This window comes from Cervus elaphus, chromosome 11, assembly GCF_910594005.1.
Source record: "Cervus elaphus chromosome 11, mCerEla1.1, whole genome shotgun sequence".
In the NCBI taxonomy this organism is placed as follows: domain Eukaryota; kingdom Metazoa; phylum Chordata; class Mammalia; order Artiodactyla; family Cervidae; genus Cervus; species Cervus elaphus.
The window spans coordinates 26,404,536-26,548,714 of NC_057825.1; positions in this window are offsets into that span (position 1 = coordinate 26,404,536).

The following is a 144,179-nucleotide window of genomic DNA, read 5'->3' on the forward strand; positions in this document are numbered from 1 at the left end:
TTCCAGTCCATCTTAGTTTGTTGATTCCTAGAATGTTGATGTTCACTCTTGTCATCACCTGTTTGACCACTTCCAATTTGTCCTGATTCATGGACCTAATATTCCAGGTTCCTATGCAATATTGCTCTTTACATCATCGAAACTTGCTTCTGTCACCAGTCCTTCCCACAACTGGGTGTTGTTTTTGCTTTGGCTCCATCCCTTTATTCTTTCTGGAGTTATTTCTCCACTGATTTCCAGTAGCATATTGGGCACCTTCCGACCTGAGGAGTTCATCTTTCAGTGTCTTATCTTTTTGCATTTTCCTGCTGTTCTTGGGGTTCTCAAGGCAAGAATCCTGAAGTGGTTTGCCATTCCCTTCTCCAGTGGACCACATTCTGTTGCAAAGAGTCGGACACAACTGAGTGGCTGAACTGAACTGAAGCTCATTCTGTGGCCAGGTTAAGGTCTCGGTCATGTAGTGGCTTGTCTATGCTTCAGACTGTGGTGAGAGGGTAGGTTGAGTGAGACCCCTGTGCCCGAGACCACAGAGTCCTGGTTGCTTAGGGCTACAGCAGCGTGGATTCATGGAGGCCTGCTACCTGGGAGTCCAGGCCTGTGTGCAGTGCCATGGCTGTCATTCTAGAACCACGGGGTGAATAAAGAGACAGAGCTTCTGCCAGTGTGGAGTTTCTTATCTAAGTGGCTCTTTGATCCTTCGACACACTTACCTTGAACACTTTCTGTGTACTCAGTTCAGTTCAGTCACTCAGTCATGTCCAGCTCTTTGCAACCCCGTGGACTGCAGCATGCCAGGCCTCCCTGTTCATCACCAACTCCTAGAGTTTACTCAGACTCATGTCCATTGAGTCGATGATGCCATCCAACCATCTCATCCTCTGCTGTCCCCTTCTCCTCCTGCCTTCAATCTTTCCCAGCATCAGGGTCTTTCTAATGAGTCAGTTCTTCACATCGCGTGGCCAAAGTATTGGAGTTTCAGCTTCAGCATCAGTCCTTCCAATGAATATTCAGGACTGATTTCCTTTAGGATGGACTGGTTGGATCTCCTTGCTGTTCAAGGGACTCTCAAGAGTTTTCTCCAACATGACATTTCAAAAGCATCAGTTCTTCGGCACTCAGCTTTCTTCATGGTCCAACTCTAACATCCATACATGACTATTGGAAAAAACATAGCTTTGACTAGATGGACTTTGTTGGCAAGTAATGTCTCTGCTTTTTAATATGCTGTCTAGGTTGATCATAATTTTTCCTCCAAGGAGCAAGCATCTTTCAATTTCATGGTTGCAGTCACCATCTTCAGGGATTTTAGAGGCCAAAAAAATAAAGTCGTGTACTAGGCAGGCCCTGTGCTAAAACCAGGTGTGCGGTACAAAAGAAACCATCCGATCCTCAGTAAGCACCTAGTGACAGAAGGACGAGCTCCGTGTAAAATCGGGAATTCCTCTGTGCTGTGTAAACGGGCCACACGCACTTCTCAAGGTCTGAGCTACAGATACTTCAACTCTCATCTTTATTTGACGGAAAAATAAGAAAGCACACGGCCTCCACTTTTACAATCCATTTCTACAACAATTGATCATGGTTGCCTGCCATTTTATTACATTTTTACCTAATCACCAGACTGGGGAGCAGATTTGGGAAACAGGCTTTTTACAGGTGCCAGTGTCCCTCTTCCACCCCTTGCAGCCCACAATACTTATCCCAGGAGAGGTCCATCTCACACTGAGCCACGATTGCCCATTCTCCTGGCTACCTCCTAACCTCCACTGTTGGCCCATGAGGACATGAATCTTAGGTTCGTTCTTTTTGTTTCCTGGAGCAAACATGGTCCTGCACAAAAAATAAAAGGACTCTCAGAATATCTGCGGAACAAAGATAGTTCCCTTTCATGTCTTTCTTAAACTTTCTTCAGTCCCTGGACCTCAGCATACTTAATAGAATAAGGGTGCTGAGGCTTATGATGCCCGTGGTCTCTGTACTGATATTTGGTGCTTTAATGAGCTCTCAGAGTTTAGCATAGACTAGTGCATCCATGCATCTCTGTGTGTGTGCGTGCGTGTGCACATGCGCATGTGTATGGCAGGGTGGGGGCTCAAGTAAACATCCTGAAATTTGAAAGTAAAAGTTACAAGGGTTTTAAGGTTAATGCAAGGGGGCAGGTGCCTATGCATCACATGAAGAAAGCACCACTGAACAGAAAGATACAGAAAAAGGTGAGGATTGTGAGCATGGGGCTTTCATGCACTCAGAAGGGAGGGACAGAGGAAGGCACTGTGACCAGAAAAAAAAATCACACCATGGCCAGCTGAGATCATGTGTTCAGTCCTCAGCATTTTTCTGTAAGGAAGAAGGATGGGTTATGGTACATTTGCTTTAATGAAAAATTCTGAGTCCTGAATTTATCATCCGTTTGGGAAAATTAACTCAGTTTTTGTGTGTGCAAAATGGGGGAAAGAATACCTACTTCATAAAAGAGTGGAGAGAAATCAGGAAGGACGTGTCAGTAAGCCAGCTCTTACAGTGCCTGTTACAGAGGACATCTTCGGGAGTATTATCATTGAGGTCAGTATTTTTACTTTCACTGTGGATATTTCTTCTAGAGAACAGTCCTCAAGGCCAAGGCATGCCCTTGGGAGCAGGATCCAAGGATTGTGACTGTGCCTTGTCTCCTCACTAGACCTGGACCCTGGGCTGCAGAAACCAGACCTGACATCTATAGCCTAAGCCAACCTAGATGTGAAAAAAGAGCAGGTGGCCTTTAACATAAGCATACAAGGGAGCCAGCTCCTGCCGCTAACAGCCTAGCATGACCTGGGTCTTTGCTGACGACTTGTGTGTTCTCGAGGGGAGGGAGCTTACCATCAACCCTGTGGAGCCCTTCCCCCTGAAAGCCACACTCCAGCTTCATGAGCCTCCCTTACAGCAGTCTGGCCTTGTGCCTCTTTTATTTTGTGACTTCTACTCATCTGCTCCATCACATAGCATCCTCCTGAGGCTTCTGGCTTGATATCTTAAGCAAAGCCTTGAATGGCATTATCTATGAATGGTAATATCTATAAAATTGTCTAAGCGTATGTATGTGTTATGTACAAGTGCATTTCCATGGATGCGTGTGTGGTGTAAAACACTCTTTGATCTGCCAGGGTCTTTGCTGGGGCAAGCCAGTGGCTGATTCTGAAAACTTTCTGATATCCCTGGTCTGTGCTGTGTGAGGGAGATTCTTGTATCCACCCCTCCCAACTCTAGACTCATTATCAGTCATGGTATCCCTGGAGAAGCAAATGGGAGGGAAAATTAAATCATTTCCACATATGTAGAACCATCAATGCACCAAATGCTAATATGAATTAAATAAATGCATACAGAGTCGAAGCATATTATCACATTTGGACCAAACTGTAGTTATTACCAGGCATCCGGGCCAGAGGTTTTTCAAATTTGTTATTCTTAAAAAACATGATTGATTTTGGACTTTTTTTTTTTAACTTCAATGTCATGAACCAGACATCCATAATTATATTATTTGTCTTATACAAATGAAAAAGAATAAATTAAAAGTGGACATGTTGCAAAAGGACTGTTGACATTATATACAAAGCCTGCTTATTGTCATGAGATACTCTTAACCTTCAAGCCAAAATCTTTCAAAACTATTAGTGTTAAATCTAGCAGCTGTTGTCAGAGTTCTCCTGTTCTCTGTTTTATGCACTGTGCTTTATTTGAAATGTTTGTTATATTTGTGTATAGAACTTTCTGTGAGCTGTTCCCTGAAAGCTCCAAGGATTAAACATGAAGGTTGAGCTAGTTCAAAAGGAACAAAGTTAAGAAAATTAAAGAAAACTTGCTAAAATGAATGTTTAAACCATTAAAATATTTAGCAAGGTTTGCCTGGAGCTGTTTCCTTTATGTAAAACATAATGCATTTCTTTTTTCTCTTTCATTCTTTCTCCTTTAAAACAAATGGGGTTAAGGGAAAACATTCTTCTGCTCAGAAGTTGTTTTTTTTTTTTTTTAAGCATAAGAAATTTAATATATAAATATTTTATGCAAATAGATATTCTTGATTGAGGCAGGACTATCTGAAACATCCCAAGCATTTGGGCTAGTGGTTTATGGACATACTGGATAGGTGAAGGAGACACAGAAGCTAAAGGGCTATTGTCTTTGAATTTGAATCAGCCTGTGACTTTAGTAAGTCATTAAGAATTAACCATATGGTAAGAGAGTATATGGGGCTTCCCAGGTGGTTCCGTGGTAAAGAATCTGCCTGCCAATGCAGGAGATGCAGGTTTGATCCCTGGATCAGGAAGATCCCTGGAGTAGGAAATGGCAACCCCCTCCAGTATTCTTGCCTGGAAAATCCCGTGGACAGAGGAGACTGGTGGGCTACAATCCACGGGGCCACAACGAGTTGGACATGACTGAACAATTCAGTATGCACACAAGACAGGTCTTTCCAAATGCAAAAGAAAAGATAAATTTGCAAAGTCAGTGTAGATTTATCTGGAATTCTGGGTTTACTTGTTCAGTTTCTAATGAAGAGTGATTAATTGATATATTTGATTTTGCACAAGGACCTATCATGTCCAGCTCTCTCCACAAACCTGTGGCATTTGGAGTTGCCTCTCTATCCTCTCTGTTTAGAAATGCTAGATCTTTGATTTGTCCAGGCATCTACCATCTAGCCATCCATCCACCCTGGGGAAGTGTGGTGTAGCAGAAAGAGCATGAGTTTCAATCAAAACCTTAAGGGTTCAAATAACATATACTAACTGTGTGACTTACAAAGTTACTTAACTCCTCTGAGCCTTGGTTTATTCATCTGTAAAATATAATACTAGACAGAATGCCCATTTCACTGGGGCATCATGAGAATTATATGGGGCTTCCCAGGTGATGGTAGTGGTAAAGAATCTGCCTGCCAATGCGGGAGATGTAACAGACACGAGTTCCATCCCTGTGTCGGGAAGATTCCCTGGAGGAGGGCACAGCAATCCACTCCAGTATTCTTACCTGGAGAATCCCAAGGACAGGGAAGCCTGGCGGGCTATGGTCCATAACGTCACAAAGGGTCAGACATGACTAAAGTGACTGAGCAAGCAGGCACACAGAATTATATAATATACTTATTTTTTACTTCCTGGTTCAATAAATATTAGGAGAAAATATTCATGAACAAGTATTGAGTAGGTACCCACTGGAGTGAGTTACTTCCTTTATCCCCTCAGGTCTAAGCCTAAGCTAGAAATAGGAGGCGTGTGGGTTGTACTTTGCTGAAATCTCCAGCCATCTTTGCCTAGGGAAGAGGGTTTCAAGCTTTCTTGAATCACAGTACCTTTCAGTTCAGTTCAGTCACTCAGTCGTGTCCGACTCGTTGTGACCCCATGAATCACAGCACACCAGGCCTCCCTGTCCATCACCAACTCCCGGAGCCTACTCAAACCCATGCCCATCAAGTCAGTGATACCATCCAGCCATCTCATCCTCTGTCGTCCCCTTCTCCTCCTGCCCCCAATCCCTCCCAGCATCAGGGTCTTTTCCAATGGGTCAGCTCTTCGCATGAGGTGGCCAAAGTACTGGAGTTTCAGCTTCAGCATCAATCCTTCCAATGAACACCCAGGACTGATCTCTTTTAGTAATGGACTGGTTGGATCTCCTTGCAGTCCAAGGGACGCTAAGAGTCTTCTCCAACACCACAGTTCAAAAGCATCAATTTTTCGGTGCTCAGCTTTCTTCACAGTCCAACTCTCACATCCATACATGACCAATGGGAAAAAACATAGCCTTGACTAGACGGACCTTTGTTGGCAAAGTAATGTCTCTGCTTTTTAATATGCTGTCTAGGTTGGTCATAACTTTCCTTCCAAGGAGTAATCGTCTTTTAATTTCATGGCTGCAGTCACCATCTGCAGTGACTTTGGAGCCCAGAAAAATAAAATCAGCCACTGTTTCCACTGTTTCCCCACCTATTTGCCATGAAGTGATGGGACCGGATGCCATGATCTTAGTTTTCTGAATGTTAAGCTTTAAGCCAACATTTTCACTTTCCTCTTTCACTTTCATAAAGAGGCTCTTTAGTTCCTCTTCACTTTCTGCCATAAGGGTGGTGTCATCTGCATATCTGAGGTTACTGATATTTCTCCCAGCAATCTTGATTCCAGCTTGTGCTTCATCCAGCCCAGCATTTCTCATGATGTACTCTGCATATAAGTTAAATAAGCAGGGTGACAATATACAGCCTTGACGTACTCCTTTTCCTATTTGGAACCAGTCTGTTGTTCCATGCCCAGTTCTAACTGTTGCTTCCTGACCTGCATACAGGTTTCTCAAGAGGCAGGTAAGGTGGTCTGGTATTCCCATCTCTTTCAGAATTTTCCACAGTTTATTGTGATCCACACAGTCGAAAGCTTTGGCATAGTCAATAAAGCAGAAATAAATGTTTTTCTGGAACTCTCTTGCTTTTTTGATGATCCAGGGGATATTGGCAATTTGATCTCTGGTTCCTCTGCCTTTTCTAAAACCAGCTTGAACATCTAAAAGTTCACGGTTCACATATTGCTGAAGCCTGGTTTGGAGAATTTTTAGCATTACTTTACTAGCGTGTGAGATGAGTGCAATTGTGCAGTAGTTTATGCATTCTTTGGGATTGTCTTTCTTAGGAACAGTACATTTAGTGACTCAAAAATGTTTTCGGGGTATCCCTAGATCAGAAGAAATACCCAATATCTCAACATCTCCATTTATTAAGTAATTAGGTATAAATAACTTAATATGCATTTATGTCATAACAATTTAGTACTATTTCCAGTTTTTTTAAGGAATCTCCACACTGTTCTCCATAGTGGCTGTACTAGTTTGCATTCCCACCAACTGTGTAAGAGGGTTCCCTTTTCTCCACACTGTCTCCAGCATTTATTGCTTGTAGACTTTTGGATAGCAGCCATTCTGACTGGTGTGAAATGGTACCTCATTGCGGTTTTGATTTGCATTTCTCTGATAATGAATGATGTTGAGCATCTTTTCATGTGTTTGTTAGCCATCTGTATGTCTTCTTTGGAAAAATGTCTGTTTAGTTCTTTGGCCCATTTTTTGATTGGGTCATTTATTTTTCTGGAACTGAGCTGCAGGAGTTGCTTGCCATATGACCCAGCAATCCCACTATTGGGTATACACACCAAGGAAACCAGAATTGAAAGAGACACATGTATCCCGATATTCATCCCGGCACTGTTTATAATAGCCAGGACATGGAAGCAACCTGGATGTCCATCAGCAGACGAATGGATAAGAAAGCTGTGGTACATATCCACAATGGAATATTACTCAACCATTAAAAAGAATGCATTTGAATCAGTTCTAATGAGGTGGATGAAACTGGAGCCTATCATACAGAGTAAAGCAAGCCAGAAAGAAAAACACCAATACAGTATACTAACGCATATATATATGGAATTTAGAAAGATGGTAACAACAACCTTATATGCGAGACAGCAAAAGAGACACAGATGTATAGAACAGTCTTTTGGACTGTGTGGGAGAGGGTGAGGGTGGGATGATTTGGGAGAATGGTACTGAAGCATGTATGTTGTCATATGTGAAATGAATCTCCAGTCCAGGTTTGATGCATGAGACAGGGTGCTCGGGGCTGGTGCACTGGGATGACCCTGAGGGATGGGACGGGGAGAGAGGTGGGAGTGGAGTTCAGGATGGGGAACATATGTATACCGGTGGCGGATTCATGTCAATGTATGGCAAAACCACTACAATATTGTTAAGTGATTAGCCTCCAATTAAAATAAATAAATTTATATTTTAAAAAATAAAATGCATAGGAAACAAAAAAATACAATTTAGTAGCCATTTAAAATATGCATACATACTGTACTGTAAAAAACTGAAGAGAAAAAAGAAAAAAAAAACACTTTATTTCATTTTTTTCAATTACTCACCAGCGAGATACGTGTGCTTGTTGAGCCCCGTGTGGCCTCACAGCACTTGGAATCAGCTTGGACGCCTCCACTATTATGTGCTGCTTCCTGGTGATTTTCATATAGTGCTCACCTTGGTGCTAGTGGTAAAGAGCCTGTCTGCCAAAGTTGAAGACATACGAGGTGTGGATTCAGTCCCTGGGTTGGGAAGATCTCCCGGAGGAGGGCATGGCCACCCACTCCAGTATTCTTGCCTGGAGAATCCCATGGACAGAGGAGCGTGGCAAGCTACAGTCCGTGGGATCACAAAGGGTTGGACACAGCTGAAGTGACTTAGCACACACACAAGGATCAAAAACCTAGCTTTGCAAAGCTAGGTTGTGTTGAAACCATGCCCTGCGTTGAGTCAGTAGTCCTCATGCTGCACTGCAACAGATTCAGTGTCATTATGCTTCCCTTGATATTATTATTTTTTTCATTTATTTTTATTAGTTGGAGGCTAATTAACTTTACAATATTGTAGTGGTTTTTGCCATACACTGACATGAATCAGCCATGGAGTTACATGTGTTCCCCATCCTGATCCCCCCTCCCACCTCCCTCCCCATCCCATCCCTCTGAGTCTTCCCAGTGCACCAGCCCCGAGCACTTGTCTCATGCATCCAACCTGGGCTGGCGATATGCTTCACACTTGATAATATACATGTTTCAATGCTATTCTCTCGGATCATCCCACCCGCGCCCTCTCCCATAGAGTCCAAAAGTCTGTTCTGTAAATCTGTATCTCTTTTTCTGTCCTGCATATAGGGTTATCATTACCACCTTGATATTATTTTTTAATTAAAAATGCAAATTGTCTATTGAACACCTGTGCATTTGCTGCAGCATGCTAGGGCACCTCGGCACACAGTTTGGGAGCCTTGGCTCAAGAATATCCTCAGAAGAATTTTGTCTTGCTTCTACAAAGAAATGATCTTGCTTCTGGCCCCATATATGGATTCCACAAGGAAGACTGAGGAGCTTGTGAAAAGACTGAAATAGTAAAGTCTAGAGCTTCTGCATATTTGCATCTGTCCAGTAGCTCAGGGTACCAATTCCACCTTCAGCTGTATGTATCATGAGCCCTCTGACTGGGACACTAAAGACAGAAGTCAAATTAAAATATAGGAGCTAAAGAAATATAACCAGTCACCAACTGACCTGCCTGTCTGGAATAGCCAGCCGTCTCCAAGTAGCTTTTCAACAGAATGACCAATCATTGCACTTCTCTCTTTAGAAAGTTCAACGTATTTATCATCAGTAGCATGAAGAGTCAGAGAGTGCCATTTGCAATCATCCTCCAAATTATCTACCGGTTCAGTGCTTGGCACTGTGTTGCCCATCTATGTCTAAGTTTCCTGTTTCTAAACTTTTGGGGCACATAATCAAGTTCATGTCTTTTCCATACCTCATCCCAGTCTACCCTTCACAGGACCACTGCCCCCACCCCCCACATTGTGGCTCGGTGTCTTTACAGTGCTATTTCAGTTAGCAACATTCAGAGGTGCTGCAGAGACGTGCTCTGGGCTACAGTCTGTTTATTCTCACACAATTGAACATATATATTTTGTGTGTTTCAATTTAGAAATTTCCAGATGCCTGCAACTATATTATATTCTGTGGGTGTGAAACGAAAAGCCTCTGACATTTTCTCTTGCCCTTGGATAAAGAAAAAAAAAAAGCTTCAGTTTCTGTTTAGCTGTTCATTCAGCTAGTCTTACCTTCTTTGACAAATACAAGTCCTGGGCTTTATTTTGAGGCTCTGGGACCTTTAAGGCACGAAGCTGATCTGTGGCAGAGTGAGAGGGAAAGGAATTGGAGAGGACCGTCTCCGGGAAAGCTAACTTCTCTTTCAACTCTGACCTGAGAACTGAGCACAGCAGAGGACAGAAGACCACAGTCACATGCATCTTTATCTGCTGATCCTTTAAAAAATTTAATTTATATATTTATTGACTATGCTAGGTCTGTTGTTTCAAGGGCTTTTCTCTAGTTGTAGCGAGAAGGGGCTACTCTCTAGTTGTGGTGCACAGGCTTCTCATTGCAGTGGCTTCTCTTGTTGCTCTAGGGCACATTGTCTTCAGTAGTTTCAGTGTGAGAATTCAGTGTTTGTGGCTCCCCAGCTTGAGAGCACAGGCTCAATAATTATGGCACATGGACTTAGTTGCTCTGCGGCATGTGGGATCTTTCCAGCCCAGGGATCAAATCCGTGTCTCCTGCATTGACAGCCAGATTCTTTACCACTGAGACACCAGAGAAGCCATCTCTGCTGATTTAGATGCCCTGTAGACCTGCCAAGAAGAAATGAGCTCCTGGATTCTCAAAGCTTTGACTTGGCTTCTGACTTACCAAGAAGACCATTCTAGTACTTCTCTTCCTGCTGGTGAATAGCTAGAAAAGACCCCTTCCCCAAGCAAAAAAGTGCCAGAATAATTTCCCCCCAGTCTCAAAGTTTAAGCTGTCTGTTTTCAATGATATTAAGCTGTAAGAAAAGACCCTGATGCTGGGAAAGATTGAAGGCAGGTGGAGAAAGGGACAACAGTGGAAGAGATGGTTGGATCACATCATCGACTTAATGGACATGAGTTTGAGCAGGCTTCAGGAGTTGGTGATGGACAGGGAAGCCTGGAATGCTGCAGTCCCTGGTGTCCCAAAGTCAGTTCAGCTCAGTTCAGTTGCTCAGTCATGTCCAATTCTTTGCTAAGCCATGGACTGCAGGACACCAGGCTTCCCTGTCCATCACCAACTCCCGGAGCCTACTCAAACTCATGTCCATCAAGTCGGTGACGCCATCCAACCATCTCATCCTCTGTTGTCCCCTTCTCCTGCCTTCAATCTTCCCCAGCATCAGGGTCTTTTCCAATGAGTCAGTTCTTCACATCAGGTGGCCAAAGTATTGGAGTTTCAGCTTCAGCATCAGTCCTTCCAAAGAATATACAGGACGGATTTCCTTTATGATGGACTGGCTGGATCTTCTTGCAGTCCAAGGGACTCTCAAGAGTCTTCTCCAACACCACAGTTCAAAAGCATCAATTCTTCAGCACTCAGCTTTCTTTATAGTCCCACTCTCACATACATACATAACTGCTGGGAAAACCATAGCTTTGACTAGATGGACCTTTGCTGGTAAAGTAATGTCTCTGCCTTTTAACATGCTGTCTAAGTTAGTCACAGCTTTACTTCCAAGGAGCAAATGGTCTCAGAGTCAGACACAAAAGAGTGACTGAACAACAACAAAGCTGCAAGTCAAACAGAGAAAGAGAAATATCATATGATATCATTTAAATGTGGAATCTAAAAATAAATGATACCACTGAACTTATTTACAAAACAGAAAGAAATGAACAAGCTTAGAGAATAAGTTTATGGTTACCAGGTAAGAAGGGTGGGGAAAGGGGTAGTTAGGGGGTTTGGGATGGACATGTACACACTGCTCTATTTAAAATGGATAATCAACAAGGACCTACCACATAGCACAGGGAACTCTGCTCAATGTTATGTAACCACCCAATTGGGATAAAACTCTAGAAAAGAATAGATACGTGTATGTGTATAACTGAATCACTTTGCTGGACACCTGAAACTAGCATCAACTGTTCTCCAATATGAAATAAAAAAGTTGAAAAATGTCTATTTTATATTTAAAGAATGCATCTTAAGTATTGAAAATAGAAATTATTCATTACAAAAGAAAAAAAAAAGGAAATCCTACCAAGAATCTTATCAAAATATCATCTTCCCATACATTCTTTCCTTTAAGGAAAGTTCTGAAAGGAAAAAAAAAAAAAAAAAGTTGAACTCTGCATACATGGCATCCCAGCTCACTGTTCCATCTTGAGCTCAGTTTAGATCCCTGCACTTCCAGAGCCTCCAGGTCCAGTGATAACACATTTCATCTCTAATCTTAACTCTCTGCCCCTTTCTGCCCACACAGCCCTCTCCACTCAAACCCATGAACAGCCCCTGCCAACTGTGTGAGGGAAAATGTCACCTCCAAATGGTTTCAGAGAGGAAAAGCCTAATGAAAGAGGTAGACAAGTGGTGGCAAGAGTATGTTGGACTCAAAAAGCAGGTACTGTTTTAGGATAGGGACAGTGTTTATATTCTCCGGAACTTCTATTCCCTGAATCAATTTGCAAATACAGGTGCAGGGGCAAAAGATCATTCTACTTTTTTTTTTTTTTTCATGGCAGCCAGCTCACTCTTCTCCATAAGCATAGCAAGAATAGTCCTAAGTTATCTTTCTTGATACATTTTTTGTGAGACTTAAGGTAAGTGGAAATTCTTCCAAGATTTTGGAAATAGGATGAGCTTCAGATCTAGTTTTTGAAGCTGATGTGGGGATGAAAGTTATGGGGATGGCACGTCAAACTCACCCCTTGGAGACAATGGGAATTAAATGACATCCAGGGACTGCTAACCAGAGGCCATTTAAACCTAAAGTTTATATAGATCATTCATTCATAGATTTATTCCTTCATATTTTTGTAGAGACTATATTTCAGAGCTTGTCCCAGCTTTGAGGATGAATACAAGCAGTGGTGGACTTTCCTAGTGTCTCAGGGGTAAAGAAGCTGCCTGCCAATGTAGGGGCAAAATTGAAAACAAGTATTTACAACATGAAATTTTATAAATGATATAATAAAGGTATATACGAGGGCCTGTAGGAGGCCTAACTTTTCTGGAATAGTTATCAGACAGACTTAATGGAAAATATGATATCTGAATTGAGTCTTGGGTACTAATTACCCAAACAGTCAGTATGAGGTGAGGACTTCACAGGTTGGAGGAAAGTCATGGGCCAGGGCAAGTATCCTTGGGCATGGTGTGTGCCAGGAGCTATGAGTAGTTTGTTAAGATGCAAAGTGGATGTGTCTGGAGAGGGTCTTGGAAGATGAGAAGCAAGATCGCAAAAGAAACTTCAAGTTGTTTTAAGAAGTTTAGACTTGCTTTACCATGAGGGGACAAAAAGAGGGATTTTACATATATTTTTGGCCTTGCTGTTGTTCAGTGGCCAAGTCATGTCTGGCTCTCTGCAACCCCATGAACCACAATTTCTTCTGTCCAGGCCTTCTCCCAGCAAGAATACTGGAATAGATTGCCATTTCCTTCTCCACGTGATCTTCCTGACCTAGGAATAGAACCCACATCTCCTGCGTTGACAGGTGGATTCTTAACTACTGAGTCACGTTATTAAAGTATAATTGACAAATAGGAATTGTATAAATTGAAGGTATACAACTCGATGTTTCCATATGTGTATCCATTATGAAATAATCACTACAATCAAGCTAATTAACATACCCAGCACCTCACATGGTTGCCATTTCCTTTCTTGTGTGTGTGTGTGTGAGAGAGAGATTGTGTGTGTGTGTGTGGTAAGAACACATACGATCTACCCTTTTAGGAAATTTCAAGTATACAATATGATATGGTATTGTTAGCTATAGTCGCCACTCCACACTGTACATTAAGTCTCCAGAACTTACTCATTTTACATAATTGAAACTAGTTGTTGTTGTTTTAATATATCACTTTATCTGCAGCACGGTGAATAGATGGAAATGGGACAAGACTTCAGTAATAAGACAATCAGAGAATGCCACCAGAATTCAGTTGAGAATAATAAACCAGGCTAGAAATGAAGGGGAAATTTGATAATTAAGATGCAGAATCAATTGGACATACTGATAGAACCGAATGAGAATCCAATCCTCTGGGTCCATCTCATTAAGCCCTTCTCTCTCTTACTGTACTGCTCTCGGCAAACAACAGAGTGGCTCTGGCCAGCTAGACAACCCTTTCTTGCCTCAGGTCACCCGAGGTTGGGGACTATGAAGACAGAGCCTTCCCTGTCCACCCCACCCCACCCCCCATTGCCAAACTTGGCAGACCCTATCTCTGTTACTGAGCGCGGCAAAGGTGGTTTGCTCCCTGCTTCGAAAGGCCACGCAGACTCAGGGCCACGCTACAGAGAACATGTGGTTGCTATTTCATTTATGCTTTATCATTTTTCATTCTGACATTAAAGCTTCTCTGCAGCAGGGTGAGAGCGCTGTACATTGTAAGGCGTAATGTGAACCGAGGGCTCCTGCTTCGTGCCAGAGGAAACGTGATTCAGAAACAATTTGAGGGCAACTGCAAGGTGATGTGGCCCAGAGAACCAGAAGCTATTGAAACTTTAAACATCATTTCTGGACAGTATAATATGTTATGCAGGGCAGCTTGGAAAAACAGGAAAACCCTCCTTGGCCAATCCTTAGAGAATTAGAAACCTTTAAATATTATCTGAAGCAAATCTTTCTTAAAGAGCCCCACACCCTAGTAATCAAAGACCACAAGTCAAGCTGGAAGCACCTTCATCTCATGACACCCCAAGAAAGTGGAGGCCATGGGAGTGGATGGACTTGCCCGGGGTCTCACACACCCCTGCTGTAGACGTGAGCCTCCTGACTTTTGCCACCTCATAGCAGGTTTTCTCTGCAATGGCCCATTCAGCCAGTCTCTCCTTGCTAATCTCCAACCAGGGGAGAGGAAATTCAGTTTGTGACATTTGCACGTATCTCTCCCACTAGGGGGTGTGTTACTTGTATGTCCCTCAACACAGTGTCTGGACAGAGTGGATGTTCAATAGTGTGCAAGCAAGAATGGGAGAAAAGGGAAGAGGAAGGATGGGAGGGGAGGAAAGGAAAGTAAGAGGACCATGGGAAAAGATAAATTTAAGGAAAAAGAGAGTAATTAAGCCTTCTGAAAATCGATGTAGTCAGAAATTTTAAAAAAAAAGACAATATGCATATATTCAATTCCATCTTTTAAAATTTCAAATTCTGTTCTTCAGTTCATCATTGAGAAATTATGGTTTAGCCATGCACCAGGAACAATTACTAACAAAATACATCAAGGTATTTGGTAAATCCAGGCTTCAAATATCAATGTGTGTGGGATAAGTTGCTTTTCATTGTGCCTTACTCTTTGTAACCCTATGGACTATAGCCCACCAGGCTCTTCTGTTCGTGGGAGTCACCAGGCAAAAATAATGGAGTAGGTTTCTGTGCCCTCCTCCAGGTGATCTTTCCGACCCATGGATCGAATCCATGTTGCTTATATCTCCTGCATTGGCAGGTGGGTTCTTTATCACTAAGGCCACCTGGGAAGCCCTTCAAATACCAATGACTCTAATCAAATTCAATCGCTACTCTTTTGTGGGGTCCAGAGCACCTCTCCCATATTTTCTCCTTTTCATAATATCCAGTCTTTCTGACTGTGATGATTCAGCAGGAATGGGTACAATATCCATCGTGATATGTAAATAAAATTTTGCAAAGAATGTCTCATCCTAGTTTTTTAAGTAAACATTTCGAAATTTAGAACAGTTTTAGATTTACAAAAAGTTTTAGACAGTACAGTCAGTTCCCAAATACCCTTACCCTGTTTTCCCCTTTATTAATGTTTTATGTTGCTATGGTTACAAGTAATTGACAGTGTTGACACATTAGCCTTAACCAGTGTCCATACTGTGTTCAGGCTTTCTTAGCTTTTGCTTCATATCATTTTTATATCCTAGGATCCCACTGAGAACACTACATTTCACTTAAATGTCTTATTTCCTTAGCCTCCTCTTGGCTATGACTGTTCTCATGCCACAATTTAATAGAGATGAATACAAATTTGCTTTCTAAGTTTGCAAGTGATAAATAGCTTTTCTGGCCAACATGAGTTTGTGACTGTAAACACATTTTCCCCAAGTGTAAAGCTTTAAACGTGTTTACTCTGTACATCTGTGTCTCTTTTTCTGTTTTGCATATCGGGCTATAGTTACCATCTTTTAAAATTCCATATATATGCGTTAGTATGCTGTATTGGTGTTTATCTTTCTGGGGAGGGAGGCGGGAGGGGGATCGGGATGGGGAACACATGTAAATCCATGGCTGATTCGTGTCAATGTATGGCAAAAACCACTACAATAGTGTAAAGTAATTAGACTCCAACTAATAAAAATAAATGAAAAAAAAATAAACAAAATAAAATACCACAAAAAATAAAATAAAATAAATGTGTTTGCTCTGTTACAGGTAAGTTAATGGCTATTTCTTTAAAAGAGATAAACATGTATAATACCCTAGTGTTATGAACATATTTTAGAATGTACAGAAATTTATGAATGTGTTCATAAGGAGTGACAAACAGCATGTATACCCAATGATGTAGCTGTTGATGTACCTTTTGTTGTCAGCAGTCAGAAGCCATCATCTGAAGGAGAGGCATCCGGACAGCCCAGGCTCCTAATTAGCATATATGCCCAACTCCCACCAGCCCACCAGGAGCAATAACCTCTGTGTTGCTCCAGAGCTGTTGTCAGCTTTGCAAAATTTAACCAAAAGCCACCAGAGACCAAGAAACACTGGCCGGTAGTGAGTAGAAGCCAAAGCAATGAGACACTGTCCAGTTCCTGCACAGATGGGATGTACGTACCTTATCGCCCTATCCTTTATTGCTTGCTATCAGTTGTGACTTAACTTGTTGAAAGAAATTTTTAAATACTTAAGCGAAAACTATCTAAGCTAAGTGGTATGTATGTACGTGATCAGTCGTGTACAACTCTTTGCAACCCCCAAAATTATAGCCCATCAGACTCCTCTGTCCATGGAATTCTCCAGGCAAGAATACTGGACTGGGTTGCCGTTTCCTCCTCCAGGGAATCTTCCCAACCCAGGGATCGAACCCATGTCTTCTGCATTGGCAGGCAGATTCTTTAAAGCTAAGTGGTAGCTATACGCATTTCCTCTTAGCATTGTTTACCCTCCAATAAAATGCTCATGCTGGGTTCACTGGAGTATTTCCTAGGGACTTTTTCTACCAAGGAACCAAAACTAATAAGGAAGGCCCTTTCCTGCACAGCTTCTAATCTATGAAGATGGAAGCCCAGAAGCGTCAGAATGGAGAAAGGACATTTATAATGGAAGCAAAAGAAGTTGCACAGAGAAAAGTGGGCAAGAGAACTGGAAATCAAGGATAACGATATTAGCACCAAACATTCAGAGTCCTCAGGCTCAGTTGCTCCTGAAGGCTGGTGTCATTTTTCCTCCTTTCTACCCCTTTCCCTTATGTTACTATGTTTTCTCCCAGGTGAAAGCTTTCTCTCACCTATAACTAAAAGAGTTCTAACTAACACATGCACTAAAAATATAAACCACTTAGTTCATTTCAGTTCAGTTCAGTCACTCAGTCGTGTCTGACTCTGCGAACCCTTGGACTGCAGCAAGCCAGGCCTCCCTGTCCATCGCCAACTCCCAGTGTTTACTCACTCATGTCCATTGAGTCAGTGATGCCATCCAACCATCCCATCCTTTGTTGTCCCCTTCTCCTCCACCTTCAATCTTTCCCAGCATCAGGGTCTTTTCCAGTGGGTCAGTTCTTCACATCAGGTGGCTGAAATACTCAAGTTTCAGCTTCAACATCAGTCCTTCCAATGAAAATTCAGGACAAATTTCATTTAGGATGGACTGGTTGGATCTTCTTGCAGTCCAAGGGACTCTCAAGAGTCTTCAACACAGTCCTTTGAACCACAGTTCAAAAGCATCAATTCTTCAGTGCTCAGTTTCCTTTATGGTCCAACTCTCATATTCATACATGACTGTTGGATGGGCCTTTGTTGGCAAAGTAATGTCTGTGCTTTTTAATATGCTGTCTAAGTTGGTCATAGCTTTTCTTCCAGTGAGCAAGTGTCTTTTAACTTCATGGCTGCAGTGTCCATCTGCAGTGATTTTGGAGCCCGAGAAAATAAAGTCTCTCACTGTTTCCATTGTTTTCCCATCTATTTGCCATGAAGTGATGGGCTGGACTACATGATCTTTGTTTTCTGAATGTTGAGTTTTAAGCCAACTTTTTCACTCTCCACTTTCATCTAGAGGTTCTTTAATTCTTCGCTTTTTACCATAAAGGGTGGTGTCATTTGCATATCTGAGGTTATTGATACTTCTCCCAGCAATCTTGATTCCAGCTTGTGTTTCTTCCAGCCCAGCATTTTGCCTGATGTACTCTGCATATAAGTTAAATAATCAGGGTGACAATATACAGTCTTGACATAATCCTTTCCTGGTTTGGAAACAGTCTGTTGTTCCATGTCCAGTTCTAACTGTTGCTTCCTGACCTGCATACAGATTTCTCAGGAGGCAGCTTAGGTGGTCTGGTATTCCCATCTCTTTCAGAATTTTCCACAGTTTGTTGTGATCCACACAGTCAAAGGCTTTGGCATAGTCAATAAAGCAGAAAGAGATGCTTTTTCTGGAACTCTATTGCTTTTTCTATGATCCAGTGGATGTTGGCAATTTGATCTCTGGTTCGTCTGCCTTTTCTAAATCCAGCTTGAACATCTGGAAGTTCATGGTTCATGTACTATTGAAGCCTGGAGAATTTTGAGTATTGCTTTGTTAGCGTGTGAGATGACTGTAATTATGTGGTAGTCTGAGCATTCTTTGGCATTGCCTTTCTTTGGGATTGGAATGAAAACTGACCTTTTCCAGTCCTGTGGCCACTGCTGAGTTTTCCAAATTTGCTGGCATATTGAGTGCATCACTTTCACAGAATTATCTTTTAGGTTTCGAAATAGCTCCACTGGAATTCCATCACCTCCACTAGCTTTGTCTATAGTGATGCTGCCTAAGGCCCACTTGACTTTGTATTCCAGAATGTCTGGCTCTAGGTGAGTTAGGCATCTGGTTTAATACTACCCTTTCTTATACCATCCAGTTTTTTTTCTTCTCCCTAATATCTATCAGAATTTGTAATTGTGTATTTATTAAATGTTATTTCCCCATTAGACTGGGTATAATGAGAGAGTGGGGATCATGTTAGTTTGGCTCACTCCTGAATACACAGCACCTAGCATCATGCTTAGAAAAAAGTAAACATTTAATAAACATCAGTGGGTGAGTGAATGAGTGAGTAAATAAAAACTACACTAGTTATTCAAGTTATTTTAAGTAGAGAAAGCAATAATGAACTTTCAACAACTTCCATAAAAATTAAATTAGGTTAGGTGCTTATGGATAAGTCATTCAAATTTAACAGACTGGGTTGTTTCATTAGGTTACTGTGCTGTATTGCTTTTATTTTTAATTATTATTATTTTTTTAGCTGTGCTTGGTGTTAGTTGCAGGACATGGGATCTTTGATCTTCATTACAGCATTTGAGCACTTAGCTGTGGCATGGAGAACTTAGTTCCCTGACCAGGAATCAAACCTGGGTCCCCTGAATTGGAAGCATGAAGTCTTAGCCAATGGACCACTAGGGAAGTCCCCTTGCGTAGTTTTTAAGCTTGTCTTTTATGTTTGTTTTTGAAACTCAAACCTCCAATCTTGGTCATTGTAGCCAATTAAAATAAGGATGCCTGTGATGTGGCAAATGAGGATGCCTGCAAAAGTCTTCCCTGGTGGCTCAGATGGTAAAGAATCTGCCTTCAGTGCAGGAGACCCATGTTCAAACCCTGGGTTAGGAAGATTGTGGAGAAGGGAATGGCAACCCACTCCAGTATTCTTGCCTGGAGAAGTCCATGGACAGAGAAAAGGATCTTGGCAGGCTAGGGTCCATGGGACTGCAAAGAGTTGGACATGACTGAGCAACTAACACTAACAGTGAGCAAGTGAGCAATGCCATGTAGATAATGTGACAATAGTAGGATTGTGTGTGTTTCACAAGGTAGTTGGGTAGCCAAATTAAAAATAAGATAATTGCCTTTTCAGTACCTGATGCAAAAGCCCTATAGAAGTGTGAAAGAATAGAGTTTTTGCATGAAAAACACCCCCACCTCTAAGAGCTAAATTGGTAAAATGGAATCTGAGTGGATGATTTGAATTTCTGCAGAAGTCCCTATAGGTTACAGAGTATCTTCCAAGCCAAAGCAGGAAGAGAAGAAATCTAGTTAAGCATGTGGTCTATGACATAGAAAGGAAGATTCAGACATACACATCCACAAATATCATGGAAGAAAATCTGTGTATTAGCTTCCTAGGAATGTACTAACAAAGTAGTGCAAACTGGGTGGCTGATGTAAAAGAAATTTATATTCTCATAGCTCTGGAGACTGGGTTTCCTGGTGGCTCAAATGGTAAAGAATCTGCTTGCAATGCAGGACACCTGGGTTTGATCCCTGAATGAGGAAGATCCCCTGGAGAAGGGAATGACTACCCTCTCCAGTCCAGTATTTTTGTCTGAAGAATTCCATGGACAGAGGAGCCTGGTGGGCCACAGTCCATGGGCTTGCAAAGAGTCAGACATGACTGAGCAACTAACACTTTCACTTTTTAGTTCTGGGGACTGAAAGTCTGAGATCAAGGCATCCAGAGCTTTGCTTCCTTTTAAGGGCTCTAGACAACAGTCTGTTCAGTGACTTTCTCCTAGTTTCTAATGGTGTGCAAGAAACCTTTGGTGTTCTTTGGCCTATAGAAGCATCACCTAGACCTCTGCGTTCATCTTCAGTGGTGTTCTCCCTGTATGTGTGTCATACTGAGTTAGAGTCTAACCCTGAGAACCTAGTCTTAACTTGATTGTCTGCAAAAACCCTGTTTCCAAATGAAGTTATATTCTAGATACTGGAGTTAGGAATTCAATATAGGAATTTTGGGAGGACACAATTCAACCTATAATAAGTTAAACCCACAGAGAAAGGATACTTCAGTTGGAGATTTTAGAAAAAGGGAGCAAAAGGGCATATCTGTCACTCCTGCATGGTCCAGGGAAAAGAGCGCTCAGATGGACTGAGCTTAGAATTGACAGGTCTAGAGAAGACTCTGGAGAGTCCCTTGGACAGCAGAAAGATCAAACCAGTTAATCCTAAAGGAAATCAACCCTGAATATTCATTGGAAGCACTGATGCTGAAGGTTCAATACTTCGGCCACCTGAGTTGAAGAGCCAACTCACTGGAAAAGACCCTGATGCTAGGAAAGATTGAAGATGGGAGGAGAAGGGGATGACAGAGAATGAGATAGCTGGATGGCATCATTGACTCAGTGGACATGAGTATGAGCAAACTCCATGAGACAGTGAAGAACAGGGAAGCCTGGTGTGCTGCACCACATGGAGTTGCAAAGGGTTGGACACGTCTTAGCAACTGAACAACAACAACATTTCTAAGGTAGAGGTGAAGGATCATTTTTCTGTTGCTCCCAGTTCTGACCGTATGCTTACAAAACAGAATTCTGAAAACTATTTTAGTGATCCCAATCAGGGAGAGTACAGATGACTGATGGCATAAGCAGTCTCATCCATTCCGGAATGTTCATTCTCAGCATAAATTAATGTCATTGTCTCACCTATATGTCCTGTGAACTTAAGTTAAATCAGTTGTTCTGAGCTCAGTATCTCTAAATGTCATGACTGAATCCATTTTCTGGGTGTTTCATCTCCCTCCATACAACCCAGATGGTTTGGTCACCACTTTCCAAAACACTAGTGATAATGGAGGCAACTTTTAATATAATTTAAATAATATTTTCTTATTGTTTGTATATATGATCATTCCTGAATACCTCTCATTCATGTCTGTATTCCCAAAGCTTATAAAAAGGTTCAGTACATAATAGGAACTTAAAAGTTTTTTTCTTTTGTAATAACAATAAATGGGCTAAAAAGACCATGCTTTCTCTAAGCTACTGATTACATGTCTTTTGTTAAATCTGAAGAAAAAAAAAAAGTATGCTCAGCTTTTTCATGAGTCTTTCAAGTTCTTTCCAGTCATTGCACTGGCATTTGGTTTCCTTGCTGTGAATTCCTTCTTTGTTTTTTAAAAATGTGCCAAGATCATATCTGCCCTTATTAGTCTAGAAGGATGATTTAGGAAGGAGCTTAGAGGATATTGCTACATCCTATGTTCCCACAATATCCTCACACCTTCCCCTCTATTGAGATTCATCACAACTATAAATGATTTTAACAGCTTCATTGAGGTACAATTGACGTAAATAACCTAGACATAAATAGTATAATTGGATATCTTTGACTTATGCATATACTTACAGAAACATCACAACAATCAAGATGACATATCCATCACCGACAAACATTTGTTTGCACTCCTTTGTAATCTGTCTCTCCTGCTCCCATGCCCAGGCAAATCCTGATAGACCTTCTGTCACTACAGGTTAGTTTGCATATTCTAATATTTTATATAAATGAAATAATACTGTATATACTCTATTTGATCTGTCTTTTCTCATTTACATTACATATTTTGAGATGGTATCTATGTTGTTCAGTATATCAATATTTCACTCTTTTATTTTTGCGTAGTACTTCATTTGCTTCACTATACAAATATGACACAATTTGTCTATTCATTTAACTGTTGATGGGCATCTGGGTTGTTTCTTGCCTTTGCCTTCTACAAACAAGGTTTCTGTGAATACTTGTGTACAAGTTGTTTTATGGCCATATGGTTTCACTCCTATTCAGCAAATATATAAGAGCAGAATAGCTGAATTATACAATAACTGCATATTTAACTACGAATCTGCCAAACACTTCTGCAAAGTGATTGTCCCAGTTTGCATTCATACCAGCATTGCAGAAGAGTTCAAGTTCCTCCATATCCTTTCCAAAACTTGATATGATTTTTTTTTAATTTAACCATTCCACTGTGCTTTTAATTTCCATTTCAATAATGACTATTGATATTGAGCATCTTTTCATGGGTTAACATGATTCATGCATCTTCTTTGGTAGAATGTCTGTTCAAATAATTTGTCCAGATTTTTTTGTTGAGTTGCTTATTCCCCTTCATATATTTTAAATATAGCCCCTTTATTAGATATATAATTTACAAACATTTTCTTCCAGTATGTAACTTTGTAAAATTATTTGAATGATGTCTCAAAAAGAGAAGATTTTCATTTTGATGAACCCATTTTATGAATTGTTTTCTTTGAAGAATAATGTTTTTGTTGTAATATTTAACAAGCTTTTAATGAACCTATGAACATAAAGCTACTCTCCTGTTTTAATTTATAAGTCCTTTAGTTTTAGTATTTAAATTTAAAGTTCATTTTAAGTTAATTTTTATACATGGTGAGATATATTAATTGAAACTTAGATTTTTTTGCTTACAATTTTCCAATTTCTTGTAAAAAATATTCTTTCTCCACTGAATTGCTTTTGTATCTTTGTGGAAATATTAGTTATCCATACATGCGTGAGTCTATTACTGGACCCTCTTCTGTTAATCTGTTTGTCTATCTTTATATCAATATTACACTGTCCTGATTGCTTTTATGGTAAGTTTTTAAAATGGATAGTGTTAGTCCTCCTACTTTGTTAATTTTATGCAGTTGTTTTGTCTCTTCTGGGTCCTTGTAGTAGCATTTCTTCTAGAATGTTTTTTTACTGAACTTCAGAATCAGCTTTAGAATTTATTGAACTTTAGAATCATCTTCTCTATTTAGAAACCAAGAAAAAAATTAGAGACAAAGCAAAAATCCTGTTTATTTTAAATAAAGATTATACTTTATATATATAATTTATATATAATTATATATAATTTATAATTTTTATATAATTATATATAATTTATAATTTATATATATATATATATAATTTGAAGGTATTGTGTACATTTGCTTCAATTTCTGATTGTCCTTGCTTGTACATATTAATAGAATGAATATTTGTACACTGATGTTGTGACTCTACTAATTTCACTCATTCTAGTAGCTTTTGGGTGATTATATTTCATCAAATGCTTTATAAAGATGGTTATGAGGTCTATGAGTTTAGAAATTTTTACTTCTTTTCCAATCTGGATGCCTTTTATTCCTTTCTCTTGCTTGACTTCATTGGAAGGAAGTTTTAGTACAACACTGGATGAAAATGATGAAAGCTCTGAATAACACTGAGGGCTATTTCAATGGTATCATCAATTTCAAAGTCTCCCAGTTCTTGCTTCCTAAATACTCATTCTAAGACCCAGGTTCTGTATTTGCCAATAAGGTGAACATAATAGCTCTCATTAAGTGCCTGGTTCTATGCCAGGTTTTTGATTAGGCAACCTATGCATATTATGCCATATCATTTTCAAAATAGCTGTGTAGGGTGACAGCTTTCACAATGAAGACGCTTTGGGCACCATTCAGCATGGTGCCCAAAGTCTCTTCAGTACTCTTAAAATATTCACCTAAGAGATGAAAAAATATTTTCCAGATGAGAAAATAGATCACTATACTGGTTAAGTAACAGACTCAATAGGAGTGATGGAACCAGGATTTAAATGAAATCTCTGAATTCAAAATGTAATGGGAAATCTTTCCACCATGATCACCTGCATGACTCTGTTGCCGAGTCATCTGTTGCCCATGGCCCCATGCTCTCAGTCATGACATCATAACTCTACAAGGAAATACGGAAGTCACTGTTTATACACATCTGTTTTAGGTGGGGGTTGTACCCATCTTGCAACCAATAAGTTGAAGCTAAAGGAAGGTTTACATCAGATGACTATATTTTTATGAGTATGTTTAGATTTTTACATATCCTCTAAGAAGCTAGATAAGCATTTCTTGAAGGCTACTAAGTTACTATTAGAAAGCTAGAAAAGGTAAATAAGGGTGCAAATCTGTGACTATACATCATCTACTTCAATCAATACAGTGTTTATATCTGTAGTATATGTTGAAATGATACTTCAGATTTCACTTTGAAGGTGATTGAGAAAATAGGTAGATAGTAGATAAATGATATATAATTAGGGAGATAGATAACCTAAACAATAAAACATTGACAAAATTTCTTCTTTAAATAAAACCCTAGCTTTAGGGTTTCCCTGGTAGCTCAGACGCTAAAGAATCTATCTGTAATGAAGGAAAACCAGGTTCAATCCCTGGGTTGGGATGATCACCTGGAGAAAGGAATGGCTACCCACTCCAGTGAGAAAATTAGGGATACCAAGGGAACATTTCATGCAAAGATGGGCACAGTAAAGGACAGAAGTGGTATGGAACTAACAGAAGCAGAAGATATTAAGAAGAGGTGGCAAGAATACACAGAGAACTATACAAAAAAAATCTTTATGACCCATATAACCACAATGGCGTGATCACTCACCTATAGCCAGACATCCTGGAATGTGAATTCAAGTGAGCCTTAGGAAGCATCACTATGAATAAAGCTAGTGAAGGTGATGAAATTCCAGTTGAGCTATTTCAAATCCTATAAGATGATGCTTTGAAAGTGCTTCACTCAATATGTCAGCAAATTTGGAAAACTCAGCAGTGGCCACAGGACTGGAACTTGAATCCCCAAAAAAGTGAATGCCAAAGAATGTTCAAACTATCACACAACTGCACTCATCTCACACGCTAGCAAAAGTAATACTCAAAATTCTCCAAGCCAGGCTTCAACAGTATGGGAACTGAGAACTTCCAGACATTCAAGCTGGATTTAGAAAAGGTAGATGAACCAGAGATCAAATTGCCAACATCCACTGTATCATTGAAAAAGCAAGACAGTACCAGAAAAACGTCTATTTCTGTTTACTGATTATGTCAAAGCCTTTGACTATGTGGATCACAACAAACTGTGGAAAATTCTGAAAGAGATGGGAATATCAGACCACCTGACCTGCCCCCTGAGAAACCTGTATGCAGGTCAGGAAGCAGCAGTTAGAAATGGACATGGAACAACAGACTGGCTCTAAATTGGGGAAAAAGTAAATCAAGGCTGTATATAGTCACCCTGCTTATTTAACTTTTATGCAGAGTGCATCATGTAAAATGCTGGGCTGGATGAGGCACAAGCTGAAATCAAGATTGCTGGGAGAAATATTAATAACCTCAGATATGCTGATGGCACCGCCCTTATGGCAGAAAGTGAAGAAGAACTAAAGAGCCTCTTGATGAAAGTGAAAGAGGAGAGTGAAAAAGTTGGCTTAAAACTCAACATTCAGAAAACTAAGATTATAGTATCTGGTCCCATCACTTCATGGCAAATGGATGGGAAAACAAAGCAAACAGTGAAAAACTTTATCTTTTTGGACTCCAGAATCACTGCCGATGGTGATTGCAGCCATGAAATTCAAAGATGCTTGCTCTTTGGAAAAAAAGCTATGACCAAACTAAGTAAGCAGCAGAGACATTACTTTGCCAGCGAAGGCCCGTCTAGTCAGAGCTATGGTTTTTTCCAGTAGTCATGTATGGATGTGAGAATTGGACTATAAAGAAAGCTGAGCACCGAGGAATTGATGCTTTTGAACTGTGGTGTTGGAGAAGATTTGGGAGAGTCCCTTGGACTGCAAGTAGATCCAACCAGTCCATCCTAAAGGAAATCAGTCCTGAATATTCAATGGAAGAACTGATGCTGAAGCTGAAACTCCAATACTTTGGCCACCTGATGCAAAAACTGACTCATTGGAAGAGACCCTGATGCTGGGAAAGATTGAAGGTGGGAGGAGAAGGGGATGCCAGAGGATGAGATGGTTGGATGGCATCACCAATTTGATGGACATGATTTTGAGTAAGCTCCAGGAGTTGATGATGGACAGGGAAGCCTGGCATGCTCCAGTCATGGGGTCACAAAGAGTTGGACATGACTGAGCTACTGAGCTGAACTGAACCCACTTCAAAATGCTTGCCTGGAGAATTCCATGGACAGAGGAGCCTGATGGGCTATAGTCCTTGGGGTCACAAAGAGTTGGACATGATTGAGTGACAAATACTTTCGATTTTCAGGAATTCTTCAAAACAAAATGTAGCCTTATGGGATGAAATAGTTTTACAATTGACTCAGTGGAAATAAATCCAGCATTGTGTGCAACTGCTTATCAATTGAATGGCTCTTTTAAAAAAAATCTCTGTACCAAACAGCACCTAACCCCTGAACCTCCTCTGGGCCTGTCCACAAGGAATAGCTTGTCACTTATCACCAAAGTAAGGTGAGAGAGAAAATTTGCTGAGAAAGCACTGTTCCTGCCCTTCTTCCAAGGGCATGACTACCTAAAGTAAATTGCCCCATGCTTGATACACATTTGTCAACCATAACATTAAGCTTCTGAAGGACTGTCAACAAATGCATGAATTGAAGTCAGGTTTACACATCTGCTGTCAACAGTCAGCAAATTGTTGAGACTGAATTTTTATTGCTAGTTATTAAATCATCAAATGTCAAAGGTTTATTCATCCAAACTGTGCTCAGTACAAGTCAATTTTATTTTTCCAATGGTGAAAAATATGTCTTGAAACCACAAGATCTTATGAAGCTAGCAAATTATCACCCTTCTGAAAGGAACTCACAACAGAGGCATGATTTATAACTAAGAATAATTATTTGTTTACAGATATCAAGCTTCTTTGCAAGCTAATACCTACTTACTGACTTACATTAACTTAACAACCCCATGCCCATCAGTGAGGAAACAGAGAGGTAAACTGAAATTTGCCACTTATTATGGTATGGTATAAAGGTTAAATTGCTTTCAGCTGCAAGTTTCAGAAAACCACACCTCTAATTACCTTAAATAATAAGGAAATATTTCTCATGAGAAGAAATCCAGAATAATACAGTGGATACATTATCTCACTCATCATACAGCCTTTCTCAACTGGATCTCCAGAGAATTTAGCCTTAATGGCCTAAGTCATATATTGAGTATAATGAATGAACTTTTCTGCTATGCATCTAGATTGGTAGGATTATAACCACCCTTGAGAGAATTAAGAAAATAGCCACATATATCATTTTCTTTGTTTGGTGGTTCCAAAGAAGAAACCCAACTGAGGAAAGCTGACAACTTCGGGGGCAGGGAGAAACATTTTTTTTCTTTTGACCCTTTCTTAGAAGTAAGAAAACAAGAAAACCCCTGCACATTTTTATTCACATGCTATTGATCCAATGGCAAATCCATTAAATCCAAAATATTTTTGCCTAATGAACTTCCACAGAGAATCAAACTTGTATCTTACTGTTCTGAAGTCCCCAGTTGCTAACAGTTTGTTCAAAATGGTATGGATTATGAAATAGGTTCTGTAATATAAAATGTGTCATAATTATTATTTCTGATTCTCTAAGGAAGAAACATGCATCTCCATTACAAAAATGACACAAGTTTTGGATATTTTAGAATATCTTTCTAAGGTGTAGCTATTTTATGGATGCATATTACATTAGCCACAAGAACTTCAATGTATTAAAAGATTTAAGCACAACTAAAAAAAATGTCCCAGAATTTGTCCTTGAAAGTCGCCTCTAATATTTGGCAACAGTGACTCAATTGCATATTCTTTAGTAAACCATATGAATATGTCACTAGAGATTTGTATTTTCACATTTCCATCCATGTATATCATAGCTATTTATGTATATATATGAACACATAAATATATTAATCTCCCAAACCTGTATACAGGTCAAGAAGCAGCAGTTAGAACTTTACATGGAACTATGGACTGGTTCAAAATTGGGAAAGGAGTATGTCAAAACTGTATATTGTCACCATGCTTATTTAACTTCTATGCAGAATACATCATGAGAAATGCCGGGCTGGATGAATCACAAGCTGGAATCAGGATTGCCAGGAGAAATATCAACAATCTCAGATATACATATGATACCACTCTAATGGCAGAAAGTGAAAAGGAGCTAAAATGCTGCTTAATGAGGGTGAAAGAGGAGAATGAAATAGCTGGCTTACACACAACTTCAAAAAACTAGGATCATGGCATATGGTCTCATCACTTCATGGCAAATAAAAGGGGAAAAAGTGGAAACAATGACAGATTTTATTTTGGGGTGCTCCAAAATCACTGTGGATGGTGACTGCAGCCGTGAAATTAAAAGATGCTTGCTACTTGGAAGAAAAGCTATGACAAACCTAGACAGCATATTAAAAAAACATGTATCATTTTGCCAGCAAAGGTCCATATAGTCAAAGTTATGATTTTTCCAGTAGTCATGTACGGATGTGAGAGTTGGATTATAAAGAAAGCTGACTGCTGAAGAATTGATGCTTTTGGACTGAAATGCTAGAGAAGACTCTTGAGAGTCCCTTGGACAGCAAGGAGTTCAAACCGGTCAACCCTAAAGCAAATCAAGCTTGAATATTCATTGGAAGGACTGATGCTGAAGCTGAAGTTCCAATACTTTGGCTACGTGATGTGAAGAGCCAACTCATTAGAAAAGTCCATGATGTCAGGAAAGATTGAGGACAAGAGAAGGGGGCTACAGAGGATGAGATGGTTGGATGGCATCATCACAGGTTGCATAGATATGAGTTTGAGCAAACTACAGGGGATTGTATAGTACAGGGAAGCCTGGCATGTTGCAGTCCTTGGGGTTGCAAAGAGTCGGACACAACTTAGTGAATGAACAGCAACCACTTATTTACCTGACAGCATCTTAAATAAATTAAGGTGCAGACAAAAGAATCCACTCCACCAAGTTTAAAGAGAAGATGATTTAATGCAAAATATTATGTGACTTACAGGATGCTTTGCAGAATTAAAAAGGAAGACTCTGGCTAGAGCAGAGCCAGGCCAGTTCATAAATTCTTTTATTATCAGAGAGCCACTTAATTAACTAGGAAATTGCTACTACTACTGCCAGCTTCAGAATAGGCAAAGTGGTATGTATTTATGGTCTTCTTAATACTACATTCTTTTGCCTGCCTTAATTCTTTAGACATTAAGGCACAGTTCCATTCCTTTATTCTTCAACTATAACTTTTACGATTTAAGAGGTGATCTAGTCCCAGTTTTTTCCTTTAAATTCCTTAAGTTAATTATCTCCTACTATATCCCTCTCTGGAATCAAGTTCAAAACAAAGTTGTCTGGATTTCTCTCCTTCAAGATCAATTTGAATTTAGACACTTTCCAGTTCTTCTCTCAACGCTTAGTGACTTCTCTTAAAGACATGGAATTTCTTGTTCTCTGGTGTATCTTTCCATAATCCTTATTATCTCTCCCTCCACCCTTCCTGTTTGACAGAAAAATATTGCAGAGGTACAGTGTTGGGCAAAGGGAGAAAAATGAAAATGTTTTCTTTGCAGAACTCATCTCAGTTCTTAATTTTCTTGGCTTATAGAAATATGACAATAGGAAAAAGTTAATAAACTAAGGGATTTCTTTTGTGTACCAAGAGCATGGCATTTTAACAGAGTCTCAGTATTCTTGGGCTTCCCTGGTGGCTCAGCTAGCAAAAAATCCGCTTGCAATGTGGGAGACCTGAGTTCGATCCCTGAGTTAGAAAGACCCTCTGGAGAAGGATAGGTTACCCACTCCAGTCTTCTGGCATGGAGAATTCCATAGACTAGTCCATGGAGTCTCAAAGAGTCAGACATGATAGACAGTTTTCACTTTCTCTTTTTCTATTTAGAAGGCAGCAATTATATAGTATCTTAAAGATAACTAAAAATATTTCCAACTTCCAAAGCTAGTTACAATTGCTCACAATAAGGCTATGGATTGTGAGATATTCTAAAATGTAGCGCTTTATTTAACAAGTAAGATTGTTCCTAGAAATATGCATATTTCATTGCCTATCTTCTGAAAACTTGGGGTAATGCAACAACACTTATCAATAGCAAGTTTTGTAGAGGATATATTAAAGGATTCTATCCTGGCTGAGAAAGCTGATACTGCTGATTGTGGGCAAATATTGTTCTAGAGATGCCACAGAAATATTGTGTTGATATACTCTTGAGACTTACACATTTTAAGATTATCTAACTCCAGAGAAAAGGGAATTCTAAAATGTAGTCAGTATTACTGCTGCGCTAATGTTTAAAATTGCTTTCTATCAGTAACCATGTAGGAAGTCTACTGGATTTATTGACAAGATAGAAAATAACTTGCCTTATCATCTCTGTGCAACTGAACACTTTTGGTATGCCTAACTAGCTTTGAAATATCTGCCATTAAATAATTAGCCCATCTTTGTGCTACTTCGTATTGAATTTGTACTCTGGATATATATAAAAAATAAAGTGTTAGTCATTCCGTCATGTCTGACTCTTTGCAATCCCATGAACTGTAGCCCACCAGGCTCTTCTGGCCTTGGAATTATCCAGGCAAGAATACTGGAGTGGGTTGCCATTCCCTTCTCCAGGGGATCTTCCCCATCCAGGGTCTCCCGCATTGCGGGCTGATTCTTTGCCATCTGAGCCACCAGGAAAGTTCTGGATGTATATGGATCAGGGACTATAGAAGAAAAAAGTAGGCTTTCATTTCATGTCACTGAGGAGCACAAACAGCAGAGAGGTTTTCCCTGCTTAGATACACCAGGGTTTACAAAATATATGTCTAATAATATCCTTCTTTTAAAAAATAACCAAAAGATCATTAAAATTTAATAATTCAAGATTGGAGATAATATTAATCTACTGATATTAAGTGTTGGAAGGAGAAGTGCATATCACCTAAATAATAGTTGTAAATTCGGTAACCGCATAGAGACCAAATACCAAAATTTACTCTTGTGAGTACACACACACACACTTAACAATAATTTGGGCTTACAGCTGCTAAATATTAACAAAAATTCAGGAGTTAATCAACTAATTATTTTCTTATAATTAATAACTTAAATTTAGGTCATTGGGATAACATTAAAAAAACAAAATCAATAGTTCCCTCATGTACGTTCACAGTTCAGTTTGAAGGTGATCTGGGAAATGCCCTAATCACACTAATAATATAATATCCTTGAAATATCCAGTCAAACAAGAATGTTCAAAGCACACACAAGAACACAATAAGACTTTAATAAGAAATTTTTTAAATGAAAAAAAGAAGAGTCATATTCTGTCCTTGGATTGGAATATTGGACTTTATGGATATTGTAGCTCAGTTGGTAAAGAATCTGCCTGCAGTTCAGGAGACCTGGGTTCAATCCCTGGGTTGGGAAGATCCCTTGGTGAAGGAAATGGCAACCCACTCCAGTATCCTTGCCTGTAAAATCTCATGGACAGAGGAACCTGGTGGGCTGCAGTCCATGGGGTCACAAAGAGGCACGACTGAGTGACTAACACTTAACTTTTTTAAAATTATTTTTTATTCACCAGCAACAATAAAAATGACAACTAGTTGGAATATATATATAGTTAAAATCCTGACTCAATTTGTTAGTTGGAGAAGGCAATGGCAACCCACTCCAATACTCTTGCCTGGAAAATCCCATGGACAGAGGAGCCTGGTAGGCTGCAGCCCATGAGATCGCTGTGAGTCGGACACGACTGAGCAGTTTCGCTTTCACTTTTCACTTTCACGCATTGGAGAAGGCAATGGCAACCCACTCCAGTGTTCTTGCCTGGAGAATCCCAGGGACGGGGGAGCCTGGTGGGCTGCCGTCTTTGGGGTCACACAGAGTCGGATACGACTGAAGCGACTTAGCAGCAGCAGCAATTTGTTAGTTAATTCTAAATTAATATAAGATTAAATATAAAAGGAGAAACTCTGAAGGAATCATAAAAAGCATTAAGTTTTTAGGCACCTCATCTTGAGGTACATGAGCCCTTATGTGTAAAAAAATAAAACGGCAACCACAGAGTCAATAAATAATAATATAAAGAAAAGATTACTAATGAAATTAAAATATTTTATTGCAATATTGTGCTCATCAACGTATCTCATAAACAAAATCTACAAGCAAGAAATCTGGGAAAATATTTGGAACAAATATTAAGCTTAATACTTAATATTTTATAGCTTGTTGGATCACAATGAGGAAAAAATCAGAAATAAAGAGTAAATTTTAAAATATCCAAAGTACTTATGAAAACAAATTTAATCCCACAAAAAATGTATAAAATTTTAAAAATATCATTCTTTACCTCTCATACTAGTAGAGATGAAAAACACCTGGTGGGTGAATGTGTGAGCAAATGAAGACTCTTATAAATCACCCAAATAAGTTGCAAATAGTTTATTTGTGGAAAATTAGCAATGTTCCTATAAGGCCTTAAACTTTTTTATATTACTGCTCTAGAAATTCCATTGGGAAAAAAATTATGTCCTAACAAATAATAAAAAATAGGTAAATATATATTTGACTATTACCTGAAAAGCTAGCGAAAATCTAAATGCTCAAGAAGAAAATAATAGCTAAATAAATTATGAACTATCATAAAATGAAATACACTTTTAAATTTAAGAATTATGGTTTCAAAAATGTAAAGAATGCGACTAAGGAAAAAGAAACAAAAGAGCTTTGTACAGGTTTTTTTTTTTTTTGTACAGTTTTATTAAATCATTCTGCCACACAGGATGTCTACATTAGATGAAGACAACATACAGGAAAACAATAGCAACTTTGATTTCTATGAAATAAGATTGTGGGAGAATTTTATTTTTTTATACAAGCACTATCTATATGTTCTCAATATTTGTCTAGAACATGTACTTCTTTAAAAAGAAAATCTGAAAAGTTAACAACTTAAAATGTAATTATTGTCTCTCCATCTTAGAATTAGGTTGGATTTTCATATGTTTATATAGTGAAAAAATAGGATCCCTATATGTCAGAATTGAGCTCATGGTCAATTTAAAATGGTTTCTAATAACTTGGAAGGTCCATATTTTTGTGAAAGAACTAAATGTATCTCACATACATTTTTATGAGGATATTTTATGAGGATATTTTATTGATAGTGATTTCCCCTTTTCTTGGATTATTTCAGATCGCTCAGTGTTGTATCGTAGAGCAGAGAGGCAGGGAGCTGCCTTTTGGAATAATATGAACTAGACTCAAACCGTTTCATTGCCATAGGGAAATTACTTATTCTCTCCAAGCTTTTATTTTCTCGTTAACAAAACTGAGGTAACACCTACTTCATGGGATTATCTCAAGGATAACATGAGATAATATATGTGAAGAACGTGTTGCAAAGGTTCAAAGAATATTAACCATTATTTTTACTTTTAAGGGTACTATTCAGCTCAACAGCTCAAACCTGTGTAATTATACTACACTCAACTCCAGTTATAATTATTACATAGTATAAGTTTACTCGTTGAGTCTTTGGCTATGCCCCAGGATTCAATATAGCAGCTGTTTGGGCTGGATGAGCTTCACAGTTTATGGCACAACTTTAGTTGGCAACTTTTTGGTTTTTTCTTTCTTTTTTTTTTTTTTTTTGAGAATTTAAAGTAAGCCTAGTTCAAGCTGGTGGGAATCACGGATGGAGGCAGGGCACCTTCTCACATGACACTGGATATGGAACGGCACCTTCTCCCATAGACCGCTCACTGGATGTGGAATCTTGGGAGCTTCATGTGTAGACGGGATGTGGATGAGGTGGGTCATCTACTATCAGGAAGAAAAATATTGTAGTTAGCAATACAATGCAAGATTAAGCATTTTTAAAAAAATAAACAGCTTTATTAAAGTATAATTGACATTAAAGAACTGCACAAATTTAACATATGCAATTTGATGAGTTTGGATATATGCAAGCACTCATGATACCATCACCATAGTAAAGGGAGTAGACACATTAAAAAAAAAATTGAAATCAAGCTGTAAAAGAAATATCTGAATTCCAGAATTCATTGCAGCTTTATTCACAACAGTCAAGATATGGAAACAATTAAAGTATTCATTAACAGGTGCATAGACAAAGAATGGATCTATAGATAAATAGAATATTATATTCTTAATGGAATATTAAGCAGCCTTAAAAAAGATTGACATGTACATATGTGCTCAGTTGCTCGGTCCTATTCAACTCTTTGTGCCCCCATGGACTGTGGCCTGCCAGGCTTCTCTGTCCATGGAATTTCCCGGGCAAGAATTCACGAGTGGGTGGCCATTTCCTTCTCCAGGGGATCTTCCCAACACAGGGATCAAAGCCATGCCTCTTGTGTCTCTTACAAGGCAGATTCTTTACCACTGTGCCACCTGGGAAGCCCTGACATATATATACTGCTATATTTACAGCAAATAACCAACAAGATCCCACTGTATATATAGCACAGAGAACTATGCTCAATCTTCTGTAGCAACCTAAATGAGAAAAAAATTTGAGAAAGAATAGATATGTGTATATGTATAACTGAATCACTTTGTTGTTCATCTGAAATGAATACAACATTGTTAACCAATTGTACTCCAATATAAAATAAAAAGTTCAAAAAAGAAGGAAATCCTGTCATTTGTGACAACATGATGGAGCTTAGAGACTGCAATGCTAAGTGAAACAGACTGGTCACAGAAGAAGACATAGTGCCTAATTTATTTGTATAAGGCATCTAAACCAGTCAAACTCAACGAAGCAGAGAATACAGCAGTGGTTCCCAGGACCTGGGAGATGGGAGAAATGTGGACTTGTCCTGGGTGTAAGGCTTCAGGTAAGCTGGATGCTAACTAAGTTCTAGAGACCTGCTGTAGAGTATTGTATCTACAGTTAATAACACCCCATCATATGGTTTTATAAACTTCAAGATCAAGCACTTTCTGAAAGCAAAGCTTCGTGGCTTAAGGAAGAAGATTTCTTGGTGCATTGGAATGCTGAGCTCAAGGAAGAAATCCAGAGACGGGAGCAGCAGCACGTGTTCCCTCCACAGTGAGGCAGCACGCAGAGCCGTGTGTCGGGGCCACTGAGAAGAGAAGGGAAAAGGAACCTGAGGGAAAAGGAGTCGCTGTCTTTCTTTAAGATGGAGTGTAACTGGAAACAGCCTCCAGCCAAGGTCAAGGTCAAGAGTAATAGAATCCTGGCAAAATCTGCTAGTTTATCTTCCCCCAATGAACTCCTGCCAAACAATATACACAGCGTCGCACAGAGCTGGAGAGTGTCTGATGCATCCCCAGAGTATTTATGAGGACTTCTGTTTTGAAGATAGTCTCTTAGGTAACAGAGAGAAAACACGTATGGAGGAGATCTCATTTATCAGTGCCGTGGCTTCCTGTGGAAATTAAACATCAAGAATTGTGACATTTTCTCCTGAGCAAAGCAAGTTCTTCAAAGGGGCGGATGGGATGGGAGTCCTCTGAAGACGGTGAGTGCCCAACAGACTCAGGAGAAGTTACTTGGAGGTCTCGACATCTCCGAGAGAAAAGGCAAAGGCCGCTGCAGGCCTGGGTGGAGCGGCTTGTTAGGGTACATGGAGCGCCCCTGACTGGGGAGAGTGCGGCTTCACTTGGCTTCTTTCAGTCACCTTCCAATGTCCCTGTGTTCCTCAAATTTCCTTCAGCTGCTCTGATGACTAGAAGCTGTCAGAATGGAATTTCTAGCTGATAGTTAGTCATGAATCATGTACTTTTTAAAACAATTCCTTTGATTCTATAGCCTGAGTCGGTCCCCTGTTTCCAGAGATGAATTTTATGTCAGCGGAGAACAGCCAGCAACTGACTGAGGAACCAAGGAGAATCCAGAAAACGGGGATCTCTGACATGGACATACAGGAGACAGCCAGCATGTGCCACAGGAGGCTCTTCCTAAAATTCCCCCTCAAAATCATTCATTTTAATGTTCAAGAGGATATATTTTTATTATACAATATACATCTTTAATTGACATCAGAGAATTAGATTCTACTTCATAAAAAATATAAAAATCCAATCTAATCCCAAAATGCACATGTAATAGTCACATTTTAGACTGCTACTTTTCAGGGTTTTTGAAGATATTTATTTAATTATTTGACTGCCTCAGGTCCTAGCTGTGGCACACGGGGTATTCATTGTGGCGCTTGAGCTCTAGAACATGCAGGCTCAGTAGTTGTGGAATATTCAGGCTTTGTTGCCCCTTGGCATGGGGGAATCTTAGTTTCCTGTTCAGGGATTGAACACATGTTCACTGCATTGCAAGGCAGATTCTTAATCCCTGGACCACTAGGGAAGCCCCCAGGATGTTTTTCTTTAAAGGAATACATGTTCTAGATAACGAAACAGAATGCATAAATAGTAGTGCAAAATAATCACTCATAATCTTACCACCTAGAAATAAAAGTTATTTTCCAATATTTCATTTTAGTCTACTACAAGCATCCTTCTTGATGGAGTGCTTTAATAAGATAGTGAAGAAATCTTTTGTCTATTTTTCATCAGTCACATCTTTAAAGTTTTTGAAAATGCTATTCTTAAATCCAGTAGTATATTGCATTTTGCTAATATTCCATAATATTGTGAGTCCCCAGGAAACAAATTAAATAAACAATGTTGAGATTCCTGACTTAGTCAGGTGGTAATTCCCAAAGATTTAGTGGCCATTCTGAAAAATACAGACAGTGAGTCTTACTATAATTAAAATACTTTACTTCAATTATATAGAAGATATAAGAAGATCCAAAGGCCAGGGGAGCTCATCAACTGCTTGTTGTTCAGTTGCTCAGTCATGTCCAACTCTTTGCTACTCCATGAACTATATATAGCACACCAGGCTTTCTTGTCCTCTACTATCTCCCAGAGTTTGTTCAAACTCATATTTACTGAATCAGTGATGTCATCCAACCATCTCATCCTTTGTCGTCCCCTTCCCCTCCTGCCCTCAATCTTTCCCAGCATCAGGGTCTTTTCCAATGAGTCGGTTCTTCACATCAGGTGGCCGAAGTATTTGAGTTTCAGCTTCAGCATCAGTTCTTCCAATGAATATTCAGGACAGATTTCCGTTAGGATGGACTGGTTGGATCTCCTTACTGTCCAAAGGACTCTTTCCCCAACCACCATTAGGCCAGGCTGTGCTTAGAAGCCTTTGTAAATGGTCCACAAGGTAAATACCATGCACGAAACTCCTGAAATATCATTCTTGTATATTGAACCAACAGTCCAGGTAAAGCTGTCTGGTGTGAAAAAAGAGGGGAGACTGCAGATGGGTTTGAGGTTAATAGCTATAGATTTAGCTGTTTGATTCTGTCACCATGCTCTGGTTTCAGTGTTTCTACCTACTCTGATGTCAGAGTCAGATTTTGCAGGACCTGCTCACTGAGAGAAAGTCCACATTTGGAAGCCATTTGCTCTTACAAAATGTTTACTATTCCAGGCCCTGACAGTTATTGTTACTGGAGTCATTACTGACAGAGTACAGAGAGAAGAGGGTTTCAGAGAACCGACATGTGGAAACGAATGTATACGAGGGGGCACAGACGGAAAGCAAATGCATGCCTGCCACTAGCGTTAGTGTACCTGTTACAAAATATTGGCTTTCTCATCACAACCCATAAGTTGAGTTTTAAGAAGAAGCATTCATAGCCATGTTTCCTCCAAAAAGATAACAAGTCTTTTTTTTTTTAACTTTTGTGTGTAATTCTCCAAATGTAACACATTCCCTAGTTGCCAGAAATAATCCCAATCTGATTATTGCTTTGCACATTGTTAGTGATGTATCTTGAGGAATTTCCTGATGAGAAGATAAGTGTGAGTAATAAAAATTAAACTAACTATGGGCAGTTCCAAGTCAGGGAAGTCACCTCATCACATCGTAGCCATGGATGACCCTTTGCATCTGCAGAATCAGGACAAGCAGAGCCCACTTGCCTAACCTCTGTTGTTCTTAATTTTTTAAGTATTTATTTCATGTTGTTTCTAGTTTTTATTAACAAAACAGATATGTAAAAAATATATCCCACAAACTAAAACAATAATTAACATTTTGGATAACATTTTCCAACTATATGGGCATTCTGAGATAATGCATTTTAACCATCCTTTATCAAGCTTAAGGTGTTTTGACTATAAGACCCTTCTGGTTTAAGTACCATCAAGAAAATCTATAATGCAGTGCTTTCCTAAAAAAAATGTACTTCTATTTTTAAATCATACCTACAACGCGGGAAACCCAGGTCTGATCATAGGGTGGGAAAGATCCTCTCGAGAAGGAAATGGCAACCCACTCCATTACTCTTGCCTGGAAAATCCCATGGGAGGAGCCTGGTAGGCTACAGTCCATGGGGTCACAAAAGAGTCGGACACGACTGAGCGACTTCACTTCACCTCAGTAGACCTCTTCAGAGATATAATTCAAGGTTATTTAAATTAGCATAAAGTAAAATTGATATTTTGGAATATACAGTTCTATGGTTTTACAGCATGTATAGCTTTGTATCACCATTACTACAGTCAAGGTACAGGACATACAGGACACCTCCATCACCCCAAAATTTCTTTTGTGCTGCTCCCTTTCAGTCATACCCTTGCCCACATCCAGTCTCTGGCAACTACTGATTTGTTCTCTGCCAGTATAGTTTGGCCTTTTCTAGAATGTTATGTAGATGGAATCCATACAAAATGTCATCTTTGAGACTTTCTTTCACTCATCAATATGCCTTTGAAATTCTTCCAATGTATTGTGTGCATCAGTAGTGTATTCCTTTTTATTTATTTACTTTGGATGATCAATATGCCATTGTGTGGATATGCAAATAGTTTGTTATCCCTTTATCATGAAGGACATTTGGGCTGTTACCAGCTTTCTGGGATTATGAACAGAACTGCTATGAACATTATACGCAGGTCAATTGTCCAGTGTGAATGGCAAGCACTAGGTTAAGATGGCTGTTTTGTACTAGTGACTGTTCATAAGAAACTGCCAAACTGTTGAGTATATGAATAACTTTGCATTCCCACTAGCAAGATATAAAATTCTAGCTGCTCCCCATATTGTCAGCACTTTAGTCCTGTTGGATTTTTTTAATATTATTTCAGACACTCATGCATATATATATTCATCTCAGTTTTAATTTGCAGTTTATTAATGGCTGATGATGATAAGCAGCTTTTCCCATTGACATAATGTATTCTGTGAGGTGTATGGCCTATGTTTTTAGTTGTATTGCCTGTTAGCATTGAGTTTTGAGAATTCTTTATGCAATTCAGATATGTCATTGGTTGGATATATGATTTCCAAGTATTTCTCCCAGTCTAAAGCCTCACACTTCATTTCTCTTAACAATCTTTCCTAGAACAAAAGTTTTAATTTTCATCAAGTCCAATTTTATCAACAGTTTATTTTCTTGATTTCTTTTATCATGTCTGAAGATCTTCACCCAACCCCAGGTTTCTAAGATTTTTGCTTCTATTTTTATCTAAAGTTTTAGATTTGTAAATTTTATATTTATCTGTGGCTCATTTTGACTTAATTTTTATATAAAAATGATGCTGAGGGGTTTTTTTGCATATAAATATTAATTGTTCCAACATCATTCGTTGAAAAGTTAATTTTTCTCTGTTTAATTGGTTTGTTGTTGTTGTTGTTGTTGTTGTTTTCAGTTCAGCTCAGTCACTCAGATGTGTCCAATGTTTTGCGACCCCATGGACTGCAGCATGCCAGGCCTCCCTGTCCATCACCGGGACTGGCTTCCCAATTCCGGGAGTTGGTCCATCACCAACTCCCAGAGCTTACTCAAATTCATGTCCATTGAGTTGGTGATGCCATCCAACGATCTCATCCTCTGTCATCCCCTCCTCCTCCCACCTTCAATCTTTCCCAGCATCAGGGTCTCTTCCAATGAGTCAGTTCTTTGCATCAGGTGGCCAAAGTTTCAGCTTCAACATCAGTCCTTCCAATGAATACTCAAGACAGATTTCCTTTAGGATGGAATGGTTGGATCTCCTTGCAGTCCAAGGGACTCTCAAGAGTCTTCTTCAACACCACAGTTCAAAAGCATCCGTTCTTTAGTGCTCAGCTTTCTTTATAGTCCAACTCTCACATCCATACATGACTACTGGAAAAATCATAGTTTTGACTAGATGGACCTTTGTTGGCAAAGTAATGTCTCTGCTTTTTAATATGCTGTCTAGGTTGGTCATTCATAACTTTTCTTCCAAGGAGTAAGCATCTTTTAATTTCATGGCTGCAGTCACCATCTGCAGTGATTTTGGAGCCCAAAAAATAATATCTGTCACTGTTTCCACTGTTTCCCCATCTATTTGCCATGAAGTGATGGGGCCAGATGCCATGATCTTAGTTTTCTGAATGTTGAGTTTTCAGTCAACTTTTTCACTCTCCTCTTTTACTTTCATCAAGAGGCTCTTTAGTTCTTCTTTGCTTTCTGCCATAAGGATGGTGCCATCTGCATATCTGAGGTTATTGATACCTCTCCCAGCAATCTTGATTCCAGCTTGTGCTTCAACCAGTCCAACATTTCTCATGATGTACTCTGCATATAAGTTAAATAAGCAGGGTGACAATATACAGCCTTGACATACTCCTTTCTCTGTTTGGAACCAGTCTTTTGTTCCATGTCCAGTTCTGGCTATTGCTTCCTGACATGCATCCAGATTCCTCAAGAAGCAGGTCAGGTGGTCTGGTAATTCCACCTCTTTAAGAATTTTCCGCAGTTTGTTGTGATCCACACTGTCAAAGGCTTTGGCATAGTCAGTAAAGCAGAAATATATGTTTTTTTCTGGAACTCTATTGCTTTTTCTATGAGCCAGTGGATGTTGGCAATTTGATCTCTGGTTTGTCTGCCTTTTCTAAATCCAGCTTGAACATCTGGAATTTCATGGTTCATGTACTGTTGAAGCCTGGCCTGGAGAATTTTGAGCGTTCCTTTACTAGCATGTGAGATGAGTGCAATTGTACAGTAGTTTGAGCATTCTTTGGCATTGCCTTTCTTTGAGAAAGGCATGAAAACTGACCTTTTCCAGTCCTGTAGCCACTGCTGAGTTTTCCAAATTTGCTGGCATATTGAGTGCAACACTTTCACAGCATCATCTTTTAGGATTTGAAATAGTTCAGCTGTTGTTTTACCTTGGACAAAAATTGATTAACCATTTTTGATGTAGGTCTATTTCTGGACTTTTTATTCTATTCTATTGATTTATAATTTATATTTTACCAGCTTAGGTTATTATAGTACTGGAGTAATACTATAATAATTGTATGACATAAATAATATGCTATAATTGAATAACATGAATACTCCCACTTTCTTCTCCCTTTTTGTTTTGGCTCATCTTATTATTGTGCCTTACCATATAAATTTTATAATCAGGTCATCTCTACAAAAAGTGTTTCTCATTTTGATTGAAATAGTTGCCAAACTATTACTAAATTTGAGTAAAATTGACATCTTAATAGTACTGGATCTTCCAATCCATGAATACATGTGTCTTCCAATTATTTTTATGTTTGATTTTTTTCTTCAGTGTTGTGCAGTTCTTAGCATGTAGACCACATACATGTTAAAGTTCTCTTAAATTTATACCACCCTCTTTGGAGGGGAACTGAGACTTCCAGGACTACTTTTTAATACAATGGTGAAAGTAAGCATCCTTGACTTGTTTCCTTTCCATTTTTTTTTAATATTTTTTTCATTTATTTTTATTAGTTGGAGGCTAATTACTTTACAATATTGTATTGGGTTTTGTCATACATTGACATGAATCAGCCATGGAGTTACATGTATTCCCCATCCCGATCCCCCCCCCACCTCCCTCTCCACCCGATTCCTCTGGGTCTTCCCAGTGCACCAGGCCCGAGCACTTGTCTCATGCATCCCACCTGGGCTGGTGATCTGTTTCACTATAGATAATATACATGTTTTGATGCTGTTCTCTCAAAACATCCCACCCTCGCCTTCTCCCACAGTGTCCAAAAGTCTGTTCTGTACATCTGTGTCTCTTTTTCTGTTTTGCATATAGGGTTATCATTACCATCTTTCTAAATTCCATATATATGTGTTAGTATGCTGTAATGTTCTTTATCTTTCTGGCTTACTTCACTCCTTTCAATTTTAGTGGGGAAATCATTCAGTCTCTCACACTTAGTGAGGTTTATTGCTAGCACCATTTTGCTCTAAGGAGATTATTTTAGAATTTCAATCAACAAACCAAATTTTAATTTCTTCTGATTGCTGTCCTTAAATGGTTTATGACTAAAAAAGAAAAAAAATGAGGAGTGTTAGTTGTCCAGACATTTCAACAGGAATAGCAACTAAGTCATACAAATAAAAACAATGCACCATTAAGAACAATGGCCATCACTGTCACCTGCTCTACAACGATTACTGGACACCATGAATTTTAAGATGCATTCTGATTTTGCAAATGTTAAAAGGTAAAAAATGTGTGTCTTGGAGCTGGTAACATGTAGCAACTTTTACAACAGGCTTTTAGAAAATTAATCGTATTTCATGAGCAATTTCCCAGCTTATAAGAAATATTTATAGGCATATTATTTTAATGGTGTCTAATATTTCATCATAAGGGCCTATCAAAACTTATTAATCACTGTCATCTATTAACATTTGTTTTGTTTTTAATTTTACTATTACATATGATACACTCATATGCATTTTTAGCATTATACTCAGCATTTATAATTATATGTCTAGAAGTGGATTTGACAAAAAGACAGTTTGTCTAATTCTTAAGATAATTGTCCTTCCAAGAGGATGATTTTATGCCAGGAGAAAGCCAAACGATTCCTGAGAAAATATGCCAGTGCTCATAATATAAACTTGTATTCTAAGGAGAACTTTGGTGACCACATCATGAAATATGAAATAAAATTTAAATGATCATATTTTTCTTGTTCATCTGCCTAAGAGTAGAGTACAGGCAAGGGATTATTCTTTGTTTTTTCATAAAATTTACTGGTAAGATGAGAAAAAGTAAATTTCATAACAATCCTCTTCTGTCATATTTCCACTGAGGAACTATTGCTCAAATTGTAGGCTAAAATGGAATGTTTACTGGATGAAGCATAAGGATTTTTATATCTGACACAGAGCAAAGTAATTTAATAGGGGAAAAATGCAAATTTTGAATTGCAAAAAAATTGTAAAACCTTTATTTCTACTCAAATTTGTAAACCAAAATACTCCATTTACTTCATTTCATCACTATACGGGTAACTACAGGAAAGTTTGTTAACATATCTTGGATAAGACTATCAGTTGTATTGGAGTTAAAACAAATACGTGTTGCAATACAATTTGCTCCAATGTTTAGCTTAGCTTAGAAACAGAAAATGTTAACACAGTAATTTCAAACTGTTGATACTGGTTTGTATTTTGGGGGCCAGCACTGAAACTGATATAAACAAAAAGTACTTACATTGGATTTTTAATTCATTCTGTCTTGAGGTTCAAGCTGCTGGCTGTTTAAATGAGGAGGTAAGAAGGAAGAGATTAGGAATAATTGATAGCCACGTGTATGCATTTCTTAGTAAGTGTAATCATGAATTACATAGAAACTGAATTTATAAAGGTACATATTTTTAGGAAGGGAAGCATACAGATGCAACGTGGTATTATAGAGAAAGCCTTGGATGGGGTTACAAACTCTCTGGCCTCACATGGCTTCTTCATCTGTGATGCAGGGATCTCTGACTCTCTTACAATCTTGTGCAAATCAGAGGATAACTGATTAATTAATGGGAAAGTCTCTATTTTTAGTCCTTTTATAATATTATGAAAGTGAAAGTCACTCAGTCGTGTTCAACTCTTTGTGACTCCATGTAGTATACAATCCATGGAATTCTCCAGGCCAGAATATTGGAGTGGGTAGCAGTTTCCCTTCCCAACCCAGGGATCAAACCCTGGTCTCCCACATTGCAGGCAAATTCTTTACCAACTGAGCCATCAGGGGAGCCCAAGAATACTGGAGTGGGTAGCCTATCCCTTCTTTAGGGGATCTCCCCTACCCAGGAATCAAATCGGGATCTCCTTCATTACAGGCAGATTCTTTACCAGCTAAGCTTCCAGGGAAGCCCTTTATACTACTATAGACAAGCTTTATTATTAATGAAGGGCAAGATATTCATCTTTACTACTTAACAACATGACCTTTAGCAAATAATTTAACCTTTATAAGCTTTGTTCTTTTATCTGGAATATTAATATTTGCCACCCTATATTTATTTTTTTGGAGAAAGAAATGGCAGCCCACTCATATTCTTGCCTGGGAAATCCCATGAACAAAGCAGCCTGATGGGCTACAATCCAAGGGGTCACAAAGAGTTGAAGACGACTTAGAGACTAAACAACAATAGCAAAGTCATTTTAAGGGTGAAATGAAATAATTTTGTGACAGGTTTGACACAGGAAACAAGATGAGGACAATTTTGATGCATTTGCTTTAAAGTTTCCCTTTATTTGGTTGACTTGCAAATATTGGCCAAGCTCCTCTCCATAGTAGCATTTATCAGCTTAGACTTTCCAAAGATCACCAAAGGATAATTCAGGGTGAACTAGAACTCTTTGGTGGGATGTGTCCAAAGAATCATGGAAGCAATCTCTGTAAGAAAAAAATAAAAACATGTAAACATCACACTTATAGATGTTATTCACCTTTCTCTAGGCCACAGGTTGATGTTAATAACCAATCCTTCTCACCAAATAGAAATGAAAGTTTTAGGGAAAGGGCTGCAGTTGTATTGTCTTAATTCTCACGCAGATTTTCACTTTCTACTACTAAGTACTTCTTTAACAACTAGAGATATTACTACTCTTCCATGCAAATTACTTTAGTTTTCATGACTGTTCCTATCATTCTGAATGATTTTATTTGAACTGATTGATCAATTAGCCAGGGGTACATAGCTTTGTTTGTAATCATGCTGAATCGAGTCTTTCAAGTATACCCTCACTACCCATATTTCTAAAAATTTATGTGTTCTCTTTTTGGTGCCTTACCATCCTGGAACCTACAAACGCAGGCGATACAATATACTTCAGTTACACAGCAGTGCGACAGCGGTATTTGAATGGGCAGCCTGGCTAAGGAAGCCGGGATTTTACTGGCCTCTATGAGGACTGACGCTGAAGCTGAAACTCCAGTACTTTGGCCACCTCATGCGAAGAGTTGACTCATTGGAAAAGACCCTGATGCTGGGAGGGATTGGGGGCAGGAGGAGAAGGGGACAACAGAAGATGAGATGGCTGGATGGCATCACCGACTTGATGGACATGAGTGTGAGTAAACTCTGGGAGTTGGTGATGGACAGGGAGGCCTGGTGTGCTGCGATTCATGGGGTTGCAAAGAGTCAGACACGACTGAGCGACTGAACTGAACTGATGCATTTGGAGAAGGAAATGGCAACCCACTCCAGTATTCTTGCCTGGAGAATTCCATGAACTGAGGAACCTGGTGGGTCACGGTCCACAGGGTCACAAAGAGCTGGACACGAGTGAGCGACTAACACCTTCACTTTCATGCAATTTGATTAGAAGAAAACATGGGATCTTAGGACCCCTATGTGCTCAGTCACTCAGTCGTGTCCGACCCTTTGTAACCCCATGGACTATAGCCCTCCAGCTTCCTCTATCCATGGAATCCTCCAGGCAAGAATACTGGAGTGGGATGCCATTTCCTTCTCCATGGGATCCCTAAGACCCTCTCAACTCAAAAGTCTTCCACTCTAGGGTTACATCTAATGTCATGGAATCAGATGAATGCTCCTTCAGTTATGTCTCCTTGTTGCCCCATTTAACCTTTTAATCTCCATGCACCTATGGCCTTCAAAAGTACTTGGTAAGTTAAAATTCAGTAGACAGGTATGAACTGGATTGTTATTACAGTTTAAAATTAGATCCTCTCTCTGTAGTATCCAAGACCTTAAGACAAAAGGTGCCAACCTCCGTTCTGAAGGAAGGTGTGAAGCAGTCTAAGCAAGACTCCATATGGGCCACACAAGAGAGTCAGCCTGGACTTGTCCTAAATCCTGCCCCCAGAGGCCACCTGGAGGGTGAGGAGGTTCAGCACACAGGGGCCAGAGGTTTTCTTGCAGATACCCTCATGCTGAAGGGCATCCTTAATGCCCAGCCAGAGTGAACCACAAGGAGAGATCACCAGTGATGGGGGATAGTTCTCCAAAGAACCCAAAGAAGCATCTAAAAGACAAGGAACCCAGATAGTCTGACAGTGCTTCCAGGAAGACCAATCAAATAAGGCCTTTCCTGTCACTTACCTCTTGTCCCTCTCCCCTCTCCATTTCTGAAGGAATCAAAAGGCATTTCTGAGGTTAGGGAAGGAAATGAGCAAACACAAACTAGGGAAGCAGAGGAGCATCTCTTCTTTTTTACTGCAAGGCCTTGCCTGAAATAGGCCCAAGCAGAGGAAGGGAGAGAAGGAATTTTACATGAAAGGAAGAGCTTATTTTAATAAGTTCATTTGTGTCATATTTTATTTTTTAATCTTTCAGCTGCATTGTGTAGCATGTGGCATTTCAGTTCCTTGACCTGGGATTAAATTAGCAGTGTTACCCTATATTAGCAGTGCAGTGTTAACCACTGTACACCATGGTGGAGGGGGACCAGGGAAGCCCCCGGAGAAGGAATTGTGACTACTATATATGTTTGGACATTTTAATGAATGACATATTACATTTTTTGTGACTAGCAGAAAACTAAGCAAATTGCAGGAAAGTCATGACCTGTGTCATATTTCACAAAAGGCATGAGGAGAATTAACTCTGCAGAGCAGGTGCGACCAGGCAGTGGGTGGGTAGGAGAAACAGGTCATTTTCTGAGTGTATGCTCCTGTCCCATTGTGCAAAATAGTGCTTGAAGCACCAGGGCAGTACATGACCAGCATCACCAAGGATCAAGGACCTTGACACAAAAACTGCTGTCTTATTTCTCCCCCAGGGCACAGCTCTGGCCACCCAAAGCACCATGGTTAATAGCCAGAAAGATTGGTGAGGAGAATCATGAAGAGGATATCAGCTGATGGTCCTTCTGCAAGTGAGGGGCAGGCAATCAACCCATCAGAGGCACCTTCAGGAATGGCTCCTCTACACGGCTGTTCTCACATGATTTTGTAAAGACCGTTCGTTGGTCTCAGAGAAAAGATTTTTCTTGAAATGATTTCACAAATACCAAGGGCAAGACCTCATTTAGATAGAGCAAAAACTTCCCAAAGCCCAGCGGAACATTCCTCGCAGGGCTGTGCTTTCTGCTGAAGAAAGGGAGGTGTCTGAGATAAGCAGAGCAGACTGTGCTGGAAGAAAACAAATGTATTTGTTGTTCCCCTGGTGCATATATTTCCTAATATAGTCCGAGACCTTGAGAACTCTGGCTGCCCCTGCCCTGGCAGAGAGACTCAGAGTGAGTGCTGTCCTGTGGAACCCAGAGGCCTGTGCCCAGTGAAAACCCCAAGCACCACAAGTCCTCCCTGAAAAGGGCGGTCCCAAGTGGCCTGGCCCAGGGAAGGCGCTTCTCAAGTTCTAGGGGTTGAGGGCTGTCTACTCGCACCTCCCTGTAGAGGTTGAACTGAATCATCAACGACCACCTCACTTCTGACACCGACCCCTGAACCTCTAAAGAGGAAATGCTCACTGCGTTGAGATGTGTTCCACTTAAATTCTCTGCAGGCAGTGAGATTCCTTCGATATTTATGGGAAAAAAAGAAAAAAAAAAGTGTTACTCATTCAGTCATGTCTGCTTCTCTGCAACCCCATGACTGTAGCCCACCAGGCTCCTATGTCCATGGAATTCTCCAGGCAAGAATATGGGAGTGGGTTGTCATTTCTTTCTCCAGGGAATTCTTCCCTACCCAGGGATTGAACCTGGGTCTCCTGCATTGCAGAGAGATTCTTTATCGGTCTGAGCCACCAGGTCTCAGCCCTCAATATTCATGGACCACCAGCCAAACAGTAGGCTCTGCTGGCACTGGAAATAAAACACGAGTTAAAACAACCAGTGGTGTAACTACACAAGGGAAATGAGAGCAATAAAAGTGGGCGTTGTCTGTAGAGAATTTTTTTTAATCGAATTATAGTTCATTTACAATGCTGTGTTAGTTTCTGGTGTACAACAAACTGATTCAGTTGTATATGAAGTGTAAGTGAAAGTCGCTCAATCGTATCCCACTCTTTGTGACCCCATGGACTATACAGTCCACAGAATTCTCCAGACCAGAATACTGGAGTGGGTAGCCTTTCCCTTCTTCAGGATATATACATGTAGATGTATACATATATATACTTTTAAATATTATTTTCCATTATAGTTTATGACAAAATATTGAATATAATTCCTTGTGCTAAATATACATAATATGAAATCTCATATATGTAAGCCTTAAATGTGTATATTTCATTACTTTTCCTATAATAAACATCCAACATAATTAAGAGAAATTCTTTGACACACATACATTCAGCTACATGTCTATTTTGAAAGTATATGCTTAATGGCATTGAGAATTCAATGGTTTGGAATTGTTGGAGCTCATTTTTGTCCACCCTCAGTGTTAATAAACATTCTTGTGTTTAACAGAAGGATTTGAAAAAAAGCAATGATTTTTACTAAGACACAGAAACAGAATCTGAGTGATTTCTGTAACTCCAAGTTTTATTTATTTTAAAAATTTGAATCAGAGTGCAGATTAGTAGGTGAGCTATTATCTCCTCATTTGGTAAGTTCACATTTTGTTTCATTCATTAATATTTTACTGAATTTGAACAACTCAGACTGAAATTTGTTCCTTAAAATGGTTAATTCTTGCAGAACTAAAGAATTAATCAGTAAAATAAAACATCACCTCAGTGGCATGACATAGTTATTGTGCTTTTTGAAATCGTTTTTGTTAAAATTCAGTTACTGAATAATTGTTTACACAAATTATTTTCAGGCTATAATCAAAGAATCAAAATGCAAATGGTTAGATACATTTAATAACTATTAATCAAATAGTTGCAAATATATTATTAACTTTGTTAACTTTTATTAATTTTATTTTTATGGATATGATTATGTACATGAATAAAATTTGTCACTGGCATTTTTCAATACTTATTATTATTTGTCTTATTGTTGCTGTTACTATTTAGTTGCTAAGTTGTGTCTGACTCTGCAACCCAATGGACTGTAGCCCACCAGGCTCCTCTCTCCATGGGATTTCCCAGGCAAGAATACTGGAGTGGGTTGCCATTTCCTCCCTGTGATCTGGCTATACATGAAAATAATTTTGTCATACAGAGGAAATGAGTGTGAAAAGTGATCTTCTGTCTCTAATACAAAAGGTATGCCACTGACCACAATATTATTGACAATGACAAATGGTTACTAAGCAGCTACTATGTGCTGGGCACTGTTCTAGAACTCAGACACAGCAGACACAGTGAAAAGAGCAGACAACTTGTCTCTGTTAAGCTTATTATTTAACGAAGAAAAATAAATGATAAACAAAATAGCAAGGTAAATTATATAATATGCTGCTGCTGCTAAGTCGCTTCAGTCGTGTCCAACTCTGTGCGACCCCATAGACGGCAGCCCACCAGGCTCCCCCCGCCCCTGGGATTCTCCAGGCAAGAACACTGAAGTGGGTTGCCATTTCCTTCTCCAATATAATATGCTAGGAAATGGTAACTGCTTTGGAAAATGAATAAAGCAGAGAAAGTAAATCAGTATCTACTTTGGGATGGGCTACGATTTTAAATAAGGTGGTCAAAATAGACCTCAATGAGAATGTCATTTGAGCAAAGACATGAAGGAGGTGATATACATTTTTATCCACTAGAATTTTATATGTCAGGTCATTTAATAATCTCGCTACTGTCTGCAGTGGAAACAAAGTAATCAAGGTCCAAGGACATGACTTATTTGAACAAAATTTAAGCCTATTTAATATTATTTCCTTTTTTCTAACTGAAAAATTTTTTTAAGTTTATTTTTAAGAAAGTTTAAATAATCTAGATCTACAGTGATTAATAATAATAGATATATTACTAGAAAAATATTCAATGAATACCTTCTCTATATAACACATTTTGATAAGTACTCTTTACTTCTACTATGAACAAAATCAACCTTTATTTCCAAACAGTCAGGTGAAGGGATAAACTTATGCTGAGGAGGAGTGCTATAAACTGCAAAAAGCATTAGTACTTGAGAAGTCGAGGGAAGGCAAGGATAATCTGGCAGCGTGATGTCAGAGGTGCCTTCATGAGGCAATGACTTTTAAATTGACTTTGAAACATGTCTAAGAATGGAGTAAATAGAGATCATGTGGTCAGTCCATTTGAGCTAAGGCACAGAGGTTGGAATCTGTGGGAAGTTGGAATCATTGCTTGCTTGTAGATTCTTGTATGAGATGGAGACAAGCAAGTGATCAAGAAGACTTGAGAGAAGTCAAGGACTCTTGTTAGACTGCAGGTGTTCAGACTGGAAAATATAGATTTAATCAAAAGAGTGGGGGTTTGGTTGTATGGTTTATTACATGTAGGCATATGTTTGCTTAATGATGAAAGTCAAAAGATGGCCATGCTTGAGGTTTGCTGAAATAGGCTGTGGTTAAGAGTCAGAGGATTTAAGGAAGCCAGGAACCAATGGGTGGGTGGTGGGAATCATCAGTGTGGGGTTGAAGTCATGGAAGAAGAACACATGGGATAAGCAGGAAGGGAAGACTATCTGACATTGATGTCTGTAAGAAAAGAGGAAGCATATTCCAGTCTTTGTATGAGAGTCATGATGGTGGGGAAACAGTTAGTTGATGGCTCCTTGTTGAACTGGTAGGCTTCCCAGGTGACACTAGTGGTAAAGAACCCACCTGCCAATGCAGGAGACACACAAGATGTGGATTCAACCCCTGGGCCAGGAAGATCCCCTGGAGGATGCAATGGCACTCAATATTCTTGCTTGGAGAATCCCATGGACAGAGGATTCTGGTGGGCTATGGTTCATAGGGTCACAAAGAGTTGGACACAACTGAAGTCACTTTGTTATTGTTGTTTGTTGAATAAGACTAGAGTCCAGTCTTTCTTCTCCATTTTGATTTTCTATAGTTCTATTGCATTGACTGGGGTTGGGAGGGAATTCAGGGGGCAGGGATTAGAAATGGGACAGCATTTCCCATGGCATCAGATTAAGTAAATGTAAAATTCAGTTGGGTCATGCCTGCAGTTAAATATCAATTGACTAAAGTGCAAAAACTACCAACATGCTGTGCCTGTTCTTTTAGGTCCCCCATTATGTTTATATGATACATAGCCAATTGATAAGAGATGCATTTTATAAACCAAATGTAGAAACTTAGACATTCTCAATAAATATGACCCTCTAGGAAAACCCCAGGACACCTCCAAACATGGCAGTGTTTACAAAAGACACCGTAGATGCCTAGCCTTGCATCTTCTGGAAGGAAGGTGTATAAGGGGCAACTATCTCTGAACACTTGAGTACATTCCCTTGACAGCATATGTTAAGAGATTTCCTTAAACATACTGCCATTCTTCCAGACCATTTGAATATTGCAATATTCTTATCCAGCCGAATAATGCCACTTAAGGAGAAAAGAGAGGAGGCCTTTGAGCTGAGGCTAGATGCACCACAGTCATTCTCTAGGCCAGCCCTTTGTAAGCTGGCAATTGAAGAACCATCAATCTAGAAATGCAAAGTTGGTGAAGAATTCAATCCACTCAGTGCTTAGATGCCTCATTAATATTTCTAGGCTTTACCACAATAACTTTTAAAAATAATCCATGTCCCGTTTTAGAGGGAAAAAGTGATAACATTCATCAATGAGCCATGTCCAACTTTTTGCAACCCCATGGACTGTAGCCCACCAGGTTCCTCTGTCCATGGAATTCTCCAGGCAAGAATACTGGAGTGGATTGCCATGCCATTCTCCAGGGGATCTTCCCAATGCAGGGATGGAACCTGCATCTCTTGCAAGGCAGGCAGATTCTTTACTGCTAAGCCCTGGGAATCTAAAGGGCACCTCAAAACATTTCTAACATTTTTGCTCTTTGATGTTGGGATTAACACTACAAATTTTAGAGGTGTAACATTTTCACTAATGCTAGTTCACAGTTCAGAACAGACAGCAAGAACAAGTTCCCTAGGGAAGTCCTAAAGATCCATTTTTGGAAGAGAATGTCTGTGTTTATATTTCCAGTTTATAAAACATTTACCAATCACTTGGCCTCAGATCATGTTTACAGAGGAGAAAAACACCCACAAAACAAATAAACTGCTTCTTGCACAGTGTGGACCAACAAAGCTTGGCTCTCCCCCACAGAGAGGCACTAGTTTTCCTTGCCTGATAGAAACTCCCCGTCAAGGGGTTTCTGTGGAACATCCATTCTTATAACCAAAGTTTAGTTCAGATTGCTTCCTGTCGGATGTGCTGACAGCTGATTGAAATTTGACCTAAAAGGTTCTCACTGAGTAGGTCCACTTACCAATCAACAAACCCCAGGTAGCCTCTCTCTAGGGCAGCATCCTGGACAGTGCAGACAATTTCCTGAGTCTGTTCTCCAGGGGGAGGTTCAGGTTAAATGGAGACTTGAATCAACACTTTCGATTTTGATGCAGTTTCTCAAGTGGAGCATGGCCTCAGGAAACCAGTTTATCTGTCCTGTCAATAAGAAAAGGCCTTTGAAAACCAGTTTATCTGTTTTGCTTTGTAGGTCCTAGAGAACAGGTCCCTGGAAGATGCACTAACTGGTTCCTTTCAGCCTTTGGTTGGTCATGAAAAAACATCACGAAGCAAAATCAAAGCCATGAATATTGCCTTTAAACCTGGTGAGAAAGAGATCCTTGGCTAGTGAGACCAAAATGATGAATTTAAGAAAGGAAGTTTGAAGGAAGAACTGTGAGAACCAACTGCAGAGGGATCTGAGTCATACCCAGGAAAATATGAGGATGCCTGCTCCCTGGGTAGTTCCTGGGTCTTTAACGTCAGATGGAGCAGCTCCGACCTTTTCATTAACTAGAGTTAGCTGTCTGAGCTCCTCAGATGCAGCCATCAGTAACTCCCCAAATAAATTTCAAGGAGTCATGCTTTGTGAAAACCTGCCACCTTCATGAGTCATTAGGAAAATGTTGTGTGTCAACTGTGCCAACTGTAGTGTTTCATGTGAACCCACAGTTCTGCAGCATTTGAGAACAAATCTCTAGTCATTGCTGCTGGGCATGTAGTTAATTTTAAGTAAAGGCTATTTAGGACTGAATCAAGCACAAGTGTCTCATATGCAGTGGGGATTCAAGAAGTATTAATTAAATGAATTCATCAATTAAAATAATTTTCTGATGCAAGAAGAGGAGTCATGTGTAAGTGATGTAGGGTGGTCACAAGTGTTTCTATGTATTTTTCTATTTTCTTCCTCTTTGGGGGATATATATATCCTGAGTGTTGGTTGGGCTTCCTACACTCAGATGTCTGTGAATTTATTATCATTTACTGACAACTTGAACTTGCATTGCAGATAGTCTTTCTCAGTTTATAAGTTCCCCTGAGTTGGGAAGATCCCCTGGAGAAGGGAAAGGCTACCCACTCCAGTATTCTGGCCTGGAGAATTCCATGGACTATACAGTGGGATGGCAAAGAGTCAGACATGACTGAATGACTTTCACTTTCACAGGAAGAAATTCTGGAAGTCTCTTCTTTTCCATCTCCATGAATAAGTCATCATTCCAATTCAGATGGAAAGTGAAAGTGAAAGTCACTCAGTTGTGTTTGACTCTTTGTGACCCCATGGACTATACAGTCCATGGAATTCTCCAGGCCAGAATACTGGAGTGGGTAGCCTTTCCCTTCTCCAGGGGATCTTACCAGCCCAGGGATTGAACCCAGGTCTCCCACATTGGAGGCAGATTCTTTACAAGCTGAGCCACAAGGGAAGCCCAGATGGAAAGAGATCCTAAATCTTGTCTCTAGGATTCTTCTGTTAGAGTTCAAGCTCTTTGAAAGCAAGAGTTATGTCAGTCTTTTCCACTATTCTGTCATGCATTTATCATAATGTTTTGCACCAAATACATCCTTGATCATTTTTTTATAAATTAACAGCAGTTAATATATATTTAATATTTGTTGAATGAATAAAGGAATAAATGAATCAATATCTTTGCCAAACATATGTCAAATGAGTATTTTAGACTTCTCCCCTACACATTAAGAAATTGTCCTAAACCCTGTGTTCATCATTTCCTTGCTCTATTTTTATGGCATCTCTATATATTCTTTAAAAATATTTATTTAGTTTAATAATTTTAACTTTAAAAAGCTGTGTCACTATACATAAAAGAGATAAACAATAATAACTTATTGTGTAGCACAGGGAACTAGAGTCAATATCTTACAATAATCTATAATGGAAAAGAATCTGATAAAGAATGTATATATAATATTATTAGCATATATGTGTATGTATAATCACCTTGCTGCATACCTCAACATAAGCAACACTGTAAATTAACTATACTTCAAGTGAAAAATTATTTTTAAAAAAATAAATGTATCATGCGATACTATATGGAATATGCATTGATTTCTTTTGGTTTTTATTTAATATTATATTACCACTGTGAATTTCTATTGTATTTTGTCATAGTTATTTTTGGACTATTGTAGAAAAGTGTTATTCATGCTTTGTTAATTCTAATGTTGATGGGTATCCAGGCTTTCACTATTAAAAATCAAGTTTCTGTGAGCATCCAAGTACACATCACCTTTGTATATGTGCAAAAATGTTGATGGGTGCACATTTAAGATTTTATTTGTTGAGTCATAAGATATATGAAGGTACAGATTTATTTAGAAGGAAATGTAAAGCTGTTTTCCAAAGTGGTTGTAGCAATTTTACAGTCCCATGGGCAAAGTTAAGAAAATACTATTGATTCATCCTTTCAAACACTTAGAAATGTCATATTTTTTAAAATGTACCAATTGTAGAATTTATATGGTTGTGAAGTGATACTGCATGCAGTCTTGATTAGCATTCCCCTAATCACTAATGACATTGATCACCTCTTCATATGCTTATTGGTCAGGAGGCCCATTTCTGTATTAACACTTACTCTAAAGATCCTCACTTTTTTCAGGTTATAGCCCCACTTTTTTCAGGTTATAGGATTTTTGGTGATTTCTCTTTGAAAGTTGTCCTGGCCTTATTGGTCATTTATGACAGTGGATAGACTCCTTTTAGTTCCTTGTCATATGCAACAGTCCTTTCAAACTCTGATTTGTGGTCACAGTCCTATCACTTCTATTAATACCTTGATATTCTAAGACAAATGAACAAGCATTTGACACCTTACATTTGTCATCTGTAAAATGGACATGAGAATAAAATAGTAAATATTCAATGGCATTTCTGTAAGTACTTTATCTGCTTTGTAACTTGTTCCTCCCTCAAAGCCAGGTTCTTAGTTATGCTCCTCTCATCTTGTGTCTCCCTCTGACATAGTCTGTATTAAATTTGTGCTGACTCGCTATTTCATATTTTTGACTGTTAGAAAATAATTATAATATTATGATAATGATAATAATACCTAACCTTTACTAGACAATGTACCAAAGACTATGATAAGGGTGTTACAGATGTTACCTCATTTACTCCTCATAACCATTTTATGTAGCAGATACTATTATTATTCTTATTTATGTATATCCTCTAAAACGGTGATCAGCAAACTTTATCTATAAGCAGCTAAGTAGTAAACATTTTAAGTTTTAAGAATTACCAACCTCTGCAATTACTCAACTGTTTGTCATTGTAGATTGAAAGCAGAAAGGAAACATGAGAATAAATGGCCCAATAAAGCTATTTGCAAAAACAGGCCATGGCACAGATTTGGCTTGTGGGCTGTAGCTTATCCACCCAAGGACATGACCATGTATGCAAGAGTGGAAGCCACATCTCAAAATACCATGAGGTCTAGAGGTTTACCTTAAGAATTGAATTAATATGACCCAGCAATCCCACTTCTGGGCATACACACTGAGGAAACCAGATCTGAAAGAGACATGTGCACCCCAGTGTTCATCACAGCATTGTTTATAATAGCCAGGACATGGAAGCAACCTAGATGCCCATCAGCAGATGAATGGATAAGGAAGCTGTGGTACATATACACCATGGAATATTACTCAGCCGTTAAAAAGAATTCATTTGAATCAGTTCTAATGAGATGGATGAAACTGGAGCCCATTATACAGAGTGAAGTAAGCCATAAAGATAAAGAACATTACAGCATACTAACACATATATATGGAATTTAGAAAGATGGTAATGATAACCCTATATGCAAAACAGAAAAAGAGACATAGAAGTACAGAACAGACTTTTGAACTCTGTGGGAGAAGGTGAGGGTGGGATGTTTCGAAAGAACAGCATGTATATTATCTATGGTGAAACAGATCACCAGCCCAGGTGGGATGCATGAGACAAGTGCTCGGGCCTGGTGCACTGGGAAGACCCAGAGGAATCGGGTGGAGAGGGAGGTGGGAGGGGGGATCGGGATGGGGAATACGTGTAACTCTATGGCTGATTCATATCAATGTATGACAAAACCCACTTACTCAGCCATTAAAAAGAATTCATTTGAACCAGTCCTAATGAGATGGATGAAGCTGGAGCCCATTATACAGAGTGAAGTAAGCCAGAAAGATAAAGAACATTACAGCATACTAACACATATATATGGAATTTAGAAAGGTGATAACGATAACCCTATATGCAAAACAGAAAAAGAGACACAGAAATACAGAACAGACTTTTGAACTTTGTGGGAGAATGTGAGGGTGGGATATTTCAAAAGAACAGCATGTATACTATCTATGGTGAAACAGATCACCAGCCCAGGTGGGATGCATGAGACAAGTGCTCCGGCCTGGTGCACTGGGAAGACCCAGAGGAATCGGGTGGAGAGGGAGGTGGGAGGGGGGATCGGGATTGGGAATACATGTAAATCCATGGCTGATTCATATCAATGTATGACAAAACCCACTGGAAAAAAAAATAATAAAAAAAAATTAAAAATAAAATATAAAAAAAAAAAAGACAAAACCCACTGAAATGTTGTGAAGTAATTAGCCTCCAACTAATAAAAAAAAAAAAGAAAGAAATTAAAAAAAAATTGATTTTCTAGAAAATCTTAGTGCAACACATGCTCTTGCCTTAAATTTAGGAAATATTTATTGAATATTGATGCTGAAGCTGAAGCTCCAACACTTTGGCCACCTGATCTGAAGAACTGACTCACTGGAAAAGACCCTGATGCAGGGAAAGATTGAGGGCAGGAGGAAAAGTGCAGCGACAGAGGATGAAATGGTTGAATGGCATCCCTGACTCAATGGACATCAGTTTGAGCAAGCTCCAGGAAATAGTGAAGGACAAGGAAGCCTGGCACGCTGCAGTCCTTGCGGTCTCAAAGAGTCGGACACAACTGAGCGACTAAACAACAACAAATTGAGTACCCAGGTTGTGCTAAGCACCTACCCCTGGAGCCAAGGATATAGAAGTAAATTAAGTCAGATCCTCTGCCTTCTGGGCTCAAAGACTAGCAATAGGAAGATCAATTAGACAGACATGGAATTCAGCAAGTGCTGTGATAGAAATATACAGTCAACATGTACAAAACACAGACAAGTGACCATCAGTTCATAGATACTATCAGGTACCTACTATGTTCTAAGTGCTCTGTTAGACCTGGGGATGGATACACAATACACAGAACAGACACAGCCCTCACCCACATGGACTGACAGCTGAATGGGAAAACTGTTTCAACAAATAATTTAGTAGTAAATATTTACCAGTGTGCAAAATGTTGAGAAGTAACAAGTATGAGGAGAGCCTATGAACATGTGGAATCTGGGAACAAGGAATTTGTCTGGGGTGACTGGATTATGAGGTGGGGGATATGAACTGAAAGGTGAATGAAGGCCAGGCCAGAAGAGTTTGAACACCAAGTTAAGGAATTTGGACTTTATTCTGGAGACACCTGGTAGGCATCAAAGATTATTGAACAGGTGAATGACAAGACGAGTCCTTTTGAAAGAAAACTCTGGCAACCATATGTAGAGTAAATTGAAAGTGAGGCCAACAGTCTCAGCCTCATCCTGGCCTTAGTGGAAAACCATTTAATGAATGCATAAAGATGGTGGGAAGGCAGACTATTGAATAAACTCAAAAAGAGTTGTGAGTACTCCTTGTCCAGGCTTTAAATATTTTTTAATTAACAGCACATTAACTTTTTGCATAACTTTTTATAAAAGAGTGGAATGTCAGTTATCTGTAAATTACATCATATTTGCTAAAACACACTGAGCTTTAGTTTTTAAAGTATTTAAACAAAGTATCTGCTATCTATTTGCCTATTAATTTTCTTAGTATCTACTTTCTGCATGTATCATAGATCAGTGTAGTTACAGACTGCAAGGCAGTGGCATTCACATATGTGATTTCTCCTTTGATCTGCTGATGTGCAGCCCTGGGCCACCTACTTTATAAAAAGTATGCCGATCATGTATTTCCCCTGCTCCATAAGACTTCATATTCCAGGAGATTCCTAAAGGCAGTTTCCTCATTCAGTGATTTCACCATGGAAGAAATCCCTGAAACTCAATTCTAGAAGTTGACATTGGATTTTTCTCTTTCTGTAGCTAGTTACCAAGTCCAGGTGAGGCTCTGTTCAAACTGTATCTCAGATCTAGGTTTTTTGTTTTTTTTTGTTTTTTCTTTTTCCCATTGTCATCTCTGCCATGCCAAAGGATAGATCAATTTTGTGCGTCAGGGAAAAAAAAAAGAGAGACAGAGATGGTAAGAGACAACGAGAGTCTTGATGAGAGCAGTGGCTACTGGATAAAAGGTCTTGGCCCAAGGAAGCCCCAAGCTGGTGCCTGCCTGGTGGCACCAAAGGCTTCATGGCTGATCTGTAGCAAAGCAGGAATCCCCTCTGGGGCTCAAAACTTAGCAAAGGCAGAAAAACAGATGCAAGAACCGTGAATAACAGAAGGTCTTGCAGAGCTGAATCCCAAAAAGAGAGGATGCCTGGGAGTGAGGAAAGGGTTACAGGTCCCCCGGGGCTCTCTTCATGCACACATACATGGACTGGGTATCCGCAGAAACACCCTGCTAACCGGAGGGCAGCTGATCACTTCTGCAGCAGTCGTAGGTTTTAATATCTGTATCCTAATTTATTTGACATCTGCAGAACATCCAAAGAAAATATTCAAGTACGGGATGGGCAATCCGACTGCTTTCTGAGTTCATCAAATATCTCACACTCCTTTTTCAAATGTTTTCAGTTTTGCAAAACTCAAAATGCATTCTGCCAAACATGTTCTCCGTTAATGTTTATTTAGAAGGGAATTTAATCCGTATGCTGCTGATGCATTTACACTTAACTCATCAAAATGTTTTACTAGAGTCATTTGATGTCCAAGAAACCTTTTGAGTCTTTTTTATAAGCCTCTTCAAGCCCATTTTGCTTCGAAACAGGAAGTCGCCTGTTACTAACCATAAACGAATGCAATCCCCAGAGGATTTGGTTTCATTTAAGACACTGAGAGAACACAAGTTCTCAGCCTACCCTGAACTCCACAGAAAAGATTTTCCTCCTGAATCTACTGAGAATGGGCCATGCACAGATGAGGTGCCGTTATTATTTTCCAAAACAAAATCCTTTATGAAGAGGCATCTTTCATACAACTCTGGGAAAGACGTTTACCAAAGCAGAGCGCTAAATCATTGGCTTTGCAGGCTGCACCTGGTCAATGTAACTGTCTGCCATGATCCACTTACCATTCAGAGCTCGTTTGTTCGTATTAATAGGACAAATAAAATAGCATGGGAGATAAAGATCCCAGGATAGTGATTTCTTGCTTCAGGAAAACCATCCTGGGTTACAGACCAATACAATGTTCCCAGCCATGAGCCAGGGAACCGAAGCTGATATAAACACAGCATCCAAGCCACAGAACATGACTTGTTTAAGGCTTAATTCTGTGAAGTAAGGCAGGAAACAAGATTTATCCTTCTGGGAAACTTTTGGCATTTGCCTCGAGCTGGGCCTAACTGCTCTTTGCCGTCCTCACCACCCATTATAGCTATCTGAAGGAAATCAATTTTTTTGCCCAAACTAAGGCAAAAGAGCGACGTCTCCATCTGAGTCCCATAGAAATCCTTCTGTTTGACGTGGTGTTAAACAACGGAATGCGCGCAGCCCTGATCTGTGGGGATGGACCGCTGCTATCTTAGGCCTTTTGGCTGTGAAGGGGAGTGAAACGAGTTGGGCGAAAGCCATTTTACAAACACAGTAAAAATAAATTTACTACGCTCAATAATTGAATCTTAAACTTGTCACTATGGCAAACTTTAAATTATTCCAAGAGCCTTCACTGGGACTTGGCAAAAGCCGTGGGTGCTGGAGGTCAGTTTTCATGTATGAAATCCAGCTTAGGTTATAACTGTACGGGCTACAGAGTAAACGTTCAAAGGATGAATGGACCATTCAGAAGTAAATCAGGCTCCCCAGACACTTAGATAAGTCCTAGAAGGGTTTAAGCCAGCAGTTTGGTGGGCTACCAATAGAATTGGGCTATTAATACAAGAGAATTTGAGGTTGTTAATATCAGGCTTTTTTGTCCCTGTGTGTGTGTGTGTGTGTGTGTGTATACAAAGACTTTGTTTTTTTAACATGTCTTTAGTTTCATGTTGCTTTCGTTGTATTAAGTGAACTCTGATTGGGCAGTGAAAGCTGTGTGATTCGGTCTTTGGCCCAGGCTCTGACTCCCGGGCACAAGGCTGGAGAGGAATATTCAGACCCTGACCCAACAGGGAGACATTTCGGTTAACATCTGGCTTTGCTTACTTGTTCTAAATATTAAATTATTAATGGACTATTAATAGTAGACCTTTTCATTGGTTCATTTTTTTTCTCCTTAAAATCATATTTATAGGCCACTTCCCTTAGAATAATGTTGAAAACTCTCTCCTTTCATTCAGAATTCACCATTTGTAAAAATCTTCAGGGGACTCAAGCAAAAGAATTATCAAAGCAACAAAGGTACAAAATGAACCCTTTCTTTTAAGTTAGGTTGGGGAAAACAAATTCATTTATTATTCACACTGAAGATGTAAAAACTTTTATCTCCAAATGCTAGCATGACTGCTAATAGTTCATGTGGCCCTAAGAAGCCACCTGATTTGATAGCATAGGTAGTTGAATATGCTGCCCAGAAATAAATATTTTACAGTTTTATTCATGTTAGTCTCATGCACTATTCTTTGAACTAGGTCTAGACAGTTACAATTGCCTAATTACTTAAGGTGAGATCACCCGTGCTTTACAGTGAGGCATATATGTATGCATTGAGTCAATGCAAGTCTGCCCTTGCCAGAGTAAGTCATGAAAACATCATGTCTAATGATAGAAAGTCCCTTGGACTGCAAGGAGATCCAACCAGTCCAACCTAAAGGAGATTAGTCCTGGGTGTTCATTGGAAGGACTGATGCTGAAGCTGAAACTCCAATACTTTGGCCACCTCATGCAAGGAGTTGATTCATTGGAAAAGACCCTGATGCTGGGAGGGATTGGGGGCAGGAGGAGAAGGGGACAACAGAAGATGAGATGGCTGGATGGCATCACCAACTCGATGGACATGAGTTTGAGTACCATCCAGGAGTTGGTGATGGACAGGGAGCCCTGGCGTGCTGTGATTCATGGGGTCACAAAGAGTCGGACACGATTGAGAGACTGAACTGAACTGAACTGAATGATAAAAATGGCCTCAACTGGGAGACTGTTTTACTAAATTTACCCAGTTCATCATCAGAAGCATGCTTGTAATATTTAAATAGAATGCTTTCTTAAGTATTAAGAAATACTTAAGTGCTTTGTGTCATGGCATATGTGGTACATATTTCATGCTGCTGCTGCTAAGTCACTTCAGTCATGTCCGACCCTGTGTGGCCCCATAGGCAGCAGCCCACCAGGCTCCCCCATCCCTGGGATTCTCCAGGCAAGAACACTGGAGTGGGTTGCCATTTCCTTCTCCAATGCATGAAAGTGAAAAGTGAAAGTGAAGTTGCTCAGTCGCATCCAACTCTTCGCGACCCCATGGACTGCAGCCTACCAGGCTCCTCTGTCCATGGGATTTTCCAGGCAAGAGTACTAGAGTGGGGTGCCACTGCCTTTGAATATAAATTTGGGGCTTCTCATGTGGCACTAGTGGTAAAGAACCTGTCTGTCAATGCAGGAGATGTAAGAGAGTCAGGTTCAATCCCTGGGTCAGGAAGATCCCCTGGAGGAGGACATGGCAACCCACTCCAATATTCTTGCCTGGAGAATCCCATGGACAGTGGACTACAGTCCATAAGGTCACAAAGCTACTTAGCTACTTAGCACACACTCATGGGTATAAATTATTAGGAAATGGTCCCCTTAATTTTAAAATGCTTTCTTTTTTTCCAGAGGAATTCAAACTTGAATGGATCATTTTGTCCCCATATCTGCTGTGCCTCCTGAGTCTTCAGGTTTCTGTTAATGATATAAAGATATACTAACTTCCGTATTTTCCACCTTGAAAGTGCACATAACCTTGACTCCAAATATATTTTCACTATTCCTCTTTCCATATTAGCTGGAAAAACTCAGAGTGAATCAATGTCTTACTAGCATTACAGAGGTAAGAGCCATGCATGTGCAGGAACTTTAACATGATTGTATATGAAATGCAGGAGACCTGGGTTCAATCCCTGGGTTGGGAAGATCCCCTGGGGGAGGAAATGGCAACCCCTTCAAGTATTCTTGTCTGGAGAATCCCATGGACGGAGGAGCCTGAGGGGTTACAGACCATGGGGTCACAAAGTGTCAGGCATGCCTGAAGCAACTAACAAGCACGTATGCATATGTACATTTAGAGATATACCGAGATGGAATTTTAAATTTTAGCAATTTCTGTGAATTACAATCACACTCATAAAAACAAACCACGATCATTATTAACCAAAGAAGTAAAAATAAGTTGCATTTAAATAGGGCCTTGTGTTTTTACATATTTATTTCCAATCAGTTTCCATTAAATCTTTATGATTTTTCTCCCTTTTTCTTCTCTTCTTCTTCTCCTCCTTTTCTTCTCTTTCTTCTCATTCTTACTATCTTGCAATTCTGTCAAAAAATATTTAGAGATTAAGATGACTCAGGTGATGAAGAGTAAATTTAAGCTCTGTATCAGGTAGGTCTGATTCATTTAGGCTCCTTACCAAAACCATCCTCTGACGATGTTTTTGCAGCTATTGCAGGGAAGCTATTAACCTTTTTGTATGCAAACACACATGTGGGTCCTCTTTATGACAAGCTACAAGGAAAAAACAAAGTCAGTATCTACTTTTACTATATAAAGACAGATTGTAGAAATGCAGATCAAAACCACAATGAGGTACTGTCTCACAACAGTCAGAATGGCTGCTATCCAGAAGTCTACAAACAGTAAATGCTGGAGAGGGTGTGGAGAAAAGGGAACCCTCTTACACTGTTGGTGGGAATGCAGACTAGTACAGCCACTGTGGAGAACTGTGTGGAGATTCCTTAAAAAACTGGAAATAGAACTGCCATATGACCTAGCAATCCCACTGCTGGGCATACACACTGAGGAAACCAGAGTTGAAAGAGACATGTGTACCCCAATGTTCATTGCAGCACTGTTTATAACAGCCAGGACATGGAAGCAACCTAGATACCCATTGGCGGGTAAATGGATAAGAAAGCTGTGGTACATATACACAATGGAATATTACTCAGCTATTAAAAAGAACACAATTGAATCAGTTCTAATGAGGTGGATGAAACTGGAGCCCATTATAAAGAGTGAAGTAAGTCAGAAAGAAAAACACCAATATAGTATATTGATGCATATATATGGAATTTAGAAAGATGGTAACAACACCCCTATACGTGAGGGAGCAAAAGAGACACAGATATGGAGAATAAACTTTTGGACTCTGGGAGAAGGCAAGGGTGAGATGATTTGAGAGAATAGCACTGAAACATGTATATTACCATATGTCAAATAGATGACCAGTACAATTTGAATGCATGAAACAGCACACTCAAAGCTGGTGCACTGGGGCAAGTCAGAGGGATGGGATGGGGAAGGAGGTGGGAGGGGCGTTTGGGATGTGGGACACATGTACTCCTGTGGCTGATTCGTGTTGATGTATGGCAAAAAAAACACCACAGTATTGTGACAAATTTAGCCTCCAATTAAAATAAGTAAATTGATTTTTAAAAACAGACAGATCGTGCAAAAATACTTCATAACACCATCCAGCCAGGGTAGCTTCGAGAATGAGGCAAGTGAAGTGTCCAGGACACAAAATTTAAGGAGGGCACCCACTCTTGGGGTCCTACAATTGCAAGACACACCTGAGAGTAAAGGCTTCCTTAAAGTTTTCCCCCTGGACACCTCCATTGTCTTTTCCTAGCCATAGCCAGGAAAATTCATGCAGGCAGCAATTCTCCTATGCTGGTCATCATGCTCTAGTTCCACAGAAATAAAAGCTAATCAATGAGTGATTTATTAAACATTGATTACGTGTTGTAGGTTGAGAAAAAAAAGGAAAACACTTTATGTTGCATCATCTTCTACTGAAAGATGTTATCCAACTAAGAAGATAAGACTTACACATGGAAAACAGTCAAATTAGATACATTGTTGGCTCTATAAAATACTACGCTCCCGTGAGGTCACAGAAGGTAGATCCAGGATAGTAGAAAATGCGAGGTTACTGAAGATGCTCTTAAGGATAAGCCCTTGTGCTGTAAGTCACATATAGGTGGGTGAGGAAGGGCTGTACTGGGGAGACTGTGGAACTCCAAGAAAAGCTGATTGATGCTGGTTGTAGGAAGCCATTTATGTGTTTGAACAGGGGAACAATGTGCAGAAAGCTCTGTGATGGATTATGCATCCTTTTGCTGGAGTGGGTCAGGGTGATGGATGGATGGTAGGTCCATCCAAAATAAGAATATTGTTTTAAAGTGGGGGCATATTAGTTTAAAATTTATTTTAAAGTAACTACTGCTACAAAGTGGTTTTTGATCTGTTACAGGGAAATTGAAGTTGGAAGAAAGGAAACAGTAGAGGTTGAAATGTCCAAATCAGGCATCTTATTTTTAGTATTCTGTCACATTCCCATTTCTCCTGAAGTTGGCTCCACGATGCACTTAGCCATTGTTGTTGGCTCTGAACTGCCTATTGTCTGACCCACAGGGCTGGCTGCTCCATCATGGGCTGCCTAGTTCAAGGAGCAGTCTGTGTGGATGACTCTGGTCTTCCAGACTAGATCACCAAGTCCTTCAAGGTCAGGGCTCAGAGCTAATTCTGGAATGTTCTATCTCTCTAGACTCTAAGCAGCAACTGGGTCCATGAAGAACAGTTAATAACGGTTGCACAGCTGTCTGCTTTGGAGAAAAGACATGGAGAGAAATTGAACTTGATTACCAATGAGGAAAGGTTTGCATTTGTTGTACTTTGCAATGTTTGGACTGATCTGAATGAAATTTCCAATGGCTAATTTCATTTCTAATCCTTCCATGAGCCAGAAAACTCCACCTGTGAGGGAACAGTTTTTCACTGCCTTTCTTTTGAAAAGGGCGAGGACCCCATTTCCTGTCAACAAGAGCTGCAGTAACAGGTGGGAATTGGTTTTTCCTAAGACAGTGGAGGCTGCTTGGGGAGGAGGCCCAGGACTCAGTCTTCTGCAAAAGTTCTTGGCTTAGGATTAAACCAGAATGTACAATGCAAGACCTGCATGTCTCCTGATAGATATCTGAGCTGGGGGCTCTGAGGCACAGGACAGTTTACCAAGAAGGTAGAATTATGTAATCCTGTCACTCAACAGGGCTTCTTTCCAGGTCAAGTTATCCTGGGACTAAACAGTACACATAGCAACAAAACAAACTGAACCTGTACACTCTTTGCATTGTTCAATGGAGCACACTCCCTGTGTCGATCATAAATCAACAAAAGTGCAGTGGAGTGATGCCTCATTTATTTACCATCGCTGGGGAATGGACTATTTATTATAGATAAATATTCCAAATAACTGAAGCCCATGACTTTAAATGCCAAAACTTTAAAGAAGGTTAACTGTGTATGATGAAAATCCTCTAAATATTTCCTACTGTCTTAAAGAATGTACTCAGAGTATAGTTTGACCTTAGAAATGTTTAGAAGGAAAAAAAAAATGGAAGAAGGAATGGACAGACACACTGGTAGATCTGATGTCTTAATGCTAATGACTAAGCAGGAGCAGTGAAGGTCTTCTAGACTTAGTCTTCTTTTTATTTTGAGAGGCTTTATTGGTGGACTGAAGGGGTAGTTTGGACATTGCCTGGGAGAAACTGAAGCCTTATGTGGAGCAGGCAACAGCAGGAGAATTGCTCGTGCTGCTGATATATATATGTATATGTATAACCAAAATATTATATAGATATATGTATATATATATAACCAAAATAATATATATATGTATATATATAACCAAAATACTAAAAATGGAGAAGTGAGCTAAATATCACTCTAATGTAAAATTCTAGAAAAAGATACTTCTGGGCACATGGGTAAGTAATGTCATCCTCAAGGTCTCTTTTTCTCTCTGATCTCATGTCTATCATATTTATAAATCCTGTTAGCTTTATCTGCACAATTTGTATATAACTTGATCACTCCCTACCTCTTCACTATTCCCTTCAGAGCCCAAGCCAACTGATGACATTAAATGAAATCACTCGCCTTAAGTCTTCACTTCTTTCTGCATACATGCTTTTATCAAGGGGTTCTGATGAGAAAAGTCTACTTTCCTGTCCCTTGACTTTGAGCTCCATTGTATGCCCTCCAAGCAAGAAGGCATGATCTTGAAGCGTGCCTTCAAGAGTGTCTTGATGGAGCTTTCCTTCTGGCCTTTGCCGCCACATCAAGAAGCATTTATGCACACTCACTGGCACACTCTTACCTGAGTTACAGAACAGCATCAACTAACACCTGAGGGAGAAGCCCATCAGTCAGACCCACAGCTTGAATGGAGTGGTCAAGCCCAACCCAGCTTAGGTCAGCCAACTCCTAGATCACCCACTGATCCTTGTGGATCAAAGCTGTTGTTTCAAACCATTGCATTTTTTAGTGGTTCTTATATATCCATAGCTTACTGACTCAAGGGGATTTTGCACTACCCCTTAGCATCTTACCTTCCTTCTTCTGCTCTAGTCTCTTCTCAACTCAGAAATCAGCATGATCTTCTAAAATAAAAGTCAGATCACAGCCTCCTCTGCTCAAAATATAGAGTCATTACAATGCCCTTCAAAGCCCTACACAGTGTTTCTGATCTTATTTTCAGTTCTGCCTTTTCTGAAATCTTCTATAGAGACCCTGGTCTCTTTCATTCTTCCTCCAGCATGCCAGCCTTTAGCATAGACCATCTCTACCAGAACACTGCAGTTCTGTTTTTCTAAACCATTATTAGTGCAACCAAGTTGAAAAAATAAAGATAACTTTAAAATGTGGGATATTAACTTAGAATAGAGATTAAAAGCATCTTAGAAATGTAAAGGAAATTTTAAAAAGTCCTTAAAAGGGACAAATTCATCCTATGAAGATTTTTGATGCAGCTTAGTAATCTTTAGAGGCAAGTGTTCTGAAATTATGTGGTTCTGAGGTCAAAACATGGTTCCATCAACTTACTGATAAATAGATCATTGGCAAGTTATGCGACTTTTCTGTGCCTCAACTGGAGTCTCTAAAGACTTGTGGACACAGTGTGGGAAGGAGAGTGTTGGACGAATTGAGAGAGTAGCACTGAAAGGTGTACATTACCATATATAAAATTAGATAGTGGAAATTTGCTGTGTGATGCAGGGAGCTCAAATCAAGTGCTCTGTGACAGCCTAGAGGGGCGAGGTGGGGGGAGCGGAGGTGGGAAGGAGGTTCAAGGTGGAGGGGACAAATGTATACCTATGGCTGATTCATGTTGATATATGGTAGAAACAAACACAATATTGTAAAGCAATTATCTTCCAATTACAATAAATAAATAAAAAAATAACACATGCCTCATAAATTTGTTATATGTATTAAATTAATGTGAACAGTAAATGCAAGACCTGGCAGATAGCTGGTAGTTTAAGAGTTGCAACTAGAGTTTTGTTTGTCATTGTGATTGCTACTGATGTTATTACAATGGTTATTCTGAATTTTGTATGTATACTTTGTACAGTCCTATGCAAAACTCTAGGAGGATTTTTCAAGAAGTACTACTGAAAGTTTTATAAAATATCTACTTAAACTCTGAAATCATTGACTACATCATAATCATCAACTAACTGAAAAAAGAGTAGATAATCAAACTGTAAAATTTAAATAAAAATGAGTTAAATGGGTTTCCCTAAAGATTAATAATTCTGTACTTAGAAGAAGACAAAATTTAAAATACAAAAAAAGCACAACTAGGAAAAATATTTGCAATCAAATATGACAGACAAATAATTACCTTTCCTTATGAATAAAGCCTCGTTGAACTTATCTCAAAATGTAAAAATATAATTCAAGAAGGAAAAATACAAATGATTCAAAAGTAGTTTTAATTATAACAGTTTTCAAGGAAATATAATTTCTTTCCTTTCAAAACAAATAATTATAATAATAATAATAACAATGTATGCATGCTAAGTCGCTTCAGTCATGTCTGACTCTTTGCGACCCAATGTACCGTAGCCCGCCAGGTCCCTCTGTCCATGGGATTCTCCAGGCAGGAATACTGGAGTGGGTTGCCATGTCCTCCTCCAGGGCATATTCCAACCCAAGGATCGAACCCACATCTCTTGTGTCTCCTGGATTGGCAGACAGATTATTTTCCACTAGCACCACTTGGGAAGCCCAATAATAATAACATTAGTGAAAAAGGAGAAAGATGAGGAGACTCAGTGCAGAGAGGCACTCATGTCCTGCTTCCAAGAATAGATATTGGGACAATACTAAATTTTTAACAGCTAAGAAGTATTTTAAAATGTGCACTCTACTAATTTTATTTCTGAGACTCTAAGGAAAGTATCAGAAATGTAGACAACAAGGAATGTACAAAAATGGAAAATAAAGCATTATTTATAGACATGAAATGGACTCAATGGACATGAATTTGTGCAAACTCTGGAAGATAGTGGTAGACAGGGAGTCCTGTTGTGCTGCAGTCCATGCAGTCAAAAAGAGTGGGACAAGACTTAGTGATGAAACAACAACAAATAGATGTGAAAAGAATATGAATGAGGGATATTGTTAAATAGATTGTTGCTTATTTATATAAATAGATATTATTCAGTCTTTTAAATGGTATTTAGAGAGTTTTAGAAATATTTTCATATTCTGTGGTAAAAGTAGGTTGCCATATCATTTAGACGATACTATTTTAAATATATAAATATTACAGAAGAAAAACAATGAAATGTGTTAACCACAATAACTCCTCTGCTGTTATGTATATTTAAAAATTCTATTTCTGAAATTTCCTGGCAGTTTAGTGGTTAGGACTCCACACTTCCACTGCCAGGATGAAACATGGGTTCATTCTCTTGTTCAGTGTCTTTATTTTGCTTCATGGTGTGGCCAAAAAAAAATAAATTAATGAACTGAAATTATGCTTCTTTATGTATTTTTAAATTTTTAACTGTGACCAAAAACACCCTGGTAACATAAAATTAGAGATACCAAGGGAACATTTCGTGCAAAGATGGGCTCAATAAAGGACAGAAATGGTATGGACCTAACAGAAGCAGAAGATATTAAGAAGAGGTGTCAAGAGTACACAGAAGAATTGTACAAAAAAGATCTTGATGCCCCAGATAATTATGATGGTTTGATCACTCACCTCGAGCCAGACATCCTGGAATGTGAAGTCAAGTGGGCCTTAGGAAGCATCACTACAAACAAAACTAGTGGAGGTGATGGAATTCTAGTGGAACTGTTTCAAATCCTAAAAGATGATGCTGCAAAAGTGCTGCACTCAATATGCCAGCAAATTTGGAAAACTCAGCAGTGGCCACAGGACTGGAAAAGGTCAGTTTTCATTCCAATCCCAAAGAAAGGCAATGCCAAACAATGCTCAAACTGCTGCACAATTGCACTCATCTCACACGCTGGTAAAGTAATGCTCAAAATTCTCCAAGCCAGGCTTCAGCAATACATGAACCATGAACTTCCAGATGTTCAAGTTGGTTTTAGAAAAGGCAGAGGAACCAGAGATCAAATTATCAACATCTGCTGGATCATTGAAAAAGCAAGACCGTGCCAGAGAAATATCTATTTCTGCTTTCTTGACTATGTCAAAGTCTTTGACTGTGTGGATTACAATAAACTGTGGAAAATTCTGAAAGAGATGGGAATATCAGATTACCTGACCTGCCTCTTGAGAAATCTATATACAGGTCAGGAAGCAACAGTTAGAACTGGACATGGAACAACAGACTGTTTCCAAATAAGAAAAGGAGTATGCAAAGGCTGTACCTTGTCACGCTGTTTATTTAACTTATATGCACAGTACATAATAAGAAACGCTGGGCTAGAAGAAGCACAAGCTGGAATCAAGATTGCCGGGAGAAATATCAATAACCTCAGATATGCAGATGACACCACCCTTATGGCAGAAAGTGAAGAAGAACTAAAGAGCCTCTTGATGAAAGTGAAAGAGGAGAGTGAAAAAGTCGGCTTAAAGCTCAACATTCAGAAAACTAAGATCACGGCATGTGGTCTCATCACTTCATGGCAAATAGATGGGGAAACAGTGGAAACAGTGTCAGACTTTATTTTGGGGGTCTCCAAAATCAGTGCAGATGGTGATTGCAGCCATGAAATTAAAAGACGCTTACTCTTTGGAAGGAAAGTTATGACCAAACTTGACAGCATATTAAAAAGCAGAGACATTACTTTGTCAACAAAGGTCCATCTAGTCAAAGCTATGGTTTTTCCGGTAGTCATGTATGGATGTAAGAGTTGGACTATAAAGAAAGCTGAGTGCTAAAGAATTGATGCTTTTGAACTGCGGTGTTGAATAAGACTTGAGAGTCTCTTGGACTGCAAGGAGATCCAACCAGTCCATCCTAAAGGAAATCAGTCCTGGGTGTTCACTGGAAGGTCTGACGTTGAAGCTGAAACTCCAATACTTTTGCCACCTGATGCAAAGAACTGACTCATTGGAAAAGACCCTGATGCTGGGAAAGATTGAAGGCTGGAGAAGAAGGGGTTGACAGAGGATGAGATGGTTGGATGGCATCACTGACTCAATGGACATGAATTTGAGCAAACTCCGGGAGCTGGTGATGGACAGGGAGGCCTGGCATGCTGCTGTTCATGGGGCGCAAAAGTCGGACATGACTGAGCGACTGAACTGAACTGAACATCAAATTTACCATCTTAAACATTTTTACGTGAACGGTTCAGAATAGTTAATATTCACATTGTTGTGCGACAGATCACCCAGATTAACTCATTTTGCAAAACTGAAAGTCTATACCCATTTAACAGCAACTCCTCACTTCTCTCTCTCCCCAGCCTCTGGTAACCAGTATTTTATTGATACTTTCTGCTTGACTATTTAAAATACATCAGTGAAGTGGAATCATACAGTATTTCTCTTTCCATGACTGACAAATTTCACTTACATAATGTCTTCAAGGTCCATCCATGTTGAACATGCAACAGGACTTCCTTCCTTTATAAGGATGAATATTATTCCATTGTATGTATAGACCACGTTTTATTTTCCATCTACCGGTGGACATTTGGGTTGCTTCCACCTATTGGGATTTCTGACTAATGACTTCATGAACATGGGTGTACTAGTATCTCTTCAAAACTCTGCTTTCAATTGTTTTGGATACCAACCTGGAAGTGGGATTGATGGATCCTATGGTAGTTCTATTTTTGGTTATTTAAGGGACCACCATACTGCTTTCCAAACCAGTTGTACCATTTCACAGTCCCACCAACAATACACAGGGGATAAGATTGCTCCACATCTTTGCCAACACTTGTTCTTTTTTGTTCATTTTGTTTTCCATCTCAATAGATGTGTGATGGTATCTTATTGTGTTTTGGATTTGCATTTTTCTAACAACTTCTAATGTTAAATATTGTTTCACATACTTGTTGGCTCTTAATGTATTTTTGAACATGTCAGAATGTTTAGCATTAAGTGCTTTTGTATCAAACAAACAAAATGTGATGACAATTAGGATCAGCTTTGCCTCCACTTTTGTAACATTAGTAAGAGTAAAAAAGCTTTCATTTTCCAGATCCCCAAATCCCCATTTGTGAAGTTAAAAAGCTAGACTAGCTAATCCCATATTCTTTTTTTAATAAAGAACAAGGAGGCTAAACTAGCTAATCCCATATTTTTTAATGAAGAAAATAATCTTTTCTTGCTTTCTTTAGTGTTGTGAAAGTAGTTACATTAATTAATTTCCTAAATTTTGGAATAATTCTGAGAAGAACAGGTGAGTGGGTAAATTGATGATTTGGTGGCAGTTTTTTTTCAGCACTTCTTCTTCATTAAGCACATTTTCAGTGCTCCTGCTCCATAGGGAGCATTCGACCAGGGGCCAAGAATACAAAGATAATGCAGTCTTGACCTTGCCTTGTTAAGTTACAAGTCCATTTGGAGAAGAAAGCTTGTAAATAAACACTTACAATGCAACTTGAAGTTGATATAATACATGTATAAATAAGGTTCTTTGGTGTTACAAAGAAGAAGACATCTGCTTCTAAGATGCTAAAAATGTGAAGAGTCATCTAATAGTGGGAAAAAGCTCATAACAGTTGTCCCCCAGACCTTGGTGTTTACAAAATCCATGGCATTCAAATTTAGTGAGAAGAAATGTAATATTTACCCAGCAAATACAAAGCAGAATTTCCATGAGCATTTAACCATTACATTTTTTTAAACTAACAAATGGCTAAAATGTTTTCCATTCAATCAAATGGTATTTTAGAAATTGTGGTCTACACAAAGGATGTCTCTTGCTGGGCAAAGTAATATAATCCGTTCTGTGTGGAGTAGGAAACTTTAATGATATATGCAGTTTTGTTATTAAAACTGAGTTATATATTTTGCTCTGTTCTGGAAAATTGTGACCCAGTATAACATATCTTCACATTGTTTATAACTTGAGGAAAATCAACATTTTGGGTTCCCAGTTCACACAGTAGGAATTACATTTGTTTTGGCCAAATATAATTTATATAACTGCAAGGAACAATAAAACATGAACTCTCCAGTGTTTTCTTACCTAAAAATAATATAGACTTTGTAAAACTGAAGAGATTATTATTATAAAGGAAAAGACAGTAACTTAAAAGGCCGAAGCTCATTTTACAAGACTCTTTAATGCCTGTGCAAATAGGCAGACACCTGTGTCCTCATTTTCCTTGACCCTAGCCACAGGATTGAGATTCCACACAGTAATAAATAACCTTGCAAATAAAACTTTGAAATATAATTTGCTTGAACAAGCTCAATTCTTCTATGTTGAAAAGTCATTTTCAAAATGACTCTTAAAATGACTCAGTATTCTTATTTCCATGCCTACAAAGATCTTTTGTATGTGATGAAATCATCTGGTTCATCTTGTTAATAAGGTCCTCCTAGTTAGCAAAGGGACCACCCTGAATTTGGAGTTGTGAGTTAAACGAATGAATGAATGCATGAATTGATCAATCAAACATTCAATCAATAATTAGGCACTTATCTTTGAAGTCAACTAGTCTATGCAAGATTGACTCTCCTACTTCAATATCATAATGTAAAATGTGATCCTATTCTCAAAAATGTGGAGATGATGAGGGAAAAGAGTAAAACTTCCTTTGAGGAAATAAGTGCAGAAGTCAAGTTGAACATATACTATAAACCCACTGAATACTAAATCAATCAGACAACTAGAAAAAATATTGACATTTTGTGGGCAAGTACTATGTTCAAGGAACTGGTCCATGGTATCTTATTTAATCTCTAAAGTCTAAACAATCCCACAAAGTTGGCAGAATTATCGTTATTTTACATGTGAAGAAACTAGGGTCATGAATTTTAAGTGACATGTTCCAAATTACATAGCCAAGTACGTGTTAGAGTTGACCCTCGACCACAAGTTGTCTGATTCTACCCACTGCACTCTAGCCGCTGTCCCACTTGAGAATCTGTTGGGTGAAGATGACAGGCTAGTACCAGTCACAACATAATCAGATGGCAGATGGGTCTAACATAGCATTCCTACTATATGACACCTATCTATTCAAGCAATTCTTACCTTTTCTTAGACCTAAAACTTTCTCACTTACAGAATAGATTTTCCTGCCCTGTGATTTGCTTAGATTTCAAATTCTTCAGATTCCCAGTATAATTTTTGATTTGGTCTTTTGTCTTCACGTCTATTTTAAACTGAGCTTTGAATTATATTTAATATTACTAGTGTTTCTAACTACATTGATTTTTTTCTAAAACAATCTATTCTGAATACCTTTGAGAAAGAGTCCTAAGGGCTTCCTTGGTGGCTCAAGTGGTTAGGAATCTGCCTGCAAATGCAGGAGATGGCAGGTTCAATTCCTAGTTAGGGGAAATTCCCTGGAAAAGGAAATGGCAGCTAGCATTCTTGCCTGGGAAATCCTGGAGTTTGGTGGGCTACAGTCCATGGAATTGCAAGAGTCAGACACAATTTAGCGCCTAAACCACCACCATTACCATCACGGAATCCTAAATGGTGCAGACTTGTTTCTCAGGAGTCAGTGTGAGAGTTCAGTTTTCTTTTTTTTTTTTAAAAAGTTTGCAGCCTCTCCAGGCATTGAATCATCTGGCTTAGGGCCAGACACTAGAGGGTGCTTAAGAAATATTATTTGATGATGAACTCGGATGTTGTCCACTTGCTTTTCAGAAATCATTCCTATAAATCATGACTTTGAAAACTTGTCAGCATTTTTCTCTTTTTGTGGATTTCTTCAAAGGGAAAAGGAATGCCTGAAAAGTAAACATTCAAACAGCCAAAACTACATCCCAAGGAGTGTGGAATAAAAAAAATTATAGATACTTATAGATATATAAATATGTCTGTGAGATAAAAAGAGAACCCTGTGGATAACTCACAAAAAGCCTACTGGAACCTTATCAGTAGACTGGGCTTTGTCAGAGTGAAGCAGGTTTGTGAGGGGGCCCAGGCAACATATGTTTCTCTGGATTCCATATCCTTCTTCTCTGGAAGCTTGCTGTTAACATGACACCTCACATTTGTATAAGAATTCTGGCTTTTTGTTTTAAAGTCACACTTTTACATATATTATCTCTCAAGTGATATTTACAAAACCTGTACATTACTATTAATAGCATTACTATTCCTATTTGCTCGATGAAAAAAGAAAAAAAACCCAGAAAACTCTGAAGTTTAATGAAGATAATTATTACACTAGATCTTTAAGACTAAGTGGCAGAATCAGACTTTAATTATAGGACTTTTGTCTAATATATTTATAGGGCAGCAACCCCATCCTTCTTCTTTCATACTTTAGACGTATGTATATTTCCACACTGTTAACCACGTTTCTTCACTTTTTCCTTCCAACTTAGTCACCACATGTATCTTTCTTCATTAATGTCTTTAGATTTTAGATAAAAATAAACTCATGAATGACAAAAACAAGAGGGCATTAAATACAAAACACGGATGCCCACACCACCTTTGCTGTTTAAAAAAAATAACCGTAACCTGGTAGAGGATGGAGCATGATTAGGTAATGCCATGAATAAGGTGTGGTGTGTGCTCTGGGGTTTCAGAGAAGGCAGAACGCTAATTGGGAAGATTGAAAAAGGTTTCTTTAGGAAAATGATGCCTTTCTTCTAAGTCTTGAAAGGCAGCAAAATTCCCAAAGAGCACCCCAAGCTTTGGTAATAGCAAAGACAATGTTGGTTAAGTTCAGGGCATTTGCAGAAAACAGTGAATATTCAATTTATTGGAGGATTGCTTGGATAAGCAGGACCGTGGGGAGAAAAGCCTAGCAAACAAGGGTTTAACCAGGTTTTAGACCAGCTCGGAGATCAGGGAAATGTTTTTTTTTTAATGAGCATTGGCCATCACACTAGCCATGGGCCACATGTGGCTATTGAATACTATTGAGAAGTGGTTGATGTGACTATGAAACTGAAATTTTGTCTCATTTACTTTTTTTTTTCCATTTATTTTTATTAGTTGGAGGCTAATTACAATATTGTAGTGATTTCTGCCACACATTGACATGAATCAGCCATGGATTTACATGTGTTCCCCATCCCAATTGCCCCTCCTGCCTCCTTCTCCATCCCATCCCTCTGGGTCTTCCCAGTGCACCAACCCTGAGCACTTGTCTCATGCATCCAACCTGGGCTGGTGATCTGTTTCACCCTTGATAGTATACTTGTTTCAATGCTGTTCTCTCAGAACATCCCACCCTCACCTTCTCCCACAGAGTCCAAAAGTCTGTTCTGTACATCTGTGTCTCTTTTTCTGTTTTGCATATAGGGTTATTGTTACCATCTTTTTAAATTCCATATATATGCGTTAGTATACTGTATTGGTCTCTATCTTTCTGGCTTACTTCACTCTGTATAATGGGCTCCAGTTTTATCCATCTCATTAGAACTGATTCAAATGAATTCTTTTTAATGGCTGAGTAATATTCCATGGTGATTATGTACCACAGCTTCCTTATCCATTCGTCTGCTGATGGGCATCTAGGTTGCTTCCATGTCCTGGCTATTATAAACAGTGCTGCGATGAACATTGGGGTACACATGTCTCTTTCAGATCTGGTTTCCTCAGTGTGTATGTCCAGGAGTGGGATTGCTGGGTCATATGGCAGTTCTATTTCCACAGCAAACATTATCCTCAATGATGAAAAATTGATTTTTTTGTTGTTGTTTGGTACATAAACATGGAGATAAAATGCAGCATTTCTTTTAAAATTTTTTATTTTTTTTATTAGTTGGAGGCTAATTACTTCACAACATTTCAGTGGGTTTTGTCATACATTGATATGAATCAGCCATGGAGTTACACGTATTCCCCATCCCGATCCCCCCTCCCACCTCCCTCTTCACCCGATTCCTCTGGGTCTTCCCAGTGTACCAGGCCCGAGCACTTGTCTCATGCATCCCACCTGGGCTGGTGATCTGTTTCACCATAGATAATATTGAAAGCATTTCCCCTAAAATCAGGAACAAGACAAGGGTACCCACACTCACCACTACTATTCAACATAGTTTTGGAAGTGTTGGCCACAGAAATCAGAGCAAAAAAAGAAATAAAAGGAATCCAGATAGGAAAAGAAGTGAAACTCTCACTGTTTGCAGATGATATGATCCTCTACGTAGAAAACCCTAAAGACTCTACCAGAAAATTACTAGAGCTAATCAATGAATATAGTAAAGTTGCAGGATATAAAATTAACACACAGAAATCCCTTGCATCCCTATACACTAACAATGAGAAAACAGAGAAATTAAGGAAATAATACCATTCACCATTGCAACAAAAAGAACAAAATACTTAGGAGTATATCCATCTAAAGAAACAAAAGACCTATACATAGAAAACTATAAAACACTGATGAAAGAAATCAAAGAGGACACAAATAGATGGAGAAATATACGGTGTTCATGGAGTGGAAGAATCAATATTGTGAAAATGAGTATGCTACCCAAAGTAATCTATAGATTCAATGCAATCCCTATCAAGCTACCAACGGTATTCTTCACAGACCTAGAACAAATAATTTCACAAATTGTATGGAAATATAAAAAACCTCAAGTAGCCAAAACAATCTTGAGAAAGAAGAATGGAACTGGAGAAATAAACCTGCCTCATTTCAGGCTCTACTACAAAGCCACAGTCATCAAGACAGTATGGTACTGGCACAAAGACAGAAATATAGAATGGAACAAAATAGAAAGCCCAGAGATAAGTCCACGTACCTACAGACACTTTATCTTCAACAAAGGAGGCAAGAATATACAATGGAAAAAAGACAACCTCTTTAACAAGTGGTGCTGGGAAAACTGGTCAACCACTTGTAAAAGAATGAAACTAGAACACTTTCTAACACCATACACAAAAATAAATTCATTTACTTTTATTTCTAAGTGCAAAATCCACATGTGACTAGAGACCACCATTTTGGACAGGGAAGTTCAAAGGGGCCTTGGATGATAAACTGAGGCTATCACGGAGTTCTACGTTTACCCCGGGGGAAAGAGATACTTGCTGACTGAAGGAAAGAGATGGACTAAGAGATTTCAGAGAGGCTAAGACTATGACCAAAATCATCCCCTTGCCTTTTTTAGGCCTTAAGGGAAAGTGAATATCAGCCTAACAGCCACTGGAGTTTCTCGGAGATCAAATTCTGGAAATATGTACTCCAACACCTTCTTTGTTCACAACAATGAAAATCTTCAAACTTCCAGAGGTACTGTTTTCTGCCATCTTAATCTCACCCGAACTGTACAGTATTTCGTTGAAATATCAGCAGCAGAACTTGTGAAAGGATTTTAGTCCTGAATCCTGTTATAATTTTATTGTTTGAGTTTTCTTATAAAAAAAAATCTGTGATAAGGAATCTTGGCTTTTCCTATGCATTTACCTGAATTCAGGCACTTGACTATATAAACCTAAAGAAAACAGTGAAGTCGTCAATAGCAATGTGTTAGTTAAAGCTGGAATTGTTCCTTCAGTCACAGAATCCTGAGATCTTAAAATTGAAATTGACCTTAAAAGAAGCCACTTACAAATGACTTCTTTAAAAGACTTCTTCTGTAAATCGTTCTTACAAATGACTATTGCAAGCATTGAATGCCTGGGAGCAGAAATGGGAAGAAGGCTTGTTCATGTTCTGTTCTTTGCTTTTCTTTTTTTTCCAAATGTCCAAGTAGCCAAGTCTCTGGTATGTATCAGAGGAACAGGCAATTTTCAGAGTGAAGTCAACTGAAAAGTATGCAGATGGCAGTGTAAATGTTAGGAAAGTTTAGAAGAAAGTATGCCAGCTATGTGCTGTTTTGCTACAGTAAGTATAGAACCATCTCTTCAATGCCATGAACAAGATCCATGCCAAGTGGAATACCCTATTTATAACCCTATCAAGAAGAGGAAATAGTGCCAGGAACAAGATAAAACTATTAGCTGTATTAACAAAAATACTTAAAAGCATGTTTGTATTTGAAAAATAAATGTTAGTGGTTAAGAAAAAAATATATAAGTAGTTGTAGATCTGGGTGTTGAAACCTATTGCAAGACCATTAATTAGTCATCTTCTTATCTTCACTGCCATGTCTCTGCCAACTTGCCTGTTTGAAGTCGTAAATGGAGCTCATAAATGGACTCTCTGGGAGATATGAGGAAAATAAACAATTCCCCCTATTTGGTAAATAGTTAAGAAATCTCCCTGGGCTCACATGTTTTTTTTCCTCCTGTTGGCACTGTTGATCCAGTACCCATCTGGGATGTCCTCCCAATCTGCCTGAAAGCTGCCAAGCTTTCCAATGCCAAGTATGTAGGCTGCAATCTCAGAAGTGGGAAAAATAGATGGAGGCCAAGGTTGTGTCATTGAGTGTGCAGACTCTGGTCACAAGAGTGTCATGCTGGGTGGGGCCTGACAATCAGGCTGCATGTGCCAGCATCAGGCTATGGCCATGAGCTGCCACCCCATGTCTTTCCCTCCCCCTCAGTACCCTGGGGAGCAACCCTAAATCCTTAGCAAGTGGCTGAAGGAATGGCTGGATTGGAGCCAGGGTCAGCTTCTTTTGCTTTCTGAAAAAAAGCATCAGTGAAACTTGGTATATGCCATACTGTTCTCCACTTTAAGGACTGAGCGGGCATCAAGCTACAATCTCCTTTTCCTTCCTTTGTTTTGTCACTCTCTTTTCCCCACCTACTCATCTCACCTGGTAGGGTACAAAGACCATATGATATGGAATCATACAACATCAGGCTTAACGTCTGGCTCTTTTACTAGCTCTGTGTCTTGGAAAGTAAAATAAAACAGAACATTTAACTCATCTGAACCTCAATTTATTTTCCACTGTTGGCATCTACCTTGCTGGCTGGTTGTGGGGATTATCAGAGGTGATATAAGTGCCTATCACTGATTCTAGAATATGATAGGCAATATATATGAACTTGCCATAGCTAGAGGAACCTACATAGACTATGGATATCCCAATTTATTAATGATTTATTAATTGAATTAATTAATAATAAAATTCTTTTATTATTATATTGATGATATGGAATAGTACCCTGTAAGTATTAATGTCTACTTATTAAATAATTATTAATCCTATATCAAGTTATATGAAAATGTTAAATATAATTTTATATTATTCTTTAAAATATAATTGCCACATATTATATATTATGTATATATTTATATAAACATTACCTATATCATGTATATTATGTATTATCTTATGTTTTATAGATCATTATATAGCATTATATTATGGTTTTTATAATGAGTTTATATTGTCTATGTGCCCTATATCAAGTATCATGCTTTATATATTATATTGATACATATTGTTTATATGTATGTAATGTATACAGTTATATGTAATTTTATCAATTTAAATAAATAATTTAAGATATAAAATGACAAAACAATAATTATATTACTAACATATTATACATAGTATAATGTATATTATGTTATAAAATAATTTGATTATATGATTGCTGAAATTAAAAAAACAAATTTTAATAGCATTCTATTTGTATATGTTATTATATTAACTGAAATGTAACCATACAGACACAAATGTAATTATTTAATAATACTCTAGTGCTACTCAGGCCACAGTTCTCATGGTTAAGAATTGTCACAAACATGGACAGGAAAATACCATGAAAAGACCATGTGTCTCAGAGTAAAAAAGCTTAATCCAGTCCACGCCAGGTGTGGGAACCTAGACATGCCAATTAACCTCCCTAAGTCCCTATTTCCTTACTCTGTTAGAAAGAGGGAAGGGAACTTATGGACTTGGATTAAAATACTAATAATGTATGAAAAATGTACAACTCAACTGCCAGCACATCAGTCCTTAATAAATGAAGGATATCATTATTCATATTATTGTTCAAGTTATTATTGAAAAGTAACTATTATTGTTGTTTTCAGTGGAAGTCTTCGAAGTACACTCAAGAAACAGCCCTTTACCTTAAGGGATTTCTCCACGCACAGTTAGCTCCTGCCATGTCCATTTGGCTCAGGCCTCATTTGGAGAGCAGGGCCAGTTGTCCTCACTTTCCAAAGGTTGGAGAACACTCAAACTGATATTCCTGGTGGGATAAGATCTTGGGGACAAATATTTCTTCTATTTCAAGGTTCCTTAAATTTCATATGTGATTTAAAAAGCAAATAAGCCCCTTAATTGCTTCGTTAAGCTAGTCAATATTAATTAAGAAAAGTCAAGGGGAAAAATATTAGAAACTGCTATGCTTGAGTTTTAGGCTCCACTCTTGCTTCCAGAGTATGTCTTGCTCTGCTGAGGAAAGGGAGTTGGTGATTTTCTGTGATAGGACTGACCCACTCTGACCACCTCAGTTCTGAGTTTGAAACTGAGCTCTAGTCTTTGGGGGTTCGACTCTTTCTACTCTTGTTTATTACTGGTGAAACATGATTTCCCAACCCCATGAAAAAATGCTTAAAATGCCTTGTAAAGTGCTGCAGGGGGTAACCTGAACTATTTTGATGAGTTAGACTTCAACAAGCTTGAAACAGAGTTTCTTCTCCGGCACAGCCCAGGGGCTTAAGAACAGAGTGCAGGGATCAAGGAGGGCACTCAGGCTTAAAGTGGGAGAGGCTTTTCGTGTGTATATGTCAGTGTGTGCACGTGAGTCCTTGAGTGTGTGCGTCCGTCAACGCCATGCACCTTTGTGCACATATGTACTGGAGGACATGTGGTAAGGAGATTCTACTTATCTGCATGACAACTGGAACCTGAATTTAGCCTTTTGCTCTTATTCAAACTTTGGAAGAGTTAGTCCTTTTAGCTCTGCTAAAGTTTAAGAGAAATGTTAAGTTTCGTTGTAGGTTTTCCTAGAACTAACTAGGCCATCTCTCTGGTTACATCAGCTCCCTTGAAATCTCACAGATGCAGAGAGATTGAGCCAATAAATCCAGCAACCTGCCTGACTTCTCCTCTATGGTAGGAAATAGCTTCTATATATTGAGCACTTCCTGTGTACCAAATTTTGTTTAGGTATTTGATAACCATGGCCATAATTCTCTCAGTAACACTTAGGAGTGCATCTGTTATTCCCCTTTAACTCTAACTGTCATGCAAGTGAGAATGTGGGCAAAATTCTTTCTGATTCTAATCCCCGAGTCCTTCCTCCTTTTCTGCTCTTGTAGCAGATTCCCATAAGCAGCCCAAGTTCCTCTGAAGGGTTCCACATGCACTGGCGTCCTGAGGGCTTTAGGGAAAGATGGCTCTGGATCTACAGGAGTTCTTCATATGCTGAGCACAGGCACTGTCCCACCAGCATTTTTCAGAACAAGAAGGGACTCGGAGTCTCCTCATTTGGGACTGGGAATAATTGCTGGTTTAACTCCAAGGATCATGGTGATAGAGGCTTTTGAATGACAGGGTAAGGAGGAAATCACATTGGTTTTGCAGTGGACACTTGAGGTTCTAATTCCTGCTCAACCACCTGCTGACTCTGAGGCGATTAGCCCTTTTCTTTATTTCTCTTAGCTTCAATTGCTTGATCAGTTAAACAGGAATAACAAATACACATCAAGGAGTTACCAAGACAATTACACAACAAACTCAACAGAAACCCAAAACTATTTAATGCGTGTGCATGCTCAGTCGTGTCTGACTCTGCAATCCCATGGACTGTAACCCGCCAAGCTCCTATGTCCTTGGGATTTCCCAGGCAAGAATCCTGGAGTGGGTTGCCATTTCCTACTCCAGGGGATCCTCCTGACCCAGGGATCGAACCCGAGTCTCTTACATCTCCTGCATTGGCAGGCAGGGTCTTTACCACTGCTCCACCTGGCAAGCCTCTAAAACTATTTAACATAAGACTCAATCAGCTAGTTCTCAGTCATTGAAAGCATTCTGGAATACTGTTGCATGGGCCTATTGGAGTGTATCTTGAGTGAAGGTATCATGTAGAGGCCATCCATGGATGTGGTCAGGGGTCCAGTTCATAGGTTTCAAAGCAGTTCCATTAACGTGGTACTAACTAGCTCAATGGTATCAAGATTATCCATTTGCTTGGCATGGCAACTGACCCCTGCCTATAACTGGCATAATTCTGGGGAGTGAAAGGCCTCCCACTCCATGATTCCTAGATGTTTAAGATCTGTTTCAGTTTCCTTGGGGCCCAGGACTTGTGGGAAAGGACAGATTCCAGGTTCCATGCATAGTGGGTCTGAGCCAACTGACAGTTCCCTTGGCTTGGACTGAGAAAGACAAAGTCTGCAGGGTGCAGGGGTAGGGATGGGGGTTGGGGGAAGGACAGAGCCCATAATTCTGATACTTCAGACATGTGGACATTCTCTTCAGAAGACAAATTACCTCTGGCCGGGCACTGCATGTAGATAAACTAAGGCACAAAGTGTGCACAATTAAAAAGACTACATTTGTGCAGATACTGACTTTAATGAAAACAAGCAGCTAAAGGAACAAACAAACCTCACATATTTCTTTTCATTTCTCAGTGTTCTGAAGATCCATAGCAACTGATTATAAGTCTAGAACAATGTTATCAAGAAGTTATCAAATACAATTCCCATATGAGTTAGCATCAGAAGAGTCTCTCATGAGAGTAAAAGGAGGTCTTAATAATAACAGTTTCTGGTATTTCTGTGGGGCCTCTATTGTTCCAACTGTTTGCAAATCAAACCAGGATTGCAAATTCTTAACCCAGGATGTCTTCCATGACTTTCTCTTGCCTAAGCAACTCAACTGGTGAGCCAAGGTCGGGAAATTTCTAATTTATACTTCATGTTTTCAGAGAGTTTATAAGGAATGAGTCAGAGCTCTCTCCTGATATTCCAGTAGCTATGACTCTGCTGAAGGACCCTGCCTTTGCAGCTCTGGCTAAATCATGAGATTCTTGTATAACCAGGAAGAGGCCAGGCCTAGGTGAAGCCATTGCTAACATACTGCACACCTTCCTGAAGGGAAGAGAAGGAGATCCATTACGTTAGTCTTGAGATTTCCCCCAATACTCCCTTTATAGCTTCCTCCTTCACCTCATGTTGAGTTCTGGGATACGAATGTGCTCAGGGGTAGAGAAGATTGTAATCCCCAGGGCCTTGCACTATAAACTTCATTTCCTCCCTTTATTGCAGTTAACTGCCCATGAACTCTATTAATATTTTTCAAATTGAGATCCCTAAAACACATGTTATAGTTAATTTTAACCTCATGCTAACTAGGATGTGGTCAAATTTTCACAACAAATTCCAAGGATATTTTGATATGCCTTGGAAAAATGCATTTAAAGGTGGCTCTGGGGTATTTTATTTTTTTTCTGAATCCACGCATTTCCTTTCAACTCCTGTATTTAAGGAGCAGGCAGGAGTAAACTGTTTTAGGAGAGAAGGAGCCAGAATACTTACTGACTCAGTTATGATGCAAGAGTGGCCAGGAAGCAACATCTACTAGACTCAGAGAGACAGAGGATTCTCTGTTTCTAAATTTGCTATAGCGGAAGTTGAATGTCCCCTTAGTCAACAGATGGGTGCACGCTTTTCACACAGGATCATTTTTCTTTAGAAACATGGTAAATAAACACAGTCCTTATATTAAGATGATTGCTTTGGGCTTTATAAGTTCAGTGGGAAAAATAGATTTTTCTTATCTCTAATTAGGCCAAATGCTTTTCCATGGAATAATATCACAAGTATAACTTCTAAAACTGATCAGTCAGAATGATGAAACCTTTTCTTCCTTCCTTCCTTCCCTTCTCTCCTGCTTTCCACTTAGCAAGCATTTTCTAAGCACCTACACATGTCAGAAATTGCTCTAGCCTTTGTCCATATGGTGGTAAGCCAACCCCTGGAAAACACTTAACTACATGATTCCAATTTTAATCATTTAATTAACCTTCTAAGTATGCAACCATGGAGATGGATACCCTTCCCCAAAATCATCAATCTGTTGAAGACATTCATCTCAGCAGAAATATTTGAGAAAATGTCAGCTATAGTAAAAAAAAAAAAAAAAACTTTCTGTTAATCAGTAGGTATAATCACTTAAATTTTTTTAAAGAGCTTTTTATTTTCCCTTAGAAAATATTTTTTTTTCAAATGATTCCTCATTTTCCTTCAACCATGATCTTGAGTTGAGGTTCACCTAAATTTGGGTTCCTTTAAATGAGGGGATGGTGTGGTACAGTGACAGCATTTCTCTCCCACAACCAAGTCTGAGTTAGATGAGGGGAGCAAGGCCATTCCAGAGAAGAATATCCAGCTTTCTTTACTTCCTGGTCTTACAGTAGCCAAGGTCACTCCTGGACCTAGACAAGGGACCCTCCTCATCCACATGCATCCTGTTGAACCCATTCTCTAGCCTCCACTCCTCTCATCCTATTCTCCCCCACCCTCTGATTCCAACATAGCAGGTAGCATTCTTAATACATAAGTGCCAACTTCCCTTGATATTTCAATAAACATTTAGTTATTTAGGAAGCAGAGTGTCTCCAGAGGCAAAGGAAATATTCTTCATGAAGGACCTGTGACCAGTGAACTAATTAATAAACTTGACAAAACTGTGGTTACATTTGACCAAGTACCAGGGAACATGCTACAGATTTTACTCATCAAATTATATTTTGCCAAGATGAAAGCATGGGAGGTATCCAGGATTCTAGAATGAAATAAACTAAAGATTCTCAAACTTTTTGGTATCAGAATCCCTTTACACTCTTAGAACTACAGAGGAACTAAACATTTTATGTAGATTATATCTATCAATATTTAACATAATAAAGACTAAACTGAGGACAGTTTTTTAATATTTATTTGTTCATTTAAAAATAATCATAATGATCTCACCATATTTTGATATAGTTAACACAATTTTATCAAAATAACTATAATTTTTTAAAAGGCAAGTGTGAGAAAAATAAACTTATTTAATGTTTGGTTGAACAGAAGAAGGCTGATTCTCATATAAGCTTCTCTGTTAATCTATGGTAATATCACACATCACAAAGACTCTGGAAAACTACTGCACATTCATGAAAGACTGCAAAAGCCAGGACGTGGAAGCAACATGGAATTTCCATCAACAGAAGAATGGATGAAGAAGTTGTGGTACATATAGACAATGGAATATTATTCAGCCATAAGAAGGAAAGATTTTGTGCCATTTACAGAGACATGAATGGGCCTAGAGACTGTCATACAAAGTGAAATAAGTCATAAAAAAATACTGTATATTAACGCATATACGTGGAATCTAGGAAAATGATACAGACAAACCTATTTGCAAACCAGGAATAGAGACACAGGATGTAGAGAACAAACATATGGTCACCATGTTGGGGGTGGTGGTGGTATGGATTGGGAGATTGGGATTAACATAATACACTATTATGTATGAAGTTGACGGCTGGTGAGGGCCTACTGTATAGCACGGGAGTGGGGGTGGAAAGAAGGGACAAGAAAAAAGAAAAAGACCACACATAACTTATCTGTGCCTCAGTTTCTTCACTGTTGAAATGGATATGATAGTAGTCCTCATTTAACTCATAGCTCTAAGAATTAAGTGAGCTTGTCACATAAACTGCTTGGAACAATGTCTGGCACATAGTAAGAATTGTTTATTCTCATCAACACCATTGTTTTGCATTTTCTCTGCTTACCCACTCCCTGAATAAGGCAAGGTTTGTGGGGTCCTCCATGTCTAGATGGAAGAAAACTGAACGTTTATATGCATTGCACTCAAAGGGAAGTGCAATCCTCTCTCTCTGCTTTCTGTGATGTCCCTCTGAGACAGAGCACATGGGGCCTCTGATCTGTAAACGTCGGCCTAGTTTGGACAAGCAGTCATGCAGTTACTCAGACTCAAGGCAGTCAGACCGATCTAAAGAGGGTTAAGCCATCCAGGCCTAGCCATAGAATTCTTCTCATGATCAACAAGGTGTTGAGCTGGATGGAAACTCAGGGGGTTATGCCTGCTACTTGCCTCTAGCTATGGTTATTTTCCCTGTTCCATCTCTGTTGTTTATGCTCTGGTCTTGATGTGGGCACTTTCGGGGATTAGGAGGTTACCTGAGATGTTCTCTTAATTGACAGCATATCAGGGCTTTCCAGACCTTAGTCTCCCCTCTCTGGAGCCTTTTCTTCTCGAAGTCTCTTTATCCAGTTTCTTTATCCAGGGCATTCCCACACTGATATGGTTTGCTACTATTTCTACAGCATTAAACTACACTATTTCCATTTTTTCTGCAGGAATGAATAGGGGTGAGAGCCAGGGGCTTTGGAGACAGATTCACATTTGACTATGAGCTGCACAACTTCAAGTTACTTCAGTACTCTGAGCCTTGGTTTCCTCAGATTGCTAATAAAGATAAATAGGAAATAATATCTCACAGGTTTAACTGAAGATTTTGTGAGATCATGCACATAGAGGGCCTCATAGGATGCTCAGCCTGGTAAGCAGGGGGTTGACTTAAGGCTGGTGCCTAGAAACAGAGCCTGAAATGGGGATCAGAGTGTTTGGTTAGGAGAAAAGGAGAGAAGTGGAAAGGATTTGACAAAAGAGACTCTAAACCTGGCTGTGGTCTCAGCTGGAACTCACCTTCAGCCTGATCCCACAGTGAGCTCTGGAGTATGAATGGTACTCTCGGTTCCCGCCTTAACAATGGAGCTCCATGCGTTTGCAATTTTGCATCAGATCATCATTGGCTAGGGCTTCCCTGGTGGCTCAGACAGTAAAGAATCTGCCTGCAGTGTGGGAGACCTGGGTTTGATCCCTGGGTTGGGAAGATCCCCTGGAGGAGGGCATGGCAACCCACTCCAGTGTTCTTGCCTGGAGAATTCTCATGGACAGAGGAGCCTGGGGGTGGGGGTGGGGGCTCCAGTCTGTGATGTCGCAAAGAGTCGCACACAACTGAAGTGACTGAGCATACACGCATACCATCATCGGTTGGGTATGAGAAATGGAGGAGAGGGGAAGGGGTGGGAGAGGGAGGGCTAGAGGATTTGCATAAGGTCCTTGATGACATGGCTCCCAGTCAATAGAATGTGCTCCCCTCGAGCAGGGAGAGGCTGTGGGAAACAGGTGCACCATCCCAGGAAAGAAGATGCTAGAGGCACTCACGGCACTTACAACCTTCACACTCTGCCCTGCTCTGCTGCCCAGGCTTCTCACATTAAGGTTCGCTCATCCAGGCACAGCTTCTTCAAGAGTCCAGTTGATCATAGCTCCCAAGGGCACAGATTAGAGAGGTTTCATGAGACTCTCTCCAGGTCTGACACTGCAGTCAGTCCTGAGAGGATGAGGTTCATCACCTCCGGTCCTCCATGCTTCCAGGTCCATCTCCCCAACTCTCCTGGTCAGCACCTCACCTGCCTAGGTAGCTTGCATCCTGTGGTAACCAGTCTCTGAGGGTCTGAGTCCTGGGACACCATGCCTTTAAGCCTAAACATTTAGTAAGTGTCAGGCAGAGTGGAAGAAGCTAGGGGACGACCTGAGGCCACACCCGTTCTGTGCTTCATTGTGAAACAGCAATCCTTCCTCCGCACGATCACAGTTAATTACAACTGCTGCTATGGTAACTCCTTTCCTTGCTTGATGGTCTAGTGGTACAGCGGGCCCCACATGACCTGGGACCCATCATAGCTGTAAGTTATTATGAGTCTCATGTTTCCTCAGCCCCCAGAATCTAAAGTGTCAGGGGCCAGAAGCATATCTTCCCCAAATAGTTCACTGGCAGTAATAGTAAGCAGGCACCCAAAGAAATTCACAAATGGGCTCCATAACTAGAATAAATATCTATTCTTCTCCCATTCCCACACCCTCCAGAGATTTCCAGGGCTACCTGGGAGCTGGCTGAGAAGCTGGACAAGGTTCCAGTTCTGGTTGAGAGAGCTACTTGATAGCTCCTGTCCACCCAGGCATCCAGTTTCCTCCCTGGTAGCTCAATCGGTAAAGAATCTGCCTGTAATGCAGCAGACCAGAGTTTGATCCCTGGGTCAGGAGAGATTCCCTGAAGAAGGAAATGGCAACCCACTCCAGTATTCTTGCCTGGAAAATTCTATGAACCAAGGAGTCTGGCAGGTTACAGTCCAAAGGGTCGCAAGAATCAGACACGACTTAGCGACTAAACCACCACCATGCGGGCATCTGGGCCCTGGGCCCCCTCAGCTCAAATCAGCGGCCCCCAGAGCATCACAAACCTGCCGCCGGCCTCAAAGCTCCACTCGCTTGGCCCGGGCCCCACATCACTGTAGGACATGCAGAACTTCAAAGGAGTGCCCCTCGGAGCTGCCTCCTCCTCCAAACATGCCTTGCCAAAGCCCAGCTGAGGCAAACTCGAAGCTAAATATTTGGATTGAATGGGAGGGAGAGTCCAGTCCCTCTGAGGGGTGTTTTACCCAGGCCATCAGGAGAGGACCACAAGCATGCCGGGACCTGTGGCACTGGAAAGCCACGAGATTGCTGCACAGTCAGCCGGCAGAAGGAGCAGCCTTGCCTTTCCCCGAGCTCCCCAGCCTGCCTCCCTCATCCCATTTCAACCTCTGAACTGTCCTGTGAGGCTGCAGGGTGGGAGGCCTCTCCATCTGTGTGTGCAGAATTTGAGCCCCCCACCCCAAAAGGGAAAACGGCCTTCTCCCGTGTGTATACCAAAGACAGGTTGAGACTCCAACTCAGGTCTTCCATGGGCAGTTTCATCCCCTTCCTTAGCGATCGAGGTTTCTGCCTAAGGATGACTGTGCCCAGTGGAAACATATGATGCCATGAGGGCTAGAAAGATCACGGATTCGGGAGACAAGAGAGTTTACCCTTTGTCAGTTCTGTGACCTCAGACCCATCACAGTCAAACTTATGGAGCATCTGAATCATCTGGAAAGTGCAGGCAGCGATGGATGGCCTCCCCCAGCCCCACCACTGGCCTATACTGAAGACGGGCTGCGTCAGTGTGTATTTTAAAAGCCCTTCCCACCCTGCACCAGGCAAAGAGGACAGGGGTGATTTTACTCAAGAGTTGATCTTTACAGCCTGAAAGAAATTGAAGACCTTAGACATCCTCTTGTCTCTGCCTTGCATTTTGTAAGAAAAAGAAAAAAGCTTGCTTAAGTTGACCTAGTGAAAGAGTAGCAAAGCCAGGCTGAGCTCTCCCAGGCCTGGGCCATTTCATGACCCTCCTCTTTCTCTGAATGTTCTCAAACACTAAACACAACATTTGTTCTCCATGAAGTAGATGGGTTAGATGATATGCCTCTAAGTTTACAGATGAGGAAATGTGACACAGTGTTACCAGAATGACCTCAAATGGCATGGTGAGTAAGTGGTGGCTGGGGCTTTCACTATTCATTTGCCCAAAGCTAATTCTTTTCAAAATTTAAAAGAAAACAAATCTAAAATTATTCGCCCCAAATATTTGCCATCCAAATGTTCAAAGGTCCCTGTTCATACTGATCCCTACCCAGTGCAGATTCCCCTTTATAAATCTCTGCCTGGTAAGCAGCCTGCCCCCGTCTAGTGAGCTCCTGTGTAGCTCTCAGCAGACAAATAATTCAGTTGTTAAACATCCCCAGCTTTAATATTTACCAACAGCCTACTGCCTACAGGACACTAGATGTATTGATTGTTGGGAAGTTCTCCCCTGGGTTGGAATACGATCTGACTCCCTGTGGCTGGTGGCCATCTTGCAGTCAGACTTGAATCCAACTGCCCAGTGTGATTTCTTTGCTAAGGAATTTGGCAGAGTTAACCATTCTCTTCTTCTTCTTGATACTCTGTCTTCCCTGTCTCCTGGCAATCAGGCTCCAGGTTCTTCTCCTATACCTCTGGCTCATTCTTTTCAGTCTCTTTCACTGGCTACTCTTCTTCTTTCCTACCCCTTATATATTACCATTCAGGACAGTGTTGATTCACAGCCTCAGAGACTCAATTCCCAAATAATAAATCAGCCCAGACCTCTCTACTAAGCTTCACATTAAACAGCACAAAGACATCTCCATTTGGATGTCCCACAAGCATCTCAGATTTGGCATCGCTAAAGCTGCTTCTCTAATCCCTTGGAAGCCTCCTCTCTATCTCGTATGCCTTAATATTCTGCATCCAACCCCAAAACTTGGACATTGTTTTATTCCCCCTTTCCTTTGTGCATAGTCTAATTCCTCAGTTCTCCCCCCAGCCCCACTCCTATAGGTTTAGGAGTTTTAGTTTCCCTAGAAGGGAAGGACAGAGAACGAGATGGTTGGATGGCATCCCCGACTCAATAAACATGAGTTTGAGCAAACTCTGAGAGATGGTAAAGGACAGGGAACCCTGGCGTGCTGCAGTCCATGGGGTCACAAAGAGTCAGACACGACTGAGTGACTGAACAGCGAGAGGATGTAACAGACTTCCTGCTTGCACCCTGGCTTTCTCATAATGAAGACAATAAAACAGGAGTGATCTTTCTAAAATGTGGTGAGTTTGGTCACTCTTTCCCTGTTAAGAGTACTCAGTGACTTACATCTTCAAAGAATAATGTCCAGGGACTTCCCTGGCGGTCCAGTGGTTCAGGCTTAATGCTTCCACTGCAGGGGGCATGGGTTTGATGCCTGGTTGGGCAACTAGGATTCCACATGCTGTATGACATGGCCAAAAAAAAAAGGTGTCCAAATTTTATATCATGAGCTAAGGAGCCTCGTGATCTGGCTTCTGTCTGCTTTTTGGATTCATTTTTTATTTTCTCTCCCCATGTCATCTGAGGTCTTCTTATACTTGAGTCTGATCATTTCTTAAATATTCCCTGCTTTCTCTAGCTGCTGGCACTTATCAAAGTCTATTTTCATATGCTGAGATGCTCTTCTTTCCTAAGGAACATTTGATGGTCTCTTGTTTCCTGAGGGGCTTCCCAGGTGGCTCAGTGGTAGAGAACTTGCTTGCCAATGCAGAAGACCCAGGTTCGATCCCTGGGTTGGGAAGATCCCCTGGAGAAGGAAATGGCGACCCACTCCAGTATTCATGCCTGGAGAATCCCACGGACAGAGGCTTTCTGAAGAAGAATCACCTTTGTGAAGCCATCTTCACTTTCTCCAGGTGGAGCTGGTCTCTTTCGATGTTATATCATAACACCATCCTATATAATATGACCAGTCACTGGGCCTCTCATCTATGTCATGGTGACATTCCTGATGTCATATACTGATGTTTATTCATCTCTTGTAATCTGTTGCTTAGCACAGGCCTCGAAACAATGCAGGTGCTCAAAAGCTATTTGCCAAATGAATTTGGTAGCAAAATGAGTAAATGAATGATTGTATCTCATGCCTCCACTCTATTTCAGCCTTTCTAAGCATACCCAAAATGCTTAGATATGACATTGTTCATAGCTGCCCAGCCAGTAGAAATAGCCCTTTATCATTTAAACTTAATTAGAATGAGCTTTCCATGTACAGAAAACAGTTCAAACAGTCCACTCGAATATGAGTAACACTGAGAAAATTAAAGATGACAACATTTTAAAATAGATCTGCATCTCCTCTTCACAGACCCCCAGCTTCTCGATGCACTATGTCCGAAAGGGACTGTCGTTCTTGCTGTGTCCATCCCTACTGCAAACACAAAATTTGGTAGCAGCATCCTTCCCATGTCTTCTCTTCCACCGCTGATGTGTGCTTCTCTCCATGTTGCTTAATTTATCTAACAGATATTGCCTGTTTGCTTGAGCTGGGTTTGTCCCTCCTTGTTATTGAGGGCTTCAGATTTGTTCCCAGCCTAGATGATGATCACCTTGAATTTAGGAGAATATGTCTTTCTACACTATTCTGCCCTCTGACCTATAGCAATTTTCAGAAGGTAAACTAAGGAGAAAAAAAAACAAAAAACAAAACTTGAATTAGATTTGACTTAGTTAGGGCTGATTTTCTACTTGAACTCTTCGAATGTTGCCTCTGCTACTCCTACTGACTTATCCTAACGTAAGACATTCACCACCATATTTTTTCTTCCTTTGCCCTCCTGTATGATCAACCTGCCCAGTTGAGGATTTTTGCCATGGGGATAATTTGTCAGACTAGAATGGGAGAATAGAGGAGCTAATTTTGAACAGTTAAATTTAATCATCTTGATGTTGTGAGTAAGAAAGATGTAGAAGCAACTGTGTTTACAGCTATTGGGGTCTCCTGTCCTCTACACCTGAGCTCAGACAATCTGGAGACCCACCAGCCGGGAGAGGAAAGGAGAGTGAGGGGAGGTCACCAGTTCAGAGATGAGTGTACGGCTGAGTCCAGGCCACTCCCTTCAGGTTGGCTCTTAAGGGAAGATGACTGGGGAGACCAGAGCTCCCCACGTCAGTCTGAGTGTCAGAGCCATCTTCGCCTTCTTCCCAGGGATGTGGGCATGCCTTGCTGCCAAGAGGCTGATTAGCTGCAGGCTTCCTCTCAGTGGGCCTCTGGTGGGAAAGTTTTGTGCTGTGATTACTATTTGTACTAGTAATAGTTTCATGCATTGGAAAAAATCCTGAGGATATTCATTTTTCAGATAATCCATTAAAAAAAATGGAGAGTAATTTTTGAGAAATAGAAAGATGAGGGGGAGAGAGATAACCTAGGAAGGAGACAGATGTAGAGACAGAAAAAGAGAAATGGGGGCAAGAAAAGGGGGAGAGAGTGTCTCCTGAATTCCAGAAATACATCCTGAGCAGGATCTCTGGGTAAGTGGTTTAATAAGAAATTGCTCCCAGGGGGCCTGGCAAAGGAGAAAGTGTTAGTCCCTCAGTTTTATCTGACTCTGTGTGGCCCTGTGGACTGTACCCTGCCAGACTTCTCTGTCCGTGGAATTCTCCAGGTAAGAATACTGAAGTGGGTTGCCATTCCCTTCTACAGAGGATCTTCACGACCCAGGGATTGAGCCTAATCCTCCCACATTACAGACAGACTCTTTCCTGTCTGAGACACCATGGAAGCCCTGGTAAAGGAGAAGGGAGACATTTTTACATTTACAAGAATGATGTAAAGGAAATCTGAAGAGGTCTGCATGGAGGGTTGCCAGAGTTAGCAGTTAAAATGCAAGATGCCCAGCTTAATCTGATTTTCAGATAAAGAGTAATTTTTTTAATGTAGGTATGTCCCATGCAATATTCATTGTTTCTAAGTTTTGAATTTAACTGAGTATCCTGTATTTTATCTGACAGTCCTATATGGGTAGAGCCCTGGCACTGTCCACTAAGACAGAGGTACCCAGTCTCTGGGATCTAATGTCTGATGGTCTGAGGTGGAGCTGATTTAATAATAATAGAAATAAAGTGCACAATAAATGTAATGTGCTTGTATCATCCCAAACCATCCCCCTCCCTGGTTCATGGAAAAATTGTCCTCTACAAAACAGGTTCCTTGCACCAAAAAGGTTGAGGAGCACTGCACTAGGAGACCGAAGGAGACATCAGGTGGAAAGGAAAGGCCCAGTTGCTCTCATTCCCTGGGCACTGAGTTCTGAAATGCAATTTAGGGGTCAACGCATTGAGATCAAAATACATAGTAGAAAGACTGTATTTCAATTCCATCTCCCTTCTCTCAAGTTTTCAAATCCAGCTGCAGCTGGAGGTGATTCTTGAACACATTCGATCTTAAAATAATACACACAGCACACAGCATGACAATCTATTCCCTCTGATTTCAAAAGCAATGAGTGCCCATTCTAGAAAATTTAGAAAATATATAAGATATTTAGGAGGAGAAGTAAAAAATAATCCGTTATTAGTAGAATGGTACATTTCTTTCTGTTCTTTTTCTAAATATATGTGTTGATGAGGTTTTGGTTTTCTTTTCATTTTTTTTTTCAAAATTAAGACAATAAATATGGCTTTAAACCCTGATTTTTTAAATGAGCATTATTGAGAGAATTTCCTGTCATTAGTCTTTGCAAACATTAATTTTAATGAATGCATATTAAGTCATATTGGGCTTCCCTCATAGCTCAGCTAGTAAAGAATCTGCCTGCAATGCAGGAGACCCCAATTCGATTCCTGGGTCAGGAAGATCCCCTGAAGAAGGGATAGGCTGCCCACTCCAGTATTCTTAAGTTAACTTGTACTGGTTAGCTTATATTTTGTGAATTCCCTTATCTTTGACACTTAAGTTATTTCTAATTTGTGGGTATTAAATGACACTGTGAATAGCTACAATAAATATTTATCAGTATGTCTTACTATTTCCTTGTATTATTTCTAATGCTCTTTCACTTCATTTTAGACATGCCTGTTACTAGAACCTGGAGAGGTGGAGAGTTGTTTAATTATCTTTTGCTACAGTTTTTTCTACTAGGATAGGGTTGCTTCTACTCACTGTGAAGATAATATTCAATGCAATGTATAGGATCAATTGGCACCTGCATACCTTTGGAGACTACTAGGAGAACAAAAAGGATACAAACCATGTTCTGAATGGCTCAGGAGGTGGAAAGAAGACTAAAATAAGAAGTGAGGGACAGACAGATTTAGTTCTATATGAGGAGAAGTGTCCTGAGTTCTGGGAGACAATAGAAATATCTCCCTCCAATAACAATGAACACTGGCTTGCCGAAGGCATTTATTGGAGGAGGGTGAGCACATATACTGGGAGAAATGACCAAGTACAGTAGCTAAGAGTAGGGACTCTGGAGCCAGAGGGTTAGGGTTTTAATGCCAGCTTTGCCATGTTCTGGTTGTGTGAGCTGGGGCAAGTGGTACAACCTCTCTGGGCTTCGGCATTTCCATCTGAAAATGAAATAAGCCCTAATAGTTTTTGTGAGAATTAGATTAATAACTCATGTATAACATCCAACCATACTAAACATCTACTACATGTTCCACAAATGTTAGCACTTGTTTTCCATGCTGTTACTTACTGTAGACAGGCTTGCTTATGCAATACAATTGACTGATAATTCTCAGCACTTGGTTGTCTATACTTGGTCTCCAAAGGTCAGTGTTCCACTACAGTGACATCAGTCCCATGGATCCTACGAGCATTCTGCAGGGCACACTCTGGTTCTGTTTGTTTTCATGTCTGTGTGTCATTGTGTCATTGTTTACCTTTTTATGAGCAAAATCAACTCTAGGACTCTGTTCTTTTGCAGCCGTGATGGAGGCCAACTGTAGCTTTGTAGCTTATCCATTTTGGAATCAAATAGCTGCATTGTAAAAGTAGTGTTGCAATCTTTAAATGCCCGTAAAGAGGGATTTGAACATTTATCTCACATCATGTGATTTGGTAAAAGTAAACAGAAAGTCTTTCAGTTGAAGAGTGGAAGTGATGACTGAGTGAAATGATATAAAACAGGAGAATTAGGTTGAGAACGTGTGTTAGCTATAAATAGATGAAGAGCAAAGGGGGCTTGGTACAAGAAAAGTCAGATTTTTGTACGGCAAGATAGACAAGGATAGGGGCAAGTAGGTGTCACCAGCAGAGAGTGAGCACCCTCTTCTCTATTTATGTCTCATTTCTTGGCCCCCTCATCCTTGAATATTCATGAGGATATACTAACACAGAAGGTATTGTTTACCTGGAAAATCAAATCACCTTTGTTTCTAGGACTGAAGTCCATGAGATACTGTAGACCTCGGCGAGTATGATCACCCACTAACTCGCTGAGGCTGGTTTAGGGAAAGCCAAATACTATGCCCAGTTGTTCCCTTAAACGGCCCAAGACTGAAGGTAAACAGAAGACCCACTTCATTCATACAGTAGAAATGAATGTTAGGAAGCCATTTTAAAGGACAGCCAAGTGTTAGAAGTAAAAATGAAACTGTTACAATTGCAAGGTCAGAGAATGCATTAAATGGTAAAGTACATTGTAGAGAGAAAGGGGTGGGAATTGGAGAGACTGAGAGGGGTGAGGGCGGTAAAGATGGGGAGAAGATACATCCCTGCGATGGGAACTCTCCTCATACATCTTCTCTGCACACGGTGTACCTCAATAATGCTTAGAACCAAGGAAAAAAGCATTAAATTTGCTTCTAGTGACTCACAATCCACCAGAGCTTCTGGAATTCAGATCTCTTTTGTCCAAAATCCTAGAAATATCCAGCCCTCTAATAAGGCAAGTTCACAAGGAAACTTGTAGCCTCTCACTGTGGTAGTGTTTAAAATACTTAAGTATCTGAGGATTTACAACTTATTTTTCTTTTTTTCAGAATGTCTCTCATGATTTGGCCTGACAGCTAGAGAGGAGACGCTATCCTTGGCCACTGAGACCATTGGCTCCCATGACCTAACACCGACTCATGACAAAGACTCTTAAATGTTTCTTTTACCCTGTATTTTGGTCACAAACATTTGTTATTTGAAAGGGCTTGTAAAACTTTTTTTTTTTTCTAAATGTCAACTCTGGAACACCACGTAAATCGTAAGCTTAAAATCCAAGCTGCTTTTAGAGAGTGGCTCCTGGGGGGATACCTAAGGGTTAGACTGTGGAATCTGACATCTTCAATTAAGGGCAGTCCCCAGTTTCAGGGGAGGCAGGGAAAGCCCACAGGGCATGGGTACTCATGGAGGGACTAAGGGGTGGCTGGCAGAAGACCATGCAGGGAGGTCATGTTCGAGGCGCCCAGGTCAATGGAGTGGTTGAAGAGCTGTTTGCTGGCATTGGTACAAATATAAGGAAGATGCAAGTGGTTTTCTTGGTGATATATGAGCGTTCCCAGAGAAGAGGAGGAAAAAGTGGCAGTAATAGCCGTGTGTTTGTTATCGGTGGGAGCAGTGATGGTGGTTTTAAGCTCAGATTCTCAGCCTGCCGAGCCAGGCTTGTCTAAAGCACGTCGATAACTGTAATCACTCTCTTCTTGATAAGGCTGATTTTACACCTCTGATAGGTTTACACCTCTCTTAGCCACTTCTAGCCCTCCAAAATAACAAGGGGACATTTTATAGATAACTTTCTTCTTTAGAGGTGACTGGAAACTTCACCCACCACCTGGAGGATGCTGGCAACAATGTTAAGGGGGACAGAGAAGGTTCTAGAGGATGAGAATATTAGGCTTAGACTGTGCCACTAGTGTAAACTCTTTTCAAATTAATTCAACCAGCACTCACTGCATACCTACCAGGATCCCCAGACCTTGCCAACGTTAAGATGATTCTGATGTCAACAAGAACAGTCTTTCCTTCTGTGCATCTATGTTCCAAAAGTTCCTAGAACACCTGTCCTTCTAGTATCCTCAATTCTGAGAGGTATCAGAGTGTGGTAGGAAGACCATGGGCTTCAAAGGCAAATCTAGACTCTGCTACTACTTAGCAGTATAACTGAGAAAGTTACCTCATCACCCTGCACTTCAGTGCTTGCAAAATGTGGATGGGATCTATTTTAGATCACAGCTGTGAAGGTTAACTGTTGTGTAGATAAAGTGCCTGGCCACCCGCCAGATTCAGAGTTCAGGTGCTCAATCAATGATGCCTATTTGTCAGTTTCCCTGTGGGCCCCTAGCCCCACGTCTGCCATTGCAATGCTGCCCTCTGTCCAACTGTCCCTGTCATCAGGGCTGCCATTATTCCTGTTGCTTTTGCCATCACCCAAAGGTCTCCCAATTACAAGAATAGATTCCCCGGTGGCTAGAGTTGACCACAAGACCGAGGGCTTTTAGGTATAATTATGGCTGATTCCCATTGGTGCACGGTAGAAACCAACAATCATTGTAAAGCAATTTTCCTCCAATTAAAAAATAATTAAAAAACCTAATCTGGACTTTGGGGCGTTGTCATCCTGTAGGAGAAAAACTTGAAATGATTTACCAGGAAACTATTTGAAGGGTAATCAAATGAAATTGCTTTGTTTCATCCCAAGCATGTTTCTTCTCTAAATGTCCCAAAATAGGACCTCAGAACCTTGACGTTCTTCCTGTTCAAAGCCAGTTTGCTATTTATGCAAGATTTTTTAACACTTCTTATATTTCTTTCATTAATCCCATTAAGACTGGTACAATGCCAGGAAGATAGTAAGCACTCAGATACCTGATAGAACATGTAACAAATGTTACACACTGGACATACTTCAGATAAAATATGAACTGAGCTAAGAATTATTCTCTCCTTATTTTCATTGAGGGCACCCTGTTCAGATGCCCTTATAAGCCCTTAGCACACTTTATTTGCCTTGTCTATTGGAATTAGGCCTTTAATAGTTGTTCCTGGAACAAAATGATATATTGCAACTTATAACATGAAAAAGGTAAGATAAAATATGATGAAATATCAAACAATAAAGATGGTTTTGACAAAATTTTGATAATTCACCTACGTAAGGATTTTTAGAATCATTTGTCTGGGAATACAACTCAATATTATATTCAGTTTATTTTAGAATAGTTGTCTTTATCTGAAAGTCAATATTCAAATATCACCAAATCACTGAGTAATTATTTTCTTAATCTAGCTTGCATATATTGAGAGGTAACACATTGGTCAAGTCATAGAGTGTATTCTGAGGCTTATGTAGAATTGTAATTGCTCTCAACTATTGTTGAAATCTCTTTTCAAACACCCCAAAGCAGATTTTATCAGTCTTATATTTCAAGTGACCTTAATTTCTAACCTTGAATTCTCAGACCCCTTCCATTTCTTCCAGAGGTGTAAATCTTAATAAAGACTCTAATGGCATCAGTGTGTCCCAGTGTCCCTCAGGCTTAAATAGAATATTCCTTCTTCCCTGACACTTTGACCCTCAGTGCCTGTGGTCACAAGATGCAGAAACACAAGTCATCCTCAGGCTCTGTTCCTCTGCTCACTGTTTGGTGGGGGCATCAAATACTCACCAAACTGTATTATAGTCTTTTTGTGACATGTATCAGAGAACAGGTTAGTACAGGTTCTCAAAAGGTACCGGGATGAGAAAGGTCAATCATAGTTCAGGAACGACCTCACAGAACAGAAGATATTTAAGAAGCCTTAGTGGGAGATATTGATTGGCCTAAGATATGTGAGTATATTTTCAGGCTTAGGGGTCAGTATGATGTAAAATTGCATAGTATATTCTAGAAAGTGGCAAATAGTGTTATAATGAAAGAACACAGGATGTTTGCAGAGGAGTTACTGGGATGAGCCTACAAAGCATGGTTGAAAACACCTTGAAGTCTTTGAATGTGTAATAATGAGGTAGTCTTTTTCTTACAAGCAGTAGGAACTTAATAGGTTTTAAACAAGACAATGGCCATAAGAAATGTATAATTTAGAAGGGCATTGTGTAGAGGATGACACTTGTTGAGGATGAAATGGGACATGTAGAAGATAGCTTCTTAGATAATGCAGTTTTGAACTTGCTCCTGGAGGAAGATACTAAGTTTTAATAAGAAAAGATAGGGATTGGGAAGGGAAGTTTTGCTGTTGCTGGAATAGTAATTACAGCTACTGCTATCTCCAAGCATGTGAGAGCACTTAGCCTTACTGCTGGCTATTGAGGACAACGAGGTGCCTTGATTTATATCTTTCTGTGGTGATAGAAGCAGACCTATGCATGTGATAAAACTGCTGAGAACCTAACATACACACACACACACACACACACACACACACACTCATAAAATTGAGAAATCTAAATAAGACCAGAGGATTATACCAGTGTCTATAAAACCTAGCAGTGATATTGTACTATGGTTTTGTAAGACATTGCCATCTGAGGAAAGTCAATAATGAATGCATGGGGTCTCTGTATTATTTCCAAAAACTGAATGTGAATCTACAGTGATTTCAAAATAAGTTTCATTTTTTAAAAAATGGGCCAGTGGGCCATGACAGAGCAAGGTTCGAAAGTTCTTTCTATACTGCTTTCCTCTACTGTAGAGACTGGAGATTTAAAGGCATATTACCTTGGGACTAGGGCTCCAAATGTGATATAGAGTTTAGATGCATTTCTGAGATGTGACGAAGGTGGAATGAAGTGAACATGGGCATGAAGGCATCTGGTTAGACCCTCCCACTCCCCTACTCCTTGTTTGAGCAGACATCCTGGTGGCCAATCACTATTCAGTTCAGTTCAGTAGCTCAGTCGTGTCTGACTCTTTGTGGCCCCATGGACTGCAGCACACCAGGTTTCCCTGTACATTACCAACTCCCAGAGTTTACTCAAACTCATGTCTATTGAGTCAGTGATACCATCCAACCATCCCATCCTCTGTCATCCCCTTCTCCTTCACAGTAAATCTTTCCCAGCATCAGGGTCTTTTCAAATGAGTCAGTTCTTTCCATCAGGTGGCTAAAGTATTAGCATTTCAGCTTCAGCATCAGTCCTTCCAATGAATATTCAGTATTGATTTCCTTTAAGATGGACTGGTTGGATCTCCTTGCAGTCCAAGGGACTCTCAAGAGTCTTCAGCACCACAGTTCAAAAGCATCAATTCTTCAGTGCTCAGCTTTCTTTATAATCCAACTCTCACATCCATACATGACTACTGGAAAAACCGTAGCTTTGACTAGACAGACCTTTATTGGCAAAGTAATTCTCTGCTTTTTAATATGCTGTCTAGGTTGGTCATAACTTTCCTTCCAAGGAGTAAACTTCTTTTAATTTCATAGCTGCAGTCACCATTTGCAGTGATTTTGGAGCCCCCAAAATAATATCTGTCACTGTTTCCATTGTTTACCCATCTACTTGCCATGAAGTGATGGGACCAGATGCCGTGATCTTAGTTTTCTCAGTGCTGAGTTTTAAGCAACTTTTTCACTCTCCTCTTTCACTTCCATCAAGAGACTCTATAGTTCTTCTTTGCTTTCTCCCATAAGGGTGGTGTCATCTGCATATCTGAGGTTACTGAGATTTCTCCTGGCAATCCTGATTCCAGCTTGTGCTTCATCCTGCCCAGCATTTCTCATGATGTACTCTGCATATAAGCTAAATAAGCAGGGTGACAATATGCAGCCTTGACTGGCTCCTTATTTGGAACCAGTCTCTTTTTCCATGTCTAGTTCTAACTGCTGCTTCCTGAACTGTATACAGATTTCTTAAGAGGCAGGTCAGGTGTTCTGGTATTCACATCTCTTTAAGATTTGTTCACAGTTTATTGTGATCCACATAGTCAAAGGCTTTGTCATTGTCAATATAGCAGAAATATATTTTTTTTCTGGAACTCTCTAGCTTTTTCGATGATCCAATGGATGTTGGTGATTTAATCTCTAGTTCCTCTGCTTTTTCTAAATCCAGCTTCACCATCTGGAAGTTCACGGTTCACATACTGTTGAAGCCTGGCTTGGAGAATTTTGAGCATTACTTTACTAGCATGTGAGACAAGTGCAATTGTGCAGTAGTTTGAGCATTCTTTGGCATTGCCTTTCTTTGTGACTGGAATGAAAATGGACCTTTTCCAGTCCTGTGGTCACTGCTGAGTTTTCCAAATTTGCTGGCATATCAAGTGCAGCACTTTCACAACATCATCTTTTAGGATTTGAAACAGCCCCACTAGAATTCCATCACCTCCACTAGCTTTGTTTGTAGTGATGCTTCCTAAGGCCCACTTGACTTCACATTCCAAGATGTCTGGTTCTGGGTGAGTGATCATACCATTATGATTATCTGGGTCATGAAGATCTTTTTCGTACAGTTCTTCTGTACATTCTTGCCACCTCTTCTTAATATCCTCTGCTTCTGTTAGGTCCATACCATTTCTGTCCTTCATTGTGCCCATCTTTGCATGAAATGTTCCCTTGGTATCTCTAATTTTCTTGAAGAGATCTCTAGTCTTTCCCATTCTATTGTTTTCCTCTATTTCTTTGCAATCATCACTGAAGAAGGCTTTCTTATCTCTCCTTGCTCTTCTTTGGAACTCTGCATTCAAATGGGTATATCTTTCTTTTTCTCCTTTGCTTTTCACTTCTCTTCTTTTCACAGCTATTTGTAAGGCATCTTCAGACAGCCATTTTGCTTTTTTGCATTTCTTTTTCTTGGGGATAGTCTTGATCCCTGTCTCCTGTACAATGTCATGAACCTCCATCCATAGTTCATCAGACACTCTGTCTATCAGATCTAGTCCCTTGAATTTATTTCTCACTTCCACTATATAATCGTAAGGGATTTGATTTAGGTCATACCTGAATGGTCTAGTGGTTTCCCCACTTTCTTCAATTTCAACAATAAGGAGTTCATGATCTGAGCCACAGTCAGCTTCCAGTCTTGTGTTTGCTGACTGTATAGAGCTTCTCCATCTTTGGTTGCAAAGAATATAATCAATCTGATTTTGGTGTTGACCATCTGGTGATGTCCATGTGTAGAGTCTTCTCTTGTGTTGTTGGAAGAGGGTGTTTGCTATGACCAGTGCATTCTCTTGGCAAAACTCTATTAGTCTTTGCCCTGCTTCATTCTCTACTCCAAGGCCAAATTTGCCTGTTATTCCAGGTGTTCCTTGACTTCCTACTTTTGCATTCCAGTCCCCTATAATGAAAAGGACATCTTTTTTGGGTGTTAGTTCTAAAAGGTCTCGTAGGTCTTCATAGAACCATTCAACTTCAGCTTCTTCAGTGTTACTGGTTGGGGCATAGGCTTGGATTACCGTGATGTTGAATGGTTTGCCTTGGAAACAAACAGAGATCATTCTGTCGTTTTTGAGATTGCATCCAAGTACTGCATTTGGGACTCTTTTGTTGACTGTTATGGCTACTCCATTCCTTCTAAGGGATTCTTGCCCACAGTAGTAGATATAATGGTCATCTGAGTTAAATTCACCCATTCCAGTCCATTTTAGTTCACTGATTACTAAAATGTTGATGTTCACTCTTGCCATCTCCTGTTTGACTACTTCTAATTTGCCTTGGCTCATGGACCTAATATTCCAAGTTTCTATGCAATATTGCTTCAATTACTATTAGTTTTCTGGTATCAAGAGGCAATGCATGGGCATCAGTCATTTTCATCAGTGTTCATGTAACAGACATTGTGTGGCTCCATACATAGCAGTTCTGAAGATAGCTTCTGAGTTATTGGGTTATGAATAAGACTGGCTGTTCCTAGAGTCAATTCTCCCTTTTCCCGATTGTGAGAGGTGGCAGCTCCCCTGATGGGCCAGTTCAAGGGTATTGATCTGGGAGACCTACCCAAAGCTTCCCAAGTTTTCCCTGAGTAAGAAACCTTGTACTTCTTTTCAGGACATCCATTATGCTTAGAAGAGCTAGAGTGAGATTTCTGCTTGTTTGTTTTGTTTTTATCTTCAGCTGAACTCCAATGCTGATGCCCTGTGACTTTATAAACCCATCATTCTTCCACAGTATTCCCACTCCCCAAAACAAGATATCTTCAGTTTACTTGTCTAAAAATGTCTACAGCCAGTTAGCTAAAATCACAGGATGGTCCATGGATGTTTCTAACAGGCAGAGTTCTCCGGGGTGTTATCTGAAAGTGAGAAGAAAAAGCAGGAGGAAACAATAAGATCATGGTTATGTGACATTTTTGAACAGGAGGATCACTTATGGCAGCACAGGTAAAATGTTCCGGAGAAACCTTGCCTGTGTACATGCTCAGTCATGTCTGACTCTTTGCAACCCTGTGGATTGCAGCCTGCCAGGCTCCTCTGTCCATGGGATTCTCTAGGCTAGAATACTCTTGTAACTTGCCATGCCCTCCTCCAGGGCATTTTCCTGACCCAGGAATCAAACCCTCATCTCCTGTGGCTCCTGAATTGCAGGCAAATGCTTCACTGCTGAGCCACCAGGGAAGCCCCAGCTTAAGGAGTGCTAGATGCTATTTCAATAAAATTGCAGTTATGTCCTGTGAATAAACCTTCAGATCTAATGTAGCATGATGATTACAGACAGCAACAGGGAATTTGCAAAGATAGTAGATTTTAGGTGTAGTAGCCACACACCCAAAGATAACAGTGAGAGGAGATAGATATGTTACTTAGCTTGTCTTAATCATTTCACTATGTATCTCAAACCATCATGCTTTATTTCTTCAATATGTACAATTATTATTAAAATATAATTTTTTGCAATTGCAAATGCGTTCAAACTCTTCAGAGCTTTATTATATTTGTTCGTTCTTGGTGAAAATTTTGGTGTGATTGTGCTGTGCATCCCCACAGGAAATTAAAAGCAGCTGAGGAGGGGTTTAAGCTCCTCTCTTCCCCTTGTGGTATTCTTTCTCTCCATCTCTTAAAATTTTAAGAGTCTCCCCTCCACAGTAAGGAGAATGAAATGGAGGTGCGCTTGCAGGCCAGGTAAATGGGCCAGCTGGAACCAAAGAGGTTGGGCGCTACAGCTGTGGGGTTAGTGGCTCTGTGGCTTTCATGTCTAGAGAAAGGAGGCTGGGAGCGGCTGGACCCTGGGGGAGGGCCGCCTCCTCTATGGCCTGAGCTTCCCTGTGTGTTTCTTCCTTTTCCCATTCTCCCCACCCACCTTTCATCATCCTCAGAAGCCCATGTGTGTGAAAAGCAACAGAGGAATGTGGGTGGGTTGACTTGTATAATTAAATCCATGTTGCATCGTGTTCTTTAGAATTAATAAGGAATTCATCCCATTGAAACTCACCATGACATCTTCCCTCTGACTCAGATTTCTTTTGCTCTTCTCTCCTTTCCTCAGCTAAAAGCATTAGACATGGGGCTATGGTTCAAATTAGTATCTTACATTTCTCTCCTCTTTTTTTTTTTTTTAATTGAACTTTTCTGTTCAGTGAAGAGTTTAGTTTGTTTAGATTACATTTTTTTCTTCTACTTGTTCACCAGTGTCTTTTTTTTTCTTCCTTCCCTTGGGAAATGTGCACAGCAAAGGAGCTAATATGAGAGCTCTTTATCTCGCTTTTGACTGCAAAGATGGAGAAAGCAAAGCTGGCCAAAGCTTGCTAATCCAGGCACTGTCCTTTGAGGCAATTCATTCTTTGGACCTTCATATCTTGACGCCATGAAAACCATGCTCACATAGATGTCCACCGATGCCAGAGGGAGCTGTCTGTGAGGCCACGAGACAGAGAAGAACAGGGAATAAACCGTACTTCTAAATTCCTGGGTCATGTTGCGAAACACCTTTTTATTGGGGGTAATAATCTGACTTCATTCCCTTATAAAAGTGGATTTATGTGATGGATACATGATATATATTTTTCTGCCACTGTTCTTGTGGGATGGTGGTTGTATCAGTTAGGATTAAATTCAACTGTGAGTAACATAAACCCGAAATAACAGTGGCTTAAACCTGATAAAAAGTTTTCCCTTGTTCATGTAGAAGATCGGCTATAGCCGTGCAGGGTTGGGATGCTGGCTCGGTTCCATGAAGTCTCCCTCACAAATCCAGGCCACTGTATGGCTCAGGGTGTGGCCCTCAGCTTCATGGTCCAGGTAGGTAGTCACATGGTCATCTTCAGAACATTTGGGCTTTCTGGGTGATTCAGATGGTAAAGAATCTGCCTGAAATGTGGGAGACCTGGGCTTGATCCCTGAGAAGATCCCCTGGAGAAGGCAATAGCAACCTACTCCAGTATTCTTGGCTCGGAAATTCCATGGAAATAGGAGCCAGGCAGGCTAGAGTCCATGGAGTGGCAAACAGTTGAACACAACTGAGCAACAGTACATTCTCTTTCTGCAGAACATTCCCATGAACCATCTGAAAGCTCATCCGCCGGCTTGGCTTATAGGTTCCTAATAACCACAGGGGGCAGGAGATTTGGGGCTTTGGAGTGAGACCAACACAGGCTTGAGTCTAGCTATGCTGGCCTAACGGACTTGCACATTTGAACAAACCCCTTAACCTCTACGAGGTTGTATGTAATGTAGGTATGCTTTCTCATATGTATAAAGGAAATTATATATCTTAGAGCCAGAAGAGGATAGAAGAAAATATGTTAAAGAATTGGCCTTCTGATTAGCATGATAACAGATAGCATTCTACAGAGCTTTTAAATTTCTCACTGAGAGGTGTTTCTGCTTTAAAAGAAAACTAATTCAGTGTTTAGTGACGTGATTTTCTCCTCCTGAGAACATCCCCCAGAATGGGTCCCAAGATCTTTACAAGCCCTTCTCCCAACTAGAAAAAAAAAAGCTGATGTGAAGCAGGCAACCCTGTTGGTCATTCTACCTTCCACGAGGCAAGTTTCATTCTCCTCTGTGGTGGATACAGTGAATTAATGGCAAATATCCATTCCCCATTCCTTTCTATTGCAGTATTTTTTTAAAATGTCAAGTTGAAAAAGAAAATAGTATAAATATTGTGATAGGCAAAGATGTAGGGGTAAGATGTATTCCTAAACTACTTGAAAAAATAAATTCTACATTGAATTTGTCAAAAGTTCAAATAAAACCTTGCAAGTTGAGAAATCCATTGGTGGGTCATGAAATCAATTTAGTGGGTCATGACCAGCACTTTTCAATGAAAGAATAAGATAGAAGAGGTTAGAAAAAATCAGGGCACATCACAAATAGTTAATACAGTTTTTCATGAAATGGGTTTCATATACGTGGGTGTGTTCATATATGTGTATTCTGTGTTATTAAGTGAACTGTGTTTCTTAGAATGGGTTGTGAATCCTGAAAAGAATAATAAAGTCAGAGGAATCACTCTACCGAACTTAAACTTATTATGTAGATAAAATCATGAATACAGTGTGGTATTTGCAGAAAGATAAATGCATAGATCAGTGCAACAAGATGGAGAACCCAGGATAGACCTCCATAAATATGCCCAACTGATTTTTTATAAAAGTGGGGAAACAATTTAAATGGAGGAAAATTCAAGTGGCTTTTTCAATTCAAATGACCTTTTTTAAAAATGCCCAACGAAGCTCGTCATCACATCTACATTCCAAGTAGCAAGGAGAAGACAAGAGAAGCTAACCAGTGTGCCCACTGTCTTCTAAGAAAAATACCTGGGAGCTTCCCTTGGATCTTTGTCTACATCCTACTGGCCAGAACCTAGTCAATAGCCACATCGACTGTAAGGAAATTTGAGAAATGTCTTCATTCTGAGCATCAGGACTGGTTAACATTTCTATCACTCTATAGAAGTAGAGAGAAATTGATATTGGTCAACAATTTGATATCTGTGCTACACAGAAACGTTGTGCAAGTATGGAATTCCATCTCTCCCAGACATCAAAGTGAAATTTCTGCAGCACATATTTGATCTTTGAGTCAAAACCTCAGATACCTCCTTAACACATGTAGAGTCAAGTCAAGGATATTTTGGTTCTTGAAAATTGGTCCAAACCCAGGTTTCTATCCATTCTCTGTCTACCACATTCTCCCAAAGGCTAACACTCTACCACCTCAGTGATCCTACTCAAACTCTACCCTAGCTCGAGTTGTATTCCCATACCCACCCACCTCCTATATCTGATGGACAATGCCTCAGCCTTGTAGACCTACTGAAATAAACATTTCCTCTCCCTGATGCCCTTACTGACTCTTTAAACCCAACAGAAGTAACTATTCCCTTCTATAAGCTTTCATCAACCTATATGTATGTCAATCTTGGAGCTTCCCAGGTGGTGCTAAGTGGTAAAGAACCAGCCTGCCAATCAGGAGACATAAGACACGTGGGTTCAAACCCTGGGTCAGGAAGATCCCCTGGAGGAGAGCATGACAACCCACTTCAAACCCACTTCAGTATTCTTGCCTGGAGAATCCCATGGACAGAGGAGCTTGGCAGGCTACATGCCATTGGGTCGCAAAGATTCAGACACAACTGAAGTGACTTAGCATGCACGCAAGCACATGTCAATCATAGCACTTAACCTCATGTCTTACTGAGACTTACCTGGTTTTTGCTTTTTGATTTTGCTTTGCTTTTTCTGGGAACCGAAAGCTCCTCCAATACCAGGCCTATTTTTCAGATATTCTGTGTTCACAGATCTTGGAATCGCCCCACACCCTTCATATTATTTGTTGAATTGTTGAGAGGTTTCTTGGGGTCAAAAAAGAAGAAAGAAAAAGTATCTATTTACAACAGGTGTGCTTTGAATGGACAAAGCTGGTATTTCACAGGTTCTGTTGTGAAGAAATAATCTGTGCTTAGAACTGCTTAAAAAGACTAGGGTGAAAAGGATGATTCTTTGACATCTTGAGATTCCTATTTTACTACAGTGAACGGGTCAGGTTCAAAGTTGGTCACAGGAAAGTCCTCCTGCACTGCATGTTCCCGTCGTTGGCACACCTGTCCGCTTGAGGGAAGGAGGTTGTCTTCAGAGTTGGCATGCAAGGACAGCTTCAAAAAGAATCATTGCTCTGGTAATAATCTGGAAGAAAATCCTCTTCTCTCTAAGGGAAAACAGAAGTTTTATTCTTGGAAGCCATGCTTTTTTAAAAAATTATTTTATTTATTTTAATTGGAGGCTAATTACTTTACAATATTGTAGTGGTTTTTGCCATACATTGAATCAGCCTCAGGTGTACATGTGTTCCCCATCCTGATCCCCCCTCCCACCTTCCTCCCCATCCCATCCCTCTGGGTCATCCCAGTGCACCAGCCCTGAGCACCCTGTCTCATGCATCAAGCCTGGACTGGAGATCTGTTTCACATGTGATAATATACATGTTTCAAAGCTATTCTCTCAAATCATCCCACCCTCGCCTTCTCCCACAGAGTCCAAAAGACTATTCTTTACATCTGTGTCTCTTTTGCTGTCTCACATATAGGGTCATTGTCACCATCTTTCTAAATTCCATGTATATGCTTTTTTTGCATTATATTTCATTATTATTTGTAAATTTGTGCTTGACATCCTTTTCAAGAGTAAAATTTATTGTATGGTTTTTGTTTTTTGAGAGGTGGGGACATTTAAATAAAAAACTTTATACCCATTAAATAACACCTCCCATTTCCCCCTTCCCCAGCCCCTGGCAACTACCATTCTACCCTCTTCTACTATGAATCTGACTATTTTAGGTTCTTCATATAAGTGGAATCATGCTCTGTTGTCCTACTGTGACTGGCTTATTTCACATTGCATAATGCTCTCCAGGTTCATCCACACAGTCACATATGGCAAGATTTCCTTTTATTTTTTAAGACTGAATCATAAGCATTGTGGGGCTTCCCTGGTGGCTCAGACAGTAAAGAATCAGCCTGCAAAGTGGGAGACCTGGGTTCGATCCCTGGATGGGGAAGATCCCCTGGAGGAGGGCATGGCAACCCACTCCAGTACTCTTGTCTGGAGAATCCCCATGGACAGAGGAGCCTGGTGGGCTGCAGCCTATGGGGTCACCAAGAGTCAGACACGACTGAGCTACTAAGCACAAACACACAATACTATTGTATGTATATACTACCTTTTCTTCATTGAGGGACATTTAGATTGTTGCTGCATCTTGGCTGTTGTGAATAATGCATGCTTTCCTTTTCTGGATGAAATACCAGGTGACATTCTTCATGGGTGATGTTCTTCAAATGCAATCCCACTGTTAATCGGCTTTCTTGAGCCTCCGTCTCATAAAGCTGTAACATTTAGATCCCCTACTGTGGCGGAGAGTGTTTTGTTTATTAGATCTACATGTACCCCTTTATAGTTCTGTCCTCTAACTGGATCAGCACTGTGACTTATCTGAACCGATAGATTATGAACAGAAGTGACATGAGTCACCTCCTGTCATGATAGGTAAGATCCAGAGTCTCCTATCTTTGTCTTCTCATGAGGGATACCTGTTCAAATGACATAGTAACAAACTGGATTTTACATGAGTGTGAAATGAAACTTGGATGTATTATTAGGCCACTGAGATCAGGAAGTCTGTTATAGCAGGTAGAATTAATAATCATCTCTAATATACTGACAGTGTAAGGCTATTGGAAGGATTAAACAGATCATTTAAATACAAGCTCAAGCCCCATGTATGAGAAAAATATACATCAGTCATATGGTAAAGTAAGATTGCCATTATGTGATAAAATGGTTACAAAGAAAGAAAAATATTGAGACTTCCCTGGCAGTCCAGTGGTTAAGGCTTCACCTTCCAATGCCAGGGATGTGGGTTTAATTCACATGCCTCTTGGTTAAAAAGCCAAAACATAAAACAAGCAAAGTTGTAACAAATTCAGTAAAGACTTTTAAAATGATCCTCATAAAAAAAATATTTTTAAAAAACAGAAAAATGTCTAGAGGACAGGAAATTTTGGTTCTAGAGTTGTAGAACTTTAGACCTGGACTTAGAAGTCCTTTAATCTTGTGGTTTTCAAACTTGTGTGATTACAAATCTCAAGTTCTTAGGAAAAATACAGATTTCTAGGTCTTGCCCCCAGTTATGATTCATTATCATCTCTAGGGGAGGTTTTGTTGGTTTTTACATGGAAGGAAAGTGAGTCAGGAGAGGTTAATGACATTCCTAAGGCCACAGAACTGATTCTTTAGCATGCTGGGACTAGAACCCAGCTTCCATGAAGTCGAATGCTTTACTTCTGGACTCACATAATAATGTTCTAATAGAGCAAGGCCAAGACTGACCTTTTGTCCCTGTTTTTCTGATAAATCATGTCAAGACCTGCAAATGATTTTACCCCTTAACAATGAAAAGAAGATGTAATTTTAAAATTACCTTGGATGTATAGTAAAAGCAGCATTCCCATAATCAATCATCCAAAATCATGGGGTTATTTGGAGCTATTTGAAGGAAAGTAAATTGAAAACATGTTTTTAAACAATGCACCAAAGAGTTATCAAATCATAAACATCTAGATTACTTTAACATGTTGATTATTCCACATTTAGGGTCTCTTTACAAAGTAACTCTGGACATGAAGAGACCTGGAAAATTCAATGAATCCCTTCCTAAGTTGTTAACTGTATTGGGTTCAATCATTTGGCCTGTGGGAACATGTATTAAACTAAATATATAAATACACACACACACTGTCACACACATATGTATACACGTACTTTTTGGAGCTATTGTTCACACTTTTCGCTATGTATAAGACATGGAGGCCCGTTACTAGGATATGTCTCTGAGGATATAGAAATAGCTTAGGGAAAGCAGTGGTATAGCACTGAACACATTAAAACTTATCTGGAATTTTAGAAATCAAATACACAGGCATTCCATAATAACCCTTGGGTTTTAAAATAATTTCTGAACCTGAAAATTCATAACTAAATAATGGCAGCACATTTATGACATTAAATGCCTTAAACCATTTGTTTATTATTATATGTGGATTTTAAGTTTTACATTTAAGAAAATTGAAAGCCTACCCTTTTCTCCCCCCTTCAAGGGGTGATATACCAATTACCTTTGAGAGGCTTTGTTTTTCTCACAGGAAGAGATCTAAACCAAGACTGAAATTTACTTTAAGACATCTCTTTGGTTATCAAATCTTTGATCGTGCACTCTTGTTAAACTAAACCAAATTAAATTAATCTTTGTTGAAAAATAAATGATGTAATTGCTGGAGAGTCCTGATTTACTCCCAGGATGGTGTTCTGGTTTTTCTAAGTAGCTTAGAAGAAAGTAAAGTCTGAAACGGCTCTTGAAACTGAAAAGAGGAAATTGCCTTGACTGTGGCAGGTGTCTAGAAGGAGCCACTATTCATGAGTGATCCATGACCTAAGGGGTCATCATCATAAGACTAAATTATATGTGCATTCTTCCTGAGACCGGATTCAAAGACTGAACTCTAAAATTAATCTAGATGTTATTTCTTCTTTGAGTTCTAAAACGAGCCCAGGGAAGATTAGAAGTCATTCATCTGACTCTGAGAATCACAGTGCATCCTCTGACTTTTCCTGGAATGGATTCCTTATGTGGACGCAACGTGAGTTGAATTGCATCTGGTTATTGTTTTTAGAGAACTTTGCTGAAATTCAAACTGAGCCCGTGTATTGTGAGCTGATTTATCAGCGCCTGCCCATATGAGAACCAGAATGAAACTGGGAGCCCTGACAACTAGGAGCTTGCAGTGAGGGCCAGGTACATATTAAAATGGTATGGCTCTGGGGCCAGGAAGAGTGAATGCAACGCACTCCTGGAGGGAGAAGTCTTCTCTTAGTGCCCTGACAAGGGCAGAGGGAGGGAGACAGAGTGACAACGTGGTGGAATGAAGATGGACTTTGAAATCATCCTTGAATCTTGATTATGGCTCCACCATGGAGGAGTTTGATGATTTTTGAGTAAGTTTTATAATCACTCTGAGCCTCAATTTTCCTCCTGGTAAAATAGTCATAATAGTGCCTGTGTTATGGAGTTCTGAGAATTAATGAGAGATTACGCCTAGGACCTGACATCTGGTAGGTCAGTGAAAAATAGAAAAGTGGTCAGTCTTCAATAATCTCATTGAACATACTGAACATTTACTATGGTCCAGCACTTTGCCACTACTAATCCTGAGCACACAACTGGCATCACTGCATACTCAGTAAATGTCATGGAATAACAAAATGATGACCGAATCCCTTTCAATGTTGACTGTCTATGACCATGAAAGAGAGAGGGCAAAACCACAGGGGAAGCACCAATGCACTGGTGCACTGATGTTGGAGTTCCCTGGTGCAGGCTAAGCTTGGGGTTTCTAGAACAAGGCCTCTCATCGCCTTGTTTTCCTGCCCTTCTGCGGAGAGCTATACCCCCACCCCTGGGGTGGTAGGCCTTATTGAGTGTTTTGTGGTCTTGCTTCTCCTGAGTCGAGAGGGTAAAAACTGAAATACAAACTAAAAATGTCAAGTTCGATTCTGCTCCAAGAGCTCCCGAGGGCTGGGCAAAGGGTTTGCAGTTTCACCGCAAAGCATTTACAAGGGCCGCGAACTCTGGCGGACCAAGAATCCAGATAGCATAACCTCTGCAGACCCTGAGTGCCTCTGGATTGCAGGGGTCGGGAAAGGGGAAGGTTCTGGGGGGTCCTGGAAAAGACTCATTCCACCTCGGTTCACCATCCTGCTATGCCTCAACCCCTGTGCAGCCAGGGCACACTCGGTTTCTGGTTTCAAAATGAAATTTTCACACGGCCCAGATCTCAACCCACCCTAATTTAAAGAAACAGGCACTTGGCATGTGATCCAGAGAGATCAGCAGTGGCTCACACACAGCTGTGCACATCTGGCGCACAGGTATGTGATTTCGCATGAAGATAAATTGTGTGGGGACCAAACGCACAGTTGTTAAACTAAGAATGAATTGCTTCTTGGAAGCAATCTTCCTGCACAGCAGGGCCTCTGCGTGAGCTTGATCTTTTTCATTAGGCCCTTCTCAGAAAGCACAGCTTTCTCCAGAAGGTCTGTGGGTGAAGCAAGGGCCATGCCCACACCTGCAGTCGGCTGTCTGCTGCTCCCTATAGAACTAGGATGCAATCTCTGACAACCATGCTCAGGCAGCCTTCCCAAGGGAGTTCATCTGAGCCCAGGATCCAGGACGAGGCCAGGTCCTCCCCTGATACTGCTTCACTTTCCATAAATTGCATTTTGCTCAGAGGTTTCTTTTTCAGAGGGGAAGTCCTTTTGCAAACAGTTGCTGAAAGATAAGAGTCCTTCACCAAACACGAGTAGACTTGCCAGGTAGTGCAGTGGTAAAGATTCTGCTTGCAATGCAGGAGACATAGGAGATGTAGGTTCGATCCCTGGATTGGGAAGATTCCCTAGAGAACAAAATGGCAACCCACTCCATTATTCTTGCCTGGGAAATCCCTTGGACAGAGGAGCCTGGCGTGCTGCAGGCCATGGGGTTGCAAAGAGTTGGACACGACAGAGCACACCCACATGCACACACCAAACTAAATGGACCAAGAAGTCTCCCTCCCTAGGGAACCTTATGGAGCTGATGGCATCCACCCCAAGGGAGCATCTTGTACCTCTGTAGAGAGCATCACACTCAGATGCTCTTCAGATCAGAAGTTCCACTTCAAGATGCTTCATCGGTCTGAAGGAAATAAAAGAATGAATCTTGAATTAAGCAGTCTCCTGGATTCCATAAAGCACTGTTCTTCTGATTCAGTGGCTCAGTGACTAAGACACGGTGTCGAATGTTCCATTTCAGGCTACATTTCACAATCTCAGCAATAGAAAGTTACAGGTTATTGGCACAAATGAATCAATACTTTTGAAGGAGATTCTTTCCATCTTTTCCCCACTTGTAGTGATGCTACTACAAGCAATGGTCTACCAATTTGACTTTATTTTTGTTTCTCAGTATCTTCCTCTCTCCCTCCCTCTCTTTCCCCACACCTTTATATTTATTTATTTCTCTCATAAATGGTAATACAATCTAGGTCTTATTCTCTTTGAGTCAAAGTATCAGATTAGCCATAATATCCATTACTGCAATGTTGTGTATGCTGTTTTTTGTCTAAAGTTTTGCATCCCTTTCCCAGCTGGGTGAACCAGGGGTCATTCTTTATAGTTAAACTCAAGGTCTCACCTGTTTTATGATTCCTCTTCACATGGGAATGACTTTATTCCCTATGCTACCATTATAGTTGATGCTTACACATGTATTACCACATGTCAGCCTTATAATTATCTGTCAATACGTCTGCTTTCCCACAACACCATGAGCCTCTCCACAGCAAGGACTGTCCAGTTCTTTCGTTTCCAGTACCTAGCCCTGTCCCAGTAAATAAATATTTGGCCAATGAATACCAGAATGGCTCTTCCTTTCCTTGACATGACTTTGTTAGAACCCAGGCATCGCCAGTTTGTGAACTCCGTGATAGCCCAGGATACCAACACAATGGGTCCTCCATAAAACTAAACTGGATGTTACCCAGAAACCAAACAGAAAGCAGTCACACTCTGAGGCAGCCTGCAATGGCCAGAATTAGCCGGGGGCCCTGACACGGAAGCAAATAAGAAGGAACACGTGGGTGAGTGGGAGCTAGGCGAGCTTTCTTTGTTCTGACTGTAGAAAATCCTAGAAAATGTGAGTATTTTTAGACCTCGTTGCTGGGACCAGGGTGCGTGCAGAGAGGTGAGTCCCTGTCGGAGCCGCTGAGGGTATTCAGGGCCAGCTCTGCCAGAGCTCCCTGAAGGGCTTCCAATGCAAGCGCCGTCCACAGCAACGCCTCCCGACACACTGTCCCTATTAGCACACTCCACTTTGCCCATTTGTTCAGGCTTGCCTTGGATTGGTAGTTTATAGCTCTGCTAAACCTCAGAGTGAGGAAAAGCCTTGAGGGGGAAGGTCTGTCTTCTGCAGAACTCAACATAAATTCTACATTTATGTGGGAACAGAAAACCAAGAAGAACTGAAAGCATAGATGAATCTGCTGATTAAAAAAGTCTACCGATCTATTTTGGCTTCCAGGGTGACTCAGTGGTAAAGAATCCGAGTGCCAATGCAAGAGACTTGGGTTCAGTCCTTGGATCAGGAAGATCCCCTGGAGGAGGAAGAGGCAACCCACTCCAGTATTCTTGCCTGAAAAACTCCATGGACAGAGGAGCCTGGTGTGCTACAGTCCATGGGGTCACAAAGAGTCGGACACGACTGATGGACTTAGCACGCATGCATGCACACACACACACACATACACATCTATCTATCTATCTATCTATCTAATCTACCTATCTGTCTATCTGTTGGCTCATTTACCAACAGGTAGTTGTTTTTCTATTCAGTTTCTAGGAATTCAATCCACCAAAATTACTCAGCAAAATGAATGACTGATAATTTTGTCAGTCACTCTCTTCCTGGTAAATGTTTTATCTCAGGGTCCAACCTGATAATAAAATCTCATGAGCGTGACAGCTCAGAAAAGAGTTTCCAAGAGGAGTTTCCCATGATTTCTTATCCTGACACCGAAAACTCTGGAAAGGTCCAAAGTTGCTCCTTTATCCCTGCCCTTCACTTGCGCTTCATGGTCTCTCCTGCCGGCCTCTCTCCCAGGATTCCCTGAGTTCGCATGGCCTCGATCCCCATGTGGTCTGCCTAGGGCCTGGGTACCAGCACGTCTCAGGGACTGGCTGTCCTGTTCCTTGCAGTGTGTGGAAAGAGATGTGTCTGCCTGGAGTCGGGGAAGAGATCACACAGCACTCTCTCATTACTTCTACAGAAAAATCCATGTTGAAAAGGCAACCCTTGGAAGAGGTGACCAGATTTGATCAGAAATTTTTTGTCATCTAGAAACGCTTGGTTCTTGCTATCATGCACAGCACCCAATAGATAATAACAGCCCACGTTTCCAACTGAGGGAGTAAGAAGCCCAGTTGACCGTGTGCAACAAAGTGATAGCTTCCTATATGCTTCATTTTAGCCTCTTCAGAGGTTTTACACAATAAACTAAAAATTGCTAGGTGTTGCTCTGGAGGGCAATGTAAAGAAAGTGAAGGTTGTGAGGAAGGGAGGAAGCACTAGATCTGGAATTAAGAAGTTGGAAACTCACCCCATTTTTCACTCTGCTACTTCAAAAACCCTTTACCTTCTCTAAAACCTGTGTTTCTTTCATTAAAAAATAAAGAAAATCAAGCATACAAGTCCAGTTTGGTTTACTTTTTCTTTTCTCACTTTCTAGGATCTTTACAAAAAATGATTTATTTGTAGAACCTAAAATTTTTATTTCCACTGCGTGTATTCTGGCTTTTTCTCTCTTGTTTCTTTTCATGGATTTTGTTCAGACGGATACTGTTGCACTGGGTTTCCTTTCAGTCCAATTACCAGTTTTGCTCTCTAGAAGTTATCATGCCTGGGTGGGCCTGGCCCCGCAAAGCTAAGTCTGTTTTCATGTTTGGGTTACTGATCCGTTTAGAGGAGCTATTCATTAAACACTTGCTAACTAAAATAATCGCCCTTTTCTTAAAACCAACACTAAAAAATGTTCTCTCTAAAAGTTCAGTCTATACTGAAAACCCTTCTGTATCCTGTGGTTAACAGAAACTGGTCCACTATGAACTGTTTTCTGAATTAATTCCAGGAAAACCTCCTCTGTTGAGAAGGAGATACCAGTTATCAGGCAGCTTTCTTGGGCTGGCAGATCTTTAGGGCATCCATGTTAAAGTCTCATCTTCTATGGTGTTTGTGACATTCTTCAATCATATCTTTTCATCCAAACCACATCATTCCAGACCTCCAAGACCAGTTTCTTTCTTAGAAAATTGGGTAAATCTTGTAAGCTCCTTTCCTCTGTTTCTAGGCGTTTAGCAGTCCCAGGAGTGTATCACGTACAGGGTGTTGTTTGAAATCAAGGTATTGTGAAATCTGGCCTTAGACATGAGTGGAGTCAGCAGTTGTCTGTTCTTAATGCCTTTTTTACAAATATTTATTTATTTATTTTTGTCTGCAGTGAGTCTAAGCTGGGCATGAGGGCTTCTCTCTAGTCATGGCACATGGGTTCCAGAGTGCCTGGGCTCTATAGTTGGCAGTGTGCAGGCTTAGTTGCCCCTCCAGGGATTGAACCCACATCCCCTGCACAGTGGAAAGCAGATTCTTAATCACTGGATCACCAGGGAAGTCGCAGTTCCTAATGCATTTGAATTGCAGCTAAAAGAACAAGATACCTTCCCAGAGACACCCACGATGTGAAGTGCCATTGGCTCCCAAAACTCACTTCTGACTCCAGTCATGTATGTATGGTCCTAGTAACTTCTCACCCCAGGAATTCAACTTCCAACAAACTGGTAGGGAGCCCTTATTGTAAATTTAAAGCAGAGAGATTTCTTCTTCATATCCCATTGTTCTGCCTCATCTTGGTAGGATCACCTTCTCTCTTTTCTCATCAACAAACACACAAGATGATGCCACATATAGCACTGTCAAAGCTACTTTTTGGGAAAAAAAGACTATTTAAGGCCACTTATGAGAAGTGGAGGATGACTGAAAGGATCTTAAAATGAGATATGGGGTGGGCAGCAGCCAAGTAGAGAAAAAAAACTTCAACTAAAGGGACAGTGAAGTTACAGACAGTGGCCTTTGGCAGAAAGAAGGGCACAGAGCCTACAGTAACTCAGACAGAATGTGAAACACTGGCTCTGCTGAACGTGGCTGAGCAAATGGTGTATTTGAGCCCTTTAGTTCCATAACACACCTTCAGCAAAATCTTAATATGAGTCTCCTTTCTCATAACAGAGAGCAATCAAAGAGTTCTTGCCCAACTTAGACTCACTGCAGACAAAAAGGGGCTAGCTTCCTGAGAGGCAAGTGCTTTCAGAAAACACCCCCACAGCCTTCATGGGGAGATGTGCTGTGCACCTCCTGGGGAAGGCTAGGTCCACTGGTCCATCCACCCCTGAGATACTCGGGTGGATGGAGGCGCTCAGTGCTCTTTGTGCTAGACAGGGTGCCCATCTGTCTGTGTCTGAACAGACAGCACTGAGTGGGAAAGTCTAGGGACAGGGCAGGGGATGATTTAAGAATCTAACTACTCATGGCTACTGTGAGAGCACAGTTCATCAACTCCTAAGTCTTGAAAGTTAAATCATTCAGTCATGTCCGACTCTTGGCCACCCCTTGTGGCTCAGCAAGTTAAAAAATCTGCCTGCAGTGCAGGAGACCTGGGTTCAATCCCTGAGTTGGGAAGAGCCCCTGGAGAAGGGAAAGGCTACCCACTCCAGTGTTCTGGCCTAGAGAATTCCACAGACAGTCCATGGGGTCGCAAAGTCAGACATGACTGAGAGACTTTCACTTCACTTCATGGACTGTAGCCCACGAGGCTCCTCTGTCCATGGGATTTCCCAGGCAAGAACACCAGAGTGGGTAGCCATTCCCTTCTCCAGGGGATATTCCTGATCCAGGGATCAAAACTGGGTCTCCTGCATTGCAAGCAGATTTTTTTTACCATCTGAGCCATTGTCCACAATATCATCTCCTAGAACACAGTTTAAAGTAGTGTGTGGTCCTACTCCCTTGGATCTTTCTTAGCCTAGAATTTAATCAAGGTCTTTAGGAGGAAAACTGGGAAGTGGAACAACTCATGAGTCCCAGAGTATACATTTTAAATGTTCAGAACTGTGTAATCCACAAGTTAGTTTTTATTTATGAAAAGCCCCAGAGAGAATAAACCAAGCAGAGGGCATAATACATGGCATCTTTATTTGAAGCAAGCCAGGCAGACGGGGCTGGCCATTTGTTTCCTCCAGGGACTTTGCATGAGACAGTGTGTCTGCCATTCAATCAACATGAGATCCAGTCAACCCCAACCCCAGGCCACTTCCCATCAGAGTGCATAGTTTTACCAATTGTCCCGTTTCAATGAAGGCACTCTAACCCAAACCCAGTTGCCCAATGATGAGCTTGATATCCCTAGGAAAGACAGTGAGCACATGCAAAGTCGATTTGGTTGTGTCCCCCTCTTTGCAACCCCATGGACTGTAGCCCATCAGGCTCCTCTGTCCATGGTATTCTCCAAGCAAGGAGTTCCCTCCTCCAGGGGATCTTCCTGACCCAAGGATCAGACTCGTCTCCTGTGGCTCCTTCACTGCAGGTGAATTCTTTACTGCTGACCACTGGGGAAGCCCAGAAAAGAGGGTACCTACACCCTACCATCACAACCTACCATCCTAAAAGTCAGAAACCCAGATTCTTCCTAGGTGGCAGCAGCCTCAGTGATGCTGAGGATGTCAACCAGAATCAGGAATCCTTGTTGCAGGATGGTGTAGCTTCACCTGAGAAATGACAATAGTTTATTCTGACTTGGGGAACAGAAGAAGTATTTGAAGCAATATTTTTATTAAGAATGTACCAACTGAACTTGCTTCATTTCTCAGGATTTTTCTTTTCTTTTTTCTATTTTTTTTTATTAGTTGGAGGCTATATTGTAGTGGTTTTTGCCATACATTGACATGAATCAGCCATGGATTTACATATGTTCCCCATCCCAATCCCCCCTTCCCGCCTCCCTCCCCATCCCATCCCTCTGGGTCTTCCCAGTGCGCCAGCCCTGAGCACTTGTCTCATGCATCCAACCTGGGCTTGTGGTCTGTTTCACCCTTGATAGTACACTTGTTTCAATGCTATTCTCTCAGAACATCCCACCCTCGCCTTCTCCCACAGAGTCCCAAAGTCTGTTCTGTCTGTGTCTCTTTTTCTGTTTTGCATATAGGGTTATCGTTACCATCTTTCTAAATTCCATATATATGCATTAGTATACTGTATTGGTCTTTATCTTTCTGGCTTACTTCACTCTGTATAATGGGCTCCAGTTTCATCCATCTCATTAGAACTGATTCAAATGTATTCTTTTTAATGGCTGAGTAATATTCCATGGTGTATATGTACCACAGCTTCCTTATCCATTCATCTGCTGATGGGCTTCTAGGTTGCTTCTATGTCCTGGCTATTATAAACAGTGATGTGATGAACATTGGGGTACACGTATCTCTTTCAGATCTGGTTTCCTCAGTGTGTATGCCCAGAAGTGGGATTGCTGGGTCATATGGCAGTTCTATTTCCAGTTTTTTAAGGAATCTCCACACTGTTCTCCATAGCAGCTGTACTAGTTTGCATTCCCACCAACAGTGTAAGAGGGTTCCCTTTTCTCCACACCCTCTCCAGCATTTATTGCTTGTAGACTTTTGGATAGCAGAGAAATGCAATAGATGGGTTTCAATGGTTCATCCTTCTGTAAGTGTGAAGGCTCCTTGTGGCATCGAAATGTCTCAAAGCTTACTCCTTCAATGGCAGTTCTCTGACTTTCTGTGCTTTGTTTCAGATGAATTGACTTTTAAATAAATTAACATTTTGCTTCTCCCAACAGTGTCTATATGGATTTTAAGGTTCTCATACATACATGGAAAATACAATTTATTCAGTCTACAGATAATATTTGGTTTGTGTTAAAATGTACAGATGTCTGTGTTAATTCTACAGTTCCCAGTGGCCTCTGGGAATCATGAAGACCAGATATTAATATAACAGATTGTCTCATGATACTCTGTGAAGACCAGAGAAATAAAGGTTGATTTTGACTTGATAGGTGACTGCTGGGTGAAACAACTACTTCTAAAGGTGCTGATTATAATTGGGGTGAATGGATTGGTGTCTCTTATGAGTAACTAAAACTGTAAGCTCTACCCAGGTTCCCTTCTCTTTCATCCTTGATCAGCCACTGATTCAAGACATGGCCAAAGAAATGTCATTTTTTCCCAATTCTATTGGGAAATAATCAACATACATCACTGTGGAAGCTTAAGACATAGAGCATGATGGATTGATCTGTATCTATATCTATATCATGAAATAATGACCACAGTAGTTTTCTGCTAACACCCATCTTCTCATATAGATACATTTTAAAAAAGAAAAGGAAAAAAATGTTCCTTCTAATGAAAGTTCCTTGGATTTCTTCTTCTAATAACATTCTTATGTATCATACAGCAGTGTTAGTTATAGTCATCATATTGTACATTACAAATCTAGTACTTTGTTTTCAAACTGGAAGTTTGTACCTTTTGACCATCTTCTAGTTCCATATTCATCTGGTAACCACAAGTCTGACCCCTTTTCCTGTGAGTTTGGGGTCTTTTTGTTGTTGTTTGCTTTGGGTTTTATTTTATTTATTATTAATTTTTGTTCTAAGAGTCCACGTATGAGATCATACAGTACTTGTCTTGCTCCATCTTATTTCACTTAGCATAATGCCTTCAAGGTCCATCCACATTGTTGAAAATGGTAGAATTTCTTCATTTTTTAATGGATGAACAATATTCCATTTGTATATACACCATGACTGCTTTATCCATTCGCCCATTGATGGAGATTTAGGTTGTTTCTATGTCTTGTCTACTGGAAAGAATGCTGCTATGAACATGGGGGTACAGATGTCTTTTTGAGTCAGTGTTTTTGTTTTCTTTGGATGTTTCCAGAAGTAGAATTTCTGGAGCATATGGTAGCTCTATTTTTAATTTTTTGAGGATCTTTCATTCTCTTTTCCACAGTGGCTGCACCAATTTACGTCTCACTAGCAGTGCACAAGGATTCATTTTTCTCTACATCCACACCAACTTTTGTAGTTCCCTCTCTCTTTTGATGATAGCCTTTCTAAGAGACCTGAGGAGATATCTCCCAGTGGTTTTAATTTGCATGGGAAATGCCGTTATTGCTCTCTGAGCCTTGGTTCTTCATATGGGACACGGTAGGTGGTATGCGAGATAGAACAGCAGTTCTAAATCCTTTTTGATTTATGCATCTCATCGAAATTTTTATGAATGCTAAGAATCATCTCTCTGGAAAATACTTATATGCACAATGCTTACCAAATATTCAGGGGGCTCGTGGATCTTCGAGAGCCATGGTAAGAACCCTTCTGGGTGAGAACCACTGGGGTACCTGCAGCAGGGACCCTGTGGTTCTAGAGAGTCATGGTTACACGGTCATGGAGCCGTGATGGTCTCACTTTTATTTCAAGCACCTCCTTTGCAGAGATATAATAGGAATTGGTTCCAGAGAGGCATCTGGAAAGCATGTAGCATGACCTCCAGCTGTGTTCGGTTTCAGCTTGTTCCAACTGGTGACCCTGCAGTGCTCTTTTTTTTTCTCTCCGACCCAGACATGCTCTGTCTCCCTGGCTGCCCTGTACCTTCCCTGGCCTTATAAAAATGATCGTGCCAAAGGCAAGCTGACTCCACCCAGGAGTGGGGCCTTACAGCAGTGTCTCCTACCAGGACAACACTTTCAGCTGATTCGGAGATGTCCATTTCCTCCTCCTGGATTTGTTTCTCTTCCTAAAAGCCTCTTCATACTTGTGAGAATGGACTCTTTACAGGCACGTGTCAACCACTCAGGTGTGGAGGCAAGTCAGAGAGGGAACACATAGCTTCTGGGTGCTGGTATCGTCAAGCTTCCAAGTTGAATAGGAGACTCTGTGACCCACACTGTGTAACGGGGGACTCCGGATGCTGGGCAAGAAGTCCTTTCTCATACCAAGTCTCACTCCTTCAGGTCGAGAGCTGCTGGAGTTTGCGTCTTCCATCATCACATTGTCCGGTTGCTGGAAGACACAATATATGCTTTATATCTGGGTTTAGCTAAGCATCTGGAAGCTCAGAGATGTGGCTTAAACTGACAGCAAGGATGATGTTTACAAGCAAGATGAAATAGGACAATGTCCAAAGAGAAACCTTAGCTGGTCATGGAAACTGGGGACCTTTTCTTAGACTCCATCGTGGCCATTCCCCTATCATTACCTCGATCTGTGCTGTCTAATGCAGCAGCCACTAGGCACATTCACTGCTGCTGCTGTTGCAAAGTCGCTTCAGTCGTGTCTGACTCTGTGCGACCCCATAGACGGCAGCCCACCAGGCTCTGCCGTCCATAGGATTTTCCAGGCAAGAGTACTGGAGTGGGTTGCCATTGCCTTCTCCGAGGCACATTCACTACTTACATGAAAAATAAAGCCCCTCAGCTGCACTAGCCACTTTTAAAGTGCTCGGTCATTACATATGGCTTGGATCTATTGAATTGGGCAGCACAGATATAGAACATTCACATCACCACAGAAAGCTCTATCGGACCCCAGGGATCTATACAATGTGTTCAGTAAATATACACTCTATGTCCACACCTAGAAATGAACAAGATGAGTTCCTGCTCTCAAGGGGGCTCATGGGGTATAGAGGTCAACATACCATCGCAGTAGTCTGAGCTCCTGAGGTGGAGACAGGGGAGCTAGTCCAAGCAGAAACAACAGCTTGAGACCTAAAATCATGGTCAATTCAAGAATGGAGAAATTTTATTTTTTCAAATATAGAGTAAAGGTGTCTAGTGAGCAAAAAAAATAAAGTGGTAATGATGACTGATCAACTGAAGATAGAAGATAGGCAAGGACTAGATTTGATGGGATTTGTATGCCATGCTTATTTGGTAGGTGTTTTAGAAAGGATAATTCTTCTACAACTTGATCTTTAGTTTTGATTTTTTCAAGTTTTTTTTTTTTTTCTCAAAATCAAATACCATTTTGCCCTTCCTCAGAACCTTTTGCACGGTCATATTGCAAAATTTAGAATACTGAGCTTCCATCCTCTCTGTGGCTTAGCTTGTCATGCTTCCAGGCACTCCCCCTGAGGTTCACATCTCCTGTTGTCACATTGTCTGGTTGCTGAAAGACACGATATATGGTTCATCTCTGGGTTTAGCTAAGCACCTGGAGGCTCAGAGACGTACCTTAAACTGACAATGATGATGATGATTACAAGCCAGATGAAACAGAACAATGTCCAAAGAGAAACCCTTAGCTGGTCATGAAAGAGGATCAAAGAAAACCAGTGTGAGAACAAGTGGATAAAGACACTAGGATTCTACAAGAGGCATTCCTGCAGCTCTTCATCTCAAAGACTGGGGACTTCCTTTCAAACTATTGAAATCCCTCCATCTGTGATTGAGATGTTATCTGATAGATAGCAGATTTCTGTCTGTCTGTCCTATAGGCATCATGATGACCATTAGATATGCACCCCATGAAACTACAGTTTGCATTCCAGTGAACATTTATTGAGCATCTTGATAAGTGTCCAGACCTTGCTGCATTCAATGGAGACAATCTCATGATTCCAGGGAGAGAAGAAGGCTCTTGTTGTTATCATGATCCTGACATCTGGAATGTTCATTACAGATTTCGAAACCCTTCCACCACTGTCATCTCCTGGTCTCAAAACATTCCTGCTAGGTAGATAAGATCAGGTTTGCTATCCTAGTTTTACAGATGGCAAAACTAAGGTCCAGAGATATGAAATCATTTCCTGATATCACTTCAGACTAGGAACTTAGAGCCAGTTCTCTTATTCCCAGATCTAAGCTTTGAAACATGTTCTCAGAAAGCAAGTTATGTAATTACAACAAATTCCCCTAAAATCAAATTTTCCTAGTACATTGGGATGAAACATCCAATCTGAGGCAAAAATGCCATGAGATCCTTTACAATTGCATGCGGTTAAAAACAGGCAGAATATTCACTGCAGCTCATAAGCCCTAAACACGCCTCTTAATGATCAACAGAAGTTGGAAACTGATTTCTTCTGAAAGTCATCAAGATTAAAATGTTCAGGTGGCCATAACCATCAGTGACCTTCCTGTTACATAAGAGTTTCATGTTTAAAAATATCCTTTAAAGAATGTAAATAAAAGTACATCTATATCTCTACTCACCATTTCAGTGAATTCCAAAGGTTTGTGACAAAAATAGGGTCACACTGAGCTGGGGCTGCAAAGCAAACACGAAATAAAGAAGTCTGTTTTGAGCCTTCCTTGAATTGCAACTGCATAATTGCAAATAAATCCCAGACATACAGTTTTAATTAATGGAAAATAATAAGATAACAGTCATAAGCATGAGGCTTAACCAACCATACAGCTAAGCATACATTTGTTTTCAATTACAGTTAAAGTGTATTCAGCTGAATACAGCTTAAGTGGTAATTGCATTCTTTACAAGTTGCTAATAACCCCTGGAATGGTCACTCTAATAAAAATTTGCCTCTAATGGGTACGTGTCCTGCTTCCTCACATGTCAAGGCCAGCAAAGTCATTAGGAGCACTTGCAGTCCAATAGCCTATCTGGAGATTTAGACTTCTGTCCAAGGCCCACACATGAACCACTCACTGTGTACTTAATGTGGGATGCGGCATGGCCATTTGATTGTGGTTTTATGCTCTTTCCCTGGAATGCTTCTCAGGGGCAATTCTTCTATTGCAGAGTGACTGTTCATCATTTCCTATCAGATGAAGCCCCTGACAGATGCTACAGGAGGATGCAAAAGACTTTGCTTAACCATCCAGGCTACAGGGACATCTTTTTGAGATAGTCACTGACCTCCACCCAAATTTCCAGGACATTAATCTGTGTTTAATGGGTGGATGGTTGTAGGACTAGGCTGTCCACAGCATTCCAGTCCAGGAAAATATGTCTGGGTGCATACACAGTTTGATAAATCGTTTTTAGTGTTCTGAATCAGGGGAAAATGTGAAGTCTAACATTACATGTTCCCTTTCTTTTTCTTTTTCTTCCAGTTTTGTTGAGGTAAAACTGACATACAGCACTATATATGTTTAAAGTGTGAAACATAATGGACTTAGTGGTTTGACTTACGTATATTACGAAATGATTACTAAGTTTAGTGAACATCCATCATCTCATATGGACACAAAGTTAAAGCAATAGAAAAAATTTCCTCGCGATGTGAACACTAAGGGTTTACTGTCTTAACATTTGGCAGTGTTAATTGTATTTATCATGTTGGGCATAACATCCCTGGAATTTATCTTATAACTGAAAGTTTATACCCTCATCTCTTCCTTCTAGTGATTAATATATGTTTCTTTTTATCTTGAAGAAGGAAATTTAGAATGGGACAGGGTACAGGGTGGAAGCAGATGTTGGTCACCAGAGATAACTCTCCAAAACTAAAACCGAGTGGTTCAGTATGTATAGAAGTAAAACTACAAGCTGTAGGTTCAATATTGCCTGTCTTCCACGTCTTTGTGAAGGCGTTCAACTCCATTTGTGGCTCTATGGTGCTATGCTTAAGTCTGGCCCAACTTTTGCATCTTAGAGTCAGTCATTAAATATAAAATTTTCATTTGTCTTTTCCTAATACTTTTATTATCTGGATCACTCTTCCTCAATGTCTCATTTTCTTTAAAAAAAAATTATTTATTTTGTTGTGCTGGATCTTCATTCTGTCATGCAGGATCTTCGATCTTTGTTGCAGCATGCGAACTCCTCACTGTGGCATGTGGGATCTAATTCTCTGACCAGGGATTGAACCCACGGCCCCACGGTATCGGGAGTCTTAGCCACTGGACCACCAGGGAAGTCTCCTCAATGTGGAGACTGTTATCATGTTTCTCTTTCTTCTCTCTTCCTGTTCTCCCTATGAAAAAATTTCAGAGCAAATAACAGTGAAAGCTTGTCTTAGAGTTAGTGCCTATGTGGGGTGGCTCTGAGCTGCAGCATTTCCTCAATTGCCATCTCAATATTTGTCACTCTAGCTCAGATGGTAAAGAATCTGCCTGCAATTCAGGAGACCTAGGTTCAATCCCTGGGTTGGGACGATCCCCTGGAGAAGGGAATGGCAACCCTCTCCAATATTCTTGCCTGAAGACTTCTGTGGATAAAAGAGCCTAGAGGGCTGTACAGTCCATGGATTCATAAAAAGTTGGACACAAATGAGTGATTAACACTTTCACTTTCTGACAATATTGTTCTGCATCTCTGGCTTTGGAGAGCTATTACAGTCCAACTGTTGGAAGAGATTATTTCCAAGTCTACTTGAAATTGAAGGAAGACCTTGGGAACTATGTATGCTCAGAGAGAGGAGAGTAGACATGAAGGAGAAAAAGGGATGATACCTCCCAATTTTAACAGGGTCCAACCCCTAGAAACAAATTTGAGCCTCTAATTAGCAATGTTCTCCCAAAGGAAAATGTACAAAGTTATGAGATTTCATTCTGGAATGCATTAGAATTTGCAAGATTTTCTCCCTAGGATCCAAAGACCTTCTTCAGAGTAGGGAACTAGATTATATCCAAACATATACTCCCTTCCCACCCCCTACCCTCTACCACAGCACCCTGCATCCTGTTTTCTACATAGGCAGTAGCTGGCAGATAAACATTCCTGGTGGAATTCAATAACTTGAACCAGAGTGTAGAATTACAGAATCTGCAAGGTTGGAACAAAGCTTCGAGGTCATCTAGACCAAACTCTTTCTCTTATTGCTCTTGGCTGGAGGCTATTGGCATCTCTTCACATTTCTATGTCCCATCTGCTATCAAACATTTTTATGACATTTATTTCCTCATTATAGTCCTTATTGTGCTTTATTTATATATCTGTGAGGCACATGAGAGTTGGAAATTCTCCCTTCCCTAGCAATCTTTTCTTCCCCAAAGCCCCCGTCAGCCAGACTCCCTATGCCCGGGACAGGCCTCCAGGGCTCCCATGACAGCTTTACTCCTCACTTCCCTGTACGTCTCTTTTGTCTCCTCCATGCCTCCGTCATCAATTTCAAACTTCCTGTCCTGACATTCAAGGCCTCCTTACACTTTGAATCTGTCTTTATCGCCTCCCTTATTTTCCCTGCGTCTCCCTCCCTAGCTCCCACTCCAAATTCTGGGCATTCCTCCAAGTTTCTCCATATTCCTGGAACCATCATCCCCCACTTTCCCCCTCCCCTGTTTCCCCCATCATCTGTCAAGCTTTCTCTTATTTCTCTTATCTTCCCTAACCCTAAAAAAAATTTTGAAGAAACTCTCCTTTGACACAATAAACAGATGTATATTTAACCTTCTATTAGCAAACACTGGCCCATGGATGCTTGATCATTGACATACACACACAACAGAAATACTCATACCTTGATCTTTACTGCAGCAAAGAATAGAGGCAGCTTCCTATGTTGGACACAGTAATATGGGAAGGAAGCCTTCAGTGGAGCAGAATTAAGTTGTCTTGATTTGCCCCTGTGTGGGACCAAGTCATGAGAACAAGAATTATTAGGGTCTTGATCTATCACACCAATAGGTCTTCCATCATTTCCGGTAAAGGGCAGGCTAGACACTGGAGATATTTTTAGGGTTAGCTCTCATAGTAGAGTGCTTTGGGATAAATTATGCAAGCTCTCTGACATTCAGTTTCTTTACTTCCAAATGGAGATGATCTTAATGATAATACCTAATAATGTCAATGAAGTAAGTTTAAAAAATTCAGGTAAAATTGCAAACAAATTGTAAAATGGGTATAAATGACAGAATCATAACAACATTTCTGACTGCAGCTGTGTTAGATTGTCAGCTGTGACTAACAGTGGGAGAGCCACTTCACTCATGATCTCGATTTCTTCATCCTTAACACAGAGGCAACAAATTCCTGTCATGTATATCCCAGCAAGCTGTTTAAAGATACCTTAAGAGAAGAGACATGAACACTGTAGCTCCTAAATGTGTGAAAACATAAGGTATCATTTTCATCGTGGTTGGCAACATCCCCATCTGGGTAAGAAATAACATGAGCAGTCTACAACCCCTCTCTGTTTTCTCTATCAGGAACATGTGCCTTCCCTACACTTCCCCATCTCATCTGACTCACTAGCATTTATTTTTTTTAATATTTATTTGTGTATTTATTTATTTATTTGGCTGCACCAGGTCTCAGTTGTGGCATGCAGGATCTTTGATCTTCTTTGTGACGTGTGGGACATTTAGTTCCCCAACCAGGGATCAAACCCAGGCTCCCAGGATTAGCAGTGCAGAGTCTTAGTCACTGAATCACCAAGGAAGTTCCAGGGAAGTTCCACCAGGGAAGCTTCTCACTAGTATTTATATTTCAGGTGTCAGTCACTGCTCTGATCCCTTCCCTGAGGCACCAGCCCAAGCCGGCAATCTCCCATGCACTCATTCATTGTAAACCGCACCCAGGTACACCCATCCAGAGATTTCCTTTAGGATGAGTTTAGCAGTCACAACTTGACTTTTGCCCAAGAGTAGGGAAATTTGAGAAATTTCTGAACACAGTCATTCCTTTCTCTCTCACAGTCTGAGATTTTCAATTCCCTGGTTTCAGACATAGTTTCTGTTCTTCTTGGTATGTGCTAGACATGGGCCACAGATATTGCTAGACTATAACATTATTATATTTTTCTTTCTATAAAAAACACATTTGTTTATATAACAGCAAGTTTGGCTATGCAAGTGGTATGCAGTTCTGAGATCTCTGGAAATGAAAACACTTAGGTAAAAATCTTCAAATTGCTAAATTTAAATTTTGATTCCTGAAATGTGTAGATCTTCTTTTTCACAGAAGGTGCTTCCCAAATTAAATATTTTCAACTTTATCCATAGAACTTATATTTTATTGATTTGTTTTAAGGTGAAATCCCTTTTGAGAGTTTCAAAGCTTCAGAATTATTTGCTGTGAAATTCTCTTACAGCTAACTTCCTCTCATTTCTAATTTTATTTTTCTGTTAAATTGTGTTTAATATTCTGAGATTCATACTATCGGAGTAAGAATTCTATTTAATTCTAGAGTTTCTTAGTTCCTTCTTCACTTTATAGTGAGGCAGAAAGCAAAAACAACTAAGATGATGTCTGGAGTTTGCCTAAATATGTATTTTTTTTTTCTCTTCAACTTAATTTCCATTACCACTATAAGGAATGGCTATTTTGCAAGAAGTTCAAATCAGTTCTCAGAATTTACCCATCAATTTGTCTACAGCATTTTGTATTCATTCCACTCTAGTCACTTTTACCTTTGCAAGTATTTCTTACTCTTTTTACTTTACTTTAAAAATTGCTTTAGGACACATTTTTCATATGATTTGTCCAATATCATTCACACTCACTTTCAGTACTTCCTTACTCCCTGCTTCCCACTGTGTCATTGAGCTTAGGGTATAAATTGCTAATTTGGAGATTTCAGTTACTGGTATCTGAGTACAGGAGACTGTGCCAGGCTGTTCCCTGTTCTCTTTAAATAAAGCAAAAAAAGTTAGAACTATGTTAAAGATTGATTGGAAGCTTCTCCTAACCTCAGTGTTCAGAAGATCCTGAGATCTGAAACGACCTTAACTCAAACAACCCAGAGATCCCACTTCTGTAGGTACTAAATCCAGAGGTGGGAAGACAGAAGTGCCATGAGAGCACAATAGCCAGTGATATTAGTTTCCTACAGTTGTGTAACAAATAGCCACAAACTTACCAGCTGGAAAGAACACTAATTTTTTATGTCCCAGTTTCAGTAGGTCAAAGGTCTACACGTCATGTAACTGGGTTCTCTGCCAAGGATCCTGCAGGATAAAGTCAAGGTGAGGCACTCATCTGCAGGCTAGGGAAGAATCCACTTTCTTTTTTTTTCATCTATTTTTATTAGTTGGAGACTAATTACTTTAAAATATTGTAGTGGTTTCTGCCATACATTGACATGAATCACATGGATTTACATGTGTTCCCCATCCTGAACCCCAATCCCACCTCCCTCCCCATCCCATCCCTCTGGGTCATCCCAATGCATCCAACCTGGACTGGTGATCTGTTTCACACTTGATAATATGCATGTTTCAATGCTATTCTCTCAGATCATCCCACTCTCGCCTTCTCCCATTGAGTCCAAAAGTCTGTTCTATACATCTGTGTATCTTTTTCTGTCTTGCATATAGGGTTATCATTACCATCTTTCTAAATTCCATATATATGCATTAATATACTGTATTGGTGTTTATCTTTCTGGTTTACTTCACTCTGTATAATGGGCTCCAGTTTTATCCATCTCATTAGAACTGATTCAAATGAATTCTTTTTAATGGCTGAGTAATATTCCATTGTGTATATGTACCATAGCTTTCTTATCCATTTGTTTAATTAAACTTAAAAGCTTTTGCACAACAAAGGAAACTATAAGCAAGGTGAAAAGACAGCCTTCAGAATGGGAGAAAATAATAGCAAATGAAGAAACAGACAAAGGATTAATCTCAAAAATATACAAGCAACTCCTACAGCTCAATTCCAGAAAAATAAATGGCCCAATCAAAAAATGGGCCAAAGATCTAAACAGACATTTCTCCAAAGAAGACATACAGATGGCTAACAAACACATGAGAAGATGCTCAACATCACTCATTATCAGAGAAATGCAAATCAAAACCACAATGAGGTACCATTACACACCAGTCAGAATGGCTGCTATCCAAAAGTCTACAAGCAATAAATGCTGGAGAGGGTGTGAAGAAAAGGGAACCCTCTTACACTGCTAGTGGGAATGCAAACTAGTACAGCCACTATGGAGAACAGTGTGGAGATTCCTTAAAAAACTGGAAATGGAACTGCCATATGACCCAGCAATCCCACTGCTGGGCATACACACTGAAGAAACCAGAACTGAAAAAGACACGTGTACCCCAATGTTCATTGCGGCACTGTTTATAATAGCCAGGACACGGAAGCAACCTAGATGTCCATCAGCAGAAGAATCCGCTTTCAAATTCATTTGGGTTGTTGATCAAATGGGCATACTCCTGGTTGATTGTTGGATGAAGGTCCTCATTTCCTTTTTGTTTGTGGGCCAGAGGTTGCTGTCTGTCCCATGGCCACCCACATTCATTCTCATGCTTCCTACATGACCCTCTCCATCTGGTAAAGACTCTTGAGAGCCCCTTGGACAGCAAGGAAATCAAACCAGTCAATCCTAAAGAAAATGAGTCCTGAATATTCATTGGAAGGACTGATGCTGAAAGTGAAGCTCCAATAGTTTGGCTACCTATGAAAAGAGCCGGCTCATTGGAAAAGACCTCAATGCTGGTAAAGACTGAGGGCAAGAGGAGAAGGGGGCGACAGAGGATGAGATGGTTGGATGGCATCACTGATTAAATGGACATGAGTTTGAGCAAACTCAGGGAGATAGTGGAGGACAGGTAAGCCTGATGTGTTGTACAAGGAGTTGGACACAACTAAGTGACTGAACAACAGGAGCAATCTTCATAGCAGCAACAGCCTGTCCAGTCCTCATGCTTTAAATCTCTATAACTTCCCCTTCAGCCTTTACAGACTCATGATTATATCAAGCCCACCTGGATTATCTCCCTATTTTTTTTTAATCTATTTTAAGGGCAACTGTACCATGTTTCAAAACAAACAACCCCCAGCTTGATACGACATCACATTCACAAGTTTGGAGAATGAGGTCAGAACATCTCAGGAAGGAGGAGGTCATTTTAGAAATGCTGCTTACCACACTGAGGCATTTATCTTTTCCATTTTATGAGAAAGCTTCAGAAACAAAGAAAATGACATAGAAGATGACACCTCCTGAGAATAAGAAGACCTTGAGTGAGAAGAAAGATTCCAGTAAACAAACAGGAAATTTTTAAACTACATTGATAAATTCTCTGCAATTACCAGTGGAATGAAGCTACAGGACAGGCACAAATGATTTCACAAGGAAGAAAAGAAGAAAGGGGGAAAAAAAAAAGCCACACACACAGAGTTTTGTTAGAAAAGATGCAGAAATGCCAGGCCTGAGTTTAAATACACTGACTTGAACAACGTGAAACAAATGAGAAAAGATGAGCCATGAAAGGAAACCATGCAATCGAATAATCAGCAAGGACGCTGAGAGCGCAGAGACCAGGCAGCCGTTGAACACGGAACAGAGAGTCCCGAATGAGAATTCCCAGATGATGAAAAACACCAAGTAAACAGATACCCTGCTCAGAGCCAACAAGCTGCTTCAGCCTGAGAAATCCCAAGATTTAGAAAATGGAGATGGTGGTGGTAGAAAGGAACCCAGACACTTCACTGTGGGTGGATCCCAATAGATTGCAAGGAAGGGATCATATGCTAACTATTAGTAGTGCAGCCTAATGAGCCCATTAAAAGGAAACAGAGGCAGCAGGATGAACACTTGAAAACACATAGACGAGGTATCTTTTACTCTTCAGAGTCGGACACAGCTGAAGTGACTTAGCAGCAGCAGCAGCAGCAGACTCCTATACTGTTACAACAAATATGAATATATATCTTTACCTTCTACCTGAGCAAACATGCTGGCTCGGTGGCATAGAGTCTGCCTCCCAGTGCAGGAGATGCAGTTCGATCCCTGCATTGGGAAGATGCCTGGAGAAGGAAACAGCAACCCACTCCAGTATTTTTGCCTGGGAAATCCCACGGACAGAGGAGCAACTAAACAGCAATGGCAACCTTCTCCCTAATTCTAGGAAAATGAATTGCAAACTATTAATGATGATTCAAATCCTTAGGGATCATCAAGCCTAACCACTTCACAACCTGGCAAATCTAGGACAAAACAGAACACTGAACATGTCTGGGTCAGACCAAGAGTCTCAAAAATAGTTCCTTCTAGGGATATTAGCCTTCTGCTTCCCAGACTAGGGTTCTAGCACAGGGGGTTGTGGTCCTCTCTTTGAATAGATAAGCTGGCATCCAAAGACACATCTTATGCTACTTAGTAAAATAGCAGCTGTAGTGTAGGTTTTGCTCAAGTTTGGATACTCTGTACATAGTCATCATGGGTCTCCTTTTAGAACTTTTTTTTTTTTTAAAGACCTATGTGTGCTTCTCTGTTTAATGTAATTCCTGTTTTCCCTTAAGAATAGTATTTATTTTTTCAGGCAAGGAATTGTAAAGTAAAATTTTTATTTCACTTCAATTCTCAGTGGCTTTTGAAGGATGAAGATTTCTGTGTTGGTCAAGATAAGTCTTATTTTACCAACCCAAACTATTTTAACCAACTTTATGTGATGTTAAAGAAGTTTATTTTCCATCAAGTGCTTTTGGCATGAAATGGGGATAACAGAGAGATGTGCGCTCTGTGCATGAATTCACACATTCACTCAATAAACAACCAGGTATGAAAGTGCATAACACATTTCAATGTTGGAGCTCAGGTCCTCATCTGTGAAAGGCAGAAAAGTAAGAGTAGATTATTTATGCTCTCCCTTTTAGTGTGAAAAGACAATGAGTCAATGAGTCCAAGCATCTAAGTGCTATGTAGATGGTTCCAGGGCTATGCTTGGCAATATTTAAAGGCATGCCATTCTCACCACATTCTATCTAAATGGGACCCTTGTAGGCATAGAAAACTGTGATGTTATGTAGGGTGTTGTATAGGAAGACTACATCTCAAAAGGGAACATTATAAAAAATGGAACATCAGTAATACTAGTACATGCAGCCTGATAAAGAATCATCTCACTTTTGGCTACAGCTCTCCATTAATCTTCTGGGGATTGGCTGAGAAGAATAGAAGAGGCTCCTTTTGTTCTGGCTGAGAAGAGCCTGCCTGCTCTTGAGATACCATCTTAATTTAGTGAGAATGCTGCTAGCTAACTGTCCAGCTTACAATCAGGGGCATGGGAAAGAGCCCAACAACGGTTGGGGAAAGCAGAGTGTAGAGATGAGCTCAGATGTCTAAACATAGATAGAAGAGAAGCCAAAAGTTGAGGAGGAGATTACATGGGGAGCAGGCCAGTGGAAAGGCTGTGTATCCCGTAGGCATGGTGACAAAAACCAAGAATTAAAAATGCTCAAAATTAATCCAGCCAACTTTATTAAGAATAACAAGAAAAGGACTTGAGTTAAAGTCACATCCCCATATGTGACTTGTCCTGTAATATTGATTCTTTTAATGGCAAACACAGGTTTGAGTTATAATTTCTGAGGTGTTTTTTTTTTTTTCAATTTCTGAACTTACCTTGGGCAATCAAAATAGTAGTGGCAGGTATTTGAGGTGTCTATTTTAAGGCAGGAAGGGACACAAAGAGAGAAAGTACGGATTACAAGAGGAAAAGAGAAATCCAGATCTAACCTTTCAAGAATCTTTTTGCAGATTTACTTTTAAAAAATATTCTCTAGTTTTAGAAGAAATAATCGAACAGGAAAGTTCAGTGATTTTCTAGTTAGGGAATCAGCTTTAGCTTGACTCTCTTCGCAGGATGATCCACACACTTCAGTCCTATAGCTCCGCAAAAAAACTGTGCAGGTGAATTCCATCCTGGGCCACCAGAAGGACAGCAATCATTCCTCCTCTAAAACTACTGACCGCTGACCAACAAAATCTATCTGCTTTGATTTCCTGTATGTGGGTGTAAAGGAACAACACAAGAAGCTGCCACATCTAAGTAGGAAGGTCTTGCTTTGGTCTTGGGATCCTCTCTATGGCTCTTTGAGAGTGCAAATCTGTGATCAGAAATTAACTGAATTTACAAATATTTCATTGATGCTTCACATAATCTCTAAAGGGAGAGTGAGTCCTTCATTCATTGTTATTTATTTGGCCCAAAATGCATATAACAAAAATGCACATATTCTGAGCTAGATGCTGGAAATAAGCACAACCTTAAAGAATAGAACTACTCTGCTCATAGAATGAAATTTAATGATATTTTTAGGAACCTCAATAACTGAGAAATGATTCAAGATCTTTGACATCATGGATCTCTGCCTACTATGATGGGAATGATGTTTTTGTGACATAAGAGCTACAAAATGCATAGCATGGTGACTCCGGTTAACAAGTGGATGTACTTTGGCACACTGCAAATGCTTGATAATATTAGCTCATTAATTCATAGACTCACATATTTCAATTGCTCAGTCCCTTTCATTTACGTTAATATGATTCTTACATGTCAAACTATCTATTTTGAGGATGAGCATGAAATGTCCTGAAAGAGACCTCATTTTTCTGAGGTTACCCCTTTCTTGCTTGAGCCATCAAGATCTAAATCCAGAAGATGACATCTAAAGCCCCAATGCAGGGACCAGACAAACAGCACCAGCATCCAAGCAAAAAGTCAGCTATTAAATGTTTGCTGTTCTTTTCTTGCCCAGTTATCTTGCCTGTGCCCCCTGCCCAAGTCCTCCTCCACTGCTCCTATGTGGTTAAAAATGTCACCATTTGGGGGCATATTTACTTAGCCACCTACTTCCTGGCTCTGGGATTCTGTTTTGTTAGATCCTGTCGTCACTACCAGGCTGGAGGCCAATGTTTGTACTGGGTGGGAGTTACAGGGAGGCATAAACAGAATCAACCCTCTTGTGCTTTAAAAAATCAGGCTAGGATTATATACATATTTCATGTCAGAAAAATGAAATGTGTCTTGGCGGTGGATGGGAAGCTGGAGCGCTTGGAGGGGGAGTGGAGAATTGGCAGAATCGCTCCCCTGTTCCTTGGCCCCCAGCCTGACAATCATTCAACCTTACTCTTGGACTCAGTCTCTTCCCCCTCTTCTGAGGCCTTCCAAATGCCCCAGCTTCCTTGCCGTCATCCTTAGCATGTTGTCCGGACCCAGAATGCCTCAAAAAGGAAGAGCACGTTGACAAAATGGCGTATGTTCCCAAAATTAGGTAGATTCTAGTTGCTGGAGTGAAGCTCCTCAGCTTTGCTTTGAGGCTCATATGGCAAGACTGATTCAGTGAACATCTACCATTTCACTGAAAGTGGAAATATCACTTCTTGGGTTTGTATAGCACTGAGATTATTATCTGCTGAAACTGTTTGCTAAATTTCTCTAAATTCCATTTGTTCTGGCCAGCTCCCATGGTTCTGCTTCTCTTATTCCTGGTGTTTTCTAACATCACTCAGAGCTGCAGTCTTTTCTGAATTGCTATCTGCACAAATGTGGCCCTTGCCTAACTCCTTTAGACTCACCCTTTCACTAACTAGCTCCCAATTCCTCCCACTATGTTCCCAGGAGAGACCACCCTGTTCTATACTGTCCTTTTCCTAAGTCCTCAGACTCCTCAAAAAATGTTCTTCCTGCTACTCATGGTCTCAGAAACCCTGATGATCTCCAGTGACAGAGCTGCTTGTGTGCATGTGACCCCTAGATACTGGTTCCCAGGGGCATAGATACATTTCTAGAGACTACATGACAGCTTTTAGGCCACTGCTTCCCCACCATCCTTGAGAAAACCCTCCTCCTTTGAGACTCAGGTTACAAGCATACTCTCCTCACCTGTATGTCTGCCATCTGCCAGCCTCTGGGTAGGTCATTTCTTCATATTTAGCACCTCTTTGTAACCAGGCAGAACATCTTACTCTCCACCTTAAATACTAAAATGTCACTAACCATAACCATAAAATTTTGCTAATCTGATTGGCTTCAAACTATCTTCCCCATCTAAACAATTCATTCCAAACACCACAAGCCAGACCCTGGACCTCTTCTTCTAAGTGCCCTTGTTGTTGTTGTTAAGTCATTAAGTCATGTCTGACTCTTTGTGACCCCACTGGGCTACAGTATACCAGGCTTCCTTGTCCTTTGCTATCTTCTGGAGTTTGCTCAAACTCAAGTCCATTGAGTCAGTGACGTTATCCAACCATCTCATCCTCTGCTGCCCCTTTCTTCTCCTGCTTTCAATCTTTTCTAGCATCAGAGTCTTTTCCAATGTATCAACTCTTTGCATCAGGTAGCAAAAGTTTTGGAACTTCAGCTTTAGCATCAGTTCTTCCAATGAATATTCAGGGTTGATTTCCTTCAGGATTGACTGGTTTGATCTCCTTGCTGTCCAAGGGACTCTCAAGAGTCTTCTCCAACACCACAGTTCAAAAGCATCAATTCTTTGGTGTTAAGTGCCCTAACTTTCACCAAAATATCACCTTTGGAACCTCACCCTTCTAGCTTTATTCAAACAGTGCAAAAATATAATAGTTCAAAAGAGAATGAAATCTTCCAATTTCAGGTGATGAATCTGGATATCAACATAGAAACAAACACTGTAGTTAGCCTCAGAGTTTTATTTGGGAAGGAGTAGAGTCCCTTGGACTGCAAAGAGATCCAACAAGTCCATCCTAAAGGAGATCAGTCCTGGGTGTTCATTGGAAGGACTGATGCTGAAGCTGAAACTCCAATACTTTGGCCACTTCATGCAAAGAGTTGATTCATTGGAAAAGACCCTGATGCTGGGAGGGATTGGGGGCAAGAGAAGAAGGGGTCGACAGAGGATGAGATGGCTGGATGGCATCACCGACTCAATGGACATGAATTTGAGTAAGCTCTGGGAGTTGGTGATGGGACAGGGAGGCCTGGCATGCTGCGACTCATGGGGTCGCAAAGAGTTGGACATGACTAAGTGACTGAACTGAACTGAACTGTAAAACAGTGGGAAGAATAGAAGAAAAAGAATGTTTTTGGGGGTGGGGTGAGAGGGAGGCTCAAGAGAGAAGGAATATATGGATACAAATCCATGATTCACTTTTCTGTACAGCAGAAACCAACACAACAGTGTAAAGCAACAATACTCCAATTAAAGAAGAGAGTTGATGACCTTTCCCCTTAAAAGAAATGCCTACATCATCTTATTGAGGAGATCAATTCAGTATTGAATATCAAATAAATTGGATACAGTTCATTTCTTCTTCAGGAGAAAATAGCTTTTCTGCTAGCCCTCCATAGAGCTGCAAGGAAGGATAATATGAAAGGCTCATATGTGATGATTTCTTGGTTTGTTAGTGGTGAAGAATCCACCTTGTACCAGTGTGCCAGAGACTAGCCCACCTAGCCATGGTCAGTCCACCAAAGGCCAACAAAAGGTGAAGTGTTCCACCCTACTGAAAATGTGTGTGTGCTGTTCCAGAATCTGACATGTCTAAAATAGGAGGCTGGGAAACTTGCCTTATCTAGAGTTGAGTCCCAGATCTTGGCATTGTCCAAAGCAATCCAGGAATTCAATTTACACTAATGTAATCTTCCTTCTTGTGCCAAAAACAACTTTTGATTGGGTCTTCTACACTTACTTTGTAGGTCATACGTTCTCCCCCCAAAATGTGAACGTTGATGAACTAGCATCAATTGATTTCTGAGAATTTTTCAAGGCAAGGGAATAGTCCCTAAACACTTCTGAATTTTGCTGACTTTTTGTCAAATGGCTATGCCTCCCTCAACTCTGTGTTGTCAGCAGAATTAACCAGTATATACCATTTTTTTTTATAGATTTGAGCAGGGAGGACCTCAAGTCTGACCCCTGTCGGGCCTCAGTAAATCTCATGGTGCACAATTAAAGACACTTCTCTGGGCTTTGTTTTTCTACCAGTCCATCATCTCCTCCCATGCGCTCTGGATACTAGCAAAACTTCTTTTCATCAGAAATTCACAGTAGGATTTTTTTTCAACATCTGTGCAAGACCCAAATAGGTTATTACATAGGATGTGATTTTTCATGTGATCCCCCCCAGGAATATTTCAGGGTCTTCTATTAAAACGGTCCTTTTCTCATGTGAAAAACTTCGCATTTCTTTCCTGCCTGTGTCCCTTAGCATCTTCATTTTTAAACACTAATGCTCTGGAACTGCTCCTCCTAGAAGACCTCTTTCCATGTAGAATGTACATACTTTACTTGTTCTTTTATTTAAGTTCAAAATAAAATCATTCAAAGTAGGAAACAATACAATTGCCAGTCCTGCCTTTATTCAAGGACCACTTAATGTTGTTACCACTTGGGTTTAGAGACTCTTGGAATATTAACTTGGAAATCTCTTGAGATCTTTGTTTCTTTAAGTGGTTTGTTCCTAGGGTCTGCAGAAAAGTATTATTCTTATATTAAGACCAATGTTAATCTTATAGAATAAGTTCATGTTCATTTTGTAGCTAGACTAAGACTTCAAAGATATCTTCCAGATGGGAGGTATCTACTTCAGTCTCTCACCCCAGAAGGTCTGGAGTTGTTCGTTCTGTCTTCTCTTCAGGAGGCAAAGTAGGACACATGTTCTTTTCCAGGTGCCTCACATGAAGCTGAGGAAGACAGTGAGATAGAATTAGAGCCTTGGCAATAATCATATGGTAGTTGAGCTTCTCCCCATTACTGTAGAAAATACAGCAAAGTGGAAAACACTAGAAACTATAAATACAATGATAAGGGTAATATACTGTTCATGTCATGGGGAACGTCAGTTTTTATTATGAAAAATTTATTTTATATAATTTGGAATGGTTTCTCTTTTATACATAATAATACAAGTCAAGTATTTTCCAACATGAGTCAAAGCTCTAGTATATTTTTGATGATCATTTGGTGTATTACCAAACATACCATAATTCAACTAATTGCCCTGATTTTCTAGAGTTTTTAATATTTTAAATAATGTAACAGTGAGTATCTCTCTATAAATGTTTTTTCCCTTCTATTTGATAATTAACTCAGAATAAATTCTCAAAGGTTTGGATTAAGAGGATAGATATTCTAAGATCTTTGGTATTTATTAACAACTCTTTACAGATAACGTATGCCAATTTATATTTCATCCAGGGACATATTAAAACCACTAACTTGTTAGATTGGCATGAGTATTAGTTATTCTAAGTCTTTAGAATTTTCATTATGAAAAAATTCAAATTGACAGAAAAGATACAAGAATAGCACAATAAACTCCTCTTTGTTCTTTGTCTATATCCCCCAATTATTAATATTTTGTTGTTGCATGAATTATCACTCTAACCATATATCATTATTATTAATGCTATCATTATTATTATTTGCTGAAAGATTTAATAATAAGTTACAGGCCCTTTATCCCTAAATATTTCAATTTTTATATACTAAGAACACTCTCTTATATAATATTATATTTTTAAATTAAGTACATTTAACATTAATAAAGTGCAATCATTACGTGCACAGTCCTATGCTGAAATTGTCCTAATACTGTCCTTTGTTTTGTTTTCTGATCTAAAATCCAATCCAGGATGACATATTGTGTTGTTCTGTCATTTTTTTTTAATCTCTTTAATCTGAGATAGTTTCTTTGTCTTTATTTTTCCTGACATTGACATATTTAAAGAATACAGACAGGTTGTTTTGTAAAATGTTCCTCCACCTGAGTTTTCTGAGTTTCCTCATAATTAGATTCAGGTTACACATTTTTTTTAAAGGATGTCACAGAAGCGATGTTGTGTTTTTCTCAGCAGGTTATAGCAGGATGTCATTTTGTCCTATTTTTGGTGATGTCCACTTTGATCACTTGGTTAAAGTGGTTCTGCCATGTTTCTCTGCTGTTAAGGTAACTTTTCCCTTTTGCAATTAATAAGCAATCTGTGGGAAGTTACTTGAGACTACATAAATATTCTGTTCCTCCACAAACTATGCCTCTTGGGTTTTAGCACCCATTTTGATATGTGTCTGAAATGACTATTACTATGATTTTTGCAAAATAATAATTTCTCTAACTCTAGAATTCCTTCTGCATTTATTACTTGTCATTTTACTGTTACAAAAAGCTTCTTTTTCTTGCTATTTGGTATGTAGGAATATATCTGTATCATTCAGTTATTTGTTCATTTGTATTTTAATACCAGTATGGATATATGGATTCTTTTTATATTCAGTATAACTCACTACAGATATTCATTTTGACAATGTAACTGTTGCTAATTTGGTTAATGGAATCCTATAAAAGACTGTCTCTAAATTCCTTAAATATATCTTTGTCATTTTCTTTTAGTCTTTTCTTATATTCTGTACCTCCTCCTCCGCAAAAACATTCCAGAGTTTGTCTCATTATTACCCTCCTCTCATTCTGGAATTGGTCATTTATACAAGGAGCATTGAATTCATTCAGTGGAAAATAGAATTAATTCTAGTTGTTTAATGCAAAATGTCTGTTTTTAATTTTTGTCTCTTTGGTTATTAGTGAAGTTATTTTTTCAATTTTTTTTTTTTTTTTTTTGCTTTATGTTTCTTTTGTTATTGTCTTTTTAATTTGTACAGTGTTTTCTTTGGGATACCTAGAATACACACTTATGAATGACTTGTATTCTAATATTTTTATTAAATCACTTGTTTCTAAGGGTAAATATACATTTTGGACTGAATACTGGAATGGGTAGACATTACCTTCTCCAGGGGATCTTCCCAACCCAGGGATTGAACCCAGTTCTCACACACTGCGGGCAAATTCTTTACCATCTGAGTCATCAGGGAAGCCCAAATATGCTTTTAATATGATTGTTTTAAATGGTGGGTGAGTGACTGAATAAGTGAAATTTGGTCAGTCATGTCTGACTCTTTGAAACCCCATGGACTATATAGTCCATGGAATTCTCTAGGCCAGAATACTGGAGTGGGTAGCCTTTCTCTTCTCCAGGGGATCTTCCCAACCCAGGGATCAACCCC